The sequence below is a fragment of the Vitis riparia genome, chromosome 8, assembly GCF_004353265.1.
Source record: "Vitis riparia cultivar Riparia Gloire de Montpellier isolate 1030 chromosome 8, EGFV_Vit.rip_1.0, whole genome shotgun sequence".
NCBI lineage: Eukaryota > Viridiplantae > Streptophyta > Magnoliopsida > Vitales > Vitaceae > Vitis > Vitis riparia.
The window spans coordinates 20,686,761-20,819,447 of record NC_048438.1 but is presented as its reverse complement, the minus strand read 5'-3'; the positions used below and the strand labels follow the sequence as shown (position 1 = coordinate 20,819,447).

At 33.4% G+C, this 132,687-nt stretch overlaps 10 protein-coding genes and 1 pseudogene across 23 annotated transcripts; 9 read left to right on the top strand and 2 right to left on the bottom strand.

The window, feature by feature from the left end:
* The first annotated feature begins 10,815 nt into the window (after nucleotides 1–10,815).
* LOC117919852 lies at nucleotides 10,816–11,529 on the top strand (annotated as a pseudogene).
* Nucleotides 11,530–23,071: 11,542 nt separating this feature from the next.
* On the top strand, nucleotides 23,072–23,753 carry LOC117921013 (dirigent protein 22-like). The gene has a single exon (XM_034838754.1). The coding sequence runs from the start codon at nucleotides 23,085–23,087 to the stop codon at nucleotides 23,661–23,663; it is 579 nt and encodes a 192-aa protein (XP_034694645.1). The 5' UTR covers nucleotides 23,072–23,084; the 3' UTR covers nucleotides 23,664–23,753.
* A 1,006-nt stretch (nucleotides 23,754–24,759) lies between these two features.
* Nucleotides 24,760–25,273, top strand: LOC117920691 (dirigent protein 2-like). The gene is made up of 2 exons (XM_034838284.1): nucleotides 24,760–25,059; nucleotides 25,142–25,273. Exons 1-2 carry the CDS (start codon nucleotides 24,760–24,762, stop codon nucleotides 25,271–25,273), a joined length of 432 nt encoding a protein of 143 aa, XP_034694175.1.
* Nucleotides 25,274–32,686: 7,413 nt separating this feature from the next.
* On the top strand, nucleotides 32,687–33,485 carry LOC117920998 (dirigent protein 22-like). The gene has a single exon (XM_034838734.1). It carries the CDS (start codon nucleotides 32,718–32,720, stop codon nucleotides 33,291–33,293), a length of 576 nt encoding a protein of 191 aa, XP_034694625.1. The 5' UTR covers nucleotides 32,687–32,717; the 3' UTR covers nucleotides 33,294–33,485.
* A 796-nt stretch (nucleotides 33,486–34,281) lies between these two features.
* LOC117920990 (dirigent protein 2-like) lies at nucleotides 34,282–35,044 on the top strand. Its single transcript, XM_034838723.1, has one exon. It carries the CDS (start codon nucleotides 34,282–34,284, stop codon nucleotides 34,852–34,854), a length of 573 nt encoding a protein of 190 aa, XP_034694614.1. The 3' UTR covers nucleotides 34,855–35,044.
* A 1,364-nt stretch (nucleotides 35,045–36,408) lies between these two features.
* Nucleotides 36,409–38,274, bottom strand: LOC117921188 (60S ribosomal protein L21-1-like). The gene is made up of 2 exons (XM_034839004.1): nucleotides 37,999–38,274; nucleotides 36,409–36,864 (listed from the first exon to the last, which is right to left on the bottom strand). Exons 1-2 carry the CDS (start codon nucleotides 38,233–38,235, stop codon nucleotides 36,604–36,606), a joined length of 498 nt encoding a protein of 165 aa, XP_034694895.1. The 5' UTR covers nucleotides 38,236–38,274; the 3' UTR covers nucleotides 36,409–36,603.
* Nucleotides 38,275–39,622: 1,348 nt separating this feature from the next.
* LOC117921050 lies at nucleotides 39,623–46,595 on the top strand. 3 transcript variants are annotated; one of them, XM_034838817.1, is made up of 7 exons: nucleotides 39,623–39,764; nucleotides 39,907–39,957; nucleotides 40,829–40,880; nucleotides 40,957–41,015; nucleotides 41,184–41,229; nucleotides 44,140–44,292; nucleotides 45,922–46,595. In XM_034838817.1, exons 1-6 carry the CDS (start codon nucleotides 39,639–39,641, stop codon nucleotides 44,280–44,282), a joined length of 477 nt encoding a protein of 158 aa, XP_034694708.1. In that variant the 5' UTR covers nucleotides 39,623–39,638; the 3' UTR covers nucleotides 44,283–44,292; nucleotides 45,922–46,595. The 3 variants fall into 3 exon arrangements, with proteins under 3 accessions (XP_034694708.1, XP_034694707.1, XP_034694706.1); XM_034838816.1 differs by having other exon boundaries at nucleotides 45,919–46,595; XM_034838815.1 differs by lacking the exon at nucleotides 45,922–46,595 and having other exon boundaries at nucleotides 44,140–44,494.
* Nucleotides 46,596–50,699: 4,104 nt separating this feature from the next.
* Nucleotides 50,700–51,860, bottom strand: LOC117920028 (zinc finger protein 8). Its single transcript, XM_034837374.1, has one exon. It carries the CDS (start codon nucleotides 51,664–51,666, stop codon nucleotides 50,950–50,952), a length of 717 nt encoding a protein of 238 aa, XP_034693265.1. The 5' UTR covers nucleotides 51,667–51,860; the 3' UTR covers nucleotides 50,700–50,949.
* Nucleotides 51,861–69,421: 17,561 nt separating this feature from the next.
* On the top strand, nucleotides 69,422–90,106 carry LOC117920972 (regulator of MON1-CCZ1 complex). 7 transcript variants are annotated; one of them, XM_034838705.1, is made up of 17 exons: nucleotides 69,422–69,504; nucleotides 69,611–69,672; nucleotides 81,581–81,650; nucleotides 81,773–81,897; nucleotides 82,342–82,443; nucleotides 82,572–82,667; nucleotides 82,765–83,038; nucleotides 83,145–83,404; nucleotides 84,120–84,273; nucleotides 84,849–84,958; nucleotides 85,043–85,130; nucleotides 86,588–86,923; nucleotides 87,013–87,087; nucleotides 87,318–87,934; nucleotides 88,489–88,597; nucleotides 88,698–88,877; nucleotides 89,549–90,106. In XM_034838705.1, exons 7-17 carry the CDS (start codon nucleotides 82,871–82,873, stop codon nucleotides 89,723–89,725), a joined length of 2,274 nt encoding a protein of 757 aa, XP_034694596.1. In that variant the 5' UTR covers nucleotides 69,422–69,504; nucleotides 69,611–69,672; nucleotides 81,581–81,650; nucleotides 81,773–81,897; nucleotides 82,342–82,443; nucleotides 82,572–82,667; nucleotides 82,765–82,870; the 3' UTR covers nucleotides 89,726–90,106. The 7 variants fall into 7 exon arrangements, with proteins under 7 accessions (XP_034694596.1, XP_034694594.1, XP_034694598.1 ...); XM_034838702.1 differs by lacking the exons at nucleotides 69,422–69,504; nucleotides 69,611–69,672 and adding exons at nucleotides 79,203–79,361; nucleotides 79,468–79,529; XM_034838703.1 differs by lacking the exon at nucleotides 81,773–81,897.
* On the top strand, nucleotides 70,346–74,367 carry LOC117920973 (probable terpene synthase 9). The gene is made up of 7 exons (XM_034838708.1): nucleotides 70,346–71,658; nucleotides 71,734–71,986; nucleotides 72,078–72,450; nucleotides 72,537–72,755; nucleotides 72,875–73,013; nucleotides 73,530–73,778; nucleotides 73,879–74,367. The coding sequence occupies exons 1-7, from the start codon at nucleotides 71,425–71,427 to the stop codon at nucleotides 74,218–74,220; spliced, it is 1,809 nt and encodes a 602-aa protein (XP_034694599.1). The 5' UTR covers nucleotides 70,346–71,424; the 3' UTR covers nucleotides 74,221–74,367.
* Nucleotides 90,107–96,924: 6,818 nt separating the features above from the next.
* Nucleotides 96,925–121,597, top strand: LOC117919954 (kinesin-like protein KIN-7K, chloroplastic). 6 transcript variants are annotated; one of them, XM_034837270.1, is made up of 25 exons: nucleotides 96,926–97,121; nucleotides 97,473–97,576; nucleotides 97,802–98,067; nucleotides 98,155–98,252; nucleotides 106,279–106,368; nucleotides 107,121–107,173; nucleotides 111,391–111,456; nucleotides 111,545–111,598; nucleotides 112,546–112,605; nucleotides 113,116–113,194; nucleotides 113,698–113,765; nucleotides 113,864–113,926; nucleotides 114,194–114,298; nucleotides 114,679–114,783; nucleotides 114,953–115,060; nucleotides 115,133–115,276; nucleotides 115,586–115,768; nucleotides 115,965–116,123; nucleotides 117,333–117,551; nucleotides 119,209–119,349; nucleotides 119,438–119,563; nucleotides 119,656–119,706; nucleotides 119,987–120,034; nucleotides 120,140–120,304; nucleotides 120,531–121,597. In XM_034837270.1, exons 3-25 carry the CDS (start codon nucleotides 97,820–97,822, stop codon nucleotides 121,119–121,121), a joined length of 3,024 nt encoding a protein of 1,007 aa, XP_034693161.1. In that variant the 5' UTR covers nucleotides 96,926–97,121; nucleotides 97,473–97,576; nucleotides 97,802–97,819; the 3' UTR covers nucleotides 121,122–121,597. The 6 variants fall into 6 exon arrangements, with proteins under 6 accessions (XP_034693164.1, XP_034693161.1, XP_034693160.1 ...); XM_034837269.1 differs by having other exon boundaries at nucleotides 97,469–97,576; XM_034837273.1 differs by lacking the exon at nucleotides 97,473–97,576 and having other exon boundaries at nucleotides 96,925–97,121; nucleotides 120,140–120,329; nucleotides 120,531–120,620.
* Nucleotides 121,598–132,687: the final 11,090 nt, after the last annotated feature.

Genomic DNA, 132,687 nt, shown 5'->3' with positions numbered 1-132,687 from the left:
CCATTTTTTTTTCTTTGCATAGTATTTTTTTTTTTAATTTTCATATATAATTTTTTTTTCCTTGATACATAAAGTGGATGATGTTAATACATATGATATGTTAAATATTAATAAAATATAAAAAATGATCTCTAATATTATTATTTTTATTATAAAATACATGTACGGTCAAAATATGTTATAATTAGAATATAAATACACTTTCATTACGATAAAACCTAATTAGGAAAATTTAAATTTTTTTTTTATAAAAGTGATAGTTTTGTATGATCATACCATATTTCATAATAGATTTATATTATGAATCACTTCTGAAACCAAATAAAATATTATTTTGAATTCATGAGACTCATAGTTTTTTTATTTTATTTTATATATGTATATATATACACAAAAGTTATTAAATAATTTCAATATGCTAGGTAAATGATGTTAATATATTGATAATGATATGTTAATACCATATGATATAAAAAGCATTTTAAAAATTATCATTTTTGTAATAAAATATAAGGATGATATAAATATATTATACTTACAACATAAATACGCTAACGTTACAATATATTACAACATACTTTAATTTATTTTTTTGTTTAATTTTTTCACGCATCATATTACCCAATGAATAGTTACGTGTTATTTCATTGAATAATTATGTATTATTCAATTGAATATTTGTATATTAAGTTAATAAAGTTGTAAGGATTAAAATAACAAATTTAAACAACATCCAAATATTTTTTAAAAGTATTTTTGTTTTAAATAGTAAATTTAAATAATAAGTTATACTATTATCAAAATTTTGATTTAAAATTTGAATGTCAATAATTACCATTAATATAAGGTCCTACATCATAAATGTCCTAACAAAAAGTGAAGTGGCTTAGCTTTAAATTTTAAAAGCTTTTTAATCGAATGACATTTTTAGTATATTCGTTATCAAATGGGACCAACCTTCCCAATAATTATCATTAGGTGATTCCCCCTTTTTCTTTGTACTTTCCACGTAGCATCATCTGCTCTTCATATTTGATCCAACCGTCCCTAACATTTGCAGCTTTCCTCATCGGAAGGAAAAGAAAATACACGTGAGCGTCACCTTCCTCTAATGCGTTAGGACCACCACCCCATAAAGTGCAGGGAATCATCAAAAACCCAAAATTGGAATTTCCGAAGGCCCAACTAATCCACGCCGCTCATCAAGTTTCAGCTCTTTCCTTTTTCTTTTTTTCTTTTTAAGTCAACGAATGTCTTTATACATTTTTTTAATAGTTTATGAAATTTTATTATAAGATCCATTTCTCTATGTTTAACCACATAAATGACTACATACGAAACCATTTTTGAAAACTACTCCCAAATGATATTTATTAATGTCATAATTTTAAATATTTTCAATTTCGATTATTTTAATTAAAAATAAATAAATATATTATTTTGAATAAACGAAGGTTTGGTACGAGGACATTCTGTTTAATTTTTTGGTATGAGGACAATATGTTTAATTTTTTGATTTGGGAATTTATAAATTTACTCTTCATTAGTCAGTCACATATACAATACCAGATTTTTGTTCACTTAAATTAACACATACCAATGAAAAAGATAGAGTATTGCAACTTAAGAAGTTTATATTATCCAACAAGAAAAAGTAGAGCACTATAATTTAAGAAGTTTAGGGTATAAAGAGTTCGATTTTAACTCTAAATGGTCAATGTGCAAAACAACATGGATAAATTGAGAGTTTAAAATGTGTTAAACCCACAAATAAATAATGAAGCTAAATATTTTTTTTTTATTTTTTTATTTTTTGCCATCATTCATTTAATTATAAGAAGGTATGGTTCGGCAAATAGACGCATAAATTTTTTCCACCTTTGTTTAATTCTTTTCCACCATTGTTGTCATCGTGGTTCCAGCGAGGAATCCTACCGTTTCTCCAAAAAAAATTATCCCATATCGATGGGTCTCAAGGAAGAGAAGCTCAGTCATCTCCATTTCTACTTCCACGACATTGTCAGCAGCCCGGAACCCACCGCCGTGAGAGTTGCTGAGGCCGCCATGATCAACAAGTCGACGACGGTGTTCAACACGGTATTCATGATGGACGATCTCTTAACCGAGGGACCCGAACCCAACTCCAAGATGGTGGGAAAAGCCTAAGGAATATACGCATCGGCGTCGTAGACGAAAGTAGGCTTGTTGATGGTGCTGAATTTTGTTTTCATTGAGGGCCAATATAACGACAGTACTCTTAGTGTTTTGGGCCGAAACACCGTCTCTTCAAAGGTGTGGGAGATGCCGATCGTCGGCAGCAGTGGGTCTCACACCCCAAATTCTTGGGCAACTTAGAACTCGACTTGTGAGCCTTGGTCATTACTCATATCCAGCCTGACAATTAATCGAAACACCTTGATTTTTTTTTCCAATAAAACAACTAATCCTAAATAAATTTATTAAGCTAAAATTTAATGCAACATATTATTTTATTTTTCCAAAACCAACTATTACATTATCTCTTGTTCACAAGTATAATCAATCCACCTGTCTTTTTTCCATCTCATGTGATAACCCAAATAGTTACAATAATCTCTAAGTCAAAAAAGAATATGTCCAAAAATGTTTTACAAACTAACAAAACATAATTCAAGTTACAAAAGTCCATATAACTCAAATTAATACATTTAAAAAATGTAATATAAATGAAAAACAAGCAATACTATGGTTGTTTTACTTTATGGGGCTTTCCGGAACACTTCATGTTCTTCATGTAATTCTTCAGAACTATATCTGCATTTAAGAATTTTAGAAAATAAAAGGGTGAACATTTCCATATTGCTTAGTAGAGTGTTTTACACCCAAACGAGTAAGAATTTCTAGGTTAATAAAATATAACCATATGCCAAAATATAATATTACATTTACATTATACACACTAAAAGAAACCCTAACCATACAAATTTAAACCAATCAAAATTATCATTTTTTTATTCAATCATATGTGTTAGCCTAAGGGTTCTCCTAATCGGGTTTTGATGATAACAAACCATGGTTAAGTAACTAATTGGTTTAATGTTTAAGAATCTCAGGTATAAACTCGAAAATTCATCAAAGGACCAAATGGATACAAGATCGAGACGCTTGGAAGACTTTGAGATTATAGGAAATGAATGTAAGATGATAGCATGAGTGCACTTAGGATGCTCATACCTTTTCATGCATCTTAGAAAACTAGGTTTATTCTTTAAAACTTGATTTTCTTTAAAACCCGAGTTTCATCAAATATACCTTAGGCAAATTGATTCAAAATTGACATATTAACTCACCTAAAGACCTTGCCTAAGTGTTATAAAAGAAAGGAATCAAAAAATAGGTTTTTCGGGGCCACAAAGGCTCAACCGGTCGAGGCTAAGGCCAACCGGTCAACCGGTTGAGGAACCGGTCGACCGACTGAGGTCGTCCGGTCAAGGACCGGTCGAGGAAGGTTAAAAACCTTCTCTCTCTCCCAGTAGCCTTCTCTTCCCGGTCGAGGTGATTCCTTTACCGGTCGAGGTCCGGTTGAGGCAACGGTAACCTGTCATGCATTAAATGCTCCAACGGCTAGTGAACCGGTCGACCCATAGCTCGATCAGACGAGGTTGCCTTTTGCTGTTTTTGACTCCCGAGCTTAGAAACCTATAAATTGAGAGCTCCACTTCATTTATGACTGAGAGAACAATTGCATTCAAAGCCTACCTACCTGTTCTTGATCAAAAAGCTCTCATTTCTTTTTAGTGCATTAAACCATCACTTGCATATTCTTAGTGCACTCTTGTAAATCATCTTAACTTTCTCTTGTACTTGAGTCTCATCTTTGTGTAAACTGAGTGTGAAAGCCTTCAAGTGGTTCAAATCTTGAAGAGATTGTGTAAGAGCCCAATGGAGCCGGAATTAAAGTGTAAGAAAATTGAAAGCTTGATTGAAGCTTCAAGTTAGTGGAACCCTCACTCGGTTAGGAGATTGAGGAGAGTGGACATAGGCAAGGGAGTGCCGAACCACTATAAACCCGAGTTTGAATTCTCTAACTTTATCTCTTTCCTTTATTTATTTTGTGCTTATATTATTGTGTGGAAAAAGACTTTGAAAAACCCAATTCACCCCCCTTTTGGGTATTTTCCTTAATTATTCATAGCCTTTGTTTTATCAATATGTTTAGCATATTAATAATTCTAAATTTACAAAATAAATAAGTCATTTTAGTCTTGAATAATATATTCAAACATATACTTGATAAATAATACAAATTATTTTTCTAAAAGCAATCATGATGCAAATGTTTACACGCAATCACATATTGCAATGTCGTTCTCGGGCTTTCACTGAATGATATGCGCCCGTACCCAAATATACTTCCCATGGTAAAATTTTCAATCTTTCACCCTAGGATCTCATTATATTCTTAATTTGCTTTCTTTGGGGTCATTTCATTTCTCATTTTTCTTTTCTTTTCATTTTTGCCATTTTCGGGGTCTTTTCATTATCATTTCCATTTCACACAACCATGATGCATATGAAATGCAATCAAATCATATTTTAACATTTATAATTTTCCAAGACATAATTCTATTTACTTCCATTATGTTTCATAATTTTCAACAATGCACACAACGATTTTTCTTTGCTCTAATCACCACAAATATTAAAGAAAATTCATAATTAATTTGTATAGCATCAAAACATAGTTTTAAATCTTAGCCACATAAATTCTATTTATTCCCGACATGCTTAATAATTTCCAACAACTAATATAACAATTTTTTCTTCGATTACATAACCACACATATCCAAGAAAATTCTCACTAATGCAAATATCAACAAAAATATAATTTATGTCATAATTTATTTATCTCCAATAATTTCAATAATTTTAACACTCAATACAACAATTTTCCACAATCAAGCCACCACAACATTCAAGTAAAATTTTCTAATAATTCAAATATTAACAAAAACCCAAATTTATATCATCATTTTATTTATTCCTAATAATATCAATAATTTTAATAACCAATACAACAATTTCCCACAATTAAATTACCAAAAACATCCCAATAAATTCTCAATAATCCCAATATCAATCAAATATAATTTCCACCATCATTTTATTTATTCTCAATAATCCCAATAATTTTTAATAACCAAACACAATCATTTTCTATAATTAAATTATAAAAAACATCTCAATAAATTCTCAATAATCCCAATATTAATCAAACATAATTCCTACCATAATTTTATTTATTCTCAATAATCCCAATAATTTTTAATAACCAAACACATTCATTTTCAACAATTTAAATTACTCATTATCACAAAAATTCTAAATAAAATGCCTAAATCACCCAATAAAATTTCTCATATCACAAATATTACCTATTTAACTTCCAACAATGATATTTATAAATTTTTTTAAAGAAAAATGCATTAAATAAAAGTTGTAGGGTTAAGTCTCCCTATTTTAAATTTGAAAATCTAACCATTGAAATGAAAATTGGACTTCGTAAGAGTGTTACTCGCGTTAAATAAAATATCCTTTTAAAATTTTACATGAAATATACTTCATTTGGTATATCACGGGCGATTTTTTTCCCACTCTCAGTCGACCGCATCTCTCCCATTTCTCTCATTTATTTTATTTTTCTCCTTTTTAACTTCCTTACAGTCGACCCACTTCCTTATATACATATATATGCTTATTAAAACAAAACCCAAAATGTCATGCATGTTCCTTTCTCAATAAATTAAAAACATTATTCTTTAATTTTCATTCCATAATTATAAATTATACACAACTTATAATTTTTCATGTCAAGAAAAATATTACCGTATTTATAATTAAATTTACTATAAACTCGCTTTTAAAAAAAATATAATTTGACTTTAATTACGTGAAACATTTTTACTTTGAAATTCACTTAAAATACAATATAATTAACTATTTGTTAAGATATGGACTCACACATATTTGACAATGGTACATGACTAAGCTATTCGCCTTAATGTTTATTTTGTATCGGTTTTCCACAGTATGGGCCACCTTATGTGTAGAGCCCAATGCCTTCACGGGCCTTAGATGATGGGCCTAAGACTCGTGAGGCCCAATAACCAAAGGGTATGGTCCTTAAGGTAGGAGGATATAAATCCAATAGACTGTGTGTCTGTTCATATATATCACATCAGTTTTGGAATTAGAATAGACCTGTTTCTCTTCGGCTCCCATTGTCTGAGAGAATTCAGAAAGAAGGTGGTGTCCTCCACAACCTTAGAAGATCCATATTGTATTCAACGCCGGAAAATAATGGACTTAGGTATGTTCTTAGACAACAGTGGAAAGCATAATTTGAATGCTTGGTATACATATATTTTCTGTTTGTATTGTTAATGATAATGGAGATAAAAAATGTTTATCAATTGGTATCAGAGTCTCCCATTTGTCACCAAAACTTTTATTAAATTAGAAACAACAGAAAATTAAATCTTGGGCAATTTCAGGCATTGTTAGGACACTGTTCAACCGTTCAAAATGGACGCGGTTTTGGCATCATTCCAACAGCGTTTTCAGGCATTCAAAAGGCACCATTTGAGGCACCATTCAAGGCGCGCTTCAGGCGCCATTCAGGCGTGCATTACAGGCACCATTCAGGCGTCCATTACAAGCGCCATTCAGGCGTCCGTTTCAGATGCACTTCAGGTGCCATTCAAGGTGCGCCTCAGCCACCATTCTGACGCCATTCAAAGTGCGCCTCAAACACCCTCAAAGCAAAGGTTCTCTATTTTAACTAGAATTGATTACAGTAAAGGGGACTTGACCACCATGAGACAAGCGAAAAAGAAGATTCGCCCATTCTACCACTCACTCGGGGCCCCACGCATGAAAATCAAGTTATGCAGTGATCACCATCTAGGCCAAACCGGCATGGTCCCTATTGCACCTTCATCACAACCAATTCCCATGCCTTCTGCCACCTTGCAAACCCACCATTTCTTCAACCTTACCCAACTCATTTCATACCCATCACACCCATGTCGTCACACCCATACTGCTATACTCCTATCTCTCATCACCACCGTCCATAGTCCACCATTACCACCTTTACTGAATCATTTTCATTATACATAAGAGCACTTTCCATTGCGATGGAAGCTCCGGTGGCTGCTGCTGCACCAAAAGTGGCTGCTTTTCCGGCTCCTCCTCCCATTTTGGTATCAACCTGTTTGTGGCACTGTTCGCCACCCCTTTGCTTTCGTTCCACTTCATCTTCCCCATACCCATGCCTTCGTTTGCCTGTCCATGCCACGACTCACAAATTGTTGTTTTCATTCCACTTCTCCATTCCATCACTGCTATCATCAATGTAAATTGGGTTTTGATCTTCATAGTTGATATTTTAAGTTTTGGGTTTTGTTCGCCAAAAATCTTGATTTTAATAAGTATGCTGTCATTCTCATTTTGGTATGTGCTTATACAAATTTTCTTCGATTTTCAAATAATTTTATGTTTCTCTTGATTTTAAATAAGCAAATTTTTCATAATTCCAAAATAATAGAATTTGTAAGACTAATTCATGCAAGATAAATTGGGCTTTGGTGGGGGGCCCCACATATGAGTTTTCTTTTTTGATTGTCATCTACTATACTTAATGAACATTGCTTGATCTTTGTCTTATTCTTTGATATGCATGCGATAATTTTATATTTGAGCTAACCTTATTTCCATGATAACACTTTATTACCTACATGCAAAGTACGCTCTTACTCTCACTTTGTTTATTAATTCATTATCATGACTTGTTTTTTACCTATGGTCATTGTGGGTATCCATTGATTTTCATATCAATTGTCACACTCGTCTCACTTTGTTTAGTAGAGACTCATTTTTAGGGGTTTAGAGGGGTGTTACGACTCACCACCGTACCTTTCCAATAAGTAACTTGACCCCAGACCCAGACTCGATTTTTCACAGACTTGTTTTTTTTTTTCTTCAGGAGTTACACTTAGGGTTTTTCTTTCTTATTTTGTTTTTAAATTTTCACCAAACAAATAAAAAGTGAGTTTCACCATCGAGTGAAAACGTATCAAGCGAAAATAAGGGGTCCACAATATTATTTTAAGTTTAAAAATTTGAGATAATAAAGTTTTTTTAATATCCCAATTGTTAACTTTTTGCAAAATAAAGGTTATTACTATTTTTATTTTAAAATAAAAATAAAAGTAAAATTATAGTGTTCTATTTTGTTTTTAAAATTGAAAAATTATTTTTATATAATATACAAAAACTCTTAAATGTTTACGTTGAAAAATTTGATTATATATGGAAGTTTCTAATAAAAAAAAATAGAAAATAAATCTAAACTTAGAGATTTTTTTTTTATTTTGTTTCCTTTAATTAGTGTAAGATTTAAGAGTATATGATTAAACTTAATACTTATTACTTAATAATTCAAGTTAAATTATACTTAAATTTATTTATAAGTATTAAGATTGTTTGATAAAATTAACTTAAAATTTATTTTAAATTATCAAATTGACATATTTATCATTATAAATTATAATTAGGGTAAATGGGGTTAAGTAAAGACAAAAGAGATCTTAAAAATAATTAGGATAAATGAGAGTAAAAAGGTAAAATAAAAATATAATTTTAAAAATAAGTTAATTATTTTTATTTATTATTTAAATTTATTTTTTATTTTAATTTATATCATTAAATTATTTGATCACATATATTTAATTTATTTAATAACTTAAATTAAATTATTAAATCAATAATATTTTTTTATCACCTCAATTTCTCTGAGCAGTCAATGTTTCGTTGTTAGATTTTGCTTTCCTTTGTTTTTTCCACGTGGCATCATCTATTCTTTCATATTTGATCCAACGGTCCATAACAGATAATGTTTTCGCCGTTGGAAGGAAATGAAAAGACAAAAAAAGAAAAAGGAAAAGAAAAGAAAAGAAACGTGAGCGTCACCTTCCCCTGAGGACTTACGGCCACCACCCCAAGTTTGGGGCGTGCTTTTAGAGGTAAAATTGTAAAAATGAGTCAAAGAAAAACTAATTTTGGGCCTTATAAACAAGGTATAAATATTAACCAGTCTGTGAATATTTTTTTAGGTCTTTTTTCTTGTCCCTTTGTTTTTTTTTTTTAACATTCTCTTTGTTAATTTTCCACCATGGCCAAAAACTTAATCCCTGTCTTTCATAGTTATTTATGAGAAATTTAAGAAAAAAATTAATTTTGGTTTGGATATATTTGCTGATTTTTGTTTTTAAAATTAGAAAATAGTAATAAAATATTATTTTTAAAACCTGTTTAAAAATTTGGAATATAAAAAACAATTATTACTTTAAATTTAAAAATAAGTTTTAAATATGTAAAATAAAATTATACTTTGTTTATAATAGCTTTACAATTTATATGCAAATAGTTTTTAGAATGACTTTTAGACGTGCTTGAAAAAAAGGTGAAAAATTAATTGTCCCATTTTTATTTGTTTATAATTAGATTATATTTTTATGAAAATTACTTGAACATTATTAGACAAAATTTGAAGAGTATGATTTCATCGTTACGCATGAAATTGTGCAATTCAATCCCTTCAAACTTGCTAATAATAAAGCCAAACACCTTTTGAAAGTTGTATTCAATACATTTTATTTAAAACCATACTTTGATAACAAGCCCACTCCAACTGATAGATTTTGCTTTTCTATTCTACTTTTTATCCATTATGCCTAAAACCCTCATCTTCCTTCACAATATTCTTCTTATATACGGGTGGCGGTATGGAATCCCACTATGTTTCCATAAACCCCTTTGTTGGAAATTAAATTTTATATATAATAAGTAATTCAACAACTTTAAATTTCTCCAAATGTTGAGGATTTGTGAGTTTTAATATGATGACACTTTATGTACACAATGATCATCTCTTATTAACAAAAAGGATTTTCCTTTACCTTTAAAATTATTATAAAATATTTATTTATTGATGGTACAAAAAATAGGTACTTGTCCACTTAATATCCTTTAAAGAGAAGCATAGCACCAAGGTACCATACGCAAATAGGTACCTCTGAAAATCCACACCTAATAATTGAGATGTTCGAGAATGTTCCAATTGACAAGACTCGTGATTTATAACTTGGACTTTAGTTAAAAAGTTGCAACAACCACATTGCAATCACCATAAAAATTGAATTAGGAAGTCAACGAATACTGCTATATAAAGAATAATTCAATTCATTTTAAAGATAAGATAAATCTAATACAAAAAATATGTTTTCATATATCATTATGGTCTTTTCCACTATTCATAACTTTTTATACAATCGTGTTTTTCATCTTAAATATTCATCTTTTTTTTGGGTAACTTAATCTTCAATGGATTCTTCTTAGTTTTCGTGTCTAACATGCTCCTTGAGAAAATATTATTATGAGTCTATTGAAGTTGTATTTTAAAATTACGTGTAGGGAAATGGTAGTGATTTTAGGATAGCATGTTTTCAAATATCTAACTAAGCCAAATAATTTTATTTTTTATAATCTTGATTTATTATTTATCATATATGTTAAAATTTATATGTTTTTGGGCCTCAAGCACTGGATGCTTAGTGACTCCACGACATCCTAAGCCTCGAGAACTCGACCACCCGTAAGTGTCGGTGACACTATTAGGCATGGTGCTAAATATTTTTTACTTTTTATTTTTTTATTTGTCTTCATTCATACATTTGTAAGAAGGTATGTTTGCGCAAGTAGACATACAAACTTTTTCCATCTTTGTTTCTTCTCCACGATGGCAAAACTCCTCATCCTTTTCACTATTTTCTTCTCCACCATTGCCGCCGTCGCGGCCTCCGGCTCCAGCGGGGAATCCCACCGTTTCTCCAGGAACCTTTCTCCGGAATCGATGGGCCTCAAGGAAGAGAAGCTCAGCCACCTCCACTTCTACTTCCACGACATCATCAGCGGCCCGAAACCCACCGCCGTGAGAGTCGCTGAGGCCGCCATGACCAACAAGTCGCCGACGGTGTTCGGCGCGGTGCTTATGATGGACGATCCCTTGACTGTGGGACCCGAGCCCAGCTCCAAGCTGGTAGGAAGAGCCCAAGGAATATACGCATCGGCGTCGCAGGAGGAAGTGGGCTTCTTGATGGTGCTGAATTTGCTTTCATGGAGGGCAAGTACAACGGCAGTACTCTGAGTGTTTTGGGCCGAAACACTATCTTTTCAAAGGTGCGGGAGATGCCGATCGTCGGAGGCAGTGGGCATTTCCGATTTGCTCGTGGGTATGCTCAGGCGAGGACTCACACCTTCAATGTCAAAACAGGAGATGTTGTTGTGGAGTATAATGTTTATGTCTTTCATTACTGATTCCTGCAATTCTGTCTTAGCTTTTTCTTTGTTTTCTTTCCGATAATTTTATGCTTTTTCGTTTTTAAATTTGGACATCATGAATGGGAAAATTTTAAATTATTTGCTTATTCCACATATTTTGCTGCTAATTTAATAAACATGTCGAAATTTGGAAGGAAAAAAAATAAAAAAATAAAAAATAAAAAATAAAAAATTCTTAAGATTCATGATTAATTATAGGCTGATAGGATGGTAGGCATGTCGAAGGCCCTTCACGCACTCGATTTTCATCTTTAGATTTTTCTTTGGGAGAATTACGGATAGGTGGGTTAAATAGGATAATTACTGGGAAGGGTGTAATAGAAAGGACAATAATATTTTGAAATATCAAAAAAATTTCTCCCATATCGATGGGCCTCAACGAAGAGAAGCTCAGCCACCTCCACTTCTACTTCCACGACATTGTCAGCGCCTCGGAATCCACCGCCGTGAGAGTTGCTGAGGCCGCCATGACCAACAAGTCGGCGACGGTGTTCATGATCGACGATCTCTTGACCGAGGGACCCGAACCGAACTCCATGATGGTGGGAAAAGCCTAATACGCATCGGCGTCGTAGACGAAAGTAGGCTTGTTGATGGTGCTGAATTTTGTTTTCATGGAGGGCCAGTATAACGATAGTACTCTTAATGTTTTGAGCTGAAACACCATCTTCTCAAAGGTGTGGGAGATGTTGATCGTCGGCGGCAGTGGGTCTCACATTCCAAATTCTTGGGCAACCTATAACTCGACTTGTGAGCCCTGATAAAAGGTTTTGACCCTAACATTACTCATATCCACGCTGACAATTAATCGAAACACCTTGTTTTTTTTTTTTTTTTCAATAAAGCATCTAATCCCAGATAAATTTATTAAACTAAAATCTACTACAACATATTATTTTATTTTTCCAAAACCAACCATCACACTATCTCCTATTCACAAGTATAATCAATCCGCCTATCCTTTTTCCACCTCATGTGATAACCCAAATAGTTACAATAATCTCTAAGTAAAAAAAATGTCCAAAAATGTTTTACAAACTAACAAAACATAATTTAAGTTACAAAAGTTCATATAACTCAAATTAATACATTTCAAAAAAGTAATATAAATGAAAAACAAACAATATTATGACTCTTTTACTTTATGGGGCTCTTTGGAAGACTTCATGTTCTTCATGTAATTCTTCAGAACTATATCTGCATCTAAGAATTTTAGATAATAAAAGGGTGAGCATTTCCACATTGTTCAGTAAAGTGTTTTACACCCAAACGAGTAAGAATTTCTAGGTTAATAAAATATAACCATATATCAAAATATAATATTATATTTACATCATACACACTAAAAAAAACCCCAACCATACAAATTTAAACCAATCAAAATTATCATTTTTCTTATTCAATCATATGTCTAGCATATCAATAATTCTAAAATTTCAAAATAAATAAGTCATTTTAGTCTTGAATAATATATTCAAGCATATACTTGATAAATAATACAAATTCTTTTTGTAAATGCAATCATGATACAAATGCTTACACACAATGCACTGTTGTTATTGGGCTTTCACTGAATGATACGCGTCCGTACCCAAATATACTTTCCATTCGGAGTCTTCCCATGGTAAACTTTTGAGTCTTTTACCTTAGGGATCTCATTCCATTCTTAATTTGCTCTCATTGGGGTCATTTTATTTCTCAATTTTCTTTTTCTTTTTTTCACTTTTGCTTTTTTCATGGTCTTTTCATTATCATTTCCATTTCACACAACCATGATGCATATGAAATGCAATCAAATCATATTTTAACATTTATAATTTTTCAAGACATAATTCTATTTACTTCCATTATGTTTCATAATTTTCAACAATCCACACAACAATTTTTCTTCGCTCTAATCATCACAAATATTAAAGAAAATTCACAATTAATTTATATAGCATCAAAACATAGTTTTAAACCTTAGCCACATAAATTCTATTTATTCCTAACATGCATAATAATTTCCAATGTTTTCATAATCGGATCGGTCATTGAACTGGAAAAGTTACCGGTTCACGGTTCATTGGTTGGACCGGCGGTTGAACCGGTGACGTCATAAATATACAATTTATAAATTATTAAAATTTAAAATAATTATAAAAATAAAAATAGCAATTTATATATTATTTAAAAATTAAAATTTTATTTAAAATCGAAAAATTAGTTTCAAATTAGAAATTAAAATTAAAATCATAATTTTAATTTAAAATTTAAAATTTTAATATTTATTTTACCATTAAATCATATTTATTTCTTGGTCTTCATTTGAATGATTATTTGAAGAAGCTTGGAACAAGTCTAAAAAAAATACTTGAATCAAGAAGTGGTGCAATAAAAAACTGAATCTGAGCATTTGTTCATTATTATACAAAGTTCACAGAGATGGTACTCTCTGTTTTTTTTTTATCTTTCTTTTTGGGCATGAACAAACACATTATTATTATTATAATAAACCACCCACCTCCCCACCCCCCTCTCTCCCTCTCTTTCTCTCTCTTTCTCTTATCTGGCAAATCACAGAGGAGACATCCGTCAAAAACAAAAAACAAGCAGAAAGATTTTTGCTTTTCTTTTACTTGTTTTAGGTCGCTATCAATCTGAACTGTGCTTTCATTCATTGAGGGTTTGCGGTGCCGGGAGGGGGTTTTGCAGCGGGGGGAAGAAGAGGAGGGATGGTTGCAGCGGTGTAACGGTTGGAGAGGCCGCCGGTGGGAGTTGGCGTCGTTGTTGTGGCGCGTTGGGAGCGGCAGCTTCTTCACCTTCGGTGCAGATCACTGTAAAAAAATTTTTTAAAAAAAAATTGTAATTGAACCGTCCGGTTTGAATGGAACCGGCCGGTTCGTCCGGTTCATCGGTCTAATTCCGGTTTGATATATTTCCAGTCCAATTGACCAAATCGGACCAGAATCGAGACCGATCAGTCTGATCCGGTTTTTAAAACCATGATAATTTCCAACAACCAATATAACAAATTTTTTCTTCAATTACATAACACCACATATCCAAGAAAATTCCCACCAATGCAAATATCAACAAAAATGCAATTTATGTCATAATTTATTTATCTCCAATAATCTCAATAATTTTAACACCCGGTACAACAATTTTCCACAATCAAGCCACCACAACATTCAAGGAAAAAATTTCAATAATTCAAATATTAACAAAAACCCAAATTTTTATCATCATTTTATTTATTCCTAATAATATCAATAATTTTAATAACCAATACAACAATTTCCCACAATTAAATTACCAAAAACATCCCAATAAATTTTCAATAATCCCAATATCAATCAAATATAATTTCTACCATCATTTTATTTATTCTCAATAATCCCAATAATTTTTAATAACCAAACACAATCATTTTTTATAATTAAATTATCAAAAACATCTCAATAAATTCTCCGTAATCCCAATATCAATCAAACATAATTTCTACCACAATTTTATTTATTCTCAATAATCCCAATAATTTTTAATAACCAAACACATTCATTTTTCACAATTTAAATTACTCGTTATCACAAAAATTCTAAAGAAAATGCCTAAATCACCCAATAAAATTTCCCATTTTACAAATATTACTTATTTAACTTCAAACAACGATATTTATAATTTTTTAAAATAAAAATACATTAAATAAAAGTTATAGAGTTAAGTTTCCTATCTTAAATTTGAAAATCTAACCATTGAAATGAAAATTGGACTTCGTAAGAGTGTTTCTCACGCTGAATAGAATATCATTTTAAAATTTTACACGAAATAGACTTCATTGGCATCCCAAAGCTGGCGAGTCTTTTCCCACTCTCAGTCGACTGCATCTCTCCCATTTCTCTCATTTATTTTATATTTCTCCTTTTTAACTTCCATCCATTTGGCCCAGTTCCTTATATATATATATATATATATATATATATATATGCTTATTAAAACAAAACCCAAAATGTCATATATGTCCATTTCTCAATAAATTAAAACCATTATTCTTTAATTTTCATTCCATAATTATAAATTATACACAACTTATAATTTTTCACCTTGAGAAAAATATTATCGTTTTCATAATTAAATTTACTATAAACCTGTTTTTAAAAAAAATATAATTTGACTTTAATTACGTTAAACATTTTTACTCTAAAGTTCACTTAAAATATAATATAATTGACTATTAACAACATTCAATTCCATAAAATAATTTTTCAACAACCAAGAAGTTGAAATTTGTAATAACCTTTAACCTGTTAATTTTACCAATATTTATTTACCAACAAAAATTTAAACAATATACTAAAACTTAATTCCATAAATTCACATTTAATTAATTTATCTCTTTGTATATTTTTTTTTTCTAAATTCATATATTTTAAATTTTATCTTAATTTAATTTCAATTCAATTTCGTTTGATGTTTTGTAATTCTATAAAGTTTAATTCCAATTATAAAAATTAAATTCAATTTCTTTTTAATTATCCATTATAACAATTCGATATAATATAATTTTTTATTAAATTTTTCTTCCTATGGTTCTCTGATAATTATCTGATAATAATTAAATTAATTCATGTAACATACTTAATATTCAAATTTTCAAAATCTAATCTCAATTATTTGATGGTTAAATTTTTTTCTCCAAATCTAAATTTAATTTTTGAAATTCTCACTCTTTACATTTGATGTGACAAAATTTTCAAACTATTGATTTTTGACCAACTTTTTCAAAATCTCTCCCAATTAAATACTAATACATGGATCTTCACCACTCTTTTTTACTAATTGACTCACAATTTTATGAAAGAATTTATGCTTCAAGAATCTAATGTGTCTTTAAAAACCTGGGAATTACTGTGGGTTTTCTGATTTGCTTGTGGGTATGCTGAGGCAAGGACTCCCACCCTTAATAACAAAACAGGAAATGTTGTTGTGGAGTATAATGTTTGTCTCACATTATTGATCTTTGCAACTCGTCTTAGCTTTTTCTTTATTTTCTTTCCAATAATGTCAATGATTAGAGGCTTTTATTTATGTTTTCTCGTTTTTTACTATTGGACATTATGTATGGGAGAATTTCAATTCATTTGTTTATTTTTCTAAATTCAATTACTTTTTTCTTCCACATGTTTTGCTAATTTAAACATGACGAAATTTTGAAGGAACAAAATATTTATAAAAAAAAAAATCGATATTCATTTTATCCATATTGTTAGGAATATTAGGTTAATTCAACCTATGATAATCACCTTAGAGGGGGGGAGGGGGAATAGGGTGATGGTCTATTTTCACAAATTTAAACAAGTGAATGCAAGAGACAGTTATATGCAAGTATATAATAAATAATATATAGACAATTGCATATAAATTAAAGAGTAGGGAAGAGAGAATGCAAACACAAGAGTTTATAGTGGTTCGGCGCAACCCGGCCTACATCCACTCTTCTCTAGCTTCAATCCCGAGCTTGAGGTTCCACTAATTCAAGGCTTCCAAACCAAGCCTTCAAGCAATACAATTGGATTATGGTTCCAATTCACCCTCTTGGGCTTTTGGCTCCAAGCACCCTTTACACTTCTCAAGAGATATCCCACTCTTGAACAACTTCCTCTCAAGGATTTACAAATAAAATGATCTCTCAAAAATTCTAGCACAAGAACTTTAAGCTCAAATGATACAAGAAAACTAGGATTGAATGGTGCACTAAAGATATGCAAGTTTTAAAACAATGGTGCACTAAAAAACATTCTTCCAAGGCTCAAATATAATCAAGAAAGATTTGGGAAGGTTAAACTTATTAAACAATGAAGATTTGAGCATTTTTATAGAAGAGAAAAACCAAACTAGCCGTTTGGGGGTTCGATCGATCGAGTTAGGGGTCGATCGGTTGACTAGCCGTTAGCATTTAATGCTTGGCAGGTGCCCGTTAGACCTCAACCGGACCTCGACCGGACTTCAACCGGTTGAACAACCGTTTTGGAAGAAAGAAAGTTTTTTGCACCCTCGACTGGTTGAGTTGGGGGTCTATTCGGGCCTCGACCGTTGAGCTATGAGTCGACCCGGACCTCGACCGGTTGAGCTTGCGATCGACCGATTCCTCACCCGGTTTAACCGGTTGAGCCGTTTTTTGGCTCAACAACCAACTTTTTAAACTTAAAACTTTTTAAAACAAGTTTGAAAAACATGTAACACAAGGTTTTAGTTGAAAAACATAAAATCATCTAATTCTTAAAATATTTAAAACAAAATAACTCTTTGATGATTTTGGTGCATAAGTAAAGAATGTAATGCATGAAAATCCTAGTACACCAACAACCTTACAAAGAGATCTTATGAAGCTTGAGTCTTGAAAAACACTTCTCTTTGAGGTGGTCTTTTTCTTCATAATTTCTCTTTGGCTTGATTTGTCTTTGTGATTGCCAATTTAAAAATCGTCTTGCCTAATCACACTTGAAATATAATCATTAGTTCTAAACTTTGTTTTATTATCATCAAAATAAAGATTAACCAAACCTTGGTTTCACGCATATAACCAATTATAATAAATGATCTATCCACCACAACGCACAAGCCATAAGATCCATTACAATGTTGGTGATATTAAAAACACGTTACACATAAGATAACGGATATGATAGGATGAGATAAAATATGTATATATTAGGAAATCATATCATGTTGGATAGGAAATAAATGCATATCCAATAAAATATGTTATGTTATTTTATATTTATATCTAGTTTGTAAAAAAAAAATGAAATATATATTATTTATGGGTGTTTAAAATAAAAATTATATTATAAGGTTTAACTTTCTTCATGATTAAAATATTTAAAGTTTGTAAATAAATTTTTTTACATCATGTTATTTAGTATATATGTACATATATAATAATAAGGCATATATTAATATTAATCATTTTATTAGTTTTTCCTTTTTAACCACAAATTTAATTTTATAATAACAAAATTTTATTTTGTAAAATAAGTAATATGAAAAATAAAAATTGATAAAACAAAAAAATTTATAATATATGAAATATGCATATCCGATGAGATATAAAAAATGTGATAGATAATATATTTAATCACTTATCATATCTTACATTTTGTTAAATATTAATATAGAATAAATTATCAAATATGGGAACAAATATAGGATAAAATATAATATATTCTTTTTTTTTTATTCTATCACATGTTATATCTAGTCAACTAAATATGACCTTAAAGGATAAAGGAAAATAAAATGTTTGGACTTCTTCATATTTAATAAGAGTTTATTTATGTATTCATTTAATAATATAATTAAATAATTTTTCATCTCAATATAAAAGTTAAGATAATATTATTTTTCTGATTTTAACTTTCAATATTTCTAACACTTGAAACAATTTTTTTTTGACAAAAAAATTCAACTTCTTTTATTTTTTTTGGTTTTCCTATTGTAAAAGAAATGTTTTAAAAAATTGTTAACTATATAAAAATTCCTATATAAAAAAATAGAAACCTTTATATAAAAACATGGACTTACTTTACAACTTTAAAAATTATTTAATTTTTTGAAAATTTAATAATAAAATTATTTTATTAGTTTTTTAAAACTATTGAAAACCCTTTAAATATTACTTTTTTTTTAAACTAAAACTTAATAATAAATTATTTTATTATTTTCTAAAGCCTATTAAGAAACCTCTAAATACCTATACTATATTTAGCTCGGGGGAAATTATAAAGAAATTAGAGAAGAAAATAGAAAATGAAGAAAAATAAAAAATAGATTTAAAAACAATAAATTATTTTTATTTGCTACTTCAAACTAATTATACTCATTTTAATTTATCAATATAAAGATTAAATAGTTTGAAAATTTATAAGTTTCAATTAATTATATTTAATTTTCTTTTTTATTTTTCATAAGACAATCAAATATGAAAAAATAATTTTTTTTTAGCATTTTTTTATTTATTTCTTTAGTATTTTTTGGGAACCAAACATAACCTTAGAATTTGTTACTCTTGGAGAAAAAATATTGGTTAATCTTACGTGTTTAAATATTATTTTCAAAAAATTAAAAAATTTAAGATAATAAAGTTTTTTTAATATCCCAATTGTTAACTTTTTGCAAAATAAATGTTATTAACATTTTTATTTTAAAATAAAAATAAAAATTATAGTGTTCTCTTTTGTTTTTAAAATCAAAAAATTATTTTTATATAATATACAAGAACTCTTAAATGTTTCCGTTGAAAACAAAATATTAATTTTATAACTATTTAAAATTTTGAGATATTAAAAAAAAATTCTTACCTCAAATTTTAGAATTTCTAAAATAATTTTTAAAGATATAAAATAAATCTCTACTTTTTATACAATATATTTTGTTTTATATGGAAGTTTCTAATAAAAAAATAGAAAATAAATCTAAACTTAGAGATATTTTTTTATTTTCTTTCCTTTAATTAGTGTAAGATTTAGGGGTATTTGATTAAACTTAATGCTTATTACTTAATAACTTAAGTTAAATTATACTTAAATTTATTTATAATTATTAAGATTATTTGATAGAACTAACTTAACATTTATTTTAAATTATCAAATTGATATATTTATCATTATAAATTATAATTAGGGTAAAGGAGATTGAGTAAAGACAGAAGAGATCTTGAAAATAATTAGGATAAATGAGAGTAAAAAAGTAAAATAAAAATATGATTTTAAGAATAAGTTGATTACTTTTATTTATTATTTAAATTTATATCATTAAATTATTTTATCACATATATTTAATTTATTTAGTAACTTAAATTAAAATATTAAATCAATAATATTTTTTTTTATGACCTCAATTTCTCTGAGCAGTCAATGTCTCGTTGTTAGATTTTGCTTTCCTTTATACTTTCCAGGTGGCATCATCTATTCTTTCATATTTGATCCAACGGTCCATAACAGATAATGTTTTCGTGGTCGGAAGGAAAGGAAAAGACAAAAAAAGAAAAAGAAAAAGAAAAAGACAAGAAAAGAAAAAATAGAAAAGAAACGTGAGCGTCACCTTCCCCTGAGGACTTACGGCCACCACCCCGAGTTTAGGGCGTGCTATTAGAGGTAAAATTGTAAAAATCAGTCAAAGAAAAACTAATTTTGGGCCTTATAAACAAGGTATAAATATTAACCAGTCTGTGAATTTTTTTTAGGTCTTTTTTCTTGTCCTTCTATTTTTTTTTTTGACGTTCTCTTTGTTGATTTTCCACCATGGCTAAAACCTTAATCCCTGTCTTTCATAGTTATTTATGAGAAATTTAAGAAAAAAATTAATTTTGGTTTGGATATATTTGCTGATTTTTGTTTTTAAAATTAGAAAATAGTAATAAAATATTATTTTTAAAACCTGTTTAAAAATTTGGAATATAAAAAACAATTATTACTTTAAATTTAAAAAATTTTAAATAAGTTTTAAATATGTAAAATAAAATTGTATTTTTTTATAATAGTTTTACAATTTATATGCAAATAGTTTTTAGAATAACTTTTAGACGTGCTCGAAAAAAAGGTGAAAAAATAATTGTCCCACTTTTATTTGTTTATAATTAGATTATATTTTCATGAAAATTACTTGAATATTATTAGACAAAATTTGAAGAGTATGATTTCATCGTTACGTATGAAATTGTGCAATTCAATCCCTTCAAACTTGCTAATAATAAAGCCAAACACCTTTTGAAAGTTGTATTCAATACATATTATTTAAAACCATACTTTGATGACAAGCCCACTCCAACAGATAGATTTTGCTTTTCTACTCCGCTTTTTATCCACTATGCCTAAAACCCTAATCTTCTTTCACAATATTCTTCTTCTCCACTCGTGGCGGTGTGGAATCCCACTATGTTTCCATAAACCCTTTTGTTGGGAATTGGATGTTATATATAATAAGTAATTCAACAACCTTAAACTTCGTTAAATGCTGAGGATTTATGAGTCTTAATATGATGACACTTTATGTATATGATGGTCATCTCTTATTAACAAAAAGTATATATTGGTGGTACCCAAAATAGGTAATTGCTCACCAAGTACCCTTTAAAGAGAAGTCTAGCACCAAGGTGCTATATGCAGATAGGTACCTCTGAAATTCACACCCGATAATTGAGATGTTCGAGAATGTCTCAATTGACAAAACTCGTGATTTATAACTTGAACTTTAGTTTAAAAATTACAATAATCACACTACAACCATCATCAAAATTGACTAAATAAGATAAATGTAATACAAAAAATATGCTTCCATATATCATCATGGTCTTCTCCACTATAATCGTGTTTTTCATCTTAAATATTCATTTTTCTTTTGGTAACTTAATCATCAATAAATTCTTTTTAATTTTCATGTCTAGCATACTCATTGAGGAAATATTATTATGAGTCTATTGAAGTTGTGTCTTAAAATTATACATAGGGAGATGGTAGTGATTTTAGGATAGCGTGTTTTCAAATATCTAACTAAGCCAAATAATTTTATTTTTTATAATCTTGATTTATTATTTATTATATGTGTTAAAATTTATATGTTTTTGGGCCTCAAGCACTAGATGCTTAGTGACCTCCACGACATCCTAAGCCTCGAGAACTCGACCACCCGTACGTGTCGGCGACACTATTAGGCTTGGTGTTAATGATAGACGATCAATTAACTGTGGGACCTGAACCTAGCTCCATGCTGGTGGGAAGAGCCCAAGCAGTAGACTAAAGGAATTCGATTTACCGACGGTCGTGAACTTAATTGGCTTTCATGGGGGGCAACTATATTGACATTATTCCTAGCGTTTTAGGGCAGAACGCCGCCCTGACGGAGCTAAAGGAGATGCCAGTCATTGCTAGCTATGGAGTTTTCACAGTAACTACAGACTTAGGAATAATTCCAATTCAACCTAATTGTTTATTTGATTTGTTAAGAAATTCAACTAAATTGTTTATTTGATTTGTTATTTTGATGGATTCTACCTAAGAGAAATTTAACTAAATTGTTTTTTGATTTATTTATGAATAAATCCAAATTTAACTCAATTATTTATTTTGATTACTAAATTGTTTTTTGATTTATTTATGAAGAAATCCAAATTCAACTCAATTGTTTATTTGATTTATTTATTTTAATGGATTCAAATAGAAGAAGAAGAAGAATATTTACCTTAATTTTTATATCTAAACCCACCTAATTTCCCTTTGTCTCAAATTTTTTACCTCTTTTTAAATGATACAAATAAATTTACTCTTATTTTTTTTTAATCTGAATCCTTGCTTTCCTATTCATTTCTTCCCTTTTTTTTTTTTTGTCTCTTCGGTTTTTATTTTATTTTGATTTACATGGTTTTGAGAGGAAAAGTCTAATCTACCCTTTAGTATGTCTTTATTTATTTCAATCCCTTAACTAATAAGTATTTATATTTGCATCCACAATATATATATATATATATGATTTATGAAATCTTGCACTCCACTATTTGGAAAGAAATATTGAAGCTATTTTTTTTTTCTTCATTCATATATTTATAAGAAGGTGTGGTTGCGCAAGTAGACACAAACTTTTTCATCTTCGTTTCTTCTCCACGATGGCAAAACTCCTCATCCTTTTCACTATTTTCTTCTCCACCATTGCCGCCGTCGCGGCCTCCGGCTCCAGCGAGGAATCCCACCGTTTCTCCAGGAACCTTTCTCCGGAATCGATGGGCCTCAAGGAAGAGAAGCTCAGCCACCTCCACTTCTACTTCCACGACATCATCAGCGGCCCGAAACCCACCGCCGTGAGAGTCGCTGAGGCCGCCATGACCAACAAGTCGGCGACGGTGTTCGGCGCCGTGTTTATGATGGACGATCCCTTGACTGTGGGACCCGAGCCCAGCTCCAAACTGGTAGGAAGAGCCCAAGGAATATACGCATCGGCGTCACAGGAGGAAATGGGCTTGTTGATGGTGCTGAATTTTGCTTTCATGGAGGGCAAGTACAACGGCAGTACTCTCAGTGTTTTGGGCCGAAACACCATCTTTTCAAAGGTGCGGGAGATGCCGATCGTCGGCGGTAGTGGGCTTTTCCGTTTTGCTCGTGGGTATGCTCAGGCGAGGACTCACACCTTCAATCTCAAAACAGGAGATGCTGTTGTGGAGTATAATGTTTATGTCTTTCATTACTGATTCCTGCAATTCTGTCTTAGCTTTTTCTTTGTTTTCTAGCTTTTTCTTTGGTTTTCTTTCCGATAATTTTATGCTTTTTCGTTTTTTAATTTGGACATTATGAATGTGAAAATTTTAAATTCCAATTTTTCAGATTAAATTATTTGCTTATTCCACATATTTTGCTGCTAATTTAATAAACATGTCGAAATTTGGAAGGAAAAAAAGATAAAAAAATTAAAAAAAATAAATTCTTATATGCGTTAGGACCACGACCACCACCCCATAAGTGCAGGGAATCATCAAAAACCCGAAATTGGAATTTCCAAAGCCCCAACTAATCCACGCCGCCCATACTCTCAAGTTTCAACTCTCTCTTTTTTTTTTTTTTCAAGCCAACGGATGTCTTTATACATTTTTTTAATAGTTAATGAAATTTAATTATAAGATCCATTTCTATTATGTTTAACCCATATAAATGACTACATACCAAACAATTTTTGAAAACCACTCCCAAATGATATTTATTAATATCATAATTTTAAATATTTTTCATTTCAATTATTTTAATTAAAAATAAATAAACATATTTCTTTTTTTATTTATTTATAATAAAAGTCCATTTTTATACATTTTACTTAGAAATAGTAATGAATAGGTTTTTTTATACCTTTTCCACCCTACCCCATTTAATTTTTTTTAATGGAAAGAAGTTGAAAATTATTTTGAATAAATGGAGGGTTTGGACGAGGGCAATCCGTTTAATTGTTTGATTTAGGAATTTATAAATCTACCCTTCATTAGTATGTAATACAAGATTTCTATTTACTTAAATTAATACCTACCGACGAAAAAGGTAAAGTGTTGCAATTTAAGAAGTTCATATTGTCAAACAAAAAAGGTAGAGCGTTGTAATTTAAGAAGTTTGGGGTGTAATGTGTTCCCTAAAGGATCAACATGCAAAACAACGGTTGAGTGTTTAAAATATATTAAACTCACAAATAAATAATGAAACTAAATATTTTTTTGTGCCATCATTCATATATTTATAAGAAGGTATGGTTCAGCAAATAGACGCAATTTATTTTTTTCCACATTTGTTTAATTCTTCTCCACCATGGTGAAACCTCTCATTCTTTTCACTATCTTCTTCTCCACCATTGCAGCCGCCACGGCCTCCGACTCCAGCGAGGAATCCCACTGTTTCTCCAGAAATCTTTCTCCCATATTGATGGGCCTCAAGGAAGAGAAGCTCAACCACCTCCACTTCTACTTCCACGACATCGTCAATGGCCCGGAACCCACCGCTATGAGAGTTGTTGAGGCCGCCATGACCAACAAGTTGGCGATGGTGTTCGGCGTGGTGTTCATGATAGACGATCTCTTCAGTGAGGGACCCGACCCTAGCTCCAAGATGGTGGGAGGAGCCTAAGGAATATACGCATCGGTGTTGTAGACGGAAGTGGGCTTGTTGATGGTGCTGAATTTTGTTTTCATAGAGGGCCAGTATAACGATAGTACTCTTTAGTGTTTTGAGCCGAAACACCATATTCTCAAAGGTGTGGGAGATGCCGACGGCGGCAGTGGGTGTCGTGCCCCAAATTCTAGGCAATCCAGAACTCTACTTGTGACCCGAGGTAAAAAAATTTGACCCTAATGATTATTCCTATCCACGCTATCAATCTACCAAAACACCCTGATTTTTTTTTCTTCAATAAAGCATCTGATCCCAAATTAATTTATTAAACTAAAATCTACTACAACATATTATTTTATTTTTCCAAAACCAACCATCACACCGTCTCTTATTCACAAGTATAATTAATCCGTTTGTCCTTTTTCCACTACATGTGATAGCCCAAATAGATACAAAAATCTCTAAGGAAAAAAAAAAAAGTCCAAAAATATTTTACAAACTAACAAAACATAATTTAAGTTACAAAAATCCATATAACTCAAATTAGTATATTTCAAAAAGGTAATATAAATGAAAAACAAGTAATATTATGGTTCTTTTACTCTTTTGGGCCTTTTGAAACACTTCATGTTCTTCATGTAATTCTTCAGAAACTATATCTGCATCTAAGAATTTTAGAAAATAAAAGGGTAAGCATTTCCACGTTGTTCAGTAGAGTGTTTTACACTCAAATAAGTTAGAAATTTTAAGTCAATAAAACACAACCATATGCCAAAATATAATATTATATTTACATTATACACACTAAAAGAAACGTCAACCATACAAATTTAAACCAATTAAAATTATCATTTTTTTTATTCAATCATATGTCTAACATATCAATAATTTTAAATTTACAAAATAAATAAGTCATTTTATTCTTGAATAATATATTCAAACATATACTTGATAAATAATACAATCCTTCTTCTAAATGTAACCATAATGCAAATGTTTACATGCAATGCACTATTGTTCTCGGACTTTCACTGAAGAATACGCATTCGTACCCAAATATACTTTCCAATTGGAGTCTTCCTAGGGTAAAACTTTTGGGTCTTTCATTATAAGGATCTTATCTCCTTCTTAATTTGCACTCTATGGGATCATTCCATTTCTCATTTTTCTTTTCTTTTCACTTTTGCCATCTTCAGAGTCTTTTCATTCTCCTTTCCATTTCACACAACCATTTTTTCAATTTTTCTTTTTCTTCACACAACCATGATGCATATGAAGTGCAATAAAATCATATTTTAATATTTAAAATTTTCTAAAACATAATTTTATTTACTCCCATTATGTTTCATAATTTGCAACAATCCACACAATGATTTTTCTTAACTTTAATCACCACAAACATTAAAGAAAATTCATAATTAATCTGTATAACATCAAAACATAGTTTTAAACCTTAGCCACATAAATTCTATTTATTCCTCACATGCTTAATAATTTTCAACAACCAATATAATAATTTTTTTCTTCAATTACATTACCACACATATCCAAGAAAATTCTCACTAATGCAAATATCAGCAAAAACATAATTTATGTCATAATTTATTCATCTCCAATAATCTTAATAATTTTAACACCCAATACAACAATTTTGCACAATTAAACCAACACAACATTTGGGAAAAAAAATTCAATAATTCAAATATTAACAAAAACCCAAATTTATATCATCATTTTATGTATTTCTAATAATATCAATAATTTTAATAACCAATACAACAATTTCCCACAATTAAATTACAAAAAACATCCCAATAAATTCCCAAAAAATCCCAATAAATTCTCAATAATCCCAATATCAATCAAATATAATTTCTACCATAATTTTATTTATTCTCAATATTTCCAATAATTTTTAATAACCAAACACAATCATTTTTCATAATTAAATTATAAAAAACATCCCAATAAATTTTCAATAGTCTCAATATCAATCAAACATAATTTCTACTGTAATTTTATTTATTCTCAATAATCCCAATAATTTTTAATAACTAAATACAATCATTTTCTATAATTAAATTATCAAAAACATCCCAATAAATTCTCAATAATCTCAATACTAATCAAACATAATTTCTACCATAATTTTATTTATTCTCAGTAATTCCAGTAATTTTTAATAACCAAACACAATCATTTTCTATAATTTAAATTACTCATTATCACAAAAATTCCAAAGAAAATGCCTAAATCACCCACTAAATTTATGGTATCACAAATATTACCTATTTAATTTCCAACCATGATATTTATAATTTTTTTTAAAGAAAAATGCATTTAATAAAAGTTTTAAGATTAATTCTCTACATTTGAAAATCTAACCGTTGAATAGAATATCCTTTTAAAATTTTACATAAAACAGACGTCATTTGGTACATCCACTGTATCCCAAAGTCAACGACCATTTTCCCACTCTCAGTCGACTGTATTTCTCCCATTTCTCTCTTTTATTTTTTTTCTCTCCTTTTTAACTTCCCTACAACCGGCCGACTTCCTCATACATATGCTTATTACAACAAAACCCAAAATGTTACACATATCATCCCTTCCTCAATTATTCTTTAACTTTCATTCCATAATTATAAATTATACACAACTTATAGTTTTCCACCTCAAGAAAAATATTACCGTATTCATAATTAAATTTACTATAAACCTGCTTTTCAAAAAATATAATTTGACTTTAGATACTTGAAACATTTTTACTTTGAAATTCACTTAAAACATAATATAATTAACTATTAACAAAATTCAATTCCATAAAATATTAGAAACATAAAATAATTTTTTGACAACTAATAAGTTGAAATTTGTAATAATCCTTAACCCGTTAATTTTACCAATATATATTTACCAACAAAAATTTAAACAATATATTGAAACTTAATTCCATAAATTCACCTTTAATTAATTTATCACTTTGTATATTTTTTCTAAATTCTCATATCATAATTTAATCTTAATTTAATTTCAATTCAACTTTTTTTTTTTTTTTTATGTTTTGTAATTCTATAAATTTCAATTCCAATTATAAAAATTAAATTCAATTTCTTTTTAATTATCCATTGTAACAATTCGATATAATATAAATTTTTACTAAACTTTTCTTCCTATGGTTCTCTAATAATTACCCGATAATAATTAAATTAGTTCCCGTAACATACTTAATATTTAAATTTTCAAAACCTAGTCTCAATTATTTGATGGTTAAATTTTTTTATCAAAATCTAAATTTAATTTTTGAAATTCCCACTCCTTACATATGATGTGACAAATTTTCAAACTATTGACTTTTTACTAACTTTTCCAAAATCTCTCTTAATTAAATTCGAACATATGGATCTTCATCACTCTTTTTTACTATTTGACCCACAATTTTATGAAATACTTTATACTCTAAGAATCTAACGTGTCCTTAAAAACCTGAGTATTACAGTGGGGTTTTTCGATTACCTCGTGGGTATACTGAGGCAATGACTCACACCCTTAATAACAAAAGAGGAGATGCTCTTGTGGAGTATAATGTCTATATCTCCTATTATTGATCTCTACAACTCCGTCTTAGCCTTTCCTTTGTTTTCTGTCCAATAATGCCAATGATCAGAGGCTTTTATTTATGTTTTTTTTTTTCGTTTTTTACTATTGGACATCATGTATGGGAAAATTTCAATTCATCTATTTATTTTTCTAAATTCAATTACTTTCTTTCTTTTTCCACGTGTTTTGCTAATTTAAACATGTCGAAATTTTGAAGGAACAAAATATTTATATAAAAAAAAAATCAATAGTTATTTTACACATATAACCAATTATAACATATGATCTATCAACCACATCGCACAAGCCATAAGATCCGTCACAATGTTGATGATATTAAAAACACATTACACATTTAAGATAACAAATATGATAGGATGAGATAATATATATATATATATATATATATATATATATATATATATATATATATATATATATATATATATCTTAGGAAATCTTATCATGTTGGATAGGAAATAAATACATATCCAATAAAATATGTTATGTTATTTTATATTTATATTTAATTTTTTTAAAAAATGAAATATATATTATTTATCGGTGTTTAAAATAAAAATTATATTACAAGGTTTAACTATCTTCATGATTAAAATATTTAAAGTTCGTAAATAATTTTTTTTACATCATGTCATTTAGTATATAAACTTAGTGTTAAGAATTTGAGGCTAATCCAAACTATGGTAATCACCCTAGAGGAGGAGGGGTAAATAGGGTGATGGTCTCTTTTTCACAAATTTAAATTATGCAAAAATAAGAGACAATTATATGCAAATATATAATAAACAAAATAAACACAATTTCATATAAGGGAAGAGAGAGTGCAAACACGAAAGTTTGTAGTGGTTCGGCACTTCCTTGCCTACGTCCACTCTACTCGACTTCCTAACCGAGTGAGGGTTCCACTATCTTGAAGTTTCAACCAAGCTTCCAATCTCTTTACAATTGGATTATGGTTCCAATTCACCCTCTTGGACTTTTGTCTCCAAGCACCCTTTACACTTCTTTAGAGTTATCCCACTCTTAAACAACCTCTCAAGTGATACCCCTCACTTGAGAAAATTCCTCTCAAAGATATACAAAGATTGATCTCACAAAAATCCTAGTAATAGAACATTAGACTCAAATGATACAAGAGAAACTAGGATTGAATGGTGCACTAAAGATATGCAAGTTTTGGAATAATAGTGCACTAAAAAATACTCTTTCAAGGCTCAAATATAATCAAGAAAGATTTGGGAAAGTTTTTCTTATGAAACAATGAAGTTTGAAGCCTTTTTATAGAAGAAAAAAGTCATACTAGCCGTTGGGGGTTCGATCGGTCGAGTTAGGGGTCGACTGGTTGACTAGCCGTTAAGAAAAGTGACTGTTGGGCCTCAATCGGACCTCAACCGGACCTCAACCGATTGAGGTTCAACTTTGACCTGGAAGAGAATGCCACTGGGAGAGAGAGAAAATTTTTGGCCTCCCTCAACGGGTCCTCGACTGGACGAGCACAATCGGTCGACCTGTTGAACCGGTTGAACCATTCTTTTGGCTCAACACTCAACATTTTTCAACTTAAAACCTTTTAACACAAGTTTGAAAATCATTTAACACAAGGTTTTAGTTGAAAACGTGAAATCATCCAATTCTTAAGACATTTAAAACAATATTACTCTTAGATGATTTTGGTGCATCTTGTTTTGTTATCATCAAAATCAAGATTAACCAAACCTTGGTTTCACACTTAGTATATATGTACATATATAATAATAATGCATATATTAATATTAATTATTTTATTAGTTTTTCCTTTTTAACTACAAATTTAATTTTATAATAACAACTTTTTATTTTGTTAAATAAGTAATATGAAAAATAAAAATTTGATAAAACAAAAAAAAATATAATATATGAAATATGCATATCCTACTAGATATAAAAAAGAAGATAATAATATATTTGATCACTTATCATATCTTACGTTTGTTGAATATTAATATAGAATAAATCGTCAACCAAATATGACTTTAAAGGATAAAGGAAAATAAAATGTTTGGACTCCTTCATATTTAATAAGAGTTTATTTATGTATTTATTTAATAATATAATTAAATAATTTTTCATCACAATGTAAAAGTTAGGATAATATTATTTTTCTGATTTTATCTTCAATATTTGTAACAGTTGAAACAATTTTTTTGACAAGAAATTTCAACTTCTTTTATTTTTTGGTTTTCCTATTGTAAAATAAATGTTTTAAAAAATTGTTAACTATATAAAAATTCCTATATAAAAAAATAGAAACCTTTATATAAAAACATGGACTTACTTTACATCTTTAAAAATTATTTAATTTTTTTAAAAAAATTAATAATAAAATTATTTTATTAGTTTTTAAAAACTATTGAAAACCCTTTAAATATTGTTTTTAAAAAAATCTGAAACTTAATAATAAATTATTTTATTATTTTCTAAAGCCTATTGGGAAACCTCTAAATATCTGTACTATATTTAGCTTGGGGAAAATTGGAGGGAAAATACATGATAAAGAAATTAGGGAAAAAAAGTAGAAGAAAAGAGAAAATGAATGAAAATAAAAAATAAATTTAAAAACAATAAATTATTTTTATTTGCTACTTTAAACTCATTTTACTCATTTTAATTTATCAATATAAAGATTAAATAGTTTGAAAATTTATAAGTTTTAATTAATTATATTTAATTTTCTTTTTTATTTTTCATAAGACAATCAAATATGAAAAAATATTTTTTCTTAACATTTTTTATTTATTTAATACTTTTTGGGAACCAAAGATAACCTTAGAATCTGATTACTCTTGAAGAAAATATATTGGTTAATCTTATGTCTTTAAATATTATTTTCAAAAAGTTTAAAATTTCCAGATAATAAAGTTTTTTTTAATATCCCAATTGTTAATTTTTTTTGCAAAATAAAGGTTATTACTATTTTTATTTTAAAATAAAAATTATAGTGTTCTCTTTTGTTTTTAAAATCAAAAAATAATTTTTATATAATATACAAGAACTCTTAAATGTTTACGTTGAAAAAAAAAATATTAATTTTAAAAACTATTTAAAAATTTGAGATATTAAAAAAATTCCTACCTCAAATTTTAGAATTTCTAAAATAATTTTTAAAGATATAAAATAAATCTCTACTTTTTATACAATATATTTGGTTTTATATGGAAGTTTCTAATAAAAAATAGAAAATAAATCTAAACTTAAAATATATTTTTTATTATTTTCTTTTCTTTAATTAGTGTAAGATTTAGGGATATTTGATTAAACTTAATATTTATTATTTAATAACTTAAGTTAAATTATAATTAAATTTATTTATAAGTATTAAAATTATTTAATAAAATTAATTTAAAATTTATTTTAAATTATCAAATTGACATATTTATCATTATAAATTATAATTAGGGCAAATGGGTTAAATTAAGACAAAAGAGATGTTGAAAATAATTAGGACAAATGAGAATAAAAAGGTAAAATAAAAATATGGTATTAAGAATAAGTTAATTACTTTTATTCATTATTTAAATATCATTAAATTATTTTATCACATATATTTAATTTATTTAGTAACTTAAATTAAATTATTAAATCAATAATATTTTTTTTATAATTAACTTGAGACCTCAATTTCTCTTACCAGTCAATGTTTCGTCGTTAGACTTTGCACATGGCATCATCTATTCTTTCATATTTGATCCAACGGTCCATAACAGATAATGTTTTCGCCGTTGGAAGGACAGGAAAAGACAAAAAGAAAAAGGAAAAGAAAAGAAAAGAATAGAAAAGAAACGTGAGCGCCACCTTCCCCCGAGGAGTTACAGCCACCACTGGCCACCCCAAGTTTGGGGCGTGCTTTTAGAGGTAAAATTGTAAAAATCAGTCAAAGAAAAATTAATTTTGGCCTTATAAACAAGGTATAAATATTAACCAGTCTGATTTTTTTTTTTAGGTCTTTTTTCTTGTCCCTCTGTTTTTTTTTTGATCGTTCTCTTTGTTAATTTTCCACCATGGCCAAAACCTTAATCCCTGTCTTTCTAATTTTCTCCACCATCGTCTTCTTCTCCACCACCGTCGCAGGAAAATCTCACAAGTTCTCAGAAAAACTATCTCCTGAGAAGCTCGGATTCAAGCATGAGAAGCTAACCCACCTAAACTTCTTCTTCCACGACATCGTCACCGGCCAAAACCCGACCGCCGTCAGAGTCGCCGAGGCAGCGATGACGAACACGTCAAAGACGTTGTTCGGATCCGTCATGATAATCGACGACCCATTAACGGAAGGGCCTGAAATGGAGTCGAAGCTGGTGGGAAGAGCCCAGGGAATGTACGCATCGGCAGGGCAAAACGAACCGGGTTTGTTGATGGCGATGACCTTCCATTTCGTGGAAGGCAAGTTCAATGGGAGTAATCTGAGCTTTCTGGGCCGAAACTCGGTGTTCTCGGAGGTGAGGGAGTTGCCGATTGTCGGCGGCAGCGGACTTTTTAGGTTTGCTCGTGGGTATGCGGAGGCCCGGACTCGTACGTTGGATATGAAAACAGGGAACGCTGTCGTGGAATACAACGTCTACGTCTTCCATTACTGATCTCCTTGGACTCTTCTTCTCTGGAATAAGGAAGATGACGCCAATCACAGTCTAGTTCAAAAAATTATTATTATTATTATTTAACAAAATCTGGTGTCTTGTTGTTTGTGTTATGGGTTTGAGTTTGGATTGTTATGATTTTTTTTTTGTGTGTAAGTATGTGATGTTTTTAATTAAATTGTTATGAAATGATATTTAAATTGGGATGAGAATAGGACGGCCTTCATCCAAACCTTGTATTATTTATTTAAAATAATTCTTATGTCCATTTTAATAATAATAATAAAAAAAGGGGGATAGAAAACTTTTTATTCAAAATTTAATTTTTAAAATATATTAAAAATAAATATATTTAATAAATAATTAAAATATTATAACTTTTAAAAACTAATTTTATTAATATTTTATAAATATTAAAAATATAAAATAAATTAATTTTATATATAATCCAATTGGGATGAGAAATATCAATACTCAAACCCATCAGTTTAAAAAAAATCTCATTTGGAACAGAGTGGGGCTCCTATGAAAATTTTAATAATTTTTTTAAAAATATTATAATTATCTTTATTTTTGCTAATTTATTTTAAAATCTAACTATAATTATACCAAAAACTGTTTTTAATATATTAACGAAAATGCCTTCATTTAAGATATGTGAATGAAATTTGTTTTTCATTTTTCCATTTAAGAAATAGAATAGAAATAATTACAACTGAAATTTGTTTTTTTAATATTTTTATTAATAATTTTAACATATTCAAAGGAGGTCTCCCAAAACTTCTACCTTTTAATCAATTCTCCTTATAGAAAAAATTAATATGGGAAATCATTTCCTACTGATCTCACATCCCATTAGCAAAAATTTCCTTAATATCTTTTATAATCATTGACAATCTTGATAGCTTGAGAGACAATCCTAATAAATTAAATTGAAAATGATAATGATTCATTATATATAGTTCCCCACTCCCTCGATGGGTTCTCAATGGAGAAGATGCTCACAAGGCTCACCACCATGTCTCTGATCTTCTTCTTCTTCTTCTCCACCCTGGTCGCGGACAAATCTCAGGGTTTCTCAAGAAGTTTGTCACCGGAGGCATTGGGGCTGAAGAAAGAGAAGCTAAGCCATCTTCATTTCTTCCTCCACGACATTGTGGAGGGTGAAAAAGCCACTGCAGTGAGAGTTGCAGAGGCGTGGATGACAAACACGTCTATGACAGGGTTCGGGTTTTTAGCCATAATGGACGATCCACTAACAGAAGGGCCGGATCTGGGGTCGAAGACGGTGGGGAGGGCTCAAGGAATGTATGCATCGGCAGCAGAGAATGAGTTTGCTTTGTTGATGGTGCTTAACTTCGCATTCATTGAAGGAAAGTATAAAGGGAGTAATCTGAGTTTGTTAGGGAGGAATGAGGTGTTTTCGGCGGTGAGAGAGATGCCAATCATCGGAGGGAGTGGGGTGTTCCGGTTTGCTCGTGGGTATGCTCAGGCGAAGACTCACAAGATCACAGTTGAATCATCCATAGTTGAGTACAATGTCTTTGTTTACCATTATTGATTTGATGCAGAGGATGACGGTAAACTTTCATAGCTTTTATTTTCATTTTCCGGTTCCGGTGAGTGCGACTGTGTGTGAGGAGTGAGGACTCCACTACAAAAAAGGTTTAAAAGCTTCGACCCCCCACCTGTAATGATCTTCATCATAGAAAGATGTCTTTAATTTTAAGATTTGTATTGAGATTGATTTAGACTCCTACAGTCACTTTTACATGATCCGTCATGAGTATGTTACCCTAAGCATGCAGGCTTAGACTGTGACTTCAAGACGATTCAAAACTGTTTTTATAAACATTTTTTCTATTCTTTAGGAAATTAAAAACAAGAAAAAAATACACATTTAACAATAAAAAATATTAAGAATGTTTTTAAATAACACTTTTTTTTTAATTTATTTTTTAATATCTATTTTAAAAAATAATTATACAAATTTATAAAATCATTAAAAAATAAAAATAAAACACTAGAAAATAAAATAAAATAATATATATATATATATATCTATAACATATTTAAAAATATTAAAAACTGGTTAAAAATATTTTAGTTTCAATACAAATATTTATTTTACAAAATATAAGAAAACAGTTTTCAAAAACTGTTTTTTAAAACTATTTTTGAAAACAGTTATCACACAAACACTAAAACATTTCTTAAATGGTTGGAGCATTTTCTTGGAAGCAATAAATAAATAAACAAAATTAGGAATAAAAAACCTGTTTTAAAACTTAAAAATAGTTTTCTGGACTTGTTAGACTAATTTATAAATCTCCAAACAAGCCAGATATTTACAAACTTTTAAAAGCCACGTTTTAAAAAATCACTTTTAAAGATCATAATTCACCAACTCTAAAAGCTATGATTAACAATTTACCAAATGCTATAGCATCATAATTCTAAGTTGTTTATTTGAAAATCTTCCTTATCAAGGCTTAGATAAATTATGATCATCCATATTTTATTCTTTAAACAAACAAATTAGGAGCATAATGTAACACATTTCATTGGATATCCGGTCCGAAACACTTGGTTACAAAAATAAAATATTTTATTAAGAAAAGAATATCCTAAAATATGTATATTATGTCCTACTTAGCCAGCCAAATTTAAGCGAAGAGTTTTGATTTGGTTCAGACCTTGGTTAATTTAATAAACCCTAAAGTAGTACAAAATTGGGGTTTAGTTTTTAACATTCGGTAGCCTTTTTTCCTAAAAACCAAAAGTAAGGCCCCACCACCCAGTTGGATAGAATACTCAGAATTTGCTTGTCCCTCATTTTCTTTTTCCATGGAGGACTGAGTTGATTAGAGAATAGCATAGAGTCAGGTACTCTCAGATCCATATGGTCTCATCTATTATTCTTGGTCCTCTTTTTTCAAACACATCCTAGTAGTGAAGCCTAAGACAATCTATCATCCCAGTTACAGGGATTTCAGCAAAGCTTCTGAAGTAATATAGGGACAATGACAAGCATATTGCAAACCCATGATTCAATTTCAAGCAGCTGATCAATTCCCACAAGAAAGATCTAATGAACATGGTTTGACAATGATCGAATCACGCAAAAAAAGAATTCACGACCTTCCATATTTTTAACTAACCCAAATGTCAAGAGCAGTAAGATGTTTGGAAAGTAAACACCTCTTAGGGACGATTTTCAGAAAAACATTCCTTCAAATAAGCTAATACAGTCTACCGAAGTTTGCAGCACAAAAACCAAACAAAAAATCAAAACCAAGGAAAAGCTGACCTAGTAGCCACCCTTGAGATCATTGACAACATCATAAGGAATTGGAGTAACAGTTTCCAAGGTTGCACCTTCCACCATGAAACCTGGTTTAGGCCCCTCTGGCTGCCTTTTCGTGCTGATGATCTGACCGCCGTTCTTTTTTGCCTCTGCCTTCAATTCATCATTCTTCAACTTCCTCAGCCGGAATTCCTCAGTACACCTTGAAGGTTGCACATGCTCCACTCGCACATGGATCCGCTTCTTGATTATCCTGTTACCCACCTGGATTGGGCACATGCCATAGCCACAGATAAGCCAACAGGAAGGATATGGCAATCTTCAAGCAAAGACTAACAAATCAGAAATAGTAAACTGGACCACCCTTCAGGAAGGGCATTGAGTGTACCCATTCGGGAAAACATAAATGCTAATTTTATTTATACACAATTCCTTTCCTGCTGCATTGACAATAAACTGGATTCAGAAAGTGTTATTTAAGGATCTCACCAAAGGAAGAAACCATAATTTTAAATATGAAGATAATCCCATTGGGGATGAAAGAAATTGAGACAATTTGTAAACCAAACCACTCTAGATTTATCCATTCTTTTAAGGCATGCTTGATCCTGGAAGCTGCAACTCACATCACTATTTACCAAAGCTGGTTTGCCTCCTCGGTCATAACATCTTTGCAAATGTCTTCAACAAATTAGATGTAAAATTACCACAGAAAGATTCATAGAAACATTGGCTTAGATGGCAGCATCTAACTCTGCTCTTGAATGGAAACACTCATAAGGGCGTATTTAGAAGGAACCAGCTGCAGTTCTGTTGGTGCCTAAAAGCCGAAAACATTCCCTAATACAAAATGCCTGGATATCGTGTTTAAGGTGATTCTTTATAAAATTGCTCAGGAGTACAAGCTTAAAAGACATCCTGAGCACTGTGGTTTTACATTGATACGCATTTCCCTAAAAATCCACCACAGAAACTATGATAATCTTATGCACAAAACGAAGCTATTCTTCCGTGTTTCTTCTCATGTATTGTGATCAAACCAGATAAAGTTCTACTCAAATTGGTTTAGTTCCCATCCTTCATTTGGCTAATAGCTATGAAGCCAACTCGATTCAATCGAACAAATCCCTATTAATCAGATCAATTACAACCCACACATTATCAATTCACCACCAACTCAGAAATTTAATGCAAAAACACATGTGATCATTCAAAATGGAATAAGAAGTCAGAGGAGTACACGACGCCAGAACCAATCCAACTGCTTCAAAATGAAATTGCCACCAATACCCAATAAATCAACCACCATTTTCACACAGACAAAACATTAAACCCATAAACTACGATCAAAACACAACAACAACACAGCAGAGAGAGATAGAGATGTAGAGGAGAGACCTGCTTGTTTACTTCAACACCGATGGCGCGCTTGGTGACGTTCCAGACCTTACCAGTGCGGCCATGGTAGAACTTGTGGGGCATGCCCTTGTGGACGGCGCCGTTTACTTTGATGTCCACGTAGTCTCCGATGCGAAAGGTTCTCAGGTACGTGGTCAAGGGAATGTAACCCTTCTTCCTGAAGGGCCTCGCGAACAAGTCTCGAGTCCTCGATCGGAGTCCGTGTCCCGCCGGCATCTTCCCTTACCCAACTCTCTACCGCTATCGAAGACTCGGAGACTCTGTAAACCCTAGCTGATGAAACTTTATAGTAGGGTTTTGGACCCTAACTGGGCTTGGCCGGGCTGCACTTGTGCGGGTTCCGATCCAGCCCAAGCCCAATATCCAAAAAAGGCGGGATGATTGTTAATAAACCATGTCACTCATTAAACAAATTGAATTGAAAATCAGATATATAATATAAATTAAAAAATTGAAAAAACCAGATTTATAATATAAGCCAAAATATTTAATAGATGATTTTTTAAAAATAATTAGACATTCAATATTAAGTTTGGGTTTCCTGTCAAATATAACTTTGGATATAATTTTTAAACCAGGAGGATAATGTTTTTTTAAAAAGCGTTTTTAAGATAAAAAATAAATGTTTGACAATATTTTGAAAAAAAAAATTAGAAAAACACTTAAAGTGTTTTTTTTTTAAGCACTTGAGAGGTGTTTTTAAAAAAAAAACTTCAAAATTTACAAATATTCCCAAAGCACCTAGAGTATTCTCCGTTAACTTTCTTTCATTTCTCATTACCATTATTTCCTTCTCACTCTCTTAAAATTTCTATGAAATTTTTCTCACCAACAACCAAAAAATTATATTCTATAAAATAATTTTGAAATTTTGTACAATCTCATTAAAAATCATTACAAGCTTATTATGTAGTAAGTTCAACAACATCAATTTATATTTTTTTTGTGTACTTGTTTCTATTTTCATAATTATAAAAATAATTTTTAAAATTTTCTTTTAACAATATAAATGTTTATATATTTTTTTAATAAATTTTTTTGGATTATTATAATATTTTTTTGTTGTAATGAATGTACTTTTTAATAATTTATTAATATTGATTATTTTATTTTATTTTATATTTATGTGATATATTGTTAAAAACACTATTAAAATCATTTTTTGATATGATCATAGAAGTGTTTTTTATACAAGTGTTGTAGAATAAAACACTTATAATAAAAATACTTCTATTAAAAGTACTGCAAAATAGGCTCTCAATCATACTTTTATTAATATAATTTATCATCGTTTTGGAAAAGTAAAAATACTCAAAATTTTTATCATATTTATTTAATTTAAAAAATAAAAAATATCATAATAACTATCTTGAATAAAAGTTTTTTAAAATATAGTTTTGAGACTTAAAATCTAAAGGCACACTACAATCTGATGTGGATGTTGGGCTGGGGTTGAGTGGCGTAGTGAATTGTAGCCCAAATTGAAATGGGCCACTCAAGGCCCATGATCAGTCTAGAGCCCATGGGCTGTCGAGGGCCCATGGGCTTTGTCTTCTAAGCTATAAATCAGTTCAGTGAAAAATATTTAGAGAGTTGCGAAGAGGTGAAGAACCCTACAAATGGGAACGAGAGAAGTTTACGAGCAGAAATTGAGGAGTGGGAATCTCCATCACGACCCAACAATCAACCCTGGCCTTGGATCTCCACGATGTCCTCGTTGTCTATCTCTCATAAACCCTAATTCTGTATGCTTTCTCTTTCTGTCATAAACCCTTGCTCTGTATGTTTTCTCTTTCTCTATACGCACGCACTCTCTGTGCGTACATTCTGTGGGTCACAGAGACGACTCTGTTGTGATGTGATTGTTTTCGTTTGTTTTTGAATCAGAAAAGCGGTGAATGGACGATTACTTCCGTTTTGCACGACGCCACTGCTGTGGTAGGTTTACTTTCTACTGCAATTTCGTATCGAATTTCGTTGAATTGGATTGATTTATTGAATGAATTCTGAGCGAAAATTAAAAATTACCCCGTGATAAATATACCGTGTATAATCCAAATTGAATTGAAAGTGTGATCAGTGGTTTTTATCAGGTTTGAGATAGTTTTTTTGTGTATTAATTCCAATATGATATATTTTTTAATTCCAATCTATTGCTATTGTATGTTAGCTTTGCCCATATGCTGATAATGTTTGTGGCTGTCAACCAGACCTATGAAAAGTGGTGGACAATTGTGCATAATCCAGGAAAGGTGGTGAATCTTAATGATAAATATGTTTCTAATTTCTTTTTATAACATATTTATCAGTATGTTTTACCACGTTTTGCTGGATTTTCATTTTTTGGCTCCTTAGCTGACCAAGTGGCGGATTGTTTATTCTAGTCAGAGGCAAAACTTTTGGCCTCTTCTGTAGGGTAGGGGACTTTTTTGCAACCATAAGTTGTAATTAGCTGTTCTTAGGGTTGTTTCTCAATATTTTGAAGCCTTTATTCTTATTTTGATCAGATTTCAGACATTTTGGGAGAATGTCTCATCCTTCATGTTCTTTACAAATTAATTGAAATTGATTGTTTCTAATAAAGAAATTTCTTTTGGAACCTGATTCATAATAGTGAAGTTTGCCTCGTAAAAGATATTGTTTATAAGGTTGTCGGAGACTCTGATTAATGGGGTTTGCCGTTTCTGGCCCCTTATACCTATTGTCCAGTTTTTGTCAATCATGATATCTACCTAAAACCTAAAACATAATGTCAAAATATCGTTTGTTCCTTTTTTTTTGTCCGACTACTCTCATCTTCCCTGAGTAGGCTGGCGCAGGTATAGGTGGAATGCTTAGTGCAGTGTATGGTATCAATACAGGTATAATCAGATTCCTTTGCTTACATAATGTATGTGTATGACACACATATTATTTATAGTATTGTTTTGATTTCAGGAATCCCATATATTCAGAATCGTGTGAGGGGACCCAAGTGGCTTCCTTTTATAATTGGGGTATAAATTTAATAATTGTGACTTTCCTCTTTAATCCTTTTACCATATGTTTGTGAGGCTTTAGATTGCTCCCATCTTATGCTTTTATTCTGCTTGAAATGCATACATGTTAACTCTACAGGCATTTTCTTTAGCTCACTTTAATTGCACTGTCCTGTTTATTGACAGATGCCTCCGTTGCTAATGTTCTCAGCTACATGTGCTGCATTTGGAGGTGAGTATTGTGCCTTTTATTTAGCATATTCAAGCATGCTTCAGGCATTGTAACTTGGTTGTTACAATGAAATGAAGGAATGATGATTAAGCATTTAAGCTTGAGTATTAAAGGTGCAAATTCCCGTATATCATCTTACTGGTTTCTGGCAAAGATTGGCTACAGCTGCTACCAATTATGACTAGTTTGATTTTATTAATTTTATTGTAAATTCAATCATAGTCACACTATACACATTCTTTTTTGCTCTTCCTTTTTTTCCACTGTGGTGACCATTCAAAATGTTGGGTCTATATTTCCAGTTGTGTCGTGGGCAAGCAGGTGGGGAAGGAAGATGGGTTGATTGTTTTTAGTGTCAATTGTGGATTGTTTCTTCCTTTAGATGTGCCTTATTTTTGTACAAAAGCCATATCATTTTTTTGTTTGTTTTTTTTGGTTTTTGGTTTTTCTATCATTGGATGATAGCATTGTTTATAGATTTCCCTCTAAAAAATCTCTATATTCACACATGCAGAGGATTAGCTTAATCAATTCTACCCTAATAAAATGTCTTTGCTTATTACTTTTTTACAACCATTATTCCTGACTCTTTCTACCCTGCCACAATCACCACCATCACCAACATCCTACCACCCTCCTTCCATGGAACCCAAAAATTCCAAATCCCTCCTCCAAAGACACTTTTAATGTTATTTATTGATGCTTTTTGTGGGGAGGGGGGCTTTGGAACAAAAGCCGCATTTGGTAATTGAACTATTGTTTGCTTGGAGAAACAGAAAGGGGGCTTAATTTTCAAAAATTTATCTATCTTTAATAAGGTTCTTTTGGGAAAATGGTCTTAGAGATTTGTAAGTGAATGGAATCCTCTATAGAAACAAGTAATTGTAGGAAAGTATGGGCAAGAAAAAGGAGGGTGGTATGCTAAAGAAATGAAAGAAGGGTATAAAGTGAGAGTGTGGAAGGCAATCGGAGGTAGATGGGAGGTTTTCAAGGATAAAATAGGTTTAAGGTTAGGTCTGGGCATAGTTGTGAAAGGTGCGCCTAGGCTCCAGGCGGCGCAACGCCACCCTCCAGTTCCTCGCTTGACTGTAGGAGTCGCTCCTTCACGGAGGCGTTGATTAGGCGTGCAAGGCGCTTGCTTCTCGACCAGGCATGATGCCCCCAACATGTGTGTCTTTATCTTCTGTTGTCGTCTTCTTCTTCTTTTTCTTTTTTTGGTGATCTTCTCATTCTTCGGCGACGAGTTGCAGAGCAGTAGAGGGAAAACGACGAGGGTTTTGTTTTTTTAATTTCTTGAGACCAAAATGACGTCGTTTGGTCTATTGTTTTAAAAGAACAGGGTCCAAAATGACGTTGTTTTGGCCTGTTCTTCTTCTAGAACCCAATACATGCTTGTGTTTAGACTTGTAAAACACAAAAAAAAAAAATGCCCTAGCCTCTCGAACAGTGTGAAGAAGAGAAAAAGACAGAGAAGAAGGGGAAAAATGGAGGGAAAATAGAGGAAAAATGGAGGGCACTTGATTATATCATATAAAAATATATATGTAAAATAAGATGTGTCTCACTTCACTAAAGCCTGCGCCTTAGGTGTGCCTCACGCCTCAGGCTCTAGGAGGACTTTGCGCCTTGGTGCGCTTTGAGCCTTTTAAAACTATGGGTCTGGGAACATGGTGAAGTTTTGGAAGGACAAGTGGTGTGGGGACACACCTTTGAGGGAATCATTTTCAGAGCTCTATTCTATAGCTTACTCAAAAAATGCTTGGGAGGGTGACCTCTAGGATGGATGGTAGTTGGAGTCTTAGGTCTATGAGGCAGTTGCATTATTAGGAATTAGAGGAGGTACAAGTCTTTTTTATGAGGTTGTATTAACTCTCCATTACTTGGGGACTAAGGATATTATGGTGTGGTTGGCTACAAAGAATAGTATTTTTTCAATTAAGTACTTCTACTCCTCTTTGACAAATAGGAGAGTGGAGTCATTCCCTTTTGGCACAATATGGAATTCTTAGGTGCTATTCAGAATTTGCTCCTTTGCTTGGGAAGCAACTTGAGGCAGAATTTTGACTCTAGATCAACTCCAAAAGAGGGATTGGAGGATTTTTAATAGATGCTACATGTGCTTCCTATAAAAAAAAATAGATGCTACATGTGCAAGGAAGAAGGGCAACCATATACACATTCATCGTTTGAATGCACACTTTTTGTGGTAGTTGATTTATGTATGTTTTGGTGTACAGTGGGTGATGCACTCTTCAATTAGAGGGTTCTCTTGATCTAGCATGGGTCCTGTGTTGGAAAAAAAGATGAAGAAGGCTTGGAAGGTTGCTCCATTGTGCTCGTTTTGGACCATTTGGAGAGAAAGAAAAAGGACAGCTTTTGATATTTGTGAAAGCATGGATCAAACAATTAAAAACTCTTTCTTGTATGTATTTTGGGATTGATAGATTGCATACTAGGGATAGTTCTTTGCCACTGTTGGACTTTGTCAATTGGTTAGGCTCTTTGTTGGTTACAATTGCTGGTTTTTGTGTCACATCTCTCTTTTGATCTTTTGGTTGCTTTGTATACATCGTGTATACTTCTTGCTTTTATGTTTAATACAATTCTTTCTTACCTATCAAAAAAAAAAAATTGTCATGGTTGATCTTTCTACTTTGCTGTTAGTTAGAAAATTAATTATTTTTAATGTTTTTTCCTTCTGTTTTTGCTTGCTATTAAGAGGACTTCATTTAGAATAGCTTTTCTTATTATAATATGCCTTTCCACTATTTTTCTATTGCATAGAAGTCAGAGATGTATACTGAGTAATTGGTTTATGAAAATGTTGCAACACATGCTATGTATGGTATTATGTATGGGTAGAGTCCCAGTTCGTGAATGATTCAAATTTTTCGTGGGCTGTTTTTATAGGTTATGCACTTCCAAAGTTTGCTCAGCTCACGGTGACATCATATTATGCCGCCTCAAGTGCCTCACATTATGGAATCTCTCTACTCACCAGACACATTGAAGAGGTCCACACTGCCCAATCTCATCGTGAGAAACTCAGATGATCACTTGAAGGTGCACAAAACAAAAATATGCTTCACTTTTTGAATTTTGTAAACCATCTTATATTTCCAGTCTTAAATGCATGAAGTAGTAGATGGGTAGGACCATTCTTCCTTTATTACCTTATTAATAAAATGTATTGGGAAAACATATCTTTCTACTGTGTTTATTAAAATTTATATTAATTAATAATAGTTTCATCAAGATGCTGTTCTGGCTGCCTTGACTTTCAACTTGTTGATTGGCTGGGTTTCCTATGTGAGTAGGTGATGAAGTAAAGTTTCATCAATGATGATTGACTTTAAAGGCATGATATCATATCTAATATAACGAATTGATCAGTGCATGCCATCATCATTATAGTTCAGTGGATGATTTCAAATCATAAGGAGAACACATATCATTTCTTTCTTTCACAAAGAAATGACCTTATTAATAACTGAATTGGAGAATAGAAGAGAGAAAAAGTAGAAATAAATATTGTAGAGAGAACCCGAAAAACAAATGATAGGACAGTACCAGAACTTCTACTATGGACACAGGGAGGCTGCGTAAACTCTTGTAAGACTCCAAATAGATGGCAGCTTTTTTTGACCAATATTGTGGCATCCTAGATGGCTGTTTTAAGGTATTCACTCTAGTGAGTCAACTAATATGGAGGGTATGGTATGATATGGAGGGCAGAGTAACTAAAAGGTTTGTCCTCGATACCCCTGTTACAGTCTTACAGATCCATGATTACCCACCATTTTAGGATTGGAAAAGAACACCCATGTCATGTAGCAAAAAGATCCTGCCCTCTCTCCCTTATCCAGAATGAAGATCTTTTTATCTAATCCCAATGGCTTCCTTGACAAGGTGCAGAAATTTGAACCCTGAACGTACACTATTTCCTTCTACACCTGAGCCAAGGCCAGTTGCAAACTGGAATATTTTGCAATCTGGATTTGATAAATAGACTCACCCTCACAGGAATGTGGCCTTTTCTCAAGAGGCTAGATAATTACCTATCTTTTCCACCACAGGCATAGGGTACCAAAATTCCAGAGCAAAAATATTTCCTCCAGACAACTTGATTCCCAAAGATGTTAGAAAACCCTTGAATCCTTTTTTCATTCTAGCTGATTTCAATAGCATAACTTTTAGAATGGGGGACTTAAAAATCTGAGAGCAGAGATACTTTGAAAAGGGAAAGAGCTATAGATGAGAGGTTAGATTTGTTTTAATAAACCACCCATGGACCTATTCCACCCACCCTTTGGTTAATCCTTCTAAGAACTCCCAACTTCTTCTGTTCTAAAGAGTACCAAAAAAGTTTGCAAATTGGCAGCTTCAATTGCTTCAGTACAGACAAAACCAGTCCCTGGGCTTTGGCTGAGAAGAATTCTGGGATCATTTCTTTGGTCATGATCCTGGGAAAGAAGACGAAGGTGAATTATTGTTTGGCCATTGTTTGTATTGCTAAATTATTATCCCACTTTGAACGGGTCAAATCAGTGATTCATTTTGTTAGCTAAACTCGTAGAAGTTCTCCGTTTTCAGCGGAATATTGAAGTGAATCTCAGAGACGTGTCTGAAAATTTCTCCACAATTTATGCCATTTGATTGGGGGTACCTGTTTGATTCTAACTTGTGCAGCAGTTGACAAAATTTGAAAGGATGTTACAAAGCTTAAAACCTTGGTTGAAAGGGCAGGTGAAGACGCTTTATGGAGGTTGTAATTAAGAGGGTTATACAGACAGACGGCAAGCTTTACTTGCACATCAGTAGCTGCATCACTGTCATGTACCTGTAATCTTATGTGCATTGGCACTACACCACACTGTCCCGCCTTGAATTCTTGTGTTGTTACCTTCGTAGACAGACTCCACCTCGAGCTGCAGACTAATTACTTTGAAAGTATAGTACACAGCAGGCTTGGCAGCCGCAGCAGCAGTGAATCAGGTTGGGATTCATTGAGCTTTGACTAGCTTTAGGTTTGGCTTTGTTAAATCCGCATTTTCGGACTCATTTTAAGTCAAATCTGGGCAAGCTGAGATCGGGATCTCTCTCTCTCTCTCTCTCTTTTCGTGCTCAAGCCTAGTTAAACCCTAAACCTACCGCACCTGTTTGACTCCCAACTCCAATGGCTATGTGAATAGCTGGGGAATTCTATCATTAGATTTTAAAACGCAAAAGGTGGGGCCAGAGAGGATGCAGTTTGGCATTCGTTTTTCTGCTTCTCATATTAAGTGCAAAGAGAAGTACATCAATGCAATGGCAATGTGGAGGTGTGGCACAGTGAATGTTCATCAGAAATTATTGTTTCTTCAAAATTTTCATCTTCAACGCCTTCCTTACTTTTACGAGGCCCTGCAAGTTTTGTTACTTGTAGGCCCATTGCATTATTCTCACTTTGTATGGTCAGGATTGTCCTCCTATTCTGCGTTGTAGATGGGAGGCAAAGAAAAAAAAAAGTTTAAATTAAAAATGAAATTTAAGTTAAAAGAAAAAGAAATAATAATAATATATATTATACCAAAAACTTTACGAAAGAATATTTATTATAAGAAAAATATTTTAAACTTCCCAAACCCAGTGATACTTTAATCAAGCACTATAGTTTTCCTTGTTTGAATGGTAAAATAAAAAATTTTAAGCTTAATTTATTATGTTTATTTAAAAAATGAAATTTCGGTTTAAAAAAAAAAAATAGAAAAATGAAAACAATGTTGCTCCTTGTAAAACTTAATTTATAGGTTTTATATAAAACCGCGTAGTGGTCAACTGAAATTTTTTTATTGTAACAAAATTTGAACTTGTGGTTAAAATAAAAAATAATCCTAAGAGGAGGAGAAGCCAATCAGAGCCCAGAGAACCGACTATATGCATGGGGCATGGATCGAAAAAGAGAGGAGAAAGGGTGCATTTACCCAATGGGTGCGACCCAAAATTTGGAGGCACATCAGCATGAACCAAGGAGAGTGCAAGTGTCAACCTCGTTTACAACTTTTTATAGAGGTGTGGGCCGATGTTTCTTAAATTCCACTGGTCTCTCTCTTTAGGAGGAGTGGTCCCAAATGATAATGTGTGTACTCTTCACAAGTCTTTATTGTGCCTTTTACCATCTTTTGCATCATGTGCCCCCACTCTCACCCGCCAACATGCATTTACTTGTGGGTCCCTAGATAGATGTAGGACGTTTACATTGTGACAGTCATGGGTCTACCCTCTTCTTTCTTGTTCGTATTATTGTGGGGTACCCCTTCAATTAAAGGGGAGATGGGGTCTTCCGAAATCACCCTTATCCAAGCCCTTTCCAATGCCAAAATATCGGTACAAGGCATGGGTACAAGTGTCCTTCCCTTCTGATACGCAATGCTATTGGGTCTCAATTACTGTGTGGCAAAGTGAAAATTTCTTTATACAGATGTAACATCTCTTTGTTACATACGCCAATAGCCTTCAAAAGTACCCCTCCACCAATGTCCTTTGATCAATGCCCTATCCTTATTATTACCGTTATAACAAAATTGAATTAATTTTTATTTGGTTTAATTTCCACAGTAATACAAGAACAAGCATTTTCGATAAAACAAGTGTCCTTTTCTAAAAGTAAAGGGTAAAGGGTCCCTTCACTTGGGTCTCTTTTTGGATGCTCCCATTCCCTTTTGTGTTAAGTTTTTTAGGGTTTTATGAGCAGTGGTTGCACTGGTAGAAACCGAACTACTAGCCATTTCAGGACTGTGTCTTATACAAACATAATTGCAGAAAAAAGTTATTTTGGAGGAAGGTTTCTGAATTTGGTTTGAAAACAAAGCCTCCACCTAACTGATACTAAATTTGTGTATCAAATTCATCACCTCATAACTGAGGGTGACTCCATGTTTTGGGAACTTTTGATGTTTAAGAATCTGTTAAATCACTTTATGGATGAATCAAATTTTTAGGGTTACTGCGAATGGTTGTGTGGGTCCTTTTCATTACACACTTTTTAATTTTCTTGTTCATTTCTTAATAAATAATCTACTTCTTGTTGGTTATTAATGGGGGCTATGTCCATAATTGAATACTTTGTCCCAAAAGCGAATAATACTATTTGCATTGTTGCTGCAAGAGAATTGGATCCTAGTCCAAATTTAGCTAATGCGAATGTTAAACATATATGTTTATTAATTAACCTAATAATGGACGTCTTCGAGACGAATAATGTTAGGTGGAATATTGCTTTGTAGCTTAATTTCCTTTCTTTCAATGTTGTAATCTTCGAGTTTTCTTTTCGTGTAAAGCCTAATTAACCCTAATTTTGATAGCACCATTAGTTCTCCAACAAAAAATTTATTAGGGCTCATCTGGAAGCAACTCAAAAGAAAAAGTCTAGGATACTAGGAAGTGAATCTTCTAAATGGATTAATCTAGGGTTTGGGATTAAAAGTAGGACCTGATACTTAATTCATACACACAAACCCTAATTAGCTCCAAAAAAAAAAAATTGAAAACCTACAACACTTTAGTTGGGTTGGTTTTAGATCAGGAATTAATTTGCATATCCTTAATGTTCATTAAGCATAAGTTAAAGAAAAATTTCGGCATTACTCGCCCGGTTAAGGACGGTATCAAATTAATGTAGAATTTAAACCAATATGATAATCCCCACAAGGCCTCTTTGGCAAGAGCCCGAGAGGCCGGCATGTGATGTACCATATTTCTAATTTAAGTAGCTGGTCAATGCCGTCTTAGCAAGGTAGTGAGGTGTGTGGGGACAAAGAGGTCTAGGTTCAGTCACCATTGGAACACAAAAAGCCCCCCACCGGGCCATCCCAACAACTAAAAAAGCAACAGTGGGAAACATGGAGTGGATTTCACACTAAACCCTATTGAAAGAGTGGTAATTCATTGTTCTCATCTGCAGCCATCCGACAAAGAAGATCAGAAACATGATTTTGAGTTCACATTTGCTTTACAGTGACGCATTCCGGTGTGCATCAAGGAAAAGGAAAAGTACCCATGTATGAACACAGATACGAACAAGCTTAGCAGCTTTCGCATTGACTTCTCTTAATTCCCTAGTAGTTTTGGTGAGGAATTCATTAAATGTTGGCCATTATCATCTTGTGCTGCAAGGAGATCTAACAGAGAGATTACGGATAACTAGCAGTAGAATAATGACTTTTACAGAAGCCTTCCATTTATCTGTATCAATATCCATATATAAATGTATGCTATCATCTTGCCTTGAGGGGGAATCTCCAAATTCTTCGGTTATAACTCACACCTAAAACTAACCCACCTAACCTATCTGTCTATCATTTCATTACGGACATCTCTCTCTTTTTTCTTGCACGAATAAAAGCCTGGAGGTACAAAAGATAGGGAAAATAAAGAAGGAAGTGTAACTACCATGTAACCATATGTACAGATGTTCTTTGAAAGTGTATCAGAGAGCACAGGAAATATCTTTTGCTGAGGGTTGGTTTTGCCATTTTTTTCTTAAAAGCAGCCATGAATGAAAGTTTTGGTACTACTGCCTTCTGAATAGTGAAAAAATGTGTTAGAAAGCAGCTGCTATAGCTCAGAGAAATGACCGATATGCCTTAACCATAGTGCTATTGCAGCTTCATCAACAAAGTGATGACGCATTTCACTTTATTTTTGAATGCCCACATTCTGATACCATTCCCCTCAATTTCCTCGATCTGTCTCCATCACATTAACCATTTGATTTTTGATAATAATGCAGTTAGCCACCATTGTCCCACCAGTCGAAGCTCATTACATATATGAAAATTTCCGTTCTTTCCATCATTGTTCCATCACCATCTTCATCTAGTTAGCTTGGTTTTTATTATTAGTGGCCTTAAAACTTCCACCCTATAGGCATCACCAATACACATAAAAAATCTCTACCCTCTCTTTCCCTTTCTTTCTTTCTTTCTTTCTTTCTTTTTTTCACTGAGACATATGCAGAATTGCACTTTAAGCTGCAGAGAGAAGAGGGAAAAGGAGAATTTACATTAAAGTATGAAATTAGCCATTTTAACTTGTAGTCTGCAACATCCAAGGAAAATAATTTTCCATGAGAATTTTTACATTTAAGGTACGTTGGAAAGCCATGGGAGCCAGCTTGAGCAGCCAAGCAAAAATTTAATAATTTTGTTTCTGAATTTCAAGCGGAGACCGTGAAAACTTGTCTCACCTCATCTTTCTCATTTTTGCTGTATTGCAGCCAAACTCACCTCTCTCATCTTCCCACATGTCCATAAACATCTAGATTTTATGCCTGCACGTGTACACATGCACCCAATTCGAATCTACTCATACCCATTTCCGAGATATATATACCTCACACGTGTGAAGATTTTTTGGAAGCGATGGTAGATTTGCCCTAATGGGAGGAAGAAAAAAAGAAAAAAGAAAATGAAGGTCTCCGCAAGAAACAATTGAGGTGCAAATAGGCTTAATCTATGAATCTGGATTCATGTTGTAGAATTAAATTACACCATATTTCTTCAGATTCAAGCACGTTCATAGTGGAATCATTTCATTTACAATATTAAAAATGGCCAGGTTTGAGTGAGAAACAGTAATGGGCGTCCTTAGAATAACCTCATATTAGCATAACAAAAGATGGCTTGCATGAGAAAATCTCAGTTTTTTTTTTCTTCTTCTAAAATGGAATGTTTCAGATTATTACAGATGGAGATCCAAACTCACATGGTCTTGCACGCCGGGCTTTGTTGATTCGTAGACGTATCTGCTTTGGGAGGTAGAGCCACCGACATGCGACGAGGGCTTCAAGTCATCACCGGCGAATAATGGCAGTGGATGGTGTGATGAACGGTCGCGACTGAAAGTGGGAGTAGTTTGTACGGAGGCCGGGATTCGCCATAAGGCCAAAGGGTTTCCGTTAATTGGTGGCTGCGAGAAGGATCCATGACTTCCATAAAACCTGCCGTTACTAGAAATGGCTTGGCTACCCCATGACGGGTAGGTGATGGGCGGCGTGGGGGCGGAGCCGAGCCTGTAATTGACCAGGCCGTACATGTGTGCATCTGAGAGGCCACTATGGACCATGGCAGACTGAAGATGGGCACGTTTGGCGTGTTGGCGCTCTCTCTTGTGGGCGTTCTGGTGACCTCCCAACGCTTGAGAAGTAGGGAAGTTTCTGCAGCAGTAATGGCATTCAAATCTTCTACCACTTTCGCCATTTTCACTGTCCTTGACATCCTCAGACATGTTAGTCTCCACGGACTCTGACTGCTCTTCTGGGTCATGGTGACCTCCAAATTCTTTACCAAACAGGCGAATACCTTTCTCTTTAACAGGTGCAGGACGAATGAAGGGAAGTTGTGAGAAAGATTCAACGTTCATGAAATCATGGGTTTCTCTCTCAGTGGCCTTGTCCATGAGAAGAAGTGATGGTGGTGGTGGTGGGGGATTTAGGAGGTGGTGCACCACCTACGAGAAGGCAAAAGGGGTGGAGGAGGAGCCCGGAGGAGGAGAATGTGAAAGAGAGAAGAAGGGTTGGTTTTCAATGTGGGTTTGGGTTTGGGTTTGAGAGAGGCTGTGGTGGGACCTATAAAAGGGGGGTGATGGTCTGAAGATGGACAACTGGGGCTGACCCATCTGAGAGTAAGTCTTGAGTCCTGACAAGGCCTCAAGTTCTGGTGCATGAGAATGGCTTTTGGCTTCTCAAGTACCATCCTTCCTATGCTGCCTTTTTTTTTTTTTTTTTTTTTCGGGGTTTATTTTGGAACGTTCTGTTCTCCTAGCTCCCATCCCCCATTTTTCATAATCTCTTAATAATCTCCCTAAACATTGTTACTATCAAAGCTAGTCAAAGGATTTATATATACATGAAATGTCATAAAGTGTTAGATAATAAGTCTATGATATATACTAGGCTAACAAAGTATTCTTATTCACTATCTATTTAAAATAATATGGTTTGAAATTTTAAGAATAAAGAAGAATGTGGGTATGAATCAAGTTGATCATGTTAGCACATGGAGAAGAGGGAATGTTTAGTGATATGCATCTTAGTGATTTCCAATTAAGCTGAAGATATATATCACTGTTAATTCTAGTGTACGATTTGAACTTACCTGTCATTTCTGCTGTGTGGAAAAGACCTACCCATTTATCCATCCTCTTCTGCACATGCTCTTTGTTCCATTTTAGTGGTTCTGATTTGATTATTCCTTGCTTGACACATGATGTTTATAGCATATTTATACCCCCAAAAGAGAAACCATAGATTGAAGCCCTAGAATTTTTTTTTTCTAGAGAATTATCATCTCAAAACAGCTTAATTAAGGCAACATGTCATCACCAAACCCTAACTTAATTTAAAACCCTAATATATTTGGATGACAACCCTAATTTAAAACCCTAAATCCATTCCTTCTCCACAGTGTATATCAAAAGTCAGATTTCTTATAGTTGCAATTTATTAATGTAAGATCTTCAATGAATATATTTGGATGGAATGATCTCTTGAGAATACAATTAGAATTATGTGTAAATATGCTTAAAGATTATGATAAGAAGAAGCTGTAGATCTTATTTTGATATTCTTTATTTCTTTTATGCACAATAATAATAATAATAATAATAATGGGCATGTGTCATGGACCATTGGGCGTATGGTAGCAAAGGGGCACACCCCATAATCAATTCACTTGACATTCATTCTATTTAACTTTTCCTTTGACACTTCAGTCCAAGAACTAATACCCTTTTCTTGTGCAAACTGGTGGAGAGCGACATCTGCAACATGTTTTAATTGCAATGGCGAAAGCCATCAATTGGTTATCTGATTCTTTTTCAAAATTAAATCCTTTGTTCCACTATTTAATGCCAAATCATGGCTCCCATGATCATCTCTGCTACTAATTACTAAGCCCAAAATCATGTATAATTTAATTTTGTCATTGAAATGCAAGTATTTTTCTAATCTGACCCTCCTCTCCACAGTACTTGTCAAGATACCATACAGAAGTAGACATTGAATGGTTAAGTGATGGTGAGTTTACAGTCCTAAACGTAATACAGATTGTCCTTTGTAACAACAACTGATAAGTATATTATTGTATGCTTTGAGGGTGTCCTAGATATAAAGAAGTGCACCACCTACCTTTTTCTTTTATTATTGTTACTGTTTTTTTCTAAAAAAAATTATCTCAGTATGACACTCGTCTTTTTCCCTCTCGATCTCTAATTTCATGTACGTACGTGTATATCCAACAGTCAACCCCATGGTAGTAACTTTGGAGAGAGAGAGAGAGAGAGAGAGGGGAGGAGGGGGAAAGAGAGAGATGAGCCACTTCCATGGTGGGTCTCTCTCTAAATCTATCTTTTCTCTCTTTCTCTTTCTCTTTCTCTTTCTCTTTCTCTCTCTTTTTGCTCTCTCTCCAGGACCAGGTACTAGTAGTTGGTGTTGGTTCTTTATAGCTGTTGGCTGTTTTATATCTGTTGCAGGATTCTGAAAAATGTGGTCCTGAAAAATGTTAACCAGATTACACGGATGGGTGGGTGAAGAGGAGGGATGTAATCATCTCCATTCCACTCTCCGTCCTCCTCCTCCGCTGCCTACCTCCCCTCTTTTCTCTATTTGTTTCCTTCACTTGTAATTACTTTCAAATCCCTCTTCACTGTTCTCTCGCATTATCTGATTTCGGCAAATAGCACTTATGGCGACAAAATATAAAAAAAATAAAAAAGTTAAAAAATTAATTAAAGATAAAATTATATATGATTAGATTTTTTTTAAAAAAAAGTCCATTGTAATTTTTTTTATAGAAAATATTACAAAATTATGATATATATATATATATATATATATAATTATTCATATGTAATTATATAAATATTATCTATTTTAAGTCAAAAAAAAATTATAACTTCAAAACATATTTACAAAATTATAAAGATTTTTTTTAATTTTAAAACACACTCATAAAATCACAATTGGTCTTTGGTTTGGTTTTAGGTTTGTTATTCAATGGTCACTTATTCGAGTCTTTTAAAGACCACTAGAGATTTATCCGATCGTCAGCTTTAAGAGCCCATAAGATTAATTGAGGTACATGTAAGTTAGCTTGGAGCAATACAGTCACATTTAATGTAGACATATATCTTAGAGGTGGATGTCGATGGACATGTTATACATGGCTTAAATTTTCACACGTTGTTCTAATGGCACTAGTCAACATGAAATGATAGCCAGTGTAGTGTACTTTGGAATGACTTTTAACAAAGGTCATTGGGAAGATGATTATGTGCCCATTTGATAAAAACAAAGCCCAGTTTCCATTACCAATGGCAAGGTCCCTTCATTTTTCTTTTTCATGGGTTATTTACGTTGACTCTCTACAACCAAATGATTATTGTCTTTTGTTTTTGTGTGATTAGACGTATAAAAGTGATTACAGGTGATCTTTGGGTATGCCACCCAATGAAGTAGTAACTTTTTATGCCCAGAAAGAAATGAAAAAACCTGAGCAATTAATTTGAATTGAATGAAATTATGAAGAAATAAATAGTTAGTGATAATTAGATGTAACAAAAAAAAAAGTGGTTAGCATATATCAAGCACAAAGTGTTTTCAACATTTAGTAAGGATAATCGGATTTAAAAAAAAAAAGATTTTATGGCATTTGAGATCCTAATTCATAAAAGTATCATTTGAATAACTAATTCTCGAGATTTAAAGTGAATATTATGATATCTCAAGAATTATTTTTATATTATAAAGGTAGTGGCAAAAGTTATGGTATGATTGATATTTAATAAATGTCTTATATTTTTTTGACAAAATTAGAGATATTTATTTGCTTAACACTTCAAAGTATGTAACGCTTGCTTAAATATAAGATACCAAAATAATATGTTTTTAAATATAATGCTCCTGCTGCCATGTAGCCTATGAAAAGAGTTTCTTCACAAATCAACTATACCTAATTGGAAAGCTCACCCTATCTATTAATTGAAGGAAAGGCAGTAGATTTATCTGTCATGCTAGTAAAGGCGAGGGGACAATTCTGTCCAAGGTATGTACTCTCTTTCCATCTTTCACTCCTTTCAAGAACTTCTCACCCAACTTTTTTTAACAGTTTGTTAGCTTAATCAAACCCCCTTATCTTCTTTCTTCTTTCCATTTGTACGAGAGAGAGAGAGAGAGAGAGAGAGAGGATCTTCGGTAAGTTGGTAACAAGGGTTTGGTGAATTTCTCTGTGGGGGTCTGTAGCTTTGCATGAATGTTAACTGAAATGGTAATTTAATGATACATATTTTGTGTGTGTCTCTCTCTCTCTCTGCACAACAGTCTACTTTATTCATGCATGCTTGACTTGTTTTGCAATTATTCCCATCTTCATCTGCTTACATCTTCATAATTCCACTCCTCTTTTGCCACCCACAGACATGTCACTATCCTCTCTATCTCATTTTTTTTTTCCTTGGGCTTGTGACTGAGTTAAGCTTTCTTTTCTTTTCTTGTTCCACTTCACATTTTTTAATTTATTTAAGAATTCTAATTCAAAGTTTTAAAATTTAAAATATTTAACCTTAAAAGGTATACAGTTTTTAAGGTTTGAAATGGTCTAGAAGAGCTATATGTTGTTTGAATAAAAGTGGTTTGATGGATGGACCCCCACCCCCAACATGCCCTTAAAAGAAGCCACATCTCATGGCCCTAACAACAACAACAACAACAACCCTTCATTCATGCAAACCCTCTTTGCCATTAAAGTCATATACGGTTCACAGGGGGGCAAGGGGACCATGTCCTATATGGGGTTCAACTTAACTGCACCACTTCTGTGCTCTCATAAAGTAGAAACCAATATGATGCGAACATGGGCACTTGCTGTCCCCATGATGTGCCTGCATTGGACTTATTTGCAATGGTTTGTTGACCAATGACAGCTCCTTTTTACTTGATTTGGTTGCATTTTGCGAACCCATCTATACGTTGGATTCTTATTTTCACTGCAAACTAACACCTCATTATTACACTTTACATCGGCTTACCAATAATGACCTACTCTTAACCTTAAAAGGCTCTATTTATAGAGTGAGAAGAATAAAAGAGAGATCGAAAGAGAAAAAATCTTATTGATTTGTTCTAAAAATAGTAGGAAAAAATAAATTCTATTAAAAAAATGAATATATAAAGTTTTTAGAGAAATTAGTAATTTAACATATTCTCATAATAGGCTCAAACCTTGATTAAAAAGTTTGAAACTTAGGTAATGTTTGTTTTTTGAATTTTTTGTTGAAAATGATTTGTTTTTATATTTTAAATTTTTATTTTTATTTTTTTATATACTTTTTATGGATATATTACTTATTTTTGAAAATTTTTTATGGAATAAAAAAATTAAAAATTTTAATTTTTAAAATTTTATTTAAAATCAAATAAAAAAACAAACACCACCACCTTAACAGAGAAAGTTGAAAAAAATAGGTAAATATTCTATTATATAAAGTTGGTAACTTAACCTAGAACAATGGTAGGTTGAAACTTTTACCAGTTGAAAACCTAATTTCAATTGAATGCTGTCATCTGCTCCTTTTAATATTCAAATAACTTTTCTTTGTCTTTTTTGTGAAAACACTTATGGTAGTTTAATTTGAGATAATAAGTTCAATCAACCCATGATAATATTAGTATTAGACTCAATTCATCCTACTATAGGAATGAACTCAATCTGGAATATGAATCAGAAAAAAAAAATGTCTATTAAACTGATTACATGGATACCAGATACAATACTGTCAAAGAAGAATCCTTTCAGTAATATAGATCATTTACCCAACTTTCTTCCACATTTATGATATATTGGAGGTTGGAATTGAAAATATTTTGTTTGATTTATTTTAAAAAATATAAAAATCATGCATTTTCAAATTCCTTATTCTTGATATAAAAGGAATATAAATTGAAAAAGAAAATATATATATATATATATATATAAAAATTCTAAATCAACCATTTGTTTTATTTTATTTCCCTTTATCTTTTATCTAGAATTTCCCATTTTCAAAAATCTCTCCTTTGGTATATTATTAATTCGAAACTTGTTTTAAAATTTGTATTTTTTTTTTTATCTCACCATTTCCCCTCTATCTCGTCTTTTCTAAATTTGCAAGATCCAACCATATCCTAAATTGCCATGTGTAGAGCCTTGTTCATCCTTGAGATGAGTTAAATCTATGAATAAGTAGTTACATCATAATGTGATTGAAATTCTTGAGAAATTATTTCTAAATTGAATTCCCCGTGGATCACCTGTCTCATCCTTTCGACTGTGGGGTTAAGAAAATTGGGACCAACTTGAAACTGCAATGTGTTGGCCTGCGGATGGTACCCCAGCCTCCCCACTGACCAATCTCATCCGTCCTCAGAAGAATTGATGATTCCAAACAGCGCAACTTTTGCCGCAAATTTAGATGGATTTTTTCTTGCTAATTTCATGTACATATTTCAATTTAATCTGAATTCTGTCTTCTACAGATGCAACCATGTGACTCATTTAAGAAAAATATAAATTAGGTTTAGGGCCTGGTTCGGGAAAATGAAAGGAAAAGCAAATAGAGAAAACAAATAAAATAAAAAATAGAATTAAAGTCGATAAATCATTTTTATTTATTACTTCAAATTCGTTTTATTTATTTTAACTTATCAATATAAATATTAAACAATTTAAAAATACATAAGTTTTTAATTAATTTTAATTATATTTAATTTTCTTTGAAATTTTCTATAAAATAACCAAATATGATAAAATCATTTTCTTTTCCTTAATACTTTCTTGTAACCTAATATTTATTACTTATCATTTCCTATTTTAAAACTAAATATATATATATATATATATAAATGGAACCTAAATTGGTGTATTTTGATCCAATATGAATACCATAAAAATAACTTCCTTCGATGATGATTCAAGAGATCACATCCATGAACTAAAGGTCATGTGCATCACATACATTTAAAGTCGTCTAGTTTCGGAGTTATGATACCATATGAAATTATTAATTTGACCTAAAATCTTGTCACATTGATAGTAGGCCGACTCCATGTCATATTAAAAATGGCATCCATGGATAATGATTGACAAAATTGACAAGCATAAACGGAAGGACTATTCATATGGATCGTACTCAAAACATTAGTTAATTAAAGTTCTAATTTAAATTACTAATTAATTTAACCCAAAATCTAACTTCTAGATGAAGGCATAACCGTAAATATCAGGTTACTAGCATTCATCATGATTCATAACAAAACAAATATGATTCGACTACGTAATCAAATTGTATGTTTATGAAAAACACATCATTAAATGATATCTTGTATATATTTTTTAGTCTTATTATTTGTATCATAATTCCATTTGTTTATATTATTATACTTTGAACACATTTGTCCTCTTATTAAAGACTCAAATCTCATCATATATATTTAATAAGTCAGATCCTTAATTTTTTCGATGGATATCATTATGGTACCTTAGAGAATTTTTCTAATATATATATAAAGTAAAAACTGTTACGAAAACCTTTTTATATCTAATTATTGGTAATATAATTTCATTTATTTGTATCTTTTATCTTGATCGTATTCATTTGTACTTTTATTCAATAATTTATATTTTATTATACATATTCAACCGTCTAAATCTTTTATTGGATAGATAGATACCATCACGTTACCTTAACATTTTACCAACATATACGAAGCAAAGGATATATGCATAATTCACCTATATATATATAAACAGAACCTTAATTAATTAAAACTCTAATAGTATGTTAATCTATGGATTTAAGCTAGTATTTTACCCCATTAAGTTTGGGTAAAGCTGAAAAAATGCTGAAAAAATCGAAGTGCCACTCTCACCCCACTGCCAAAAAGCGGGTCACCATCAGAAAACCCTAATTGTCTTTGAAGGTATATATGTACATAAAAAGAGAAATGGGGGGTTTGGATCTCTGCTACAGTACTACTCTCTTTTCTCTCACTGTCTCTCAAGCAGCTGGATTGGTTTGGTGTGTGTGGGAAGAGTCACTGTCTGGTTGTTCCTCATCTCTCTTTCCCATTAGGTGGCTTGAACGTGACTTTGCCTCTGAGAACTCCTGTCTTGGGCCACCCACTTTCCTCTCATATACCACCATCATCACTTCTCCTGCAACGTGTGTGTTCCCTTGTGTGGACCAAATTGGGAGATGTAGAGTCCTCATGTCCTCTAGGCCTCGTTTGGATGCAGACTATTATCTTCCATTTTTTTTTCTCCATAATTTATATTATTGTTTCTTGCATTCATACATGTTGTATTATCTGAAAGACCATCTCCATGTTAAACGTGTTAACATGGGTTTTACTATTCCTACACCTGTCTTGTACAGTTTGGGACCAGACAAATTAAATGACAAAATTAAAAATGAAAAGAATTGGATTAAAAAAAAGATATGGGTAAACTGAATTACGTATATACCCATTCTGTGGATGATGTCAAAAAATAGTTTTTGAGTGTGAGATAATGACCCTCAACAAGGTGCATAAAGCTCCATAAAGTTAAAGAGGGTAATAGAAAATAGAATCCGGGTATTAATCAAGGAATAAAGAGAAAAGATGGTGGGGCCAGAAGGAAGAGTGAAGATTGTTTTGCTTGGAAAAAGGGAAGATGGAAAAGAATGTGACACGGGAGAAAACGTGTGGTTTTGAGAAAAGGTAGTTGCAGGGGAGGAATTTACGGGAAAAAAAAAGAAAAAGGAAAAAGGAAAAACCCTAGTTAAATACTATGGAAAACCAGTGAAAACGTACCATACAGATTCACTCTGTTTTTTCAGGAGCACAGAGGTTTTGCCGTTTTGGAGGCAAGTTTCACTGAAATTTCTGGACAACTTTTTGATGAGTTTTTTGGGAGGTGGGTTGGGATTTGGGAATATGGATAGATGGATAGAGGGATAGATGCCACTTCAATTACTGTGGTTCCAAGGAAAAGTCACGGTTGTTTCTCCTTTTTTGCCAGACTTCAAAAGTGTACTTGTTGGAACTAAACAGCCTAAGTATAGTTGGCTTCCTATCCTAATCTTCCAACACCACCCATCAAACTCACGTTATAGTACACATTCCCTATTTGGACTGACTTTCAACCATTCAAAAACTTTTTTAAAATAAGATTCTGTACTGCTGAAACAGCTTTGACTTGATACATTCTTCAGTTTTTTTTACTGTGGTCTTGGCTTTAGCTTGCCCTTCAATGGCTTTGGCTACACTTTCTCACCAAATGTCAAGAGGGTATTGGTTGAAATTATTGTAGAATCCTCCAGTCGGAGTTCAGAGGATTTGAACTCTCAACTGTTGAAGATGATGAGGAAAAGGTTTATCAGACATTCCTGTTGGCCCTTTCATTGCATGTGACTTTGCACATCTCAACTACAAACCCAACTTAATGCTTTGGAAGGGGATATTTTAGCAGGAAAAGAACAGAAAGATAGCATGTGGATGCAAAAAAAACCCAATACGAGTGGAGATGGGAACATGAGAGCCCACCATCTTCTCTTTGAGGGGATAAAAACAACCCATCGAACACATACCCAACATGCACATCTCCATCTCTCTCTCTCTCTCTCTCTCCCGCTCTCTCTCTCTCTATTTGTGTATATATATACATATGGTGCTATAGAACTGATCATGACTATGATATGGCTTTTCTACATGCTAAAAATAAAAACCCTCGACTGTCAATATGTAAGGATAGCTGTTTGAACTCTTTAAAAGCTTGATGGGATATGATCATTGTTGTCTGGAACTCAGAGATTGGACCACAAAAGGCATCTTTTCAGATGTTGCATTAACACTACGGACATATCTTTAGCCACATTTCCTTGGTCCCTCTTCACCCCCTACACCTTTGTTTCTTTCCCACCTTTGTATTGTTATGTTACATTAGATGAAAATGAACACCCCAACTCAAAATTTCGGTTACCCACTATCAGAAATTAATTGAAAAAAATAATTAAAGGAAAACCCTAGCTTTTCCCATGTGGGTCATCCGTATCACTTTCTTGTGATTTTCATGAAGGGCTTGTTCCTTCTGTCATATACGAGAGACATCTACTTGTGGTTCCCATATTTCAACGTGATCAAAATGTGAACCCAAAAGACAATAATACAAATTTACAATCATGCATATCTTTTTTTCTTTTTTTAAGTTCTCAATTAATATGAAACGAATGAGTGGACATAATGAATCTTGATCGATATGAAATTTGTGTCCGTTGAAGTGCTTAATTGAAGCCAGCAGATACATGCCACATAATAATGAATCTTTAGTTTTCATGAGATTTTCTATGTGATTTTCATTGATTTTTTTCAAGGGTTTTGGACGCTAAGGAGATCTACAAAATTGACCCGCATCACCACATGTGATATGAGTCTGAACAAAAACACATCATTCCAATTTGACCTATTTCATGTTCTTCGAATTCATGTCGTCTGTCTTTTCTGCAATCCATGTTCCATGTGTACTTTAAACTTTTTCTGTAGGTTTTTGTTTTTTTGGTTATGGCTCCCTTGTAAGTTTAAATGAGAAGTTCTTCCAATATGTTTTAGCAATATATGACTTTGTTTTAACTTTTGCATGGAATAAAATTCTTAAAAGAAGTTTTTGTTGAACTTAATTAGAAGTTAATTCAAACGGCTCCTGGGATGATTTATTGTAAGGGTTGACCATTTTGTTGGAGTTGGGTGGGTGCTTAAGTCAGGTTGATCCAATCGATCCAACCAAGTAAAATATCACGGGACAGTTTTTGGGAGTTGGAATTGTATAAACGACCTAAAAACCATCTCCATATAATAAAAAGAAAAAAAACTCTCATTTTTTACTTTCTTTCAATAAAAGAAAAAATAAGAGAACTTGAAAAGAAATATTCTTTACAAAAGAAGGCGAAAGATTTTTATATTATGAAACGAAGTGATTCTCGATTTTAGTGTAATCCTATTCACAACTCAAAGCGGAGAATTGAATGACGAAACAATTATTTTTGGATCTTGAGCACTTCCAAAAAAGTAATCCGAAATTCTTTAACATATTTAAATTATCATAATTTGTAAAATCTTTTCTTAATAATGGTTTTCCTAAACCCATGGTATAAGCAAATCACAAAACAAACCCTTTCAAACTTAGAATTAATAAGTTTAGGAGATAAAAAGATCATAAGATTCCAAATAAGTCAAATCTTTGGAAGTAATTTTACTAAAAATTTTTAAATTTTTTTTTATTAGTAGTATTTTTATTAAAAATACTTTTAAAAAGGAAAGAATTATTTAACGCTTGAATATAAATTTAAAAAATATTTTGATAAATAATTTTTTAAATAACAATTTATCAAGTGATTGTTCCTAAATCATTTAAAATAATATTTTAAAATTTCAAAAATAATTTTTAAAAAACATTATCAAACATATTGAAGAAAACACTTTCAAATATTTGAAATCACTTTAACCGCTTTCCTTAAAACTAGTTGAAAAAGGAAAATAAAGGGAACATGAAATTGTTCAAAAGGAGGAGGAGAGAAATAATTGAGGAGTTTAGATTGAAGGAGAGTGAGCGTGTGGTAGTTGTCAAGAGACTCAAGACAGAGAAAGCCATATTATGAGTTTGACATTAAAGCGCTACAGCCATGGCATCTGAATTTGGTAGTTGTAAGTTAACGACGTTCACATGAGTAATGTCCCCTCATTTACTTCCATCACTGCCCATTGGTCCACATCTTTGATTTTTGATGTTGACACCATACACCTTAATATTATTATCATTAATAATTTTTTTAATCACGTTTTGGAATATAATATAATTTTTATTTTTATAAGTAGAAATAGAAATAATTACCTTGGAAATTATATTTTTAAATTTTTTTTAAAAAATAAGGATAATTATGATTTTTTTTAAGACATGTTAATTAAATTAAAATATGGCATATGCATTGCATTCTGGAAAAAATATATATATATATACCAGCTATGTTTGGTTCTGAAAATTTTAAGTGAAGATACAAAAAAAAAAATAAAAAGAAAATAAAAGAAAATATAAATTAAATTTAAAATTAATAAATTATTTTTATTTGTTACTTTAAACTCATTTCATTTATATTAACTCATCCATATAAAGTTTAAATAATTTAAAAATCTATAATTTTTTAACTAGTTTTAATTATATTTTATTTTCTTTTATATTTTTTTATAAGACAACAAAATTTGAGAAAATAATTTTTCTCAATATTTTTTTTCATTTTCTTAGTATTTTTCAAGAACTAAACATAACATAAGAAAATTTATTTTCTTATGTTTGATTGTTTTATGAAAAATATCAAAGAAAATCAAATATAATTAAAACTAGTTACAAAGTTATACATTTTCAAATTATTTTATTTTTATATCGATGAATTAAAATAAATGAAATGGATTTGAAGTAGTAGATAAAAATAATTTATTCACTTTAAATCTATTTTTTCTTTTCCTCAAAATTTTATTTCCTTTTATTTTTTTTAATCCTTATATTTCCTTTCAAATTTTTGAACAACCAAACATAGCCTAAAATTATATATGGTATTTTTTTTCTCTGTTTCTTTTAACTTATTTATGATAACTTTGTATTTTAACTTTAGTTGAAAGTTAAAATCAAAGCAAAAATTGTAATTATGAAAAAGTGAAAGAACTTCGTTAAAAGAAGTAATATTTTTGTGACCTTCGTATTAAGCTCTTTTTTATAAAGTGATGAGCACTTTGACTAAACCAAACAAGGTCTTTGCAACTATAGTATGATAATAAATTACGAAACCTTTTAATTAAAAAATTAACGTTTACAAATCAATCAAATATAAACTTTTTTAGAATTATTATTTTATTATGTTTAGGAATTAAAAATAAATAAGAATTACAAAGTTTTATTTTAAAGAAATTTATTTGAATTGAATCTTCTATTTTGTATAATTTTGATTTTATTGTATAAAGGAATTAATAATAAAAACGTTTTTTTTTTTAAGTTAAATTTTATTGTAATAAGGATTCACTAATACAAATTTTTATTTTATAAAAAAATAATAAAAGTGGAAACAAAAATTTATAGAAGTTCAAAATTTAGCCACCATGTTTTACTACAAGTGGGTAATCATTGTCGATTGCCAATTTTTAACCCGATCAATATATACATGCAAATAACAAATACTAAATTATTTAGTTGAGAATAAAGATAGTTTACAAATAAAGAGATTTTATTCGGGTTTGGTGCATCTATACCCTCTTGTTCCTTACAAGCCTTAAACTATATTTGATTTTTGGAAAGTATTAGGAAAAGAAAAAATTATATATATTAAACAAAAATGATTTTTTCATGTTTTGTTTTATTATAAAATTTACAAAAGAAAATCAAATATAATTAAAATTATTAAGAAAGTTTTATATTTTTGTATCATCTAATCTTTATATAAAATAGATAAATAAGAAAAAAAATAGAAAAGATATATAAAAATAATTTATTGATTTTAAATCAATTTTTTTTTCTCTATGTTTTTTTTCCATCATATTTTCTTCCAAAATTTTCAAGAATCAAACCTATTACAACATTCCACTAATTCAAAGGTCTTCTCGATAAAAAAATCTTCTTATATTATCTTCTTTTATAGTTATGTTTTTAAGGTTTGAATGGATGTTTACGAGTTCAAGTTAAAATACACATAATTAATTATTATTATTTTGATTAAATCTTCAAAATATTCACACAATCAACAATTTTAATTATTTTTAAAAAATTAAAAGTTAGAATTTGTTATTCTTTTCAAAAATAAAAATAAAAAATTTAATGCATTCATCTCAATAATGAAATATATATTTTAATTACAAATTCAAAAATTCAAAAATACATCTCATAAAAATAAATGCCAACTTACAAAATTTTAGAACATTTTCTTTGTAACCAAATATACTTAAAAACCCTAATTATTAATCAATTACCAATTTCTTAACTAATTATATAATTAATTATTATTAAATTTTAATTATGGTAATAAAGTATGTGATTTTTGGATATTTGAAGATCTATTAAATTACTATTTTTTTCAAATTATAATTATTTAGATTAAAATTACTAAAAATATAATAATTAATTTTATAAATGTTTATAACATATAATATATTTAAAACTTAATATTATTTAGAAATTTATGAAAATAACTTAACACTTAAGAGCATTTAGACATTAATAAAAAAAAAAAGCATTTAAACACTTCACAACATTCAATTTTATTAAGGTTTAAGTTAAATTAAAACGTATATAGGTTTCACTCAAAGATTATTACTTTAAATTTGGTTACTAAATCATATTGTATAGATTAAACACAGTATTTATTTATATAAAAAGTTGGAAATTCACTAATTCTAACAACATTTTAAGTAGTAAGTTATAAATTCAAATAGAAAGAAAAATACAAGTTAAAATTTTATTATTTTTTTGCCATAAAAAAAGAAAACTAATTTTTAATTCAAAAACACTTTAAATAATTTTATCATAGAAAATAGTTTTTGAAAAAGATATTTTAAATTTTTTTTAGTTTTTTTGTAGGATTATTTAAAAAATAATAATTATGTAAATATGAAAAATAATTAAAATAAAAAAAATTATAAATATTTGTAAATAAAAAATAGATTGGGAATATTACAAGGTCATCGGTTGGTGGTAACGCGCTATAAAGTTTTGAATTTAGCGTGAAAAAATAAATACAAAATTTAAAATAAAAGCATGAACAACAGAGTAAGGAATTTGAGAGAAATTTTCACAATAGTTGACGAAGTTGTTGGTATATACAAACAAAAAGCCTCCCTGGACAAGGGAATCTTTTCTTGGACTACGCATGGTTTCATCAATTTTTATTAATAGTACAATTAAGGCATTTGGTAGTTGTTTTTTACAAAAATAGTTTTTAAAAATAATTTTTAAGAATAATTTTTGATGTTTTTAGAAAAAAAATTGTGTTTGAAAACTAAATTTTGGAAAATAGTTTTTATTTTTAAAAACAAAAAAAAACATGTTTGATTGAGTTAATAAAAAAGTTTTTTAAAATAAATAAAATAAAAAAAAAGATATTTGAAAGCTATTTTTTTTAATTAATAAAATATTTTCTTTCGTATTATAAACATATAATAATTTTTATATACACAATTAATTTAAATTAAAAAAATTATTCTATTTTGAAATTTTTATACCAATTATAATTTTTTTAAATAAATAATGACTTTGTAAGCATGTGTCAATAATTTAAGAAAGAAGAAAGGGCTTACAGTAAAAGTGTGGTGGTTGGGTAAGACTTACCTTTCTATCAACACAAAAAATAATTAGGAAAATACAAAAAAAATGGAGAAAAAATTACAAAAAACAATATATTCTTTAAACAATAAAAAATAAAAACATTTTTTTTATTGTTTTTAAAAAAGTGGTTTTTAGAAGACCGAAAACATAAAAAATAAAAACACACTCCCATTCTTACCCTTTTCCTTTCTACTCTATAGAAAAAATCTCCTTTTTTTCTCAGGTTTTATTGAACTTTTTTTCCCCCTTAACCCTAGAATTTGTTTGATAACATTTTAGAAAATAAATTTTGAATATTAATTTTTAAAATCATTTCTTTATTATTTTTACGAAATTGAAATATATTTTTAAAACGATTTTATACTTCAAATAAAAAATAAAAAATAAATGAAAACGATTTTTTTTTTTGTTTTAAAAAAATAAAATTTGAAAGCAAAATATTTAAAAAAAAAACTATATTTAATAAAATATTTTTCAAAATTAAATGATAATAATAATAATAATGAGACAGGCCCTACCATTTCTTTCATGTATTTTGCAGTTGTTGTTCATTGGTACTTGTCGCAGAGAGATAGATGAGAAATGGGATAAGTCCCTTGGCCTTCAAAAGTGGGTCATGGTACTTCCCTATCATACCACAATGCTCCTTGGCATTATCAATGTGGTCCCTCCATCATACACAAACACAAGTACTCTCTCCTCCTCCTTGTGTCTTTTTATCTTGTTTTGCACCACTTCCTCCACACATAAACTTCTTGACTTTTTCTTCCGATGTGTTGTATTGTAGGCCCCTTGATGGCAACTTGCTCATATTATCGACCTCTCTCTCCGTATTTTCCACAGACACAAGCCTATATTTATGGGTTCTTTTTCTTGTAATGGAATTTTTATGTTTGGAGAGATTTTCCCTCTTTCCAAACATGCTCTAGAAAGTTTGCAGATCCTCCGCCATTGTTGTAGTTATGCAAGCCATTCAGGGTTGGTGGGGTCCTTGATTAATTTTTGGTTGAGCAGTTCCATCATTGCTGTTTTCTTTTTTGAGGCATTGTTGAGATTTCTAAGATAACCCCCATTTCAAGCCTCTGATTGCAAATTCTAACCAACTTATAAACTATGATTGCTTTTTTTTAACAAACCCTAGCAAGATGATTGAAAATTTTGAGATCTTGTTATATATAGAAAAAGATTTTTTTTTTTAATTATAAAATTAATATTTTACTAGAAAAGAAAAAATAAAATCATAAAAGTTAATAAATAAGGCACTAATTGGATGGGCCAAGGTTTAGCCCATTATGATTCACAATTGGACACTGGTTCATGGCCCGTTATGTCAGGACCATAAGTTTGATGTAGGTCCCAAATCGTGCGGCGATCTGAGTAGTTGGGCCGCCCTGGCCCATCACTAGGTATGTTTTTTTTTTTTTTAATTATAAAATTAATATTTTACTAGAAAAGAAAAAAAAATCATAAAAGTTAATAAATAAGGCACTAATTGGATGGGCCAAGGTTTGGCCCATTATGATTCACAGTTGGACACTGTTCATGGCCCGTTATGTCAGGCCCATAAGTTTGATATAGGTCCCAAATCGTGCGGCGATCTGAGTAGTTGGGCCGTCCTGGCCCATCACTAGGTATGTTTTTTGTGGGTGTAACAATTTTTTTTGTCAATTAACAAAATAATGATATGTTTTGAAGGGTTTTTTTTAATGATAAAAATTCTAAAATAATTTTGGAAATCATATTTGATATCTTGTTTTTACACATTGAGTTTAAAATTTGATATGAAAAAATTTAAACAATATTGTCAAATTATTTTAAAATAGAAAACTAGTGTACTTAAAAGAACATTGAAAAACTTTCAAAGGAAGATCATTTAAAGTCTATTTAATAATAATTCTAATAAGTGTTTTTAATCTTTTTAACATTTGAAAAAAATATTTCTTTCGAGTTTTAAAAAGACTATAAACACTCCCTAAAATTGCTATCAAACATATTTTTAGAGTGCATTTGACAGTATTTTTACTCGAAATATTTTTAATAAAATTATTTTTAGGAAAACCATCTATCAAGTATTTCTATTGGAATGAAGTAGTATTCAATCATATGTTATTGCTACCAAATATGTCAAGCCAATTAAATCAGAGTCTAAGATAGGCAGCTATCGGGCTGGGTCAAGGTGTGGCCCATTGTCCTTGGTCCCTTATGTGAGCTCCTATACGCTGGATCTTGGTCCAAACCAACTCATTGATCTAAGTAGTTGGGCCCGGCTGACCCATTTCGTGGTTATATTTTCTCCTAGGAGTGAAATTAATATTATCTTGTAAATAATGACTTCGGAAATTTTCATATTTTATTAATTTCTAACATATTAAAACTCTAAATTCTTTAGAAATTGTCTGTAATTTCTTAAATTTTTTATATATTTTTTAAAATTTCCTTTTGTTCTTATGTTAAGATAAATATTGTATTCATGGTGTATATGGTAAGAAAACCCAATTTTTTTGCATTCCTTTGATGGACTTGTATGCTGGGCCCACTATTGATGACGGGTTGGACCTTTTGGTTTTTCACAAGCCCAATAATAAAATATTCATTTGATTGCGTTCGATTTAGATTTTTGAAGTTGATCAGTTTGTCGGTATTTTATATATATATATCTGGCTACCTGCGACCGCACCCTATTTGTCTGAGATGGGCTACACTTGAGGTGGGTGAAAGCGTGACCTAAAACGGCGTCGTAGCGACGTCGCTGATGTGTGTATATATATAATCATGACTGTTAGGTGGCAGTTTGTTAGTCTATTGCGAATCAACAAATCCTGATTTTCTCTTCGTGCGACGATTTCTGAAGTGATCACATTTATAGGTATTTTCTTTCACTTTCTCTCGTTTTCTTGCCTTTTCTTTCCTTACTTAATGCGATTCTCGTTATCGTTCAATCTTTCTTGTTGATGAATACTCCAATTTTGCAGTTAGCGTTTCTTTCTCTCACTTTCTCTTCCTGCTACGATTTCATAAATGATCACGCTTCTAGGTATTTTCTTTCACTTTCTCTCGTTTCCTTGCCTTTTCTTTTCTTTTCTTTCTTAATACGTTTCTCGTTTTCGTTCAATCTTTCTTGTATTTCTTTTTCTGTTGGTCGTGGAGAAAAATGGGGAAAGAAATGAACACTAAATTTCGAAGGGCATATTTATTTTGTATTTTGGATTAGGGAAACCAAAGATCTCCACTGAAATGCTGTGAGATTTTTTGTTTCTTGGAAATCAAAATATCATAGGTCGTGGGATTCTAGATTTTCTTTCTGTCTTTTCTTTTGGTTTTTTTCTTGGCTTTTCCCCTACTTCTCAGCAGCCCTAAAGGAGGGTAAATAGAACAAAGAAAAGAAAGTGCGGTGGTTGGATTAATGTATTGGTTGAAGCGTTGATCATATTTGTTTTGGAAAATCAAGACAACTCTCTTTGGGATTTGGTTTCTTTATTGGAAGGAATTTGTTTGATAAAATTTTTGAAAATAAATTTTGAATATTAATTTTTAAAATAATTTCTTTATTATTTTTACCAAATTGAAATTTATTTTTAAAACGATTTTATACTTCAAATAATAAATACAAAATACAAAAATAAATAAAAACGAAAAAAGTTTTTATATTGTTTCAAAAAAATAAATTTTGAAAGCAAAATCTTTAAAAAAAACTATATTTTAAAAAATATTTTTCAAAATTAAATAATAATAATGAGACAGGCCCTATTTCTTTCATGTTTTTTGCCGTTGTTGTTCATTGGTACTTGTCACAGAGAGGAAATGGGATTAAGTCCCTTGCCCTTCAAAAGTGGGTCATGGTACTTCCCTATTATAGCACAGTGTTCCTTGGCATTATCAATGTGGTCCCTCCTTGCCCTTCAACAGTGTGTCATGGTACTTCCCTATTATAGCACAGTGTTCCTTGGCATTATCAATGTGGTCCCTCCAATCATAGCACAATGTCTTTTTATCTTGTTTTGCACCACTTCCTTCACACATAAACTTCTTTGACTTTTTCTTCCGATGTGTCGTATTGTAGGCCCCTTGATGGGAACTTGCTTATATTATCGACCTCTCTCTCCGTATTTTCCACAGACACAAGCCTATATTTATGGGTTCTTTTTCTTGTAATGGAATTTTTATGTTTGGAGAGATTTTCCCTCTTTCCAAACATGCTCTAGAAAGTTTGCAGATCCTCCGCCATTGCTATGCAAGCCATTCAGGGTTGGTGGGGTCCTTGATTAATTTTTGGTTGAGCACCATCATTGCTGTTTTCTTTTTTGAGGCATTGTTGAGATTTCTAATATAACCCCCATTTCAAGCCTCTGATCGGAAATTCTAACCAACTTATACACTATGATTGCATTTTTTTAACAAACCCTAGCAAGATGATTGAAAATTTTGAGATCTTGTTATTTATAGAAAAGGTTTTTTTTTTTAATTATAAAATGAATATTTTACTTGAAAAGAAAGAAAAAAAAATCATAAAAGTTAATAAATAAGGCACTAATCGGATGGGCCAAGGTTTGGTTCATTATGATTCACAGTTGGACATTGGTTCATGGCCCATTATGTCAGGCCCATAAGTTTGATGTAGGTCCCAAATCGTGCGGCATTCTGAGTAGTTGGGCCGCCCTGGCTCATCACTGGGTATGTTTTCTTGTGGATGGTATATATATATATGTGTGGGATGTGTTTGAGCTTGAACATTCAAATCAACTACCTCTCTTCGCTTTAGGATTGAAAATTAGCTTAGGTCTCTGCAATGGAACTAACCCTCAAATCCCTCTCACCCTTGGCCTATGGTGCCCTCAATTGTCGTAAAAATTTTGCCATGGCATCCCCAAGAATGAGAATCAAGCAAGGGAGATCAGAATTGCCCAACCTCACAATCACTTCGAAGATTGATGAGTTGCAAGTGACCGAAAGGCGATCGGCTAATTACCATCCTAGCATTTGGGACCCCAAATTTATTGAGTCCTTAAGCACTCCCTATACGGTAAGTGTAACATATGTATGCATATATGTACATAATAAACCAGGTTTGCTTATGAACTATTGAATTGTTTTGCAGAATGAGGGCTATTCCAACCGATTAGATGACTTGAAGGAAGAAGCTAAAAGGGTAATTAAGGACGCTAGAGACACTTCCTCCCGATTAGAGCTCATTGATTCGATGCAACGGTTGGGAGTGGCTTACCATTTGGAGGAGGAGATCAAAGAGGCTATTGATCTTGTTCATTTGGATGATACCACTACCGATGATCTTTCCACAACTGCACTCCGATTTAGACTTCTACGACAACACGGCTATCCAGTTAGCTCAGGTTTGTTCTTTTAGCAGATGTGTTTGATAATGTTTTAATGGTCAGAAGCAAGTTCCTGAACAATTTGGCCTCTTGGTGACTACGAAAGCAGAGGTGTTTGATCAATTCAGAAGTAAAGATGGGAGATTCATGGATGGCATCAGCCAGGATATTGCTGGGCTTTTGAGTTTGTATGAAGCTTCCCATCTTGGAGTAGAGGGAGAAGATGACTTGGAAGAAGCCAGGAGGTTCAGTACTATACATTTGAAGTCACTGGTTGGGAAGTTGGAGAGTGATTTAGCTGACCAAGTGCAGCAGTCCCTGGAAGTTCCCTTACACTGGAGAATGCCAAGGCTAGAAGCCCGAAACTTCATCGATATCTACCAAAGGCGCAATACGAAGAACTCAGCTCTCCTTGAGCTGGCCAAGCTGGACTACAATCTAGTGCAATCATCATATCAGACGGAGTTGAAGGAGCTAACAAGGTAAAACTGTACCAATTAAAACCCCAGTTGTTTCATGGCAGCAGGTTGACATGTCATATTAACATGTTTGAGACTTGATTCATTAGGTGGTGGACGGACTTGGGATTTAAGGAGAAGCTAAGTTTTTCTCGGGATCGATTGATGGAGAACTATTTGTGGTCAATGGGGATCGCTCCTGAGCCCCACTTCTCCAAATGCAGGATAGGACTCACCAAATTCATATGCATATTAACAGCCATAGATGACATGTATGACATATATGGATCACCGGATGAGCTTCGACGTTTTACAGATGCTGTGAATCGGTATGAAATATATAACATGATTTTAATACAAGCTGCTAATCTTTTTCATATCTTGTTTTGTCTTTCACTTAGATGTCAATTGCCTTGAACAATTTTTTTCCTTTCTTTGTTGTGAGTAGATGGGATACTGAGGCACTGGTGGACCTTCCAGATTACATGAAGATATGTTACTTGGCAATGTTCAACTTTGCTAATGAAATGGCCTATGATGGATTAAGAGATCACGACCTATATATTTTACCCTATCTTAAAAGTCAGGTAAGCTAGCATTTTGGATACTCTTAGGTTATGTTTGGTTCCGGAAAATACTAAAGAAAGAAGAAAAATGTAAAGGAAAATTATTTTTTCATATTTGGTTGTTTTATGAAAAATATCAAAGAAAATCAAATATAATTAAAACTAATTAAAAACTTATGTATTTTTAAATTATTTAATACTTATATTGATAAGTTAAAATAAAGAAAATGAGTTTGAAGTAACAAAAAAAAATAATTTATAAACTTTTAATCTTTTTTTTTTCTTTACTTTTTTTTTCCTTCTACTTTTCAGTTGTATTTTCTTTCCCTTGCATTTTCTTTTAAATTTTCTTGAACCAGATAGAAAAATGAACATGTGTGGTCATACCCTACCTAAACCAATTTTCCACATGACGAGATAGAATTTTGTCTCCTACGTCCTCCTTTTCCTTTTTCTTCTAATTTACATGATTCAAACGAATCTTAAATATTTAATCCTTATTTTCCACTAACGTTGGCTAATTGATGTTTACTGCAGTGGCTAAATCTCTGTACATCCTACTCAATGGAAGCTCAATGGTTTTACAATGGGTATAAGCCAAGCATCGATGAATACTTAAGCAATGCCTGGACTTCCGTAGGGGGTCCTGCAGCCATGGTCCATGCCTATTTTCTAATGGGTTGTGCCACCAAGGGAAACTTGAACAATTGTTTAGACAATGCCTCTAATCTACTTTATTGGTCATCTCTTATTACTCGACTTAGCGATGATTTGGGAACTTCTTCGGTATATTTACTAAACCTATTCTATTAAACTAAATTATTTTATTTTTTAGATACAATTGAACTATATTGTGAATCTAACACTTTTCATGTTCTCATCTTAGGCCGAGATTGCGAGAGGCGATGTGGCAAAATCTATCCAATGTTACATGATTGAAGAATATATATCCGAAGAACAAGCTCGAGATCAAGTAGAGAAGCTTATACGTTACTCATGGAAAAAGTTGAATGAAGCAAGTACTGATAGCTCTCTCCCAAAGTCCTTAATAAATTCATCATTGAACATGGCGCGATCAGCTCAATGTATTTTTCAGTTTGGAGATGGTATCGGTACATCAGTTGGGGTGACCAAAGATCGATTGACATCATTCATCATTAAGCCAATATTGATGGAACCGAGCACTAAACCCTATCTTGATGGCATGAAGATGAGCAACAGAAGATGATTCATTGTAATCGGAAGGGATTGCAAAATCTATTGTCAATTAATTTTACCTTTACACGAGGTTATGAAGTATGGATTTATAAATTCAAGAAGGGTCATGAAGTATATGAAAGAAACAATTTATGTAAATTTATGTTGGAATTTTTTACCTTTTAACCTTCATAAACATAAATCACAAATATTAATTTCATTAGGGAAGGCTAAAATAAAATTCTAATAATATTCACAAATTACACAAAATATAATATTATGGTAATTATAGTGGGTTTTTATTTTTTATTTTTTATTTTTTATTTAAAAATAATAATTAGATAAATATCTAATTAGAAATGGAATTATTAAAAAAAAAAAACACACACAGTTGTTGATCCACGTAGTTGCCAAATGGATGGACATACGATCTCAACCAATATAAATCCCTGTCCGGACACACCCTCCGATGATTTTGTCAGCCATGGAAAGAGAAGGCTTTTTGGTTTACCATGATGCCACGCGGTGTCAGGAACATCCTCATATCGTTCCGTCTTTTCACTCTGTCATCAGGGATGGGTCCCTACAACAGTGTTGTTTTAGTTTGTGACTATTTTCCACCTTATTTCTTTTCTAACCTAAATGGGCCCGTAAGCTATACAACAAGAATTGCTATCCTCCTATGGCATTTGTCCATCACTCCCAGCTAAGGATTAGGCCCAACCCCCGTTTTGCAGGACGCACAAGAGGCTCAGGATTAGGCCTAGGCCCCACTTTGAAAACCGGACCGCTTGTCAAACCGTGGGACGGGCCTCAGACCGCCTAAACCGTGTGAACGGTTCAACTCTCCTTGGTTTTGCCAAAATAGGCCTCACCTTCCTGTGCAATGAATTTTGCACTTTATCTCATGGACCACAATGCCCTCGCCCTATCACGGATGAGAGATGTTTATAAAATCTTTTATGTCTCCTCTGTTTTCCAATGTGGGACTAATGTTAGTAGCTGATTTAAATGAAAAATCAGCTTTTAAACTGCAAGGGGTTTGAACCATGGACATTACGCTTAAGGAAGAGTAGTGCATCGCTTCACTGTTTTCTATTTTCTGTAAAATATATCAAAAATAATTTACATATCTTATTTCATTAATAACAGTATATATATAAGATTTTTCTTTTATTTTCAATATAATTTCATATTTAAATATTATACAAAAAAATTTAAAATATTAATACATTTATATAAAAAAAACAAATAATATTATAAATATTATAATTTTTTAATTATAAATATTTATATTTAATTTTTAAAAATTAATTTTAATTTTAATAAAATATAAATTATATATTTTATGACGTTATCGATTCAATCACGATTGAACCGTGAATCAATAACTTTTTCGATTCAATGACTGATTCGGTTCTAAAAACATTGGTAACTTAACACAAATACGATTTATTTATTATAAAAATGATATGATATGATCAATTTAATTCATTTAATAAATGAATTAAGTTAGATTGTGTATTTATTAAATAGATAAAACGATATAACCCGTTTAACCCATTTGATATATGAGTTGAATTTGAGGTGTATAAAATAACACATATAACGAATTAACATGATTCAAACTTGTTAAACCTATTAACACAATTCTAACCTATTAAACCTATGAACTTGAGTCCAACCCATTAAATCTATCAACACAATTCTAAAATGTATAATCTATTTAAAATTTAAAATGTATAAATATATTATTTATAATATTTTTTAGTTTTTTTAATTTTAAATTTTAATTATCTATATTAATAATATGAAAATTAAATTAAAATTTTAAACTCAATTACCCTTATTCATTATTTTCATTCAATACTTTAATTATAAAATATTTTTAATCTTTATAATAAAATATATATAAAGAAATTTAGTGTATTTAATTTTTTAAACTATATGATATTTATAATTAAAAATTATTTTTAAATTTTAAATATATAAAGTTAAATAAATTTATATAAGTTAAATGATCATAATTGGATTAAATCATACAAGGGTCATTAATAAATTTAATCATCAATGGATCAATTTGACACGACTAAGTGAATGAGCTAGATATGTTTGATAATCAAATATGTATATGATTTGTTTATATATTAAACAGGTTATATGAGTTGATACAAGTATAATACAAATATAATTATAATTAATCTAAATTGACTAAAAATTATATCGCTATTTAATTTTGTTATCATTTTGTGTCAAAATTGGCCACCCTTAACCTTTATTTTCATTATTTATGGTTCATTTAGTCTTATTTTGATATTCTTTATTTCTTTTATGCACAAAAATAATAATAATAATGGGCATGTGTCATGGACCATTGGGCGTATGGTAGCAAAGGGGCACACCCCATAATCAATTCACTTGACATTCATTCTATTTAACTTTTCCTTTTGACACTTCAGTCCAAGAACTAATTACCCTTTTCTTGTGCAAACTGGTGGAGAGCGACATCTGCAACATGATTTTTTTGCAATGGCGGAAAGCCATCAATTGGTTATCTTGTTTTGCACCACTTCCTCCACACATAAACTTCTTTGACTTTTCTTCCGATGTGTCGTATTGTAGGCCCCTTGATGGGAACTTGCTTATATTATCGACCTCTCTCTCCGTATTTTCCACAGACACAAGCCTATATTTATGGGTTCTTTTTCTTGTAATGGAATTTTTATGTTTGGAGAGATTTTCCCTCTTTCCAAACATGCTCTAGAAAGTTTGCAGATCCTCCGCCATTGTTGTAGCTATGCAAGCCATTCAGGGTTGGTGGGGTCCTTGATTAATTTTTGGTTGAGCAGTTCCATCATTGCTGTTTTCTTTTTTGAGGCATTGTTGAGATTTCTAAGATAACCCCCATTTCAAGCCTCTGATCGGAAATTCTAACCAACTTATAAACTATGATTGCATTTTTTTAACAAACCCTAGCAAGATGATTGAAAATTTTGAGATCTTGTTATTTATAGAAAAAGGTTTTTTTTAAATTTTATATATATATATATATAATTATAAAATTAATATTTTACTAGAAAAGAAAAAAAATCATAAAAGTTAATAAATAAGGCACTAATTGGATGGGCCAAGGTTTGGCTCATTATGATTCACAGTTGGACACTGGTTCATGGCCTGTTATTGTTGAGGTCTAGCGTCCCTGTGAGCCACGTAGCTGCTGAATGGACGTACGATCCCAACCAATACTGAGTTCTGGTTCAGTAATACCTGCAAAAGATGTCCGGACAGGGTGTCCGGACACACCCTCCGATGATTTTGTCAGCCATGTATCTAGAGAGATTTAACAGTTGACCTTTTACTAGGTATAGCAAGCTTACCTTCTTCCTTGTGTGAATGTTCATATATATAGTGACAGAAGCTCTGTCTCCTTCTTTAATGATGAGGAGACTTCTTGGTTCGTCATGATGCCTCTAAGTGGTGGCAGGGTCATCATCACCCTACAGGCGGTTGTCAGAGATCTTTGGAGGTGACTTGGCTGTCACAGATCGTGGGAGGTGACTTGCCATCATTCCTATCCTTTCGTTCTGCAGGCGGCGGAATGTGGGCTGTGGCAAGCTGTTGGAATGACGTAGCAAGACTTGCTTACTTTGGTCAACGATCCGGACAACAATATATCCGGATAGGATATGACGGTTGTCTAGATGTAATATGACGGTCGTCCGGATGTGGTGTTTGTGAGTGCCGTGTGCTTCTCCTTGAGGGAGTCCGGATCCACGTGTCCTCTTGAGGGAATCCGGATGGAGTTGATTCGGATAGAAATGCGTGCCACGTGTCATCAGTGGGAGGGGTCCCTACAGTTATGTCAGACCCATAAGTTTGATGTAGGTCCCAAATCGTGCGGCGATCCGAGTAGTTGGGCCGCCCTGGCCCATCACTAGGTATGTTTTCTTGTGGGTGTAACATTTTTTTTTGTCAATTAACCAAATAATGATATGTTTTAAAGGGTTTTTTTTAATAATAAAAATTCTAAAATAATTTTGGAAATCATATTTGATATCTTGTTTTTACACATTGAGTTTAAAATTTGATATGAAAAAATTTAAACAATATTGTCAAATTATTTTAAAATAGAAAACTAATGTACTTAAAAGAACATTAAAAAACTTTCAAAGGAAGATCATTTAAAGTCTGTTTAGTAATAATTCTAATAAGCATTTTTAATCTTTTTAACATTTGAAAGAAATATTTCTTTTGAGTTTTAAAAAGACTATAAACATCCCTTAAAATTGCTGTCAAACATATTTTTAGAGTGCATTTGATAGTATTTTTACTCGAAATATTTTTAATAAAATTATTTTTAGGAAAACCATCTATCAAGTATTTCTATTGGAATGAAGTACTATTCAATCATATGTTTTTGCTACCAAATATGTCAAGACAATTAAATCAGAGTCTAAGATAGGCAGCTATCGGGCTGGGTCAAGGTGTGGCCCATTGTCTTTGGTCCCTTATGTGAGCTCCTATACGCTGGATCTTGGTCCAAACCAACTCATTGATCTAAGTAGTTGGGCCGGGCTGGCCCATTTCGTGGTTATGTTTTCTCCTAGGCGTGAAATTAATATTATCTTGTAAATAATGACTTCGGAAATTTCCATATTTTATTAATTTCTAATATATTAAAACTCTAAAATCCTTAGAAATTGTCTGTAATTTCTTAAATTTTTTATATATTTTTTAATTTTCCTTTTGTTCTTATGTTAAGAGAAATATTGTATTCATGGTGTATATGGTAAGAAAACCCAATTTTTTTTGCATTCCTTTGATGGACTTATATGCTGGGCCCACTATTGATGACGGGTTGGACCTTTTGGTTTTTCACAAGCCCAATAATCAAATATTCATTTGATTGCGTTCGATTTAGATTTTTGAAGTTGATCAGTTTGTCGGTATTTTATATATATATCTGGCTACCTGCGACCGCACCCTATTTGTCTGAGATGGGTTACACTAGAGGTGGGTGAAAGTGCGTGACGTAAAACGGCGTCGTAGCGACGTCGCTGATGTATGTATATATAATCACGACTGTTAGGTGGCAGTTTGTTAGTCTATTGCGAATCAACAAATCCTGATTTTCTCTGCGTGCGACGATTTCTGAAGTGATCACATTTATAGGTATTTTCTTTCACTTTCTCTCGTTTTCTTGCCTTTTCTTTCCTTACTTAATGCGATTCTGGTTCTCGTTCAATCTTTCTTGTTGATGAATACTCCAATTTTGCAGTTAGCGTTTCTTTCTCTCACTTTCTCTTCCTGCTACGATTTCATAAATGATCGCGCTTCTAGGTATTTGCTTTCACTTTCTCTCGTTTCCTTGCCTTTTCTTTTCTTTCTTAATACGTTTCTCGTTTTCGTTCAATCTTTTTTGTATTTCTTTTTCTGTTGGTTGTGGAGAAAAATCGGGAAAGAAATGAACACTAAATTTTGAAGGGCATATTTATTTTGTATTTTGGATTAGGGAAACCAAAGATCGCCACTGAAATGCTGTGAGAGTTTTTGTTTCTTGGAAATCAAAATATCATAGGTCGTGGGATTCTAGATTTTCTTTCTGTCTTTTCTTTTGGTTTTTTTCTTGGCCCTATTTCTCAGCAGCCCTCAAGGAGGGTAATAGAACAAAGAAAAGAAAGTGCGGTGGTTGGATTAATGTATTGGTTGAAGCGTTGATCATATTTATTTTGGAAAATCAAGACAACTCTCTTTGGGATTTGGTTTCTTTATTGGAAGGAAACGCGGCTGTTTTACCCTTTATTTTTGGGAACTGACAAAACAATTCAGGAATCAGTTGATATATGTTGCATCAGGTGATTCATTTCTCAATTGCAATTTTATTCAAGTGAGCATTGTTTTGTAGTCATTGCCTCACAAGCTATAACAAGTGCAGCCAACTTGAATCTAGTCACTTTTTCTTATAGTTGCAGTTAATAGTATTCAATGATCAAATGATCTCTTTGAGTCTAGGTAGATGGTCCATTGTGATTGCCATTGGTCATTTTTGGAATTTGGATATCTAGTTGATATGCATGGCATAGTTGTTAAAGACACACGTAAAGCGCTTCTAGGCATGAGGATCAACCACTCCCTAGTTATAACGCCTTGCTTGCCAAGATGTGCGCCTTGTTGGATAGATGTATCCCATTTATTTTATTTTTCCTTTTTTAACACTTTTATTCTTAAAATTTGTAATTGTATATTGAAATTTATATAATTTTATTCCTTTTTTGTTGAATGTTTCTTTTAAATGTTTGAAATCTTAAGCTTTTTGTTGCTTGGATTAGAATTTGGATCATATTTTATGGATCATATTTCAGGCGTGTGCCTTGTATTGCACCTTACGCCTAGGCCATAGGAGATTTTTGTGCCTTAAGTGTGCCTTGCACCTTTTAAAACTATGATTCATGGAATTTGGTAGTTTGAACTCCTTTTCTTATTTGGAAACTCCCTCATTATGAGTACTATGACCCTCCTATCAGGAACAGGGATAGAAAAAAAAAACCATATTGTGACCCCATTAGATGGGTTTTGGGAAAATCTTTTAAAGTTTGAAATGGGCACTCGGTCAGGGTTGCAGTTATGGTCTACTTCTGCTCTCATTTCCAAATGTCCTCATATTTGAAATTTGTAATAGCTCATGATTCCAATTGATTCTTGATGCTTACATGCAAAATTTGTTTATGTGGAAGGTAGCATGACCAACTAGATGAGGTCAATTGTTTGCCATCATGATAAACCAAAGGAAAACTTGTCTTTGTAATCTTTACAAGCATTTTATTTTTTGGATGGAAAGACTACAAAATATAGTATCTGTGAATTCTATTGAGAGATAAATCATAATAATCTTCAAATTCAAACTTTGTAACAACTCTAGGAAAATAGACTCTATTGCAAATATTTTTTTTTCGCTAAACAATATGCTATTCTACTTGTTTTCCTATAAATATGATGACAATTGTGAATATTTAGATCATGAGTTAGCTTCCAAATATCCTCAATTAATAACATAATAGTACTAGGAATGTTACTCTTTTTATTATAACAATCTATCAGTATTTTTGAATTGCTTTCAATCTCTGGGCTCAAAAACCCATTGTTTTTTGGGGTTGGCATGTAATCTCTTGAAGTCATACATTTTGCAATAATCATTGATGCATTACTTATATGCCTACTCACGGTCATTTTTATAATTTCATTAGAGTCCCTAATAACTCATCCTAAACCTTTACGAGCATGTTGAGCCATCATAAATATTAATATTACTTGCCCATTTTGCCCATGAAATTTCTAAGTAGATGGTGTATTGTTAATAATCTTGTGCTGGTTATTTGATTCTTCATTCTCAGTGACAGGAATATGAAAGAAAAGAACACTACTTCCACACTCAAGCGCATTTTAGTCAATTGTGCATCTCAGGTTTGTTGAACTTTAATTTAGTGATTTTGGAAACATTACTGTTTCTTTTGTAATTTCAGACACTTGAAGTTCTTCATTGACACCTATATAATGCTTCAGTTATTTTTCTACATTTCAAATAGTTGGAAAAAGGCCCCAATCAACATAGCCTCAGTATTCCCAAGGACTGAAATCAACAATTAGCATTTGCATATCAGCTGTAATGGCAGTATATGCTAGTAGTAATTATCTGACGGTTGTCCTAAGGGTAAACATAAATTTCTATGTGAAATTTTCTGCACTTAAAAGAATTATACTATTTCTGTTTATTTCTAAATTGGAGACATAAAAAACTGGAATACAAGAAGAAAAGTGTGTGTGGAATTCCCTAAGAAAAAACTACCATGCGATTATAATACAGGGAAAATGGATGATTCTTTTTATGTGCATTTGATTTTTGGGTGTGGCAAGTAAGGTTGGAAAATTTTAGTTCTCACAACGTTGCACCTTCACTGAAGGTTAACTATGACATTCTGTTGACAAAATAAAATTGGAGAATATGAAGCAACATTAGCTAAATTACTAAATAGGACTTTTTTAGTTGATTTATGGTTGGTTTCTGGGTTCTTACTTCTTATTAAAATTACCTATCATGAGCTGGTGATTTAAATTGGCCCGGCATTCTATTTTAATTATAGCTTCACTGATACAGGCAAAAGACTATGGTAGTTGTGTTGCAGCTAAGGTTCCAGAAGTTGAACGTGATATGTGTTTGAAAGAATTTCTTGCATTGAAGAATTGCATGCAGAATGTGGTATTGTTTACTATAACTGATAAGAGATATGTGGTAGTCTGTGATGTGATGGGAATAACTTATTCTTGATATTTGTTTCTTTGTATAAGATATTTAACTATAGTTGTGTTCTTCCTTTTGATTAATAGCTCAGAGCAAAGGTTTAAGCTTGTAATCATCCTTCATCAAGTTATAGCTGGTGTGTACTGAAGCAGCAAATGCTTTATGGCTCGGAGAGAATAGTTGTAAGCGTGCAGTGAAAAGTTTTTCTTTACCTTTGTCTCCTTAAGCTCTCCTACATTATTGCTATTCTGCTAATTTGATAATTATTTATTCTTGCAGTGTTTTCTAAGACTATGAACTTAGTTCAGGATCACCTGCCATAGGATTTCTTTATACATTCTGCTAAATTATAGTCTTAAGGTGGAAGAACGGGGAACTTCGAAGCATGTTTGGGAAAGCATCAAGTTCACAGCTTAGTGTTACTTTGGGTGGATCTGGTGCCCTATCTCATGTTTATATTCAACATCCACCTCTAAGATGCAGCATTCCTGGATCAAAAGGTTTATTTTATGATGATGGAAATAAGCTAATTCTTTCCCCAACTTCTGATCAGGTAATGTGATGGGTGAGAAATTGAATTGTCTTGTATTTCAAGTGCCAGTAATTTCAGTGTTTTTATTCCTTCTGAGCTAAATGGGATGCAATCTTTCTGTTGATAGGTTTTTTCATGGAAAACTGTTCCCTTTGCTTCTCATGTTGCTCCTACTTCTGATTCAATAAGCGAAGGGCCAGTGTTATCTATTCGATATTCTTTAGATTCAAAATTGTTGGCAATTCAAAGATCAAATCATGAAATTCAGTTTTGGAATAGAGAAACAGGGGAGACTTTTAGTCAGAGATGCAGATCAGAGACTGAGAGTATACTTGGATTTTTTTGGACAGACTGTCCAAAGTGTGATATTGTATTTGTAAAGACCAGGTATGTAGTAGAAAAGTTCAACATCTACTCCATTTGGATATCAGAGAATGAATTATACTATTTTGGATTTATTGAATGTCCATGCATTTATTGTGAATTTTGTCTGCTTGTGAGATGTAATTAGTGGGATAAAGGAGTTATTGATGTTTACATATGATAGGCAGTGCTGATTGGCCCTGTTTCTCAATTCATGTGCTTAGTAATTTTAGTTGGGAAAAGGATTTATTAATATAATTAGTTGGAGTGCCTTTTGTTTGTCTTCTTGGTTTGAAGGGATTGACTGGGAGTAGGGAGGTTTGATTTGACTACATGTAAACACCCTATCAAGAAATATATCTTTCATTTGGACATAAAATTGGTTATGGTGGTTTTAGCTACTGTGCAGACTCTTTACCTTTATTCCCTCCAGCTTTGTTATGAGTTTACTGAGACTGGTCGGGAGCCACCAGTATATAGAGCCCATTCCATGTTTGTTTGTTGCCTAACAAAAACAAAAAAGAGTCCATTCCATGCCAGAACACTTCAAGGTGCTGTTCCTGGTTTGCCTGTTAATTGGACCATTCACATCCAATATAACTTTAGTAAGGTCTCATGGTGGAGGCATCATCCTGGTTATATGCATATTTGCATAAATTATTTTGTAAGTTTGATATTGTATTGGGCTCTTTGTTCAATAGTATTTGGAAATTTCCATCCTGATGGAGTTTAATCACAGTGGGATGGACTTGTTCTCCTATGATTCTGAAACAAAATCACTCCATTTGGTGGAGACAAAGAAAATGAATGTGAGCTGGTATGTCTACACACATGAAAGCCGCTTGATTCTTCTTGCTTCAGGAATGCAGTGCAAGAGTTTCACAGGATTTCAGGTATATATGCTAGTTTCAGTTGTAGCTAAAACTTGTTTGAATCCCTTTTTATCTATGCTTTGTTTGGAATCTTCAATAAAAATTGGTTTTCCAATGCTCACATTTTGTGTTGTTTCTATACAGTGTGATACAAATTTGGATGTATGAGTTGTTCAATTGCTATTTTCCTGCTTGGTTCATGTTGCTAGTGGAAAATTTTGTGAGGAAAAACGGAAGTAAATAGTTTAGATAGGGCTTTTCTTCTGCTTTCACTATCTTGACAGTTGCAGTTCATCTAGTTTTTAATAGAGGAAGAAAGACTTTGAGCAGTTATTCTTGACCTGCCATTTTTGGTCAAATGCAAGATCCAATAGAACCGTTGCCCCATCTATGCTTTCAGTTGGTGCAGGGTCATGTATGTATGTGATCTTATGACTGAGCACCTTAGTGTTTATACCCCCTTCCCTGAAAAACATTCCTTAGAAATCACAGTTGGAATATAATGTTTGATTCCTTGATAAAGAATGCATCCATGTGGCTACTGATTACAGCTTCCTGTATTGTTAGTTTGATAAATTGCTATTCCTTCTGGTCAGCTCTCTTCTGCAGGAATTATTCGCTTGCCAAAGTTTGAGATGGCAATGGCCAAATCAGAAGCAAACAATAAGCCTGTCCTAGCTGCTGAAGATGTCCATATCATCACTGTGTAGGTTTCTTTGTTGGGTTTCTTCTAATAAACTTAAGTTTTTTGCAAAATGTAACTCAAATTCTCTTCTTAATATATCCACAGCTATGGGAGGATATACTGCTTGCAAGTTGATAGGGTCGCTATGCTCCTCCACTCATATAGGTTTTACCGTGATGCTGTTGTACAACAGGTAAAAATTCTTGCCCAGATTCTGTCCTTTATTTTGTTCCACTTCAAGGTAATTCTTTGGAATTTGTTGGAGTGGTGGTAGATTTAGTTGAAAGTAATCTACTCATTTTATCATGATTCATGTAGGTGAACATTGCATCCAGTTGACACTTGACTATGTTTAATAAATGGCCTACCTCTTTTATGAATCATAAGTTTCAAAACTAGGTTAGTTAACTTATCACAACCAGCAAACATGTGTAGCTACTGTGTTATGGATCTTGTCCAATAAAATAAAACAGAAGGTCGCCTAGCGACCTGATGCTTGGAAGTCACAGATCCAAGTAATGGGTGGATAGTTATTAGCCAATTGCATTATATATTATTTAGGAAGCAGTTTGCTTCTTGAAAATTAAAAAAAAAAAAACTTTCTAGGCAAAAAAGTATGCATTTAAAGAATTTGCTTATATAAAAGGTATGCATTTAATGCATCAACTTCAAAGGTTGATCTATACGGTCTTGCTACTGGAAAAAATGCAAGAGTGGCAAATGTGTGGGCCTTTGAGGGGATTTAGGGTCATTAAAGCCCTTGTTTCTGGAGGCCATTCCTATAGTGAAAACTAGAGGTGGTGGTTTGTCTTCTGGAGTGTATTCATTGTGTGAGTTCATCAGAGATTGGAAAGGATGAAGGCTGTGGGGTTGGTCTACAATTTTTTGTGCTCTAGGTGGTTGGTTCAGTTTCCTGCCAAAGACATTTGGGTACGCATGCTCCTTTGAGGCTTGTTTTTCTCTTGGAAAGCCATTCGGAAGGAGATTCTAATTGTAGACCAACTTATATGTAGGGATGTTCTGTGATAAACAGATGTAGCCTTTCTTAAAATGGTGAGGAGACAGCAAATCATATACCTTATTCTCTATCCTGGTTTGAGCGATCGAGGATCTTCTGTTGGATTGGTGTGCTTATGGTTGGGATGAGCAGTGGAGGAAGGTGTGGCGAATTACTCTTGCTTGCTTGTTTTAGTGTCACTAGAGGAGCTTTTTGTCTTTGTTTTAAATGAGGAGCTTTTTGATCAGATATTGAAGGAGCTTTCTTTTTATTATTATTTGCCACTTACATACTTTCCTTTTCTCTCTAGCAATTGCTGCAAGTATTCCTACCAGCAACTTGAATCTCATGAAAGGCTATTTTATGTTTGTCTCAACCACAGTTTTTTTCCTCTTATGATTGAGCTAAGATTAGCTCACATTTTGTTTTTCATAGGAAATTAAATCTCCCTACATGTATTTGTGTGTACTTACAGTTCTGTCACTGTAACAAAATCTCATGCTGAGTGAAATATTTTTAGTTAGTTTACTGGTGTAATTTAGCTTGCATGTGCACGTGTTCAGATTTGATGGACCTAAGGCAATCGTAACAATTTCCCACTATTTCCTATGTTGTACAGAATTTATTTTCTAAATAATCATTTCCATTTTCAGGGTTCTTTGCCAATTTATTCAAACAAGATTGCCATCAGTGTGGTTGATAATGTACTACTTGTTCATCAAGTGGATGCAAAGGTTGTTATACTATATGACATATTTGCTGATTCTCGAGCACCCATATCTGCTCCACTTCCTCTCCTGTTGAGGGGTTTCCCAAGAGCCAGTAGTTCATCCTCTAGAACTGGTAACAAAGATACTGACGGTTCAGAGGCAAATGATATAAGTGATCATGAAACAATCATATATGGAGACAACTGGATCTTTCTTGTTCCCGACCTTATATGTGATGTTGCTAAGAGATTGTTGTGGAAGATCCATTTGGATTTAGAGGCAAGTTTTGTTGGTGGTGTGCATCATTACTAAGATATAATATTATGTTATTCTTGCCATAAATGTCTCTTTTTTTTTTCCCACTGTAGGCTATTTCTGCTAGTAGCTCTGAAGTGCCATCAGTACTAGAATTTTTGCAGCGACGGAAGTTGGAAGCTAATAAGGTAAGAGCATTCTCTTGAATTTTGATATGAACAGTACCTGGTTTGCTTTAGAGGGCATATGTAGACCAAATGGAAATCAGGATTCCAAATGCACACCATTAATGTAGAACCAATGAAAATGGGTTGTTACTGAAAAAAAGTGGAATGATGTCAATTTCTTGGAATCTTGAAAAAAGATCAATTACATTTGATGAACTGGGCAATTTACATATATTATATTTTTGTTTCAGGCCAAACAATTGTGCTTGGCAATTGTACGCACTGTTATTCTAGAACGCAGACCTGTGTCCATGGTTACTAGGGCAATAGATGTCTTGGTTACTTCTTACTCGAATTCAATTAAAACCGGCAGCTATTTTAAGGGAATTAAAGCTGAGAAACCTCCAACTTCTGATGTATCTAATGTGAATCCTTCTACATCTGTTGTTGATGAATCGATCAGAAGGGAAGATGCACTTGGAAAATCTATCAAACATGGATCCGCCAGCAGGGTGGAAAATGAATCCATCAATAGATCGCCAGCTTTTTCAGTTTCGGACTCTGAGGAGAATGTTAGTTTTGAAAACTCAAATCATCTCCGTTCTTTGGGTGCTAAAGCAGACAGGGAGAACTTTAAGGTGGCTGAAAGTTCTCAATCTGAAGTTCAGAAATTATCTTTACAATCCCAACTTCTTGGACCTAGTAACAGCCCATTGAATGCTAACAATTCTGAGAATCTGGAGTCTCAGGTGACCTCAGCCGCAATTTCTCCTGATGAAATGTACAGCTGTGTGTTTGCTTCTGTCGAGGAAGAGATGGCAGGAGACCCTGCTTACTTTGTTACTATTGTTATTGAGTTCCTCCGGAGGTATGCTATTTATAATGAATTTAAATATGATGAGGTACACTGTATGAATTGGCTTCTTCACTCAATGCATTTACACAGTCCAAAATTTAACACACAAAAAGTTTGTAAGATGCCCTTTTTTTAAAATAAAATAAAATAAAATGATGAGAAATCCACCATGACTGCAAGGCATTTATCTCAACTGTCAGCAAAGCAAACCCCAGTGATATAGTTCCCCAAAGGGCACTATTGCTGAGCTACTCTCTGGAGAGGACAAAAAGTTAGTAAATCTTGCTATTTAGTTATTGGGGTTTGCAATTTTCTCTACTGTGATGGCTGCTGTATGACTCAAAATTAGCACATCTCCCAGATGTCCAAGTTCAAATCCAAGCAACAATAAACCCAACAATAATTTAAGTTGCCAACTTTAGTATAAAATTAAACCTCTACAATTATTTAAGTTGTTTTATCATTGAAAATGTGGAAATATGAATAGGAGCCTTGACTGGGTTTAGAAATAATGAAGCTTGCATTTGTAGTGCCATGACTTGTGTTTTGTTTCTATTGTGTTGCAGTGCTAATGTAGAAAGAATTAAAGTACATCCAAATATCTATGTGTTGACTGTACAACTACTGGCTCGGCATGAACGATATGCAGAACTTGGGTTGTTCATCATCAACAAGGTTGAAACCTTTGTCTGAATGTATAAACTCTGAAAGTAATGAATAGGTTTTCTGTTCTTATATTTGATGAATTTTAAGATTAACAGCAATTCCGTTGCAGATTCTTGAACCCTCAAAAGAAGTAGCATTGCAACTCTTAGAGTCAGGTCGTCAGAATATCCAGACAAGGAAGCTTGGTTTGGATATGCTAAGACAGTTATCTTTACACCATGACTATGTTCTGTTACTAGTGCAAGATGGATATTATCTGGAAGCTCTACGTTATGCCCGGAAGAATAAGGTGATTCTTATTGGGAAAAAAATTAATATATAATCATCTAGAACTCTTTTCTTTCATTGTTTGCCTATTATCTTATCCCTCATGCCTCTGGATTGCTGTGTAATGGTGGGGTACATATCTATTTCATCAGCCTTCGTTTGTCTTTTTTCTTGTATAGTTTAATATAGACCAGTTGACTAACTCCTACCTGGGCTCCATATGACCAGCCGATTTACTGTATCTAGGGACCAATGCAGGATGCTGTTTCTAAGAAGCAGCTTTGATATTTTTGCCTACTTTCCATTATGCCTGGGTGTAATGTAATACTGGCTTTTAGTTGACAATTTTAAGATTCATCCTTATAAAATCATGATTAGCTGTTATCTGGCTATCACAACTCGCTTTTATCCGGGCTAAGGGCTGAATGTGCAAAGAGATGGTATATTAAGCACAACACAGGAAGACCTGTTTACTGTTGATTTCTCTTCTGTTTAAATTGGCCAATTGCTGGTGTGGAATAGGAAAGACGATGCTTTTTTGAAGATAAAATCCTGTTGTTCTTCCAGATGAGGAAAATTGGCTTTCTTGTTTCCCTTGATCAAAATGTTGAGACAAATTTTACATTTAGTTGTTGGTCGGTCTGAATGATCGTTATTTTAATATCATCTAACAATAGTAGCATGAATTTTCAGGTGACTACTGTCCGGCCTTCATTGTTTCTTGAAGCAGCATTTGCATCCACAGATCCACAACATCTAGCTGCAGTTCTGAGATTCTTTTCGGATTTTATTCCTGGCTTCAAAAACACTGCAGACCACAATGCATATTGTCGAATCCTCAGTGAAATGAATTCATCCATTACTGCTTAGTTTAACGCTTGGAATTCCACATCTTGATTGTTGAAGTTCTATCTGCAAGGAATTCCAAGAACTTTTTCTTGAAGTTCTCATGTGCTGTAAGGTTATGAAAGACACCCTACTTAATTTCCAAAATAAGAAATTTAAAACCATTGAATGTTAAAGGGAATAAATAGCGAAGCAGTCTTTTCTGGTCCCACAGGAAGAGGAGAAAGGAAAGCAGTGGTGCAGGGTATTGGGTTTTTAGGGATCCGGGGTTGGGTGTGAATGGTAGAGGCTTTTTGTTGTTTTTGTTTTATTTGTTGAGTTATTTTTGTCATCTGGTTATTACTAACTCATCATGTAATATAGCATTTTCTATATTTACACCTTTTTTTCTGCTGGTCTGGACAAGCTTTCTTTCTTAAATTCTGATTTTATGTAGATGGAATGTCTGTAACGGCATGCGATATTGCATTGTACTATTGGACAGTGCCCCTCCTTTGTGAACTTTGGTGTTGTGCTACTCCTTTTCCAAGTTTGTTCATGTTGGAGAAGTGCTTCTCTTCCTTCCTGGGATGTTTCATGTCTTGGATCTGAAGGATTGCTAACGGCGAGGCTGATTTTCCTGCGTGAGATTCTGTCAACTAGAAGTCTTGGTAATGGCCTGCATGAGAGGGCTAATAGAAATCATTCCTGCCTATGCGTTCAGAGATAATATAGAAAAGGGGCACATTTTAAGCACTAGTAATTAATGTAAAACCCTATAGCTTTCCTCATCTATATAGTAACAATAATAAATGAGTCATTATTGTTGGTGTCTTGAGTTCGCACATTTCCTTGTTGGTCTTTTAACAAGTGCCATAAACATGGGTACGATTCTGACCATGTGCGTCCTTCTATCTTTCGCATTGAGGCAGTGCCACGTCTTTATTTTAGGTGAGGCAACGCCACACCTTAGTGATGCCCAGTCCTTAGGTGGTGGATGATGTTGAAACTCTTGGAATGTCTACGAAAAGATAGATCCCGATGAAGCTTGTCTGGTCCCGTGGAGGAATTTGATCCATTTCCCGTGTGACCAAGTGACCTCGAAATGAAGTATTTTCCTTTCTTGACTGAGGTAAGAAGGGTTTTCCCCACCTAGCCATGTAGTATTTTTCACACCAAGCAAGGCAAAGCCGAGATTCTTGGTTAAGTTAATTAATATGTTTACCTTAGTTATGACTTATGACTTGCGAGGAGTTTATGTTCAACATTTGCTTGAGGCACCGCAATGGTGGACTCTATCCTCCCATTATTGGGTACTTTGTGATTAATTTGAGGAACTTTTTTTGCGGTTACTATTGAGGCATCATGGATTCAGAATAGATCAAACATGGGTTTAGGCCATTTGATTGAGAAAGGGGTCCCACCAACATTGAAACAGTTGGCAACTATAGTGTTACCTACGTCCTTTTTAGACACGGTTAGCAACTACAGTAAGAATCCGCTTGATAGTGATTTTAGGAAATGTTTCTAAATTTTATCATTAAAGTGTTGAAAAGATTAGAAGCGTTTTCTAAAACCACTGTTAAACACATTATAAGATTTACATGAAGAAACTATCAAAATGCCATCAAGCTTGAGAGGTCCACCATTGGTTGGTGTGCGGCCACCAACTAGCATGTTCCTCGGGGCTTTTTATATGAAGAACCTGATAGGTCACCTTTGGAAACAATAACCTCAAAGCTCCCAAGCCCCAGCCTCAGAATTTGGGTTTCCTGTCAGAGCCTTGACCCTTTCAGACTAATTTCTTACCCTCCAACCCCTTCTTGTCTCTTACTCCACTCTCTCTTCAAATCTAAGACAAGTACAATCAACACTCGGTTAACTTATTTAAAGAACTTCATGTAAATAATTATAATCTTGGAATAATTGTCTCATCCAAATGTTGGAGACAACCGTTGAAGCCAACTGCATGATGTAATCAGTTCGTGTAGAAACTTCAAACTTTCTTTTTTAATCATACTGTGATCTTTAGGTTAGTTCTTATGAGATTAGGTTGAATTGGTGTGCATTTTTTTTTTGTTCACAGGATAAAGCGAAGTGGTTATTATTGCCTTGTGTATGATGTTGTTTGCACACATCAAACACGCCAGCATATAGGTGCACTCACAAAATATTTTCAGCTATACCTATCATTGCTAATGTCCAATACTTACAATGGTACTACTTCAGAAAAGTTAGATTCTTTTACTTCGATATCATTTTTGCTTAAATTAGTCGTACCAGTCCATTACTCTCCAGCCTTTTAGACCATTATTTTAAGAGCTCTCTTTCTCATAATGGGGATGAAGCAGCTACTTGCTTGAGTGATCTCAACAAATTCCATGATGATCTTGGCCACCAGCAGTGTGATTGGGCTTAAAATATCTTCTTCTGATGACCAAGGTCAACCTCATTATTCAATATAATATCTTTATAGGTAACCATTCTGCATCAACTATTCATCATACTTTTCTTCCTCCTCTTATTTCTCTTGGACTGGCCCCTCTACTACACTACTTTTTCTATTCCATCATGTCTTTTTGCCATTTTTCTATACACAGGTCGTATTCTTCGGTTGTTGCAGTAAATATTTGTGGGATCTTTTGGTAGTAGTTGGAATCAGCAATATTGCTTGCTAATCTTGGCATATTCTCTTTCATATTTCTTTAGGTGGGAGTATCATAAATTTGAACTCCTACTAGCTCGTTACTATTAAAGTTTCTTTTATTCTTCTAGTGATGTATCGAGTTCACTATCATGCATAAATCATAATCTTACAAATGCAGCTCTGGTTGGTCAGATGGAATAGGCTGTTGATACAGACCATTCAGTGGGGTTATTTTTAAGTGGTAGGTGGTATTGTACCCATACACATGGACATGCTATTATTCATCTTCATATAAATATTATTACCAGAATATGATTTATGATGACTGATGTAGCCACCTAACAATATGTTTAGTGTATTGGTTTGTTCATAAAAATGGTTTGGTGAAGCTTACTGCCATTGGATTAAAAACAAAGTTCATTATTTTGGAAATTAGTGGAGCATCCTCGCTTCCTGATTTGGCTCATTTTTGGGTTTTTGTTTTATAAATTATTTTTGGTTTATATGCCTTCTACAGAATACAGATGAGTTGTCTTTTCTCCAAAGTGTTGTGAGATATCACAATAGTTGACGGTTGGATGTATTTTCTGATTTGCATGTTTTCTGTTTTTATTTTTAAAAACAGAAATTTGGAATTCTTGTAGAACCTCATGGGCTGATTTGTTTTTTCCTCTATAAACGCTAGGGAAGTGGGTGGTATTTTAGTGGCAATTTTGTGTCGGGATGTGTGGATCATTCAATATCTGGTGGTTATATTTCCAAGCTTATAAACTATCTTTCAAAACTCATGTGTGGCTAGTTTTGGTGACTATTTAAATTTTAGCTTTATATTCGCTACTATATTCCCACTTTCAAGAATTGGGACCCATGAGTAGGTTACAAATCTTTATCGACATGTGTTGGTATTCGAAAACAATTTCTGTTATTCAAAATAAAAAAATCAAGAAAATATGTTTGATGGGTAAAAATATTGTTTTTTATTTTTTATTATTAAGAATAAAAAAAATATTTTTTAAATATTTAATTATTTATACTTATTTTTAAGTATTATTTTATAAAATAATGAGATAAATATGTAAAATAATTAAAAATAAAATATTAAATATGAAAATTAATTTTAAAACATATTTAAAATTATATTAAAAAATTGGTTAAAAATAGTTCATATTTTCAATATAATGACTCTTTTAACCGTATAAATATTGTGTAATGTATGATATAAAAAACATTATTTTATGTATACACAACATCCTCGTTGTGTCTTATGAAATTATAGGGTTAAACAGATAAACATCCCTTATGAGATCAAACAAACCTTCATATCTGAGTCGATGATCAAATCTAATACCATTTGTAATGACTCGGTTCTAAGCGTATAAATATTAAAGAATTCTCACAGCTTTAAAATATGTCTATATGATTAAAAAAAGTCTTTATATATATAGTATTAGAAATTTTCTCTATTATTTGATATGAGATATCACATTTATTTTACAAAATATTACATAACAATTATCAAATAAGTCCTATATATATCTCAAAGTGCTACTATTTTTTTTTTTCCTTTTATTTGGATCATGTATGTCATAGAAAAAAACAATTAAGTTTAAATTTATATTTTTTCCCATTTTTGTTTTTGTATTTCCCTTAATTCCTCAAAAAGTCCATGATGGTTATTAGTCTAGAGAATGAAATAAAAATCATGAGTCCGGGATTTTATTCTTATGTTTTAAGTGTGAAATAATTAAAATCAATTTTACCACAATCGAAATAAGTGGTAAAATGTTTTAAAATTAATCTTGATAGATGAAATTCAAGATTTTATTTGCAATTAATTTTTAAAAGTTATTATCTTTTTAAAATAAGTTTCAAATATATATATTTTTATTTAAAAACCAAAGCCTGAAATAAAAAATAAAATAAAATTGTACTTTATTTTCTACTTATCCTCTGTTTGGGTGTTGGGAAAGTGGAGGAAAAGGAGTGGGGAAATGCGTCATGAAAATGCCTGTCTGCAGGGTTTCACATTGCGAAGGGCGTACACGGGACACGCCCACATTGGATTCTGAACGATAGAAAAAAAACAAACGGGGAAAAGCAGTTGGAAAGACAAAAGGAATCCTTTAGTCGAATGAGTGGCTGGTAGACAGCCTTTTCTCCTACAGTGGGAGTAGACAAAAACCCTGCACTAGAATAAGGAAAAATAAACAAAAATTGAAACAATAAAAGAATACAAAAGAAAAATATTGCTTTGGGGACCAGTAGTTGCATGGATCTTTCGTGGTGCCATGGTCATGTTCCTTTTGTGTTGACCTTGGCCCATTCCTCAAGTTGGTCTCAACAAATTCTGCGTGACTACCTTTTCATTTATTTATTACGTTTTATTTTACAATTATTTTTCATAATCCAATGACCTCAATCAAAACAACTGTTACACGATAAAAAAAAAATGAATACATAAATTTACATGAAAAATCACAAATAAATGAGAAAAAAAATATACTATATAAAAAAATTGGTATATGAGAAAATATATGAGAGTAACTACAACGACAATATATTTATTATAATTATAAAACTATATATTATATATATATAGGTTCCTGCATAAGGGCTCTGCCCCACACCCTTAACGGGATCAGGGGTATGGGATCGAGTTTATTGACATAATCCCTTTGCTATCATCACATACTCTTAAAAAAATCTTAAAATTATATATGTTGCATCACGAGTTTTTTAGATTGAATTAAATATAATTTGGATTACTAAAGTATACCAGCAACAAATAAAATGTATGCATGTATTTAAAATGCAAGAGATGTAACATGCAAAAGATTTGAATATTGGCATTGATAATGGTCCTGTTTTGGAATTGGGACAGGTAGAAATTTATGGAAGAATTGAAGGAGAGTTCAAAAAGCGAAAAGAGGGGGAAGGGTCCACCATTAAAGTTTAGGAGGAGGAGAAGCCCACCACCACATTGAGTGGTAAATGCTTAAAGGTTGGGTGAGAATTAAGTGCTCTACAATTTGCTCGAGTGCATATGGATAAACTTGTCATGTCTAATAAACAAGTCGACTCAAATGCCAGTTGCCCATGGTTACTCGCTTTATACGACCATCATGTTTGTCAATTCTTGGTTAAATTGGTAGTTGCCAGGCTTTTTGATTCTTTTTTTATCCATAAAGGGCGAATCAAAGGTGGTTGGTGGTGGACCTCCTCACGCCACCCATGAAACGTAATTTTTTACTTTTAAAAATGTTTTTTTACTCTCTCTCTCTCTCTCTCTCTAAATAAAAAATAACTTTAAAATAATTAATTATTCTTAAATCAATATTTTATTTTAAAATTTTATTCTCATTTGTCTTATTTATTTTCTCACATTCACTTTTTCATTTTACCATCTTATTTTCATTTACCTTATTTATTTTCATAATTTCCTTCATTATTTCATAATTTTTATTATTAATTTAATGATTTATAATAAATTTTAAGTTAATAATTTAATTTAAAATCAATTTAAATCATTAATTAATAAATATTAAATTTTACCAAATATTTCATAATATTTTCTTTTAAAATATTTTATTTAGACAAAAGTCCATGCAAATAAAAACGTGGTCGATGAAAATGAAATATTCTCTAATTTACTCATTTTAGTGTCTCTCCAATTAATCCATGCAAGTTATATCCATTTCTATTGAAACAAAGATGATATGCTCCAGTGAAAAGTCGCCACTTCTCTATTGACCTCTCTGAATTAATAATTGAATCAACAAATAATTATCTCGAAGAAAAATAATTTTATTTTTTTTATAATTTTTGCCTGAAAATATATTTGTTGTCTTTTTATTAGGCCAGACAGACGACCACTAAATTCCAAACATAGATCACCAAGCCTACTCTCTCGCGTACAATATTCCTCCCGTACTCGCGTCATATATCGGAATAGCCAGGTACAAGCTCTAACGTCTCTTCAGATCCAACGGCTATGGTTCGTTCTTGTGGTCAGTCGTAGACTCGTAGTTATTGGATCACAGCCAAGTCTCCGCCTTGATGTGTAGGTACGCATCACTGTCGCCCAGTCTCTCCCTCCATTCCTGCGTCGGAAGTCTGGGCCCGAGCCCGCAGAAAAAGTTATATAAAAGAGATAAAAATATAAAATTTATAACAAGCTGTAATTAGAACTTATTAACAAAAGAGAAGCACCATATAATATAACTAACTTTGATTAATAATTACTTTAATTAATTCCAGTAAACATTGACTAGTTTGCATTTAAGGAAGAGAAAATGAGGCGGTGGAGGGACGGTACATATGGCGTGGCAAACGTCAATTCGCTGAATTTCCTCACGCGTGTGAATACGAAAATGGAAACCAATACAAACCCAACGTCTCAGTGGTGACTGGTGAGTGCTTGGAATCACAAGTCTTTTTAGTATTTTCTCATTCTCTCTCTAAAAGTGGATTGAAAATGCTGGTGGCCTTTGATGAAGGGCATCGCTTCCAAGGAAAGCAAGAAAATCTTACTAAATAAAAAAATAAAAAATATATAATATAAATAATAAAAGTGAAGTTTCTAAAAAAAAGCATCATGCTTCTCTCTCTCTTTCTCTCTTTCCCTCTTTCTTACTTTTTGTGTGACTGATGATGAAGAAGATGATTTTCCCGATTTTCTTCTTCTCCACCCTCCCAGATCCCTGAGTCCAAAGGAGATCTCCGTGTATAAAGGCTCTCTGTCGCTCTGCAACAGAATTTCGGTTTTCTTGGCAATGCTGACTTGAGTAATTCCAGGTAATTTATCTGAATCTCATTTTCTGTGGTGCTGTTTGGTGGCTGAGAAAACCGAGGAAAGAAAACAGGAAAAAGTGAAAAAGTGAAATGCCGATGTCTTTGCTTTTCTGTTTTTGCTTTGAACGAAAAGTGAAAAAGATTCAAGGCTCCAACTGAGACTCATTCTGTATTGGGCTCAGTTGAGTGGCGTTTTTGCCAATTGTTAGATTTAAAAAGAGAAAAAGAGTGAGGCAACTGAAAGGAGGTAAATTCTGGTATATTAGGCTTAGGTGAATGGAAGTTTATTTATTTATTTTCTTAAGATTCAGGGTTTTGAGTTCGTTTCTTTTCCTACATTTTCTCGGTAGACAGATTCTTTGCGAGATTTTAATTTCTCGAGGAATTCTCCATATTGAAGTTAGTTCTGATCGATTTTAGAATTGTTGGTGTTTTGAGTTGTTGCCGAGAAAATGGAGGTAAGGAAAAGATAATTTAACTTTTTCGTGTTTTCTGTTGTTTTGTTTCTTAGAAATTGGAAAATTCAAATCTAAAAGGAAAAAAAATGTATAGTGCTATGGTATCAGTAGCGTCCAGTTTTTTTTCCCTGAGCTGCATTTTCTCAGCAACCAAGTAGAGCCTTAGAATATGTTGGTTTCTTACGGAACTCGAAAATGAAGTTGTCTTGATTCAATTTGTTGAAGAATTGAATTGGAGCAATAATGGCATCAAGACAAGGATCAAAATCTAAGAGGACAGGTTCAAGCACTTTGAAAGCTGCGAATTCTCCTTCATCTTCAACAACATCTTCTTCAAAGCACTTTCTAGAAACATCAATTGATGGCCTGAGCTCCCCTGCATCCTCTTCAGCCCGTAGCAAGCCTCAGTACTTTTACTCAGAAAGTTTGCCCTTGGATACTGAGAGATCGAAAGAAAATGTTACAGTTACAGTCCGATTCCGCCCTCTCAGGTGCTTTATTCAGGTCTTTGTTTCTGGATTGTATTTATGAATGCAACATTTTTTTGTTAAGCACAATTGTGGTTATGTTTGGAGTAGTCAAAGGGAAATTCGTCAAGGAGAGGAGATTGCATGGTATGCAGATGGAGAAACTATTGTGCGAAATGAACATAATCCATCAATAGCATATGCATATGGTAAGTTTCTTGGATTCCAGTAAATATTCTGTTACACACTGATGTTATTTTTGAATTGTATTGCTGTATAATGATTGTGCTAGTGCGATGCTGCAAAGATTTCTATTTATACTTGAAGAGAAGTTAAATATTCTTAAAACTCCTTTGGTCAAGGACCTTTTATGGTCAGAACAAGTAAGAAATGTAGAATAGAAACTAGAAGGTACTGAAGAAGCCATTACAGTGCTGCAAAGATGCATAATTGCACTAAAACTTAGACCTATTTTTGTAAGTCATGGAGGTGCAAATGAAATGATTAGGCATTTGCTCCCCATCTATCAATTTCAAACACATTCTTCTCAAGGTTAAATGGCGAAGACAGTAAAGCAAATTCTTGGGCACTTTTAGAAACAAATTGGAGTTGTTAGGGGCTTCTTGACATGACTTAGAGCTCAAACTATTAGCCATTGACTATTTTGTAATCAATGTTGTTGAAAGCAAAAAATGATGTGAAGGCAATATGACTCCTTTTAACCTAAGGCCAAAGGTGAAAAATAAGGTGTTAGTTCGACTATAGTAAAACAATAGAGTATGAGTATATTTACCTATTTGATACTTAACCAATAAAAACGTCATCTTCAACAATCAACACCCTTAGATTTTCATTCCTCACGGTGTCTTATAAAATTAACAAAATAGTACTAATTATTTGTGTTAAATATTATACCCACATCATAAGAAACATTTGATTGTTTAGAGAAAATTATCTCGTCCAAATGCATATTCTAATTTTCCAAACATCCAAAAATCAAAATAACAAAAAAAAAAGGAAAAAAGAAAATGAACATCCTAGAGAAGTTTTAGGCATCATCATTGAAATTAAAATCGTCATTAATTCCATCAAGACTAGTTTGATAGCCCTTCATCTCATTATCGCTATGATTGATAATGGAATGTTTCATCTTGTACCCTATTTTAATCTAATCTTATATTGGATTAAATTACAATCTAAGTATGTCTAATCTTAATCTATGGTCAAAGGTGACCACCTCTTTCAAGCCGCTTTGCTTGTGTCTTCAAGAGGTGACTTTTGTTTGCCCTGCCTCGCGTGGTGGCCTAGGCAACCTAGGAAATCGTCTTTGCTAACGCTGTTTGTAATGATATTTTTATATTTTGTGACCCTTGTGAAGTATAATTGCAAGTTCTTGGTATTACTTAAACATGTTTGGAAAGTATAATTGCAAGTTCTTGGTATTACTTAAACATGTTTGGAAGCATGTCTCAACCTCTTTTTTGACAAACATGTCTCAACCTTGAGTTGGTGTAAGGTTTCCAGTGCCTGTGTCTCTTCAACATGTACATATGTATTTTTTCCCTCTCTTCAATATTTTTTTAACCTTGTCAGGAATGCAATTGCCCTCCGCCTTTGTGGACTAGGAGGTGTCAACTCTCAAGGTGTATAACATGAGGCCTTCCCTATGGATCTTCTCTTTCCCCTCCATGCTTCCCCAATTTATCTTTAATGGTGTTTGTTTTTGTTTTGATTAGCTGAGCTCAAATTATTGTTGATTATCTCTTATCTATTGGGTGTAACTCAATTAAGAGATGAGCCTTAGGGGAGGAAGAAGTCGATTTGTGGTGGAGTCCAAATTGTTGGAGATTGTGGTTGAGGATTCGGGTGGAAAGTTGAAAGGATGTATATGGGAGAGAAGTAGGGGTTTTGCTTCTTGGATTAAATTTGGGGAGGCTAGCCTTCGTTGCCTTTTGGAAGGTGTTGAAACTTGTTGTAGAGAGGTGGATGATCAAAGATGGGTTATTGAATGGTTGGAGGGAAACAGAAAGTTTAGAATGGAGCGATGGCTGAACAAGGCAGGGAGGTTCATCCTATGCTCTGTTCAAGATATGGAAGCAAAAAGATATAGCATTATCTTCCCTGAAGGGAAGGGTCAGGCCAGTGGATGGAACTCTTTGGTCGTGAGGTTGAAAGGTCTTGGAGTGACACCGTCTGAAGGATTAAAGTTCACCAATGTGCCAGAGGCTCCGTTGAAGCCGAAGGGAGTCCTGAAGGTTCAGTGGAAGGAAAAGGGGGTGGAAATGAAGTCTTTTGCAGAAGCTGTTAAATCGACCCCGAGAAGGGCGGGTGAGTCAGTGTGGTTAGAGGTAGGGGAAAAAGAGGTGTGTGGAAGATTAGAGCAACTGAAACATTGTCTAATAGGGAGGTGGGGTTCTATCTCAACTCCATTACCTGATTTGGATTACGTTAGGTTCTGGACCCGTCAAAATTGGGAGGTTAAGGGGAGGTTGTCGATTGCCGTGTTAGGCAGGGGTATTATGATGTTCGATTTCGAGTTGGCTCAAGAGGCTGAGCGTGTTTTGGCCAGAGGCAAAAGAAGCATTAAGGAAAATTGTATTATCTTGGACAAATGAAACCCAGAGGTGGGGTGTTCCTGCAAGAACTCCATTGCCGTAGAGACATGGGTAAGGGTGGTCGGGCTCCCACTCCATTTCTGGAGTCTTGAGGTGTTTAAAAGAATTGGAGATGGGTGCGGAGGATTTATAGCAGTGGATGAAGGAACCAAATCCATGTCTGAGATGCAATGGGCGAGGATTTTGGTGAAGCGTGCAGATTGGGAGGTCCCTAATTCTGCTCATATAGTTCTGGGGACGGGGTGCTTTTCCCTCCATCTGTGGTGGGAATCTGCACCTTGGTTCTTGCAGGTGGTACCGGCGGGAAGCTCTTCCAGGAAGGGCAGGCTAAGGGCAGGCGAAGAAGTTGTTAGGTCTCATCGGGTGGCTTGCTGTGGGAGTCAAAGGAAGGGGGTGGAGCAGTTGTGGTTGTAGGCGGAGGTACAAGACGTGGCGCGTAATGGAGGAAAACCACCCATACCTTCTGATGAGGCCTCTGCAGAAGGGACTGTTGAGAAGAGATGGGCTAGTGGTCCAGTCGACCTAGTGGGAGGGGGTAGGGAGTCCTCCTCTCCCATCAGTCTGGTCAATTGTGGTAGTGGGCTGGCAAGCCCATGCAGTGGGCCTAGCTGTGGGGAGGCCCAAGACTTTAGTCTTGTAAGCCGGGTGGTTTTGGGCCGGGATCCAAGGCCCAGTCCCCTAAAGAGCTCCTTAAGAGAGGGGGTGCCGGGTGAGGCCTGTGGGCCTGTTTAAGCTGTCGCAATGGAAGATGGGGCCTTTTATGGAAACAAGACCCAAATCTCGCTTCCTAGGGCTCGGATTTTGTAGTTGCCTTCCAAATCCAGGGGTGCAAGTCAAGACGCAAGAGGAGAAGCCGATCCCCTCGTAGGGTTGCCGCGAGACTCGATGATGCGATACTCCTCACAAATGATGGATCGGGGGCTCTTAACTAACGAAGCACTTTGCGAAGAGGCTTCCAGGTATGTCGATCTTTGTTTTATTCCTTTGGGAGGTCGAGATCTCTCTTCTCCTTCTCTTTCTTCTTTCGGACGGGCGACGTTGAATGAGGGGTCCTTCGGTGTTTCGGTTTCTGAGGTCAACGAAGAGGAGCAGACTCCGTTGAGTATCATTCTGGCTGACGGTAGCAATGGGATGCTAGCCTCTAAGGGAGAGAAGCTAGTGGCTGGAGAAGGTCCGGGTGGGGAGTTTGAGGGGTTGCTTCAGGATCTGGATGGTTGCCGGTGGGAAGATAGTTGCCTGGTGAGGTTTAGCAAATTCTTGGGCTTCTCCACAGAAGGTTTTGAAGGTGAAATCCTGAATTTGCTCCTAAAACTAAGAGAAGAAGAGAGCAAAATTTGAAGAAGGGCACGTCAGGGACCACTAAGTTTGATCGGGAGTTGAAAAAACTTGAGTGGTCTATCAATTATAATGGGGCGAGAAAGGAGAATTCTGTAGTCAGAGAAGGTGGGGTTAGAATCTCGACAGTTAGATGAAGCTAAAGATTCTATCTTGGAATGTCAGAGGGGTTAATGACAGAAATAAAAGGAAGGTAATCAAGGCCCTAATCAGATCGCAAAAAGTGGATGTGGTGTGCTTGCAGGAGACCAAAATTCAAGAAATGTCCCAAGGGGTTATTCACAGTCTTGGCGTGGGAAGATTCTTAAGTTGGGGAGCTGTGAATGCAAGAGGGGCAGCTGGAGGGGTGGTGGTTTTCTGGGATAAGAGAGTGTTGGAGTTAGTAGGCCTGGAAGTGGGAATCTTCTCAATCTTGTGTCGATTCAAGAACTGTGAGGATGGGTTTATGTGGTTCTTTACGGGGGTCTACGACCCTACTTTGAAAAGGTATAGAGAACCTTTTTGGGAAGAGTTAGGTGCAATTCGAGGTCTGTGGTCTGATCCCTGGTGCATCGGTGGGGACTTCAATGTTATTAGATTTCCCAGTGAACATAGTAGAGAAGGAAGATTGTCTGGTGCTATGAGAAGGTTCTCGGAGGTGCTAGATGAGCTGGCTTTAAGTGATTTGCCTCTTCAGGGGGGTCCTTATACGTGGAGTGGGGGGTTGAATGGTCAATCCAGGTCAAGACTGGATCATTTCCTGATTTCGGAGGACTGGGAAAACCATTTTAGTGGAGTGTCTCAGTGCACACTCCCAAGGCCTGTGTCTGACCATTCCCCAATCCTGTTAGATGGGGGTGAAGTTAGGAGAGGTCCTATTCCTTTTCATTTTGAGAATATGTGGTTGAAGGAGGAGGGATTTAAGGAGCTTCTGAAGGGCTGGTGGCAAGGTTTTAATTACAGTGGATCTTATAGCTTTGTCCTCTCAGAAAAACTAAAGGCCTTAAAAGTTAAGCTGAAGAATTGGAATAAGGAAGTCTTTGGTAAAGTGGGGGTGAACTTGAGGATGGCTTTGGGCAAAGTTTCTTTTTGGGATGATCAGGAGAGGCAGAGAGTGTTAAACGAGCAGGAGTTAGAGGCTAGAAAGGAGGCCAAGGAGGAGTTTAAAAAGTGGGCAATTATGGAGGAAATCTCGTGGAGGCAGAAATCAAGACAAACATGGTTGAAGGAAGGAGATAAGAACATGAGTTTCTTTCATAAGATGGCAAACTCCAACAGTAGAAGGAATTGTTTGAAAAAAATTAAAGTCAATGGTAACTGGCTTTCAGAAGATCAAGAAATTCAAAGGGGAGTGGTGAGGGCCTATCAGGACCTATTATTGGATCCTGGGTGCTGGCACCCGAGTATGAGGAGCATGGAGTTTGATAGAATTGGGAGAGAGGAGGCTGCTAGGCTGGAGGAGATGTTTTCCTTGGAAGAGGTGTATTTGGCCCTATCGGAGCTGAATGGGGACAAGGCTCCTGGACCGGATGGATTTCCCATTGCTTTTTGGCAGTTTTGTTGGGATTTTGTCAAAGACGAAATCATGGGCTTCTTTAAGGATTTTTTTGAGAGGGGAAAATTCGTTAGAAGTCTTAACTCCACATTCCTGGTTTTAGTCCCTAAGAAAGGCGGGGCTGAGGATTTACGTGACTATAGACCCATCAGCTTGGTGGGTGGTCTGTACAAGATTCTCACCAAGGTCCTAGCTAATAGGCTGAAGAAAGTAGTGAGTAAGGTGGTGTCTCCTACCCAAAATACCTTTGTTGAAGGAAGGCAAATCCTTAACGCAGCGTTAATTGCTAACGAGGCCATAGACTCGCTACTGAAAGGGGATGAAGCTGGTGTGTTATGCAAACTGGACCTAGAGAAGGCTTACTACCATATTAACTGGGATTTTCTGATGTCAGTGATGCAAAAAATGGGTTTTGGGGAGAAGTGGGCTGGTTGGATCAGGTGGTGCATCTCCATTGCTTCCTTCTCCGTTCTGATTAATGGTTCGCCTGCGGGTTTCTTCCAGAGCACTCGAGGGTTAAGGCAAGAGGACCCCATTTCCCCCTACTTGTTTGTCTTAGGAATGGAGGCTTTAAGCTGCCTCATTAACAAAGCGGTTAGGAGGGGCTTCCTGACCGGCTGCAGGTTAAGGGGTAGGGGTGGAAATGGGATTCAAGTATCTCACCCGTTGTTCGCGGATGATACATTGGTCTTTTGTGAAGATTCCCAAGACCAAATGGCTGTTCTAAGCTGGCTTTTAATGTGGTTTGAAGCCATTTCTATTCTGAACATCAATTTGAATAAGAGCGAAATTCTGCCGGTGGAAAGAGTTGAGAATGCTGAGGTCTTGGCTTCTGAATTGGGTTGCAAAGTGAGTTCCCTTCCCTCCACTTATTTGGGGTTGCCTCTAGGTGCTCCTCACAAATCGGTGGTTGTGTGGGATGGTGTGGAAGAAAGGATGAGGAAGAGACTCGCTTTGTGGAAGAGGCAGTTCATTTCTAAGGGGGGGAGAATCACTCTCATTCGGAGCACTTTGGCTAGCATGCCGATCTATCTTATGTCTTTGATGCGTATTCCAAGAGTTGTAAGATTGAGGCTTGAGAAAATCCAAAGGGATTTCCTTTGGGGTGGGGGTGCGTTGGAGAAGAGGCCTCATCTTGTAAAGTGGGATGTGGTTCGCTCTCATAAAATGAAGGGTGGCTTGGGGATTAGAAAATTTTTTTATCCTCAATAGGGCCCTGTTGTGTAAATGGAGCTGGCGCTTTGCGGCTGAAAGAGTCTTTTTGGAAGCTTATTATTAGCACGGAGTATGGGGAAGAAGGAGGAGGGTGGATCTCTCGTGAGGTTAGGGAAGGCTATGGGGTGGGGTTGTGGAAAGAAATTAGAAAGGAAGGCGTTCTAATGTTTAAAAACGTTTCCTTCACTGTAGAGGATGGTAGAAGGGTGAAATTTTGGAAGGACATTTGGTGTGGAAACATTCCCCTTTGTGAGGCTTTTCCTTCTTTGTTTTCCTTTGCGGTCTCTCAAGATGCCTGGGTAGCAGATTGTTGGGATTCTATGGGGGATGCGGGGGGATGGTATCCTTGTTTTTCTAGACCATTTAATGACTGGGAGTTGGAGGCGGTGGCGAGTCTCCTTTCGTTCCTTCAAGGAAAGAGGCTTAATGTTGGGATGGAGGATAGAGTGTTGTGGAATGCTTCTAAGAATGGGATTTTCTCTGTAAAATCCCTTTACAATACTCTTGATTCTGGTGGTGCAGTCCCGTTTCCATGGAGAATCATATGGAGCCCTTCCATGCCTTCTAAGGTGGGTTTTTTTGCTTGGGAAGCTTCTTGGGGGAAGGTGCTAACCCAAGATCAACTCAAAAGGAGGGGCTGGATTTTAGCAAACAGGTGCTTCTTATGTTGTGATGACGAGGAGACAATAAACCACATCCTTATTCATTGCCCCAAGGCGAGGGTGTTGTGGAATCTTGTGTTTTCGTTGTTTAGGGTTAATTGGGTCCTTCCGCTTACGGTTAGAGACACTCTCCTTGGTTGGTCCGCTTCCTTTGTGGACAAGAAGCGTGGGAAAACTTGGCGGGCAGCTCCCCTTTGTTTATTTTGGACGATTTGGAAAGAAAGAAATAGGATAGTTTTTGATAATGAGGCTTTGTCGATCCAAAGATTGAAAATCTCCTTCATTTGTAATCTTTTCTCTTGGTCTAAGTCTTGTTTAGATGGAGAACCCCGCTCCTTAATTAACTTTGTGGATTGGTTGGGTTCTAATTGAGGGTTGGTGAGTGTATGCTTCCTTGTGTTTTTTGTTGTGGGGCTTCTCGTGTATACTTCTTGTATGCTTCGGGTTGCCTTCTTGCTCCCTTCTTTTAATAAATTTTCTGTGTTTATCTATCAAAAAAAAAAAAATTGCCCTCCGCCTTTTGTGGGAGTCAATCATGAAACTTCATTTCATGCATCCATATGCATATAGTCTTCCAAGATTTGTTCTCTTGCAATGGCTTCTTGTATAGTAACTTCAGGGATTTGATTTTGAAGGAAAACAGCCTTTGTAACCTGAGCTTGTTTCAAGCTTGAGGTTATGAAATCAAAGTTGAATGTGCTTTACTTAAAGCTTCTGCTATGCTTTTAAATGTTTGCATTGACTATCATTTTTTCTGTTAGGTTTAATTGTTCCTAAACATATGAAATATTAGATTTGAACATGTTATTCTTTTTGTTCAACTTTTAGCTTAATAAAATCTGTATCTTAATTGAATGCTTCTTCATGCTTATAGATCGAGTTTTTGGTCCTACAACCACAACACGTCATGTCTATGATGTTGCTGCTCAACACATTGTCGGTGGTGCCATGGAAGGCATCAATGGTAAACTGTGAAGATCTTTTCTCTTAATTCCATTTTCACTTCTTGCATGCATAAGTGCTCTGATATCAATGTTTACCTTATGGTAACATATTAATATGTTCAATCATGGTTGCCTTAGCCAGCCATAAAATGAAAAAGAAAATGCAGTCCATAAGATGACAAAATGAAGGAAAAGAAGATATGAGTTTCATACTAATGCTGAAACTTGAAAGCTAACTGGTGCCCCATCTTGGACTTTGCATGTGCTTTAGATGCTCCTGGATCATGTTCCCTAGTGGTGCCTTGCCAACAATTATATTTAGTATTTTTGCCTCCAGAAAAATCTGCATTCCCAACAAGTTTTCTGTACATGTCAAAAAATCAAAGCATGATATAGCAATGCATCATCAAAGCAAGATATTTTGATGCATCTTAGTTCTCAAATTTTGGTTCTTTATTCAAACTCTTCAGGTTTTGTGCTTACGATGAAAAATTGAACTTAAAGAATAATTGCCAGTTGGTGTCACTAGGTGCTCCCAAGGACTTGCATGCTCAACCCCTAGCTATTGGTTATACTGCTAGTTGTCAAGGTCCTAAGATAGGTGTTCATTAGTGTGGATTGGTAAGATGATGTGTTGTCACTTTTCTTGTAGTTGCATTTGAACTGAGGGCTGATACTGTTGTCCCGGATGTGTAAACAATTTTCTTGGAAAAATTTCATGTTGTCAATGACCACAGTTTTGCTCATTTTCTTTGTTTTCTTTCCACATCAGGTACAATTTTTGCGTATGGTGTGACAAGCAGTGGGAAGACTCATACCATGCATGTGAGATAGCCATCCATATACCTCCTTTCTTATATACTACATTTCTATTCATTCAGAATTCATCTTTCTTTCTCTACTACTGTGGTCATTACACCTATAAAAAAATTCCATTCCCAATGATTGATTTTATTTATTTATTAATAATAGGAAACAAACATTTTATTGAAGGATAGCTTGCTAAAAGGACAGACAGGCTATCCTTCTACCAAATTAATATGAGCATTACAAGCCACTTTCTATTGGGTTTGCATGTGGTAGGAACAATATTTTACAATTGCTAATTTCATTCTTGCCTATTAAAGTGACATTTTGAATTTATAAAAAAAAGCTTTTGTGTGAGTGAAGCACTCACTATTTCTTTTTCCAAGGTGGATTCATAAAAATAGGGGCCTGATTTTGGCTGTCTACCCACCACAACCCTTTTCCTCTCTCCACTCCCTGAACTGGTGGTGTGAAAGAGCTAGCATTAAAGATGAAAACTTGACAGAGTTGAGTTTTAAAGCCATCATTAAGAGAAATGGAAAGTGATTAAATCCAATGTTTTCAAATGGGATGGAGGAAAGGGAAGATGCATTTCTCATGTCCGTTTTACGGATGACCTTGCTCTTCATGGGTCAAACTTGGACCAGCTTAGAAACCTTAGGCATGTGTTCCTCTATTTTATCTAGAAAAGGGAGGTTTCAATATTCACAAGCACTTTGTTAAGTAGTATGTTACATGTTCTCCTATCCTATTTAGGTATCAGTGTGTAAACAGTTGAAAAGGCTTGAGCAGGACTTCCTTTGGGGGAGAAAAAAAGCTTCACCTTGTTAATTGGGATGTGGTATGTCTTCCCATGAAGTCAAGGAGATTGAGTTGTGGAGCACTTCTAGAAGATGGCATTGCAATTAAGCTATTGAAAAGGATGGCTTGTGAAGGAAGGTTTTGGGTGGAGGATATGAGGTGTTAAGAAAGGTGATTGGTATATGGCTCTAGTGAGGGACATACTAGAGAGAAGGATGATAGAAATTTATTAGAATATTTTGGGACGATTTCTCTATTTTTGTTTTTTTACACAGGGAGCATGGTTTACGGGTGAGGGTTTGGCATGATATTTGGTGCAAATACTGCTCTTTCATTTCAAAATTATTGAATCTCTTATCTTTTGTGTGATAAAGAGATTCCAATAGTTAGACCTATGAAAAAAAAAAAAAAATTCCAATAGTTAGAGGACAACAAGGGGTGGGTGGTTCCTAACTTCATTAGCTAACTGTCACCAATTCCCAACCTACCTAACCATTTTCGCCTTTTTTTACCTTTTCCTATCTTATATTTCCCCAAGCATTCCAATCTCCTTAATTCCTTTTCAAATATGGAAGAACGATTTTTCTTCTTCCTCTTCTTGTTGACTTATTTCTCTCCTTCATAACCTCTCTATCGGCATGCCTATGAAATTACCAAAAGCAACTAGACTGCTATTTGGCCAAACATCCAAGGTGCTCCTCCACTGCGACACACCTTGGAACATAACAACCTTTTCCCTTGTCTTCGTACCCATCATTCCCTTATGTGCTTTCTCCCCATCAAAAGAAAACCTCACCACACCCACCAAATCATCCTCAACGGGGACTTATCCTTACTCTCAGAAACATATCCAAACCTCTTTGGCAGGAGGATAAGCCTCAAAGCCCTCCCCTCTACACTCTCAACATCACACCCAAAAAAAAAAAAAAAAAAAAAAATGATGGAACCCTACACCCCCCCCCTCCCCCCCCCCCCCCCCCCCCCCCCCCCTCTCACAGAGCATAAAGAGTTTACCTATGAATATGGATGCTTCCTCCATGAGTGCCACATTAGAGCATTAGAAAATAGAGGACCAACGACAACAGAGTAGCTGATTCAAAGGATGCCATCCTAGAACAAATGGAACCAACCAATGGATGCCCTTGCATCATCCTTTGCATGTTGAAGATTGGAGCACCTCCGCTTCTCAAACCAAGAGACAAACCAAGCCAACCTCCCCTTCTACAAGAACCTTTAGATCCTTGTAGAAGTTTGAAATATAATTTAGACTTCCTAAGAATCTTTGTAATTGCTTTTTATCTTTTATATCATTTGCGAACTTACTAGCAAATTCAATTGCTCTTTCAATTGGAATGATGGATCCTCTGTGAATATGGTGTCCTAAGAATATGACCTTTGTTTGGAATAATTTTACCTTCTTAGCTAAGACAAAATAAACCTGCATTTTTAATCACTCGAAGAAACACATTCGGATGCTTCCAATGTTGATCAATGGAGTTAGAAAATACAAGGACATCATCAATATAAATAATTGTAAAGGATATATATGGGTTGAATGTCATTTATGATATTTTAAAATTCTGATGGAACATTTTTTAAACTGCATGGCATCACATTTCATTAATCATGTCCAAGATCCCTCTCCTACATTTTATTGAACAGAAAGTAAGCATCCTCAGTTCCCCCATTTGAAGGTCTTTCAAACCTGTACAAACCTCTTATTACAAAAGACAATGTATTTTTTTTATATATAGGTAAAGAGAAAGATTTGTTAAAAAAGAGACGCCAAAAAAGTGACTCAAGGTGTACAATATCTATACACCCACTGCCAAACCGGCCAAAAAAGGAAAAGGAAACAAACACCCAAACGGGTCTAAAACAACCTTAACTAGAGCCCAACCAGTCATCGAGCTATACAAAAGAAAATTTATAATCATTGAGCTATACCCACAATGGATTGACTCCCTGAATGTGCCTCCAACTTTAGCAAACCCATATTCGTTTTATTATCCATGCCAAATGCACCAACTATTGGATCTTATACCCTAAAAAACAAGAAAAGCTTATTCAAAGCATCCAATTCTTCATCAACTTTCTTCAAACAAAATAACCTCACTATCAAATCCTTCCAACGAGTGGGCATGTAATTCAAATTTGGACTCCAATTCAATGACCTTATCGTCACAATTGGCAAAAGTAAGAACCAATTCTAATGTGAAAAAATCCTTCTTGAACCCAAGAGAGTGCTAAATTGGAGCAATTTTCTGGTGGCAACGGCCATGAGGGTGGTGTTGGGGCTGAACTGGATGGTAGATTGTGGCGCAGAGCAACCTTGATGGTGGCATGGAGGACTTGGGTTTTTCCTTCTTCCCAAGTTGTTCTAGAATAGGAAAAATCATGTAGATAGATAGAGAGAAGATTCCATGCTTTTAATTGATTTTGTAGATTGGGTGAAATTGGGGGGGGGGGGAGGGAGGAGGAGAGTCGTTTTTTTGTGTGATCTATCTCTATGGCAAAGCTTTTTGGTATCCCATTATATACTTCACGTTTACCTTTGTGTATAGTTCTTCTATTGTTATTTTAAAATCTTTTTGCTTATCCAAAAAAAAGGAGGTGGGTGGTTTTTGTAAGGAAGCTCCTTGTTGGGAGTTAGTGAAGGTGAGAGATTTTTTGGGAATGGTCCATGGGATATGTCAGGGAAGGATGGATTGAGATGAACAATTCTAAATCTGGCAGTTCTCAGTTGGTTCTTGTTCCTATTTTTTATTGCCTAGTCTAGGATTCTAAATATGATATTTTTCTTCTCTCTTTGGACTTCTACCTTCGAAGCCTTTGAAGCACTTCCTTGATCCTCCTTTTGTTAGATTAGAACCTTGTCAGTAAGTCCAGGAGGATACTTAGGCAGGTATAACTGGTGTGTAGAGATAGTGATTGTAGTGGTACAGTTTTGAGCCTTTTCAATATTTCTGGAGAAGATCTGGTCATTCAGGCAAAGATCTTATCACTTTTGGTGGGTCAGTCATAAGCGAAAGATTTGAATTTCTAATTTCTTGGTCAAAAGGGAATTTGGTAATTGTTAGCTCATGAGTGTCCAAAGAAGAAAGAGGGCTGTGGAAGTTTGATCATTGGCTTGCCAAATTATTAATGTCACATGATTTGCTTTTCAAGGTTGTCTTCTGCATGTGTTTCCTTGCATTATAATTTATCCAAACAAGTTCTAAACTGTATGAGTAAGCCTATTTCTTATTTCTGTCTTTAAAATTTAGGAAGGCACTATTTACTTATTGCGAGCTTGAAGACTGCATTCTTTGTTGAACCTTTGCATGTATGAAGCTATGATGTGGGATATGTATCTTATATAGTGAAAAGCAAGTTTTCAGTTTTGAATTTGGATATGTACCTGATATCCTTATTTTGCTAATACACAATGGCAGGGTGATCAGAGGTCCCCTGGAATTATACCCCTGGCTGTGAAGGATGCTTTTAGTATCATTCAAGAGGTATTTTATATGGGTTGATATCCTTTCTCTTTTATTATATATCTTGCTGCCACAGAGACTTCTTAGTCTAATGTTTATTACATCTCAGACTCCAAGTAGGGAATTTCTTCTTCGTGTGTCATATTTGGAGATCTATAATGAGGTGTGAGCTTCTTTCCATCCTCTTAAGCTCTTTATTTGGTGATGTACATCCACAACTGTCCATTTCATGCTCTTAATGTATGTACTAATGTGCAAGTTTGTTTGTATGCATTACAATTTTGTGGTCTTACCTTCTGAATTTTGTGTGTGGCAACTATGTATGAGACTCTTTATATGCCCCTTGATTGATGATGGATGATGGATCATAGTCCACAAAGAAAATGTCTTTCAAGCATTTGGACCAGTAAAGATTCATTGTTTTACATGAGATATTCCTGTATCTTGACTAAGCTATCCATTTTTTTAAGCAGAAACAAACATTTTATTGCCATGAAATAAGTACAAAGAATGACAGGATATCCTTCCCTCGGAACAATCTGCTACATAAATATATGATCAAAAGCAAACAAAATTGTCTACTTTAGAAAACGAAGATCATTGTAGCTCTGAAAGTTGTCTTAATCACAAAATCAAGGAGGTAGGAAATTTCGTACAAAAAAGATATCAAACATTAGGTTTGCTAAGATTCACCATTTGACTAGCTGAACATGGAAACCCAAAAAAGGGAGCACCCAACTCTGAAGCAGTCTAAAAAATTTGACAATGTCACCGTTCTTGTTTCATTTGCGTTTAAAGCAATAGAAACATTGAAGTCAAATTACCAATGTACTTGAACAAATAGAATCTTCCCTCCAAGATTTCTAGGAGGCACTAAGAACTTCATGTCTTTATTTGCATGCTTATGCTGTTATCCTGAAGCCTTCACAGTGGCACTGGATTTACTATCTGCAAATTGATTTGGTGATGTATATCATTAGCCAATTATTTCTGCTCTTTGTAAAGCTATGACAAGTTGTGTTCATTATTTTTATCTTCATTGTATACTAGCTCTCATACTGCATTGGTTTTCGATTACACTACTATCCTTTAAGGCCTCTTTTATTTCAGGTTGTTAATGACCTCTTGAATCCAGCAGGACAAAATCTAAGAATTAGAGAGGACCTTCAGGTACTGTTCTATCACTCATGATCTTCACATTAAATGTGTTGCCTTTATCTGACTAAGAATGTTACCGCTTTTTTTCCTGTTGCCTGCAATTCTCTCGCCTTTATAGGTCTATGTTTTAGTTAAGTAAGAGATTACATTAGCCATGCAATACTGGACCGATGACTTGTAATATAACAGACTTCATTGTCCTTGTCAGGGCTGAGTGATGATGTCTATTTCTGTAGCTGACTACAAGCGGTTAAGATTTAAAACTTTGGTTGGTTGAGTTGGAAATAAGATATTTCTTAGAAACTAATAAAACCATCTTTTCATATGTCCCAAAATTGTAAAGATCTAACTAGTAAAAGTGGGATGGGAATGTGGAGAGTCATTTACAAACATAGGATGTTATAGAAATCTTTTTATGAAATTTATTTCTTCCTTTGATGATTTAACTGATCATATTGTGGAAACTTCAACTATCCATTCTATAGGAATTTGTTGTTATTTATTATATGTTGATGGTTGTAGGGAACCTTTGTTGAAGGAATAAAGGAAGAAGTTGTATTATCTCCTGCTCATGCCCTTTCCCTTATAGCAGCTGGAGAAGGTACAAGTTTTCTGCCTCTTTTTTTTCATCTTATTTATTTGGACTTCATCCAGTTATCTCAACTTGCATTCATCTGTACCTTCCTGTTGTCCTTGTAGTCCAACTTGAGCCACTTAACTTTTTAGCATCATAGTCATTTGTCCTTTTTCCCATGAACTAAACATCAGAGTCAACTTCCTTTTATCCTGCTCCCAATTGCAGCTTTCTTTAACTTCTTGTTATCAGATTCAATCTCCCTTCCTCTGTCGCCCCACATCCATCTCAATGTAACCAAGTAATTTGACGAAGCTATTGTGTTAGACTGAGTGTGAGACATACCTAAGTAATTTGACAGAAGCATGGATAATTTGTGTTTATCGATAGGATTCAAATTAGAGCTGGACAATTGGTTTTTGAAGTCACAGTTAAGAATGGTTATGAGATTGAGCTAAATGTGCACATTTTCATTACTTTTCCTCAATTGATTTCATGCTTTCACTAATAGTTTAGTTCTTTTATTACAGAGCATAGACATGTTGGGTCCACTAATTTCAATCTACTCAGCAGTAGAAGCCACACAATATTTACACTGGTATGTTGTGCTATTTAACAAAAAAACAATGTTACTTTTGTGGAATGTTACATTGTAGTTACATCTAACCTGCTTTGTCTTCCGCTCTTGTGTTACAGACGATAGAGAGCAGTCCATGTGGTGAAAATAGTGAGGGGGAAGCAGTTAACTTGTCACAACTGGTACATCTTTTAGGCTTTTGACTTGAGACCTACTCCAATTGTTTGTTTGTTGGTTTCCATAGGGTTTTATTTTGAGGTCTGTGCTCATTTATTATCATTTTTTTAAGGTATAGGCCTGCATATTTATCTATCTCTATTTTGTAGAATGCTTACTCCAATATGATTAGTAATTTTATTTTCTGTATAACTTTTCCTATCTATTAGCTGTTGTGAAGATGTTATCAATCAATTCCTTGTAACATTTCTGCATTCTACTTATACCTGCAGAACCTCATCGATCTGGCAGGTTCGGAGAGTTCTAGGGCAGAAACAACTGGAGTGCGGCGAAAAGAAGGATCATACATCAATAAAAGCCTGCTAACTCTTGGAACTGTGAAGCCTCAAACTTGTTATTACTCAATCAGTTAACTGTTTAAGTATTTCTTCTTCTAGTTGCCAAATCTGTTGTACCAATCTACCATCTGCAAACTTGATCTAGTACTATCATGATATGTTTGTGTGAAAAAAAAAATAATAATTGAATCAATTTCCTCAATGCTATTTTTCATCATTGTAGATTCTGGTTGGTGGAAAATAAAAGAAATCTTGAACCATATGAGCGGTTTGTAACATGTTTTATGTTTCTGTTCCCCATTCTTGAATATCTTATAGACCACATCACACCAGATAGACCTATTTTTAGTTTGGATTACAATTTTGTTTTATTTAGCAGAATAAACTTATTCTTAAATATGCTTGTATTATTATCACAGGTTATATCAAAATTAACTGATGGAAGGGCTACTCATATACCATACAGGGACTCTAAATTGACCAGGCTTCTTCAGTCCTCATTAAGTGGTCATGGGCGTGTCTCAGTAAGCCTTTCCAGATATTTATACTGGAAGCAGTATGATATATATCTGCTTTGAATTGTAGATGATTTTGGAAATATCTATGAGGCTATATAAACTTCTAGAACAAGTACTGTTTACGAAAAAAGAGTCTCATTGTGTATTTATTTACCTCTATTGTCTAAAATTACAGCTCATTTGCACTGTTACTCCTTCCTCAAGTAATTCAGAGGAGACACATAACACACTGAAGTTTGCTCATCGTGCAAAACATATTGAAATTCAAGCAGCCCAAAATAAGGTATGTTCTTTCAAACTGTCTGCACTTTGAATACTCTTACAGTTGGCATAAGTAATCTTATGAAAAATGCAGATAATCGATGAGAAATCGCTTATCAAGAAATACCAAAACGAGATTCGCAGTTTAAAGGAAGAGTTAGACCAATTGAAGAGGGGTATTGTAGTTCCTCGCCTAACAAATAAGGGAGAAGACGATATTGTGCTTCTAAAACAAAAGGTATGGCTATGATGAGTTAGTCTTGTGGTTTGTACCTGAGCTGGCTGCATTCTTCTCTGGTTTAATTTTTTCATCTCCCAGGTCCTGCTTATGTGAAAATTGTTTGCATAAAATTATTTCACTTCCGATTCTTGGAACATATAATTGTACTTAATTTTTCTCATTAAAAGTTTGTAACTGTACAATGAGGGAGAGAAATTATATGCAATAATTTCCACTTAAAGTAGTTTATGCAATCACAAGTCCTGAAAAAAGGAAAATTTGAAAAAAAGCTTGATCCAGTTCATTTGATTGATGTGATGTGTGAAGCTAGAAGATGGTCAAGTCAGGCTGCAATCAAGATTGGAACAGGAAGAAGAAGCAAAGGCTGCCCTGTTGGGTAGAATTCAGCGGCTGACAAAGTTGATCTTGGTCTCCACAAAAACTTCACAACCATCAAGACTTCCTCAGCGCCCTGGTCCTAGGAGAAGACATTCTTTTGGAGAAGAAGAGGTTTAATGATTTTGCATAGTTGGTTATCTTCTATTCTTTTTTTCTTTTTCTTTTTTTATTTTTTTATTTCCAAATTAAATACTTTAGGTTACCGTAGATAATTCTCATACTTTGGAATTTGATGGGATGATTTGATTAAGTATCTTATTTATTTATTGTTTTACCTGATCATAATTGCTTTGTGTTAAATGTGCAGCTTGCATACCTCCCATACAAAAGGCGAGACTTGATCTTGGATGATGAAAACATTGACTTGTATGTTTCTCTTGAAGGGAATGCTGAAACTCCTGATGATACACTTAAGGAGGAGAAAAAGACCCGGAAGCATGGATTGCTAAACTGGTTAAAATTACGGGTATGTAGAATCTGAATCTTTGGGTGACCTTTGCTAATATGTTTTGGGGAGATAGGGAAGATGCTCCAAGAGTTGGCTTGACAATTGGTCTGGGTGTGAAAATCTTGATTAGGGTTCTAAATCATATTTTGCAGGAAATATAGAAGAGATTGAGAATTAGGAATATGCAAGGACATATCATCCAAAATTTTGATTGATAGTTGTCTTAAATTTAATTGAAATATAAAATAAAATAAAACATTAAGGTAGTGTTTTGGGCAAGTTTTGAGCGTCATGAACCTGTGAGATGTTGAAACCCTGTACAAACTAGAGGGAACTGAAGCAATTTTAGAAGGAAACTGGAAGTGCTCATTTTAGATGGTTTGAAGATTGGAGCTGTGTGTGTGCACATGCTCTATATCTACAAAAATTAAGCCAGAGAGTTTTAATAATTCTGCTATTTTCTTTTCATGAGCTTTTTATTTTTATTTCTGCAGTTAGAGTGCATTATATTATTTTCAATTATTACTAATGATACCATCAATAAAAGACATCAAGTTTTTTATGCCTTTAAATTATCTCAAGCTATAATTTTTTTTTTGTTTTCTCACAGTGGGAATCTATTGCAAGAGAGTTCTGTCTTACATGGTTATTGTTAGGAAATTAGAAGGAATACAGATTAAAAAAAACCAGTTCAATAGTGAAACTGTTTCGAATGTTTACTGACATTCAAAATGCATAACTTGGCCATAAAATTTATGATTAACTGAGCTACAAGTTGAGATTTGTTTTTGCTTAAAATTTGATTATATTGGCTAGTTAGATGTGGAGATGTAACTTTAGCTAGTCCTTTATTCTTTGTGAAATTCTCTGAATGACAGGAAACAGAGGAATTTAATTGCTCTTATCAGAAAATATTATTAAAAATTATTTTCCTTTCCTATTTCCAGGTTTCCTGTGAGAAACCACTTCCATTTTAATTTTTAACAGAAACCATGTTTTCCAAACTTTAAGATCGATTGAGGACACTTCAATTTTTATCTCACATTCATTTTCATCTATATATCCTTGGAAGTGTGTGTGATCAAATAAACTAGTGAAACATATTTTCTATACTATCCTAGCCTAGATGCTATTAGCCTCCTTTTTTTTCCTTTTCTTTTATTGATTTTATTTGTCCTCCTTTTCCCCCTTTTTTGAATCTTGTTTAATTTTACCATTCTTTACCAGAAACGAGATAGTGGCACTGGAAGTCCTAGTGACAAATCAAGTGGAATAAAATCTATCAGTACACCTTCAACTCCTCAAGCAGACAGTGTTAATCTTCCTACAGAATCCAGACTCTCTCATTCTTTACTTACAGAAGGTTCTCCTATTGATCTTTTTTCTGAGACCAGACAGGATAGAGAAGTCCCTGTGGATGATTTTTTGGGACAAGAGACACCTCTGGTATGCAACTTACTGGTTTTCAGCATGTTTATCTTACTGTGGAGCAAATATTTCAATTCTGATTCTGCTTTGTGCTCTTATATTGTATAGTGTCTTTGAATCACTGAATTACAATATCTTAGTTTGTGAAATTCTCAAGAAGACCTTCGCTGACATGAATAAGGTTTTGAAAGATGTTAAGTCACAAACAAAGGAAAGGGGAGAGGAAGGAAGGGGTGGGAGTTTTTACACGGTGAAAAGGATTTTTATGATAGAAATGTTAAATGATGTGGACTATTCCTGTAAACAAAATATTTACGATTTTCTTAGGCTCAGATGAGGTATGTAATGCAGTACCATAGGCTTAGACGCTAAATTTACACTCACAATTGATTAAAAAAAATGGTCGTAAATTGGTATATATTATGGGTTTCTCCATGATAGGGGCCTTGTCTACAACCTTGCCCATAATTATTGGGTTTACAGAAGGCCCTACATTCCTAACTGCATGATATTATTTGGAGCTAGATAATCTAGAAATTTTTAGTATTTCATAAAAATTTCATATCTTTGTCAATTTTTAGAATAATTAATTGAGAAATGTTTATAAAATATGTTATGAAGGGATTTTGAGATCTTTTAGGAGCTATTCCAAGCACGTATTTGTCAGACTTTTAGGAATGTTTTTATTTTAGGGATCCCTGCATTGCCAGTGAAGTTCGCCAAATTTGGGGATCCCTGCATTTTGAATTTTGAAAAATTGTTCTGTGGTAAAATGTTTTCCCATTTACGAGGCAGAATTCCCTTAAGGCACCTTAAAAAATAACTAGTCAATATTAGGAAATTCCTTTACATACTTTTCCTCTATTTTCTAGTCTCCTCTTCGTGTCTTTTTCTTTTTCTTTTTCTTTTTCTTTTTGTTTGATAGGAAACAACAATGAATTAGTCTCCTCTTTGTTCCTTTTCTTTTTTTCCTTTTTTTTTAACAACTTGTCATGTCCTATGTCATAATACACTTCAATGCATGTTAGCAACCAAATTTTTATGTCAATAGAGAATTCTCAAGTTTTTATAATATATTTTTGTGCTCTGTATGAAACTTTACCAGTTTGTGAAGTTGCTACGAAATATGATATTGAACCCACTAAGACAATGTGATAATTTTTCTGTACTGGTCATTAATTGATGATTGGGATTTAATTGTTTACTTATATCTAACCTCATGATGGTTTTCTTTTTTTTTTTTTGCATTCAATTATCATTTTTAAGGACTACTCTTGACTCATCTCGGTTAAGCATTGAAATTTGAAGGTTGTAAACATGCTGTTACCCACTAGGGTAGCCCAATTGGTCAGGGCGAACACTAAGAAGTATGGTCCTAATAAGAGGCACATGGTTTTGGGTTCGAATTTTGCCACTAATGATATCCTGAATTTATCTGGTGCTGGTTGTTGCTGGGCGGTCAACACCCCGATGTTTGGGTCCTCCATAGAAGGGCTTGGCCATGGAAGGTTCCTTGATTATAAAAAAATAATAATAATAATTTACATGTTGTTTCTTCCTTGTACACTTAGAATGAAATTAAGTGCTTAAATATACTTTGGGGGATGTAAATTTTTCTGATGAGACAATTCCATTTATATCATAGATTTCAAATCTTTTTTTTTTTCCATGCCAGACTAGTATAAAAACAATGGACCAAATTGATCTGCTGAGGGAACAGCAAAAGATTTTGTCTGGAGAAGTGGCACTACATTCAAGTGCTCTAAAGCGATTATCTGAAGAGGCTGCAAAGAATCCTAGGAAGGAACAAATTCATGTAATATCTTGATTCCTTCTTTTCTGTGCTGTTTAACTATTGTTGGAATGCCTGTATATCCAATCTTAATGGACCTTTTGTATTTAAGGTGGAAATGAGAAAGTTAAATGATGAAATCAAGGGGAAGAACGAACAAATAGCTTTACTGGAAAAGCAAATTGCTGACTCCATTGCTGCTTCTCACAATAAGATGGATAAATTGGAAATATCACAAGTAAGTTCACTTTTTACTTTTCTTTATAAATTGTATAGGGTGCTTGCCTCTAATTACAAGTCCATCTCTAAAATGGTTGTTGCATGCTGCAGTCTATTTCTGAACTGGTGGGGCAATTGAATGAGAAGTCCTTTGAACTTGAGGTGATGCAATCTTATCCACATCAACCTGGGAATACCATTTCTTTAATATCTGCATGATGTGCTTAATTGATCCATTCCTGGAGCTAGTTTGAGGCATCTTTTCAACATTATTCTAGGCTTTAGATCTGCATTTATGTTGGAGTTCACAAATTGAAATCATAGATTAATTAATGGAATCAAAGTCTGAAGTGGTTTTCATTTACTTTTGGAATTGGTCATCCTCTGATTTTTCTAGGTTTATCTAATGAGCATGGTTTGCTATCTTTGTTTGCCTTCTTAGGTTAAAGTTGCGGACAATCGGATAATTCAAGAGCAGCTCAATCAGAAGGTACAAAAGCCACTGGAACAAATGAATATAAAAAGTTTTCTTAGTTTCCCGAATCAATACTACCAGTTTAGAGCTAACGTTCACATGAAATCACCTTTCTATCAGAGCCATGAATGTGAAGGATTGCAAGAGACAGTTGCCTCTTTGAAGCAGCAGCTCTCTGAGGCTCTAGAGTCAAGAAATGTCAGCCCAGTGATTGGCCATGAACTTCATACAGAAACAAAGAATACAGTACAAGCACAGGTTCTTTGCTATATGGACCCTTCTTCAGTAAGGGTTTAGTTCTTCATACCAAGTAATCCAATTTTGAAATATGCCTTATGTTTATTACACACTCTAGAGGGACGACTAGGTATTTCTTTCCTTTCTGTTCTTATTATGGCTAAGTATATGCTGTGGTTATGCGGTAATGTTATCATAGCATGGGTTGGAGCATTTCCATCTTGTTATTTGAGTCAAGGCACTGTATCTAAACTCTTTCTTTTTCCCTAATTAGGCTGCCGAGATTGAAGACCTGAAGCAGAAGTTGACTGAAGTAACAGAGTCAAAAGAACAGCTAGAATTTCGGAATCAGAAACTAGCGGAGGAGAGTTCATATGCAAAAGGTTTAGCCTCTGCTGCCGCAGTTGAGCTAAAGGCATTGTCAGAAGAAGTTGCCAAACTTATGAACCAAAACGAGAGACTAGCTGCTGAGTTGGCAGCACAAAAGAACTCCCCCAATAACCGTAGAGCTATTAGCGCACCCCGAAATGGCCGCAGAGATAGCCACATCAAACGGGCTGATCAAGGTGTGTCTCCTGCAGATGTCAAGAGAGAACTAGCCTTAAGTAGGGAAAGAGAACTTTCATATGAAGCTGCCCTTTTAGAGAGAGATCAAAGAGAGGCCGAGCTTCAAATAAAAGTAGAGGAATCCAAACAAAGAGAAGCTTATCTTGAAAATGAACTAGCTAATATGTGGGTTCTTGTGGCAAAGCTGAAAAAATCCCAAGGCGCTGAATCTGATGTCTCTGATTCAACAAGAGAAACCCAGAGGGTTGATAGTTTTGGGATTTGGAATGAGTCAATGGTGACAAAGGGCTTTCAATGAGATTTACTTGTGATGCCTGTGTGAGAAAGGTGTGCGTTTGTGTATTAGATGTGAGCTCTGTGTATTTAAAAAAAAAAAATGAGAGCTTTTGTTTTTGTTTTGTTTTGTATTTTTTTTTCTCCAATTAATTCCCAACTATGTTGTATGATCAGGTTTATTTTAGGGCTTATTTGTCGTTGGTCATTTTATTTTTTAGAGGCATCACTCTCCAGCCTCGATTAAGTTCTTTTTGGCTTCACAGTGCTCAAAACTCAAAAGTGATGAAACCTTTAAAATGAGTGAGAGTTTTCGCAACTGTCATGTAATTGCAACTGCAAACGGCTGGTCCCAACTCAACTCTGGCTTCAGCCATGCTGGTGAAAGAGGAGGAAGCGGCTCAAGTTATTATATTGCCCTTGTTGTTTGTCCTTTCTGATTGTACTCTCTTCTTATTTTGATCTTTCCGTAATTTTCTGGAACCTATATTTTGAGGTGCATTTTTGTACACCCCTATTGAAAAGGTTGGTTGCCATTATTAGTAGGGCAAAATACAAAAAATTTTAAAAGTTACAGTAAAAAATAAGTAGGGCAAAATCAAACTTCCACAAAAAGTGGGATGTCTTTGATCTAAAGAGTGAAACTCTTTGTCCCAAACATATAATGGAGAAAATTTTCTAGGGGAAAAAAAAAAAAAAACTTGAATCATTTGAACATAATAAATTTTTAATTAAGATACATTATGACTCAGAGTAGAATTTGAATTTTATATTTCATCCTTTTGACTCCACAACCAAACACAACAAACTCGTCTGCCTTAAGTATGAGGCCCAGTCCATTTCAGTTGTGTTTCTTGTCTGGCTCTGAATCGGATGCACCCTACTCCACACACAGCATTGCATGCAGAAATATTCCAAAACCGAGCCATTTTTACTGTCTATATAAAGAGACAATATTTGATTCTTGCAAGTAAAACATATATATTCTTGTCATCAGAGGAATTCAATGATATATATATATATATACACATTTTTTTTTAATGTTTAATACCAGCTCGAAATTGGAGGGGCTAGTGTCGAACCCACTATTGAATATGTTCAATACACGTCAGACCTAATCCGAGGTAAAGTTAGAAATTCTCAACTTGTACTAAACTCGTAGATAAATTGAGTTTTCTCCTGATAAAATACTAGTTATAAAGTTATAAAAAGGCAAAACATATTATAAAATAAGATTTTAAAATTTAAATATGTCTTAAAGTTATAAAATATATTATTAATTATTAATTAAATATAAATAATGACTCTATACTCAAATTTCAATATTTTAAAATACTTTAATAACCAAACAAGAATGGTTAATTAATTAATTTAATATAATTAAAAATGGAAAAAGTTAGATTTCTTTCATTGTGCCTTGATATTTTTTCATATTTTAAATAAAACAATGAATACTATAAATAAAAATATAATAATAAATACATAATAATATATTAGTTTAGGTTGATATTTTTCTAACTCAAATGACTATTTATAGTGTGAAGATGGAAAGCTTGATTCCATGGTTTAGTCAAATATTCCAGTGATGATGATTAAATAATGAGTTGAAACTGCTCATAAAAGGCTAATTTCTTGTGTTGTCTTTTGTCCTGTAAGTAGCAAGTTAATAAAGAAATTGGGTGAGTAACTCCACAGACATTATCTAAAGAGAATCGGCGAGTGTATGGGACTCATTAAACAGCCACATAGATGAAGAAAGTCAATAGGGTTAACTGAAGAAGACAGCACACTGATGATATAGATTACTTCTCTAGATGCTGATTAATCTCCATTACATATCAGTGGAGATCAATCTCTCAAAACATAAAGCACACATCAAACTGCATATCCAAACCCTAATTCCACAACCCAACAACATCAAAAGAAGAACAAAAGAATAAAAAAAAAGAAAAGGGAAACAGATCATCCCACTTAAGGATAAGATAGAGATATTAATTAAGCATTGCTGCAGAGAAAAAGCTTGAAACTCAAATCTCAGAGTTTCAACTCCAAGTCCACCCCGTCGCTTAGCCGCGAGCTTACTTCCACGCCACTGCTTCCCGAACTTACTGTTGTCTCCGAGTACGTTGCAGAGCCCGTTCGTTTGCTCGGATGATTGTTCAACTTCCACCTCCCAAAATGATCCTCAAGGAAACCGTCATAAGGAGGCTTGGCTTGTCCTGGTGGGCGATATGAGTGATAGCAACGAGGGGCCAGTGCAGGTGGGGCAATAGTAAGTTTCAGAGATTCCTCCATTGTTGGAGCTCGGACTGGTTTTGCGCCAGCAGGGGTCAAATCCAGGGTGAGGTCTACATTTTCATCGAGGCTAGTGGGTTCTATGCGGAGATTGAACCCATTCCCAGCAGCAAGGTTGGAAAAATTGTCCCCAACAGCCGAGTCCAATCCTGGTTCAGTATGAGCACCCTGGACGTTCAGCCCAGCCCTAGGCATGGCCCATGTAGAACGTAAACCCCCACTCCCCACACCAATACGAGGATTTTCATCTCCAAGCCCTGGGTGCACCTGACGAGCGGATTGTGGACCTTGATAGAGCCTAGACCCAGGCATGGTTTCAGCATAATAAATAGCCCCTGTCTCACCACCAATACTCCCTGGGCTCAACGTGGGTGCAATTGGAGGAGGAGGACCCTGGTTGTTGAGCCTAGGCCTAGCCATGGCTAAAATAGAATCTTGAGCCACAAGTCCAACACCAACCCTGGGTGCAACCCAGGTGCAGTTGAACCACCTTGGTGGTTGAGCCCAGAACTAGATCCATCACCCACCCTTAGGTGTTGCACCCTAGGGCCCCGTTTAGTTTTCTGATCAGTAGCAACAACTTTGCGTTGGCTTCGATTCTCAAAACCAAAAGACACACCACAGTATTTTCCAACCTCCCTGTTCTCATCATTTCGATGGACGTTTTGGTGGCCCCCCAAAGCGTGCCCAGACTTGAAGGTCCTGAAGCAAAACTTGCAGATATATTCGAAGTTAACATAAGGTCTGGGAGCAGCAGCACCCTCAGCAGCGTTTCCAACGGTTTGCATGGTGGTGAATCCTCAAACAAACGGATACCTGAAAACGGAGTTGAAGAGAAGACAACAATCAACTCAGTTTCTTACTATGAGAACTAATAATTAATAAACAGAAACCCAAACACACCACAGAGAAATGGATTGATTTAAGTGAAAAGACCACCACCCCAATGAGCCTATTTAAAAGGGTTTGTGGAGTCCTCTCTTTTTTCATTCTTTTATTTTTACTATTTTTTAGTACATAACAAAAATAAAATATTTTTAGTGCATTTATTAACAAAATCATAAAGAGCATCCAAACAAAGAAATTTGTGATTTTGTTATTAATTGTTAACCTATCTATTTCCAATAAAATGAGTCCTTTTAGGATATCAAAAACCCTTAGTGGATTTTCTTCCTATTAAGCAGTCATTATAAATGACTTAAGTAAGTTAATTAATGTGCCTTTTTACCTTATCATGTGGGTTTATATGTCTAGTCTGACTCATGTTTCAGAGGTACCAGTGATGTTCACATGAAAATTTGTCTCTATGTATATTAATGTTCACAAAATATGAACAAAGATATAGCAAAATTATTGATAAGAAGTAAATAGTTTATTAGCAAAGAAAGAAAGAATTAAACTTTACTTATGACTTGGACTTGACTAGGATTTACAAGTTCTTGAAAGTTGTAGCTATATATATTTCTTGAATTGGTTGAAAATATGAGATAGAATTAGTGCAAATAAGTATATAATTATAAAATAAAGTTGCTTGCCTATATAAATAGAACAAAATGATTCAATTTTAGATTGATTTCTATATGATATACAACAAATGGAGACTACACTCTCCTCTCATTTGATTTGTTAATTTCCTTTGCTAATAGGGTTAATGACATGTTGTAAGGGGTGGTTAAATAAAATTATTGAATGTTGTGAATAATTTTCAATTAATGTAGTTGCATTTAACCGTTGAATTGATTATACTTTAATTAATGGATTGATTTTGAATATTTCTGTTAATCGTTATATACCGTTAATTTTGTTTAACACGTGCGTTATATTAACTTCTGAATTAACTATTCTTTAATTTATCAATTTTCAAATTTGGCAAAAGAGATAATAGATTTTTGTTTTACTCCTCATAACTAATTTTGTCGTGAATTATTAAAATTATAAGTTAAGAGTTTTGATTTGACATTTTTTTCTCAACCGTTAGAATGGTTTTTTCATTGGTATGATTCAGACCTTACAAAAATCTTAAATTTTATCAAGTTAATATGGTCTATAACAATTATTATCGTACATGACCATACTCACATGTAAGAATTTTAACTAAACTAGTTTTGTCAAACATTATAGTTAGTTTATTCGGTTCATCATATCTTTATGCTATTAACATCTAAATTGACTAATCCTTTAACAAATAAATATTTTAAAAATATTCTATGTTCATAAAAGTTAGTTCTAGCAAAATTATTATTCATTTAAAATACACATATCATGATTATAATAGGTTATTCTTTGTCCAACCTTATGAATAATTCATTTGTAATGTATCCTATGTTTAATCTAATATTACAACGAATAAATAGAGCAAATGGAAAATATGTTTGTCTTTAATTTGATTTGTTGGTTTACATTGTTAATAGATTCAATCACATGTTAAAACCGATGGTTAAATAATTTTTTTAGATATTATAAACAATTTTCAATTAATATGTATGGCATATTTAATAACTAAACTAACTAATTGTTTTATTTAGATATCATTTATCTTAAATCCTAAAGCCTACACAACTTTAAAACATATCTATATAAGAACTATATATATAATATTAAAACTTTTTCTCCTCATCTTTGTCACATCTTAAAATCATACTCTATCCAAGCTCTACCCGCATGATCAATTGCCTTTTTGAGGCATAATAATTTTTTCTAGTCTTTTGGAAAAAGTCCATAATACATTATTATATTTACTTAAAAAATGAATCATGACAAGCAAATTAAATTTATGATTTTTACTCTTAATTAGCACATATGTCACTACGAGAAGGAAGAAAAACTAGTACGCACCGTAATTAAATCTTCGTTACTCCAAAGAATAATAGATATCCCTAATTTATATTGGACTCTTCAATAGAATCCTCAAAATCTAGAAACCAGAATTTTCAAACTTAGATAAGACTCTACTTCTCTTGGTCGGATACGCTGGGAATAAACACAAAGCTCCTGTTGATGCTATTGAGCTCCCCCCGTCCTAATATTATAGTATGTTGTGGGCACTACAGGTTCAGTTGTTGTTGTGGGCTGAAGCTGAGAAGGTTCGGCTGCTGCTGTGGGCTGAAGTTGAGAAGGTTCAGCGACTACCATGGACTAAAACTGAGAAGGTTCGGATGCTGTCGGTTGGTTTGGAGCTATTGCTGATAGGTTTTCGAGTAAGATTGTTATTACTGGTTGGTTTGGAGAAATTGTTGGCAAGTTTTTTAGTGAGATTGGTTGAGTGATTGAGGGGTTTAAAGGTGGCTGTTCCAAGGTATTGGTCTAGGCAGTAGGAGTTTCATTTGACTCTGGTTTGGATTTAGAAACTATAAAAGGTGTTGGTGTTATAATTTGAAACAAGTCCTAAACATTCTATTTACTCTCATTCTCCCCTTGAAGTGAAATTTTGGGAAAGTAAGGTTGATTTTTGAACAAGGTGACATCCATAGTGACATAATTTATTTATTTTCAGGAGAATAGCAACTGTATCCCTTTTGTGTGGCAGAATATCCTACAAACACACATGACACAGCTTTTGGGTCAAGCTTGTTTTGATTGGTGTCTTGAATATGCACAAAGGACTTACAAGCAAAAACTTTTAAGGAAAAGAAGCCTATGGTTCGGATTGTGGGTATAAGTGGGTGAACATATCTAATGGTATTTTGAAACTCAAAACATGGGTTGACATGCGATTAATAAGGTAGCAAGTAGTAAAGATTGAATCTTCCCACAAATATTTTGGTACATTAGTAGTAAACATGAGAAATCGGGCCGTTTTTAATAAATGTCTATTTTTCCTCTCAACAATTCCATTTTGTTGAAGGGTACCTACACGTACACAAGCTTTGGTGAATGATTCCTTGTTCCAACAAATACCCTCCAAGTAAAGTGTTAAAGTATTCAGTACTATTATCAATACATAAGATTTTTATTCTTGTATTATACTGATTATGGACCATGACATGAAAATTTATTAAGGTTTGTTCAACCTCATTTTTTTCTTTCAGAAGATAAACTCGTGTTACTTATGATCATCAATAAATGTGATGAACCATTTTTTTCTTATTAAGCTTTGTATTCGTGAATCCCATATGTCACTATGGATCATGGTGAATGGTGTGGAAGGTTTATAAGTTTGAGATGGGTATGAAGAATGTTGGTGCTTGGCAAGTTGACAAATTTCACATTGAAAAACATATTTATTTCTGAAAAGAGAAGGAAACAAATGTTTTTAGTACTGAAAATTAGGGTAGCCTAACTTGAAATGTCACAACATTATTTCGTTTTTCCTAAACAAAGAAGAAGATGCACAACTTACTGTGGATGCTTGTTCATTCTCGAAGTTGTCATCCTCAAAGTAGTAGAGTACGTCTACCAAGCTCTTTAGCACTGTCAATCCTCTTTCCCCAAGTCACTTCCTGAAATTCACAATGAGATGGTAAGAATTGGACTGAGCAATCAAGATCTTTGGTGAGTTTGCTAATGGACAGTAGGTTTCAGGCCAATTTAGGAACATGTAAAACATCATAAAGGGTTATATGAGGGTTTAGAACCATTGTACCAGTCCCTGCAACTGTTGTAAGGGAACCATCTGCAATTTTCACCTTAATATGCCTTGAATCAGGATTATAAGTAGAAAATGAACTTGCATACCCCATCATATGATCTGAAGCACCAGAATCTATGATCCAAGGGTCCAATTTTTCAGTGGTATTGCTTAAAGCAGTCCAAAAAGTACCTTTTTGGGCCAAGAAAGATGTGTTAAGTCCTAATGGAGACGAGACAGTAGCAGCTGATGGCGTTTACAGCTTGTAAAGCTGTTCAAGTTGGTCTTGATTCAGTGAGACATTTAACAAATTCTCACCAGTCTTGTTTCCAGGTTCTGATGCAATCTGGAATCCTCTCGGGTTCTGAGAAGTACTCCTGTTTCCTTTGTTGTCCTTCCAATTTTGTGGTTTCCCGTACAACTTCCAACAGTTTACATGATTATGGTTAGATCTTTGGCAATGTTCACACCAGAGATTACCACTTCTTCGTGTATTACGATGTATCTCCGCGGGCATCTCCACGAGCTGCATCAACTCCACGAGCAGGTATGGCAAAATGATCACCAGATGGAACCGAAACAGTGGTCTTTGTTGGACCAAGCATCACTCTTTTACGTGTCTCTTCTCGTCGTATTTCAGCAAACACTTCCTTCAATTTTAGGTAGAGGTTTGATGGCTAGAGTTCGACTACGAACAACATCGAGGTCTTGGTGAGTCCAACCAAAATCGTAAATACGCTCTTCGTTAATTCTTACCTTAAACCTTTCGCAATCTTCTGTACACGTCCATTGAAAGTCATCTGCTAGGTCTAGTTCTTGCCATAGCTTTGAAAGAGAGGTAAAATAGGTGCTCACGTCTGTATCTCCTTGGTTTAAGTTTCGTGTCATATTTGATATTTCTTGGCTCAAAAAACTTAGCTGGTTCTGAGATCGTGCCATCGAGGTAGCCCTGTTTTCTTTATCCTCAGATCGCCATCAGAATCGCTCTTGACCATCGGAGAAAATTCTTCTCATTCAGTTTCTTTGTTGTAATTTGTAATGGGGTATTTTCTGAAGTGACTATGTGGAAGCAATTGTAGAGGGCATCTGAGAGGTATCCATAGATTCCTCCTTGACACTGCCTTTGTTTGCTCCAGCCATGGCTGTTTTAACCATTGTTTTTCCTCAACTAAGAACCGGCTCTGATACCATGTTACCAAGAAGAAAGAAAAACTAGTATGCACCATAATTAAATTTTCATTACTCCAAAGAATAACATACAATAATCCTCAAACTCTAGGAAACCAAAATTTAAACTATAAAAAAAAAATTAGTATAACTACCAAATAGATAATTATATTTATTTTCAAACTTAGATAAGACTCTTAATCTAATAAGTATAAAATTTAAATAATAAAAATTAATTCAAATAACTTATCTAAAACTAAAGGAATTGAAATAGGATGACTCTTTTTAGGATACTACCTACCACTGAGAACTTGCAGGCCAGATGAAACCCTCCAGTCTCGACCAGACAAGCATTTAAAGAAGGGTTTGGTTGGGGTATAGGGTGCATGAAGTGGGAGGAGAAATGAGAGACTGACTTCATGCAAATGGGCATGTGAGGTGAAGACAGATGGAATATATACAAGCTAAGAGATAAACAAGGCTTAAAAGATCTCGAGGAGTGGAGGCTACAAGTTGAGAGAATAATTAGCATATTATTAGACTCCACGTATGCCACTCCTTTCACTATTTAAATTTTAATATTTTGATTCATAATGCGCAAATATCTAAATCCTTTCAACATCTAGCTTGTCCAAATCAGTCAATAAGTTATGTCATTAAATAATACCAAAACAAATTTCTTCATAAATTTACTTAAATATTTCATTAATTAAATTATAGAAAATAGATAGTGTTAGTTAAGACAAAATATATATTTGTATTAATACGTATACACGCTCATCAAGTTGTTTTATTTTTTTTCCATTGCTCAAAACAAGAAAGAGAAAGAGAGAGAATGTAAGTGTAAAATACACATTTTTAAAACTGATATTTTGTAATATATTTTGAATTATTAATTAATATGTTATAATTTCTTGTTAAATATTGTTGCTTGGCATCATAAATAATTTTTAATTAATGTGTGTTATATGCTTATCATCTACCCACTTAGTAATTAATTTAATGGCTTTTATCCTAAATCTTACAAATATATATTGAAAATATTTCTCTTCATTGTTATAAATAGTTGATTTTGTTAAACCATGCTATGCTAACATTTGAATTAACTTTCATTAATTTATCAATTATCAAAATTTTTGTTAGCAGTCATTGTAACTTTTTTGTTTTATCCATGCATGACTTGATTTTCAGACTCATCGATTTGGGGAATTAACCAACCTTCCTACCAATAGATCGATTCTTTTAGAAATATCTAATTTTGGTGAATATAAGTTACAATAATTAGTATTCATCATCAACTATCTAACTTATAAATCAAAAGTTTTGATTAGTTAGGTATTTATCTTAGACGTTATAAGTGGTATATTCAATTGGTTTGTGTCGAATCTTCTATAAAATCTCTAATTTTGTCGAATATGATTACGACAAATTTGATCGAGAATCGCTTTATTCATAATTCAAAAGTTTTAATCAAATTGTCAGTTGAACGTTAAAACAGTTTATTCAGTTAAATCATTGATTTTGTCGGTATGAATACGACAAATTTGGTCTTGAATCACTTATTCACAATTCAAAAGTTTTAATTAAGTCGTTAGACGAACGTTACAAACAATTTATTCAATTAAATTATTGATTTTATCAATACGAATATGATAAATTTAGTGATGAATCACTTATTTATAATTCAAAATTTTTTATTAAACTGTTGGACGAACGTTATAAACGGTTTATTCAGTTAAATCATTGATTTTGTCGGATATGGTAACGACAAATTTGGTCGCAAAATACTTCATTAATAATTCCAAAAATTTAGTTAAATTATCAATTATAAATTATTCATTCAATTAAATCAAAAATTAATTTTATTGAACACGATTATGACAAATTTGATTGTGAATCATTTTATTCATAATTCAAAATTTTTAGTTAAATTGTCAGTTCGAACATTATAAACAATTTATTCACTTAGTATAACTTACATAGTTGTAGTTAGAAATTTAACAAATGTGTCACATTTCATTTAATATATACCTCACGACTATGTTAGGATATGAAATTTTTATTAGACATTATTAATAATTTATCTTTCAATATTTAACATTTGAATTAACGGGTTCTTTTATTGCTAGATGTTTATCTACTAACATGCTAGCTAGCTATCTCCATAATTTTATCTCATTCTCTTATTGATTTGTTTCTTGACTTATTCATTTGATAAATGCAATTTATGCAGTGCAAATTTTTATAAATTAAACTAGAGTATTGATAATTTGATAGCATCTGTAAGAAATGAATAGAAATTACTTAAAATTACAAAAAAAAAAAAAAAAAAAAAAAAAAAAACACACACACACACACAAAAAACAAACAAAACGACAAAAAGGTGATATTTAAGTCTTGAGGTATCTTGCATCGTCCATGGTGGCTAAAAACTCGTGTCACTTTTTTCTTTTCCTTGCCTTTGAGACCCATAATGTCAGAAGCAAATGAAAGGCATCGGTGGTATTTCTTCCCCGAATGCATAAATTATCCTTGTCTTAGACCTGACAAAAACCTTGTTTCGTATATATTTGTCACTGCTCTCTATATATCTTCAATGCCTTAATCCATTTGCCTAGTCCCTTCTCTCTTAAAAGCAGGGATGGCTGGTAAAAACATCAATGGTTACTGGGGGAGAAGAAGAAAAAGAAGAAGAAGAAGAAGCTATAGCCTAGAAGTGACTTGATGACTTGGATAGTTCAGTTGCATGAAATGTACACAAATATTATAAACTAATTAGAACCATATTTGTTATAATTGTAACTCCGAGGATTACATATATATATTCAGAGGTTCACTCCTAAGCACACACTTTAGATCAGCAGAGACAAACCAGAACAAGGGAACTGAACAAGCAGTAGAAACTAAAAACCAGCATGCCAGATCTCTAGATCAGGGGTAACTCTGTGGCCACATACTAGTTTTTTGGTTTTTTATTTGCTTATACATATATATTTATGCTATAGTATATGGAGGACAGACGGCATATCAGAGCTTTAGGTCCAAGTCCAGTTCCCAGTTGGAATTGACCTCAATGCTGCCATTCCTTCCATGAAAGCCCATGCTATTTGCATCAGACTCAGTTCCTTCATCAGAAAGTGACTTGCCCTCATGATCAGCTGATGCAGACATGGTCACTCCAGAAATTAAATTCATCTCCACGAGAGGCTTGAATTCCAACCCAACCGCCTTCCCACAGGGTTGATAATTCCCATTCCCGAGTTCAAAGGCAACCCCATCTGCATACCCAACTCCCAGGTTGAGCATGCGAATAGGGATTGGCTTAAACAAAGTCGGCTCGGGTGGCGCTAGCTTGAGGTCTGTGTTGGGGATCATGATACCGGGAGTAGCCGAAGAGAGGATATGGACATTCCTCATGTAGCCAACGCGGTCCAGGCACTGCCTCTTGGCCTCTTTCTTCAGTTGACGGTGGGCGTTCTGGTGGCCTCCCAATGCATGACAGGATGGGAAAGCCCTGGAGCAGTGAGGACAAATGTGAGACCAGTTCACTGGCTGAGCCAAG

Bases quoted from the DNA above. Each gene is read 5' to 3' on its own strand.
- LOC117921050 (XM_034838817.1), top strand. From the start codon at position 39,639: ATGGGAACGAGAGAAGTTTACGAGCAGAAATTGAGGAGTGGGAATCTC. The intron at 39,958-40,828 runs GTAGGTTTACTT...TTCCCTGAGTAG, and splicing joins TGCACGACGCCACTGCTGTG to GCTGGCGCAGGTATAGGTGG. The intron at 41,016-41,183 runs GTATAAATTTAA...GTTTATTGACAG, and splicing joins GGCTTCCTTTTATAATTGGG to ATGCCTCCGTTGCTAATGTT.
- LOC117920972 (XM_034838707.1), top strand. From the start codon at position 82,871: ATGTTTGGGAAAGCATCAAGTTCACAGCTTAGTGTTACTTTGGGTGGA. The intron at 85,131-86,587 runs GTAAAAATTCTT...TTCCATTTTCAG, and splicing joins GTGATGCTGTTGTACAACAG to GGTTCTTTGCCAATTTATTC. The intron at 87,935-88,488 runs GTATGCTATTTA...ATTGTGTTGCAG, and splicing joins GTTATTGAGTTCCTCCGGAG to TGCTAATGTAGAAAGAATTA.
- LOC117920973 (XM_034838708.1), top strand. From the start codon at position 71,425: ATGGAACTAACCCTCAAATCCCTCTCACCCTTGGCCTATGGTGCCCTC. The intron at 71,659-71,733 runs GTAAGTGTAACA...ATTGTTTTGCAG, and splicing joins CCTTAAGCACTCCCTATACG to AATGAGGGCTATTCCAACCG. The intron at 72,451-72,536 runs GTAAAACTGTAC...TTGATTCATTAG, and splicing joins GAGTTGAAGGAGCTAACAAG to GTGGTGGACGGACTTGGGAT.
- LOC117920691 (XM_034838284.1), top strand. From the start codon at position 24,760: ATGGTGAAACCTCTCATTCTTTTCACTATCTTCTTCTCCACCATTGCA. The intron at 25,060-25,141 runs GTGGGAGGAGCC...TTGTTTTCATAG, and splicing joins CCGACCCTAGCTCCAAGATG to AGGGCCAGTATAACGATAGT.
- LOC117921188 (XM_034839004.1), bottom strand. From the start codon at position 38,235: ATGCCGGCGGGACACGGACTCCGATCGAGGACTCGAGACTTGTTCGCG. The intron at 36,865-37,998 runs GTCTCTCCTCTA...TGCCCAATCCAG, and splicing joins GTGTTGAAGTAAACAAGCAG to GTGGGTAACAGGATAATCAA.
- LOC117919954 (XM_034837268.1), top strand. From the start codon at position 97,820: ATGGCATCAAGACAAGGATCAAAATCTAAGAGGACAGGTTCAAGCACT. The intron at 115,277-115,585 runs GTATGGCTATGA...TGATGTGTGAAG, and splicing joins TTGTGCTTCTAAAACAAAAG to CTAGAAGATGGTCAAGTCAG. The intron at 115,769-115,964 runs GTTTAATGATTT...TTAAATGTGCAG, and splicing joins ATTCTTTTGGAGAAGAAGAG to CTTGCATACCTCCCATACAA.
- LOC117921013 (XM_034838754.1), top strand. From the start codon at position 23,085: ATGGCAAAACTCCTCATCCTTTTCACTATTTTCTTCTCCACCATTGCC.
- LOC117920998 (XM_034838734.1), top strand. From the start codon at position 32,718: ATGGCCAAAACCTTAATCCCTGTCTTTCTAATTTTCTCCACCATCGTC.
- LOC117920028 (XM_034837374.1), bottom strand. From the start codon at position 51,666: ATGGACAAGGCCACTGAGAGAGAAACCCATGATTTCATGAACGTTGAA.
- LOC117920990 (XM_034838723.1), top strand. From the start codon at position 34,282: ATGGAGAAGATGCTCACAAGGCTCACCACCATGTCTCTGATCTTCTTC.